This window comes from Hypomesus transpacificus, chromosome 6 (genome assembly GCF_021917145.1).
Source record: "Hypomesus transpacificus isolate Combined female chromosome 6, fHypTra1, whole genome shotgun sequence".
NCBI lineage: Eukaryota > Metazoa > Chordata > Actinopteri > Osmeriformes > Osmeridae > Hypomesus > Hypomesus transpacificus.
The window spans coordinates 9,996,172-10,135,718 of NC_061065.1; the positions used below are offsets into that span (position 1 = coordinate 9,996,172).

Genomic DNA, 139,547 nt, shown 5'->3' on the forward strand with positions numbered 1-139,547 from the left:
ACATGGATAGTGAAATATCGACAAAGAAGATGCTCATTTAGGCTTCTGAAGGACCCAAGAGACCAGAAAGAAACTCAAACGCAGCTTTGATGAGAACGTAGCAGTGTGAGACCATCAAGCTGAGGCGTCCACCCACAACACTCAGCGTCCCCGTACGGAGGAGGAGAGGAACGCAGCCATTACACAACAGGTGGGCGGCGTCCCACACAAACCCACTGAGATTAGAGTGAATTACTGTCATATGGAAAGACCCACTGCAGCTACCTCTCTATTCTGCTCTTCTGCCATTCTCATGTGTTCCACGATGCTACTTATTGCAGCGAATGGAATACAATTTCAGTTGTAAACATGTGGACTGAAGTCATAGTGGCTAATAGACCTACCTCAACTCGCTTTTCTGAATTCTAACTATAAAGATAAAATATCCTTTAAGAAAATGTTTGCTGATACAGGCAAATACTGTACTGTTATTGAGTTTATAGAAGACCAACGGTACAACATAATATGATTAGTATTAATACAGTTGCTTCTTGAGTTTGCTGATGTCCTTAAGCAGCACAATGTTTGTCATGTAAAAATGATGGAGTGACTGTGAAACCTCACAGAAATCTTCTGTGAGTGTGGAGCCAGATGGTCAGGCTTAGGAGCACCCTTGGCTTTGCCAGAGGAGCTGGGCTTTCCTGCCACCACCGAAAACAGCCTTCTCTTCCAAGTTGGCCCTCACAGAAAACAAACCCTTTCTGTAATGTACATATAGGCTGAATGAAGGAACCCATTTTAGACAGTACAGTAGCTCTCCTGAATTTGTATGTTTTTCACCTGATCACAGATTGGCTGTTGATTTGGCCTAAAGTGCTGGTGACTAGTGAGTGGCCCACCCACACACGGTTGTTCTGAGTGTGCAGAGGTATTAACAAGGAGAAACCAATGTGCATGGTTTGTGTGGGGGGGGAAGGAAAGCTTTCCGGCACCTGCTTTCAGGAGTATTATGGGTTTTTGGATGTTATCATGGCCCCAGTGGAGAGGTTGTGAGCAGACATCCTGTTACAGAGGAGTGTTGTTAAGATGGAGGGGTGTCTTGTGCTTCCCTCAGTCAGAACATAGTGGGGTTGGTCCTCTGGGACATCCCTCAGTCAGAACGTAGTGGGGTTGGTCCTCTGGGACATCCCTCAGTCAGAACATAGTGGGCTTGGTCCTCTGGGACATCCCTCAGTCAGAACATAGTGGGCTTGGTCCTCTGGGACATTCCTAAACACTCCCCCACCCCCCACGGTCTTCATGTCTCTGAGAGCATGACAACCAAGAGGACGCTGTTCATTAAGAGCTCCAGAAATAGCCGGTTCTGACTTGAGTCGTTATCTCCTCGTCTGTCATGCATCCTTTGTTTGTCACTCAGAGCTCTCTCGGTTCACTCCATGGCTTCCCGATGACAGAGAAATATACAGGGTCTGTGAAACTTTATGTTTGATTCGATAAAGCGTGATTATATGCTGTGCTCAGGGGGAATGGATGGAAGTTAAATGCTACAAAATGCTTTCCCTCCTTTCTCTCTCTCTCTCCTTACCTATCTCTCTTTTTGTTGCTCAGGTCCTTGAGGATGTTGCCCCCCAACCCTCTCTGTCTGTCTGCAGCCACGCCATTGGACAGTGTTACCATGGAGACCCCATCTGTGTCCCCAGGCCTCCCTTTGTTGTGCTAGCCAGACGGGGACTGCAGGGTCAACCATGGTGGGGGGTGAGCGACGGTGACAGCTTTGTAATGATATGGAATTCTAAGCAATGTTCCTTTCTTTCTATCTTAAGACAGATAATGTCAATACACCAGTCAGCATGTGTAAAGATGTAACTACAAGTATCAATAGTGACAATATTTTCAAACACGATAGCCGAAACGGTCTACCTGGCCACGTGAAAGACATATGGTAAAAATACATTTTTTCCTATGGCCACAGAGCTGTGGGAGATCATTTAGACTTCAAATGGAAACCTTTACATGGACTGCTCTGTGCTCCGTACCATACTACCTGTTACCAGGTTGCTGAGTGTATCACTAGTAGTCAGTGAACAGGGTCATAAAATGCTGCATAAACAGGCCAGTGATCCCAGGGTATGGTGAGCTGGCACTGGCTCTTGAGAGGCTAATGAGACAGTGCCCCTCCACAGAAAGCAGGCGGGCTGACACAGCTGTGGACAGCCCTCTCTCTCCACCTGCACCATCATCACAGCAGGCCAGTCGACTCAGGTTGAGAGAGACCAGCATCACGTGGGCCCATTCTCAGGCCTACCCCTGGGTCAATAGTCATTAGAAAAGGGGTGAATTATTGTTGACGGTATGCTGGAATAAGATTCATTAGGTACGGGGGAGGAGAGCCAGGCTTCCATAGATCTTCTGAGCATAGGAATATATATGTGATATTAACCAATAACCTTGTGGATGATGGATCAGACTACTTTATTGTACTTTGTTGAGTGTAGCTGGTACTCCATGGTTGTTACATAAAGGCAATCAAGCTAAAAGGGTTTGTCATTGAGATCTATTTCGCATATGAGTGTCTTAAAAGGTCTTTGCTGGTATTCTGAATGTGAAAGAACACAAAAGGTAGTTTGAGCATGAAAACCTCTGCTACAATCAAAAACATAATGTTAAATCTTTGATACTTTCCACATCTGTGACTGGACACTCTCTCTCCCGAGGCAGGCCAGGGACTGACAGCGAAGGTTAGTCTTACCACATTGTGCTGACTAGAGCTTATGATAATAGTGTTGGCAGGTCCCATCGTCACTCAATTACCCATAGCTCTCAGGACCCACCTCAGGGAAGAAAACGCTGCTGAGGGATATTTAGGTCTCTACCTGATTCAGGCTTTCACTACCAGAGACAGGAAGCCAAACACTTTGGTAGAGGGAGAGAGGAAGGCTTGGGCTGGCCCCTTCATTATTCACATGCCCACATGGAAGGGAGATTGGGTGGGCTCTGTGGTGCTGCAGACCGACACTGAATTGAAAACGAAGTCTGTGGAGCTACTTCTCATTGTCTGGCTATGAGCAGGTGTTCTCATGAGTGCTAGTCAAGGGTGTTATGCATGCATACACACACTTGCACACACACATACAGAAATGTCAATTACCTGCATCTCCTGCACCTAATACTGTTCAATATACAGTCTGGCAAGTTAGCAGGGAAGTATGGATGGCTCTCCTGTTGGTGGTGACAGACGCCTGTGTGTAGACAGCAAGTTTAATTTGGCCAGACAGCAGGTGTGTTGACAGGGTGCTTCAGTGACTGCCATGGTGAGGTCACTTTTTCCAGAATGACAAGAGAAGGCTCTCCTGTCTGAAACAGCCCACAGTACATGGTGAGGGGGCAGTGAACAAAAGATGGGGACTGTTCATCAGAGGACCTTGGACCTCCCCCCCATTCTCACACACAAGGAATGCACTCTGAGGTCTACAATGCTACATAACCACTATCCCACCAGCTCTCCAGTGTGTCAGTCCGACCGGCTGTGCTTGTGGATATGGTAGTGTTCCACTGTGGGATTGCAGCTGAAGGGAAACTCCCCCAGTCTTCAAAGTTACTATTGCACCATGGTGCAGAGGAGGGGGGAGAGAGGGGGGAGTTTGAATGTTTCAGCTCAACAACGTCATAACACAAGGAATGTCTCCAGACAATGGAGGGTGTTGGGGGGCCTGAGGGTGGGGTGGACAAACAGGGATTGTAGGGTGGCAGTGAGAAACATAAAGAGGTAAAGATAGATAAAGCGAAAGATATGGAAAGAGAGAGGGAGTGGGGAGAGCGAAAACATACAGGCAGAGAAAACCATTCAGGTGGGGGAGGGTGCTGAACATGATAGCTTTCCTTTCACATTTGGTTACTCCAACCGACAGTGTTTTTTCTTCCCATGTACAAACTGTATACTGTTTTAACCAGGTTCTCTCTGAGAGGTCACACAATGTGCTGCTTCAACACTGTTACTGCCAGCGCCTCTACATTGAGGAGCTTAATCTTGTCCAGACCTGACCCCAGGAATGTTCCGGAACTCTTCCTGTCTCTCTCTGGCAGGTCTGGCATGGGGACGAGGGGTGGGGTGGTGGTGCTGAGACAGAGATTTGGGTGGTGAAAGCAAGGGGGAAATATTTGTGTGAAAGGTCCTGAGGGAATGCTCCCTCTTAAGACATAACATGGCATTACCTGGACGATTCTAGGAAATGTCTGCAAGAATATTGTTCCCAGAACCCCAAGTGAATTCCTGGAGCAGTACAAGTACACACTGTCTATAATGTTGCCTAACTGTTTAATGTAATAAACCAATAACATGAATGTCACAGTATACAGTTTTTACCTATTAAAATAGGCATGTAAAAAAAAAAAAGGCTTAATCGTTGTGATTCTTTGTTTGGCCACTTGACAACAATGGGCAGAAAGCAGTTTGGATTAACAGTTTGGAAATACCAGTTTGGATTATGCATGAGACATCCTCCACTGAGGAGGCTGCTGAGCTCCGCTGTTGCTATGGAAACCATCACAACTGAGGGGTGGGCAGCTGCCAGCAACCCAGGGTTGGAGCATCTGTGCAGATCTGAGGAGGAAGGGGGGGAGTGATGGACAGATGCACCTCGCCTTCTCTCATCACTCCACCTTCCTGCACGGTTATCCTATCTATGGTCGCTTGATGATTATTCTGCATTACACGCTTCTGTTGGGATTGCATGCTTTGTAAAAAAAAAAAAAAAAACTCACACAAGCAGAAGCGAGAGATCTGGAACTGTGTGCAGATTTGAACCCAGTGTGTTTTTGTAGGTTTTGGAGCCTGACCAGTATAATTTATGGTGTGATGAGAGATAGTAATGATAATCCTGCTTTGGGGCTGTTGTGTTGGAAGAGTCTATTTCGGTCTACAGTGAAGCTAGTCTTTCAGACAGACCCGTTTCCCCAGGGAGGGTCTCCTTCCTGTACAGGCAGGGATAGGCATACGCGTTCCCACATTACCTCACCCCGGAAACATGCTGCCCGGGCTCCAACCTTGGGGCCCTGGAATGTGACTCCAATCACACCACAATAGTATGTAAGAGAAGAAAAAAAATAGGACTGGAAAGAATTTGTTGTTCACGGTTCACATATGTGAGAGCTGCCGAGAATGCAGCGGGAGATGAGAGATGTTTGGTTGAGAGAGTTAGGGTTGAGCCTTGGGTCGTGGAGAAAAAGACGAAATCCCTGTGTGTATCCCCCCGTAAGAGTAGTGAGAGACGGAGAGAGAGAGAGAGAGACAGAGAGAGGGGGGGAGATATAGAAAGGGGGATGAAAAATGACTGAAATATTAATGATAGAGGCATCTAACACTGGCAGACCCTGTGCCCCTTTATTCTGTGGATTTTTCAACAGATTGTACCACCAAGCCCACACATCACCTGACAACCTACGCCCATCTCCTCCTCCTCCTCCTCCTCCTCCTCCTCCTCCTCCTCCTCCTCCTCCTTTACCATCTGTGAAACACAAAGGGAATACAAAATCTGCTGGTCCACAGCGAGAGCAGCGACTGTGCATATCAGACTGTGCCGTGTTTGTGGTGTGTAGGCAGGGAAACAGGCAGTTACTGACTGTTACTGATTTCCATAGACAACAGGGCTTTACTTTGCATAAAGAATTCAAAGGCAGCCTTGGAGGCAGCAAGGCATAAAAACTGTCCCTTTAGAGGATAAGGTGTCTCTTTTTATGCAGCTTCACTGGACAGGCAGTGGCAATTTAGCTTTGAAAATGGGAGTCTTATATACAGCACAAAGTATAGGCTATCTGTCATATGCACTGCTGTACAGGCACATCGTAGCCTCCCATTGCCAGGATGTGTCCCTGAGTCATGGTAACAGTGTTCTGCCAAGTTAACAGGGTCTGACATAATGACCGCAGAAGTACAATATATCAAATAGAACTAGGCCTAAAACCTTTGACAAATGTATAGCATAAAAATGCTTTACTTTCTTTGAAAACACCCACGCCATCTTCTTCCCCCATGTTGTAGTTTCCATGGTGCTTTTTCATGCTGTCACCACCCCCGCACTACCATCCGCACCCACACCCACATAGGCTACATAGACCCGAGTCAAATCCTACCGAGAAAATGTCCCACCGTCAAGTAAAGCAAAAGGGCTGTGATGTATTGAGTTCTAAAGAATGGTCAAGGGAAATTATCACTGATAATGCCATTTTTAATGTGTTATCACACGGTAGAAGAGACCAACGGTTAATTTAGTCAATTTCGCCCCCTATGGTTAGATCTTACGGTTGCAACTTCGGGGAAATTCTGAAAGTCTCATCGGATTTATTTACGTGTAACACACAGGAAGTTCAATTGCAGCATGTGGCTGGTTTGTTTAACTTTTAATAGTTCGATGTGAAGGAGCTAGTTAGTTAGGTAGATCTTATTTAACTGTCACTTGCAGAAATGGACGAAGAAGAAACGGTGAGATAATTTTGCAAACCGTTAAGTTATGTATTATATCGATATAAATGCCAACTATGCTCGAGACGTACGCAATTATGGCTACAACTAGCTACCTAGTCATTGTGCCAGTCAGTCACTGTGTGCATGTCTGTATTATGCTTCTTATGCTAGTTACGTCTCCACAGGGAGGATACAAAGAGCCCTGTAGCATTTGTGCCGCAGTGGAGTGGGGCATATCCGACGAGGGCAGGTTCTATTGCAAATCTTGCCACAATGTCATTGAGGTAAGCCAAGCTTGGTTCTACAGTAGAGTGGTCAATGATGGCTAGATTAATACAAATTTGCTATAACCATTCATATTCCATTTACACAGAGGACGAGAGAAGTGGTGGATACCAACACTTTAATGATTGGTTCCAGTAGGATTTCCTCTATATCAAAGTCCTCTAAAACCAAAAAACTAGGTGTGTTGTATGAACTTTATTGTTCAACAAATCAAGTGTTCCTGTTTAGTCGGGCACAAGCAACAATCTATGGTATGTCTGTTTCAGAACATGGGTGGCAATGGATGGTTTGTGAGGGTTTTCAGTTCATCCTCAAACACCAGGCTGAAGCCCTCCTGGACTTGGGAGTCTGTTCCTACTTTAAGGTGTGCACACGCCTGTCAGGGTTAGGACAGCCAGCCAACTTTAACTCACACAGCATCTTCCAGTATGAACCAACAATATAAAAAATGTACATTTGTAGAGTTGGCTAAATGTCTGTCATGTTTTATAGGACGATGTTCTGTGTAAGTTTTGGAGGATGTACCTTCAGAAAACCAGACAAGCCTACACCAACAACCCTGTCAATACTTCCAAATTCAAAGTGGTAAGTAAGGTTCAAGCCCAAGTCAGAGATGTATGATCATGTGCACAGTATTACACAAGGTCATTCTGGATCTTTACATTATTGTGACATGACAAGCAACAGTTACAAAGGGGCATAAAAAGAAAATAAATGCTAATCTAAAGAATTATTAAAATGCAGTAATGGCAGTAGAAACAGTAAAAGTTAGCAATAGCAGCAAGAATGGCATAACAAGCAGTGAGACCAGTTAGTGGGAAAACAGCTGCAAATAGTAAAGATATATCAGAGCCAAAAAAAAAAATATATATATTAATACGAAATGGCAAAAGTATAGTGCCAATGGTTATTTTGCCCTCTTGTGGTCATACCTGATATGGTATAATTCTGTTGAATCTGTCAAATTCACTCCTCGGCAGTTTACTGTCAGTTGCTGACTGAAAGAGTTTGCTTATTTGGTGGCTTTGCTGTCTGAAGCAGTGTTGATGAGAGTTGGCCCATTGCAGGTGTGACAAAATCAAACCTGGCAAGTAAGGGTAGAAGTGATATTTACACAGTGACATTACTTTTGACATTTTATTCATTTATTAGACACTTTTATCCAAAGCAACTTACAGACAGTACATATAGAAAGTACAGGCGAAGGTCAAGGATCTGAAGGGCACAGTTCTACAGTATTTCAGTGGTCAGTGTCTAGGAATGGTCTGTATTTACTGGCCACATCTCAGCTACCCGGCACAAGGACATCTAGGATCTAGACTAGTCTTGAAATCCCCTGTTCTCTCCTCCTACCAGCGCACCCAGGACTCAGAGTCAGACAGCGCTCCAGAATCCTCTGTGTGGTCTGCCAGTGAGACAGAGGAGGAGGGTTGGACCAGCGGAGCAGGCTCTGCAACAGGTACTGTTTATGTTTGTCCATCTATGTGTGTGCGTGTTTGTCCATCATCACCTTGACCTGTGGGCACTTTGTGTCTGTATGTCCTGTGATTTGAATCTCTCAGAGAACTCGAACGATGGACTCTCAGTGACCTCAGGCTCTGCAGACGCCTCCTTCTACCTCACCCCACGCCAGCGCAAGAGTCAGAGGATGATGAGCATGCCCAAGACCCTGGCGCTGTGCTACCTGGCACTGCTGTGGGCCCGGGAGGCCATCACACTGGCAGACCTGCTCAGGTCACAACCACAAAACCCTTACTGGGAATCCCACGTCATCATACTAAACACCATCACGATCATCCTACTTAACAGCATCCTCATAATCATAATCCCTATACTTCACGTCATAATCATAACATCACCAGAATCGTGTCTAGAAAATCACCAGTTCACCATACTTCACAGCACGATTAGTAGGTGGTCAGATTTAATAACATTTATACCAATACCATTCTACCAGTTTAGGAGTGAACTTCTTTCCCCCCTTCCTGCGTGTCTGTGTTGTGCAGGCTGGTGAGCGAGGGATGCATCCCCTATGTGAACGCCCACGAGGGCTTCCCAGAGGAGATGAGGCTCTACGGCCGAGACGCGCTCATCTTCAGAGTGGAGGTGAGCTCCCGTCGCCATATCACAACTCAAACTCAGCGGCCGTGGAGCAACAGTGCATTGTTGATCCGAGCACAGTCATTTGAATTCATGTGCTTACCGAAATAGGTGTTTGGCTCAGGGCCAACCGAAACTACAACATGTTGCCACACGCCCGTTCACCTGCTCAGTCTCCTGTACGTTTTTCACGTCTCTCAGCCCGATCCCACGTACAGTATCCCATGAGTAACACTTGGTTGTTACATAGCAGTTCATTTGTAACAACTGGTACTAGTTGTTACATGTGTGAAAGAGCAATAAAATGTAAAGTGTAACACAGTGTAACAGTGTCATCGTTGTAGGGGATGGCTGACGGGATGTGTTTGTGTTCTGAAGTCCATCCCCTCTCACAGGGCCTTGCATAAGGAGGCCTACACCCTGGCTGTGTTCCTGGACCTGCCCCCGTTCCCCCCCATCACCCAGGACTGCCTGTTGCACCCCTCGCTCCTCACCATCCGCTACCTCACTGAAGTCAACCTGCCAGGTACGTCTGTCCACAAAACACATTCGGTTCATCCTGTGGTTGGGGTTACCACTGCTGTGATGCTGAATAATTGTGGCATTGCATTGAAGTGAGATTGAGTATTCGTTCTGCACGGTCATTTCCTTCCACAGCCAGGCATTCCATTCTCAACACTTCCGGCGCGGACGCGTTGGTCACTATCGTCTACATGTCTGTTCTTTTGGTCCTCAGATGAGCTACAGGACTTTGTGTGCCGGGTGATAGAACAGGCTGGGATGGAGGACGAGGCCTTTCACAGCTTCAGACCCATGAAGTCCACATGTCTTCTCCCTCTCTACGACGTCCAGGCTGCGGCCCTGGTCCTCGTCACCATGAAACTCCTCTTCAAATTGGACGACAGAAGAGAATGGTAATCAGATATGTGTATCTGCTAAAGTGAAGGTTTTCCTGCATGTAATGTAACTGTTTAACTGACCCTTTTCCATCATCTGCATCTTAATCTTTAGGGATCTGGCAAACACTGCCAGTGACATGAATAAGGAAACTCCAGGTAAATATTTGGTCTTATTTTGTTCCTAGATTAGCGATGCACACTATATGATAATGCTCTGCTGGATGTGGTCACGTCATTGCAAACCTCAACAAGACTCATCGGTGCACATTTGAAAAAGCACTGAATGAGAATGGATCTAGATTATTGACAAAATGTGTCAAATATCATATTTTTCTTAACTGACATCCAGCTGAGGGTGTGACGCTTTGTAAGGTTTGGTGGAATGTTGCATGCACTGTTTGACTGCATTCCCCAGCTCTGACTGCCCCATCCTCCCGAAGAATGATTTAGAACCCTGTTCATCCCTTGCGTTCTCAGACAAAGATTTGAAGAAAGTTTAAGTCATGTTTGTTCTCAAAGTCAAAAATGTTATAGAAAAATAAGTTTTGAGGGTGGTAAGATTTTGGCTAAGCAGAAATGTAAAAATGCAAGTCTCAGGTGTGCACAATTCTATCAAGTGTTAATCCGACGATTTCTCCCTTTTCACTTGTCCAACAGGGGAGAACTGCTTCAACGTAAGGAAATGGTACAAGATAGTGGAGTCTGCCCTGACCAGAGCTAGACAGAGACAAGAGGAGAACATTGCTAGGTAGCAGAAAGATAAATCGACATCAATCCTTATTTGATATACTAGCAATACTATTTTTCAACTCAAACTGATATTTTTTTCTGTTATGGTTTCTCTTCAGAAAACAATGGAAGTCCCAGAAAGTTCTGTACACGTCGAAAAAAAACAAGGCTGTTGTTCTCAAGAGAAGACGTAGGTGTTGCTCCAAAAGCCTTCAACAACCCTACATGTGACCTCAGACACCACTATTTGCATGGTTAACAGGCTGTAAAATGAACCGGAATGACCGCACTAACACTGTCCCTTTGTCAGTCTCCCTTTCTCTCTTCCTTCGTTCATTTTCTAACAGTAGTCTCAATTTCCAATAAAACGTCTCACCACACGTCCTCCATGTGTGTGTCCAGGTGTTGCGGAGCAGCTGCAGATGACCTTCCAGAAGCTGTCTGGCTTGTCTACCAGCCCCCCACCCTCCTCTCCCTCCAGCTTCTGCTTCCGCTGGGGGGACGAGGATGGGGCTGTGGACGGGCCCAGCTTGCACCAGCAGAACCTAGGCAGCCTGGTAGTGTTGCGAGATGGAGAACTCCAGCCTTCCAACTCGACATACTGGCACCCCTCCTTGAGGGTCTGCCAGGACAGGTAAGGCCTCCCTCCCTGGCCACGCAGGGCTTAAGCAGGGATAACCTGTTCTGTTCTTATATTGTCATCTCAGGGTTTACTGCCGACATAGCTGCACTGCCAGTACATATAATTATAATTCAGCTCAGGCAGTTTCTGCTTCTTTCTGTTCGCTGAGTGTGGATTCAACCGGTCATGGTATACCTTATGATGTGGTGATTTCTACAATCATTCGTTTAATGTGGGGTTTATATTGTGTGTTCACTCTTGCATGGTCAGTCTTACTCTCATTGTTATGGTTGTCTTTGAGATGCAGTGACCACTCCCTCCTAACTTGCTTCACATGGATTCTTTCAGTTTCTGGTGATGGTATGGTCCATTTGTCACCAATTAAAGGAAAACTATAATAGTAGTAATGGGCCAGATGCTGTGCAGACACAGACACATCATAGGTATTGTGGAAGGACTTACCAAGCAAGCGATGAGAAAAGTATCAGATTATTACAATAACGTTTGTCTGTTCCACCCCAGGGGATGTAAGAGTCACTATGAAGAAGTGGAAGCCACTCTACCCAAAATGTTTGTTTGGTTGGTGCAGCTGTTCTCCTTCATCCTGAATGTCCAACCAAGCTGTGTGTATGAGGAAGTCCTGAAGGTAGAGAGACGTTTCCTCCCAAAAGTCCCAAACTAAAGTAGGAACAACGCCCAGAAAAACACTAGGTAAACACCATGGAAACAAACTAGAAAAACAAGTTCTGGTGACTGAGGGAAGAGACTTATTGACCTAATTACTGTGTAGTTCAGATGTATTGATAGACAGGTTTTGTGTGTGTGTGATTTGCTGTTGTATATATTTTGTCCTTTTGTCAAATTGATCTTTGAATAAAAAAATATTTTGACAATTTCCCATACTTTTTCTAGTAAAAACTTTCAGTTTGTTGTTTGTGGTCACATAAACTTGCTTCTGGGCAGATGGGGGGGATAAAGATTTGGACATTTGTGACAGTGAGATGGCTATGGTTTCACTAATTATTTAGTTCCTCATTTGCATGAAAGACTTGAGACTTTTGAATACAAGTGACTCCAAAGGTGTGTCATATCATGAGACTTCGTGGGCAGCACTTTTCCCTTCGGCTTTAGAGGTTTGAGAGGCAGGTGCATTTATTTCAAAGATGAATATCTGCCCGCAAGTGTATTGACTTGGATTCAGGTGCGCTTTCCCCATGCATGATGCGGCGCGGAACAGAACTGTTTTGGGATATCTACCTGCAAACCCCGCCCCAGACTGAAGGCCTACGTCACAGAAATAATCATACCGGATCCCAGCTAAAACGGGTGAAAAAAGGTGACTAAACTTGTTCTGTCTGACACTACTGACATAAGTTGTGCCACTAGGATCTTGCCAGTTTTCATAGTGGACGGATCGGATTTACCGTTCCAACTCGAAAGTCCAGTCCGACGATCAAAATGACACAGGAGTCTGCCAAGTAAGTAATACAATGGTCCAGTAGCAACTGATGTTTGAATATGAACTACCTGTTGGTCACTGTTGGGAAGTTGTACTGTACTTGTGTTTTGTTAAATTTTTTCTTTGACTGTTTTGAGTGTGTCTTTTTGTCAAGCCAGGAAGAATTCTATTTTTAAAGCAGCGTTTACAATTTAATAATGTAATACTACTTTTGTCTGTTATTATTCTTTTTGGTATGCGTTGAACGGTCAAGTTTTAAATCCAATAAATATGTTTAAAAAAAACTACCAACAAATTGTCGTCAGAATAATAGAGTTTCAAAGTGAGGAGACCGTCATGAGGCAGGTTGTTAGCCGAGCCCTAGCACGTGTCAGACCTGTCTCACTGGATGAGCAGGATTTGGTTTTAAGTGCTCTTCACCTTACATGTTTCCTCTTTCCTCTGCGCTTTCGCTCTAACACATGAACGCCAATTATTGTTGGAGTTACACACCAACCGACCTCGTTATATAGAAGATACACATTCAGCTCAGTTTTTAGGGGTCTACTCTTGGATAGATGTTGTCTCACCAGTGCCTGTCCCTGGCCTCATTGTCTGTGCAGAAAGAGGGGTGGCTTGGTGGTGCAAAGTGACCCGTCATACGATGGCCAACCCCAGGGATTCATCGAGGAAGACAATGCCTGGAGAGCCTTCCTGGAAAACCCTTTGACAGTTGCCTCCAAGGCCATGATGAGTGTGAATGGGGATGAGGACAGCGCCAATGCTCTGGGTCTCCTCTATGATTACTACAAGGTACCTTGACCCTCCTCTCTCTCTTACGGAGGGTCCAGGACCCCACGTCATTCCATCTCAATCTCAATGCTGGATCCTAAACGGCTGAATGACAAATGCTCTGTGATACAATGGTTGTTTTAGCAGTAAGGGAAACAGACATTTTAGAAACTGTATAATTACAATGTATTGCTTTTTATTTTACAACATGTGCCTAAGGACAAGCGGACTGCTGGACATCCCAAAGTAGAAGTACTCTTAGGGGATTCTGAATCAGACAAAACGTAAACCTTTTCTTTCACATGCCATAAAAAGCTATTACTGTGACATTGCGTGGCATTTAATCATTAAATGTGTCTGTAACAGTATCCGTTTTGGTACCGTCACTGCATTGTACAAGCCAAATTAATTATTGTTATTCTGACAAAGTCAAACATTTATAACACAAACATTTTGTCCTTTTCCCAGCAACTTGTCACTGCCTGTCCAGGAGTCGCCTCTGGCTATGACCACGCTGAGGAATGTCCCTCTGAGCACGGTGGTGCAGGGCATCTCTGGCAGCCACAGGAAGAAGACCCAGTTCCTGGAAACAGACGCCATGGGCTCCATCCCCTCCTACTCGGGCAGCCCTGAGAGCACCCTGCAGTCCTACCCCTCTCTCAGTCTCCATGAGACCCAGGGGTCCCACTCCATCATGACCTACAGCCGCCACCTCAACCACCACCAGTATAGCTCCAGGAACCAGGACCCTGACTCCACCTACGCCGACTCATACAAGGACAATAGGATTGAGGTAGGGCTGTCTTCTGGTCACTATGAGACAGCACCACAACCACCTTTCAATCAGAATCAGAATTGGTGTTTATTCGCCATGAAAGTTTGCACAGACAAGGAATTTACTTTGGCAGGAGAGTCTACCTAGGCATCTATTTTCGGCGCCAACCAGAAAAGTTACAGCATAACTGTAGGCTCCCTCCAGTCCCATGCAGTGTTATACATTCAAATGGATAGCCCTATACATTGAAGTGTATATGTTATTTAATCTTCGTACTGGACTTAGCACTAATACTGAATGTACAGTCACTTATGCAATCGCCATCAATTGTCTTTCCAGGTGTTTCCTCAGTCTGAGGAGCTGCAGCTAAGGATGGCGCCCATCTCTCCCGAGCACTACTCTCCCTACAGCACAGCCTCCAGGTAACACAAGCAAACATACATAAGCTCCAACTGTACAGCCCTGTCAACACAACCAGTAGCATCATGATGCAGCTTCTTAGACATTCTGCCTCTTTCTCTCTTCCTCCTGCTCTCTCTTTCTCCTCCTTCCCTCCCTCGCTCTCTCAGTCAACACTTTGAGTACATGCTGGAGGCCCCCCAGTCGCTTCGCCCTAAGCACGGTTCCACGCAGATGAGCTACCTAAACAAGGGACAGTTCTATCCCATCACTCTCAGGGATCTAGGTGGTGGAAAGGTGCCTCCCCATCAAAGTACCAGAGCAAGGGTATGATATATGAAATTCATATTTGAAAATGTATTTTATATATGTAAATACGGTGAAAAAAGCTTGAGGTGTCTTTGCTGCGCTGAATTCAAATGTGTCTTATTTAGCAATGGTTGTCTGAGCGTTTGCTTTATGGGTTTTCAGAGTGTTGTGATGCTGGTGTTTGGAGATGAGAAGTTCACGGAAGACCAGCTCAAACACTGGCGGTACTGGCACAGCAGACAGCATACTGCCAAGCAGCGCTGCATTGATATTGGTAAGGACACACACACATGCATGCATACACTGGGCAAAGACATTTCCATGAACAGAGACAATGACTTGTTTACTTATGCTTCTTCTCTCCAGCAGAATGTAAATAATCATTTATGTGCACTGTTTGCTTTAACCAGCGGACTACAAAGAAAGCTTCCACACAATTTCCAACATTGAAGAGATTGCCTTCAATGCCATTTCCTTCACATGGGACACTAAAGGAGAAGGACGGGTGAGATAGAGGACTACCCTGTTGTGTGCTTTGTTCCACATTACAGTGTGTTGTCAAACAAAGGAAGCAGTAGCATGATTTGCCCATGAGGGGGCGCCTAACACAATGAAAAACACGTAATGCACATGAATGAGTTAGAAACACTGTCTGAAGTGCATTGTACCTGAAACGTCTAACCACATGTCCTTAACTTTCTATAAACATGATTCATGTTATATAGTGTCCTTCCTCAAAACTTGCCCATGTTACATACAAACGGTTAAATATTTCTTTTTTGCCTGGCCCTCAGATCTTTGTGTCGGTGAACTGTCTGAGTACAGACTTCTCCCCTCAGAAAGGGGTGCGGGGCCTGCCCCTTAACCTCCAGATTGACACGTACGTCTGCGGTAGCAACAGAGACAAGCCGGTACACCGGGCCTACAGCCAGATCAAGGTGTTCTGCGACAAAGGCGCCGAACGCAAAATCAGGGATGAGGACAGGAAGCAGAGTCGCAGGAAAACCAAGGCCCTTGACCCAACTTTAGCATGTAAGGAACCGGATTCAGTCAGAAATCAATTGGTTTCAAAGCCAATATCACTAGCACGTTTTATTCCTAAATATTAATATTTCATTATATGTAATTTGTTCATTAAGTTCAAATGAAAAACTTGAAATGAAAAGCAGCTGTCATTAAATAACTCCCTATATAGAAGTAAAAACCTTGTGTAGGAAATACTATCTCCGTGTTACATACTGTTCACTGAGTGCCAGCTGTAAACATCATCTGAAGACGCCTGCCTTGATGCAAAATGCAAATCCCTGCAGTCGAAACACACTGTACTAAACCTCCATACAGGCAGCTGTTCAGGACTGCACACAAATGATATACCTTCCTCCCCCCCCCCCCCATAGCCCTGCATTGTGCGCTGCATGGGAAGCCTCCACAGGACTTTACCATGTTCAAACCCATGAGCGACATGAAGACGGAGCCTGTCCTCTTCATCCCGGACGTCCAGTACGCCAGCAGCCAGCGCCACGTAAGCCTCTGACACTGCGGCTGATTCGTTGCTTTGGTTTTTGTGTATATGCTTGTGTACATATACTCACACATAGACACAAACACAAATAAACTCACGAAACCCATTTATGGGGCCCTGCTGATGATATTGTTTTAGAGTGTCCGGTAATCGTGGAAAGGATTCATCCTTTTCATTGACGTGTCCCTCATCAGGATCTTTGTCTCTCTCTCCTCCTCTTGATCTCTCTTACTGTCACCTCACAGACAGGCCTATCAGAAGACACTGAAGAGAGGTGTGTGCATCTCTCCCTTTTTTTATTTCACAGGACAAAATCAAGAGCAAATCAAACTGATAAAGACAGGACAATGCTGATAACTTACTCGAAAACAGTTCACCCAGTATGTTTGTTTGTGTTGTTTTAGCCTGGGACAGAAGAGACTGCTTTACAACACAGTAGAAGACTTTGACTATTTGCAGAACAAAAGAACACGGAGAGATGAGCCAGAAAAAGGTAAAGTGAAAAGAAAGTAAGAGAATGAATTAGGGGTGGGACAGAACAATACGACAAGAGAGAAAGAGGGACAGATAAAACCAATTCTGCACCTGCTCTTTGCTGTGTTAGTAACTGTGAGGGTTTTAAGAACTTTTGCTGTGTTTAGAGAGACGTAGACTGAGGCTTCTGACTGGCGGTGGTGTGACTGCAGCTGTGGCTGCTGCTCTGGCATGCGCCCACCAACACCAGCTGACTGGGTGCATGTCAACAGAGGCCACGTGTTCGCAAAGCACTGCCCACTTTGATACACAATACACACCCACACTGGCTGGGCTTTCGAAGGAAACATGATCATTCTCCTAGCCTAGCCTAGCCATGTCTCTGGACTGCTTTTCACTCATGTGGGGGGGGGGGGGGTTCTCAGAGTGATTCAAGCTTGTTTGCTGTTTTCTGTTGCCACTCTCTCTCTCAGGCTCAGTCTACTTTTGGACAGGCTCTTGGCTAACTCCCTAGTCGCCAGGAGCAGAGCACATAAACACACTGATTTTGACTCCATTTTGTAGAATGCAGGGGAGTCAGGTGGCTTAGCGGTTAGGGAGTCGGGCTAGTAATCTGAAGGTTGCCAGTTCGATTCCCGGTGAACTAAATGTAATTGTAAATGTAAATGCAAGTTAGCTGAATTTCTCTCCTATGGGTGAGAAGTGGGAGTTGTCTAACCATTGGCACCTGTGAATGTATTACTTCAAGCCATTCATAGGACAATGGAGCATATATCACCTCACATTCAACCAGGGACTTCTCTGTATACTTTCTGTCAGACCCATACAAATACGACCACTCTAGTGTAACTGTCCTGAATAAAAACTTTGTGCATATTCCTCCATTTGGACCAGTAGCAGCATAGTCTGTATTATGGCACCCAGCCCATACTGTGGGTGTAGATGTAGTATCTCACGTCTCATTTCCTCTTTTGTCTTCCACCCACAGCCCTGTAACTGTCTATCGTTCTTTCTCTCTGTCTCTGCAGTCCTTCTTTACGTCCGGAAGGAAGCAGAGGAGGTGTTTGATGCTCTGATGCTGCGGACGCCCACTCTAGCAGGACTACTGGAGGCAGTGAGTTCATTTGAAGGCTTGTCTTCTTCACTTTGCTTGGGCCTTTTAAAATGACAGGCAGTTCAGCCCAGCATCCTGTGCCACCTTGTGTCACCGGAAAAGGAGTTGTTTCCTGTTTGTGCCTGACAGGACGTGGTCGTTCATCACAATGACCACAGCCATCAATAGTGATACTGGGTGGAATGTGTTGTATTGACTGGTCCCTGCAGTTGTACTGCACCTATAATTCTAACCAGAGTATCCCCATTGTTGTCCTTGTCCCTTCAGGTAACAGAAAAATATGAGCTGCCTCTTGAGAAAATGGGAAAGGTATACAAGAGGTGCAAAAAAGGGTAAGGCTTTTGTACTCTTACAGTAGAGGACATTCCTGGGCCTCCATTATAATGGAAATCTGAGACGTTTCCCTGATTTGGACCCCTTCTATCTATCTCCTAACTAGGATCCTGGTTCACATGGACGACAACATAATCAAGCATTACTCCAATGAGGATGCCTTCCAGATCCACATGGAGGAGGTGGGGGGGCAGGTTCTGCTGACTCTGACTGAGATTTGACCCCAGTCCGGGGTTGTGGATGTAGGCAGCATGGGCCCTATGGAGGTTGAACTCAAGTTGTCTTTCCAAGGGCCCTAAGAACAAGATTAGTCATCTGTTTACACAACTGTACAGGACCTCTTCAAAGACAATGATATGTTCTTGACGGCGGCCTGTCATATACAATGCCCTTGGATGTGCTACCTCTTGGAAAAAAAACAAAAAATGAGACATTTCAGGTTAATTTGACTGGTGTTCATCGGCAATGCAACATTTGGACTGTTCACGCCAACCATTTGACAGAACATTTGTGACATTAGTATAAAAGTATTCTGTGATTGAAGACTTCCGACGTGTTAAACATTGTATGTGTATGTATGTATGAATGCATATACATAGGTAATATGTGTTGTATCGTGTATAATTCTTTTCATGCAGACAATTTCACCTTGTGTTTTAGGTGAAAATGTATTGGTGTTTCATTTTTCTTGTGTCATTTGGTGTGTGGGTTTGCAAGTTTACCAATCATGTAAACTAAAGGCTAATATATGAATTGATGTGTATTTATATGTGCATAGCTGGACAATAACAGCTATATTTTTCTACTTGTGTACAGAATCTCAGTGATTCTGCATAAATACGAGAAATGCCTATCTTGCTGTGAATGTGAATTTTTTGTCAGAGAAAATGTGGTAAGGAAGTAAAAGAATACAGGAAGGGCTTGTTTAAAAATGTTGTCTTTTGAGAATAAACCATATAAATTCTTTTCAGATGCTATCTTGTACTTGAAGCCCCATCTGGGCCTACACATTGGCTATGTTCAATAGGCATCCCAAACCCCACTGCTCGAAAACATGACTTCTTATCACCTTAAGGTTAAACCTGTCCTGTTCTGTTTCTTTTCAAAACACAGTTACAGTCCTCCTGAACGACTAAAAATGTGTCAGAGTACAATATATGATCAGCCAGAAAGCAGCAAGTATGTTACCACTTGGAAGGAGCTGTAAGCCTTCTGAAGTGTCAGCAGTTTGGGCCAAACTCTGTCACCTTCAGCTCGTGGCTGTGGGCCACATTCATCCACATGTGAATTAGCGAAGCCTTGTGAAGTTTCTGTCCAGATCCATCTCCCCTAACTGTGTGTGCGTGTGTGTGTGTGGGTGTGTGTGTGTGTGTGTGTGTGTGTGTGTGTGTGTGGTGGAACAACGCCGGAGCCGGGCACGGATGAAAGGGGTACGAGGGGGAGAGACAAGCTCACTGCTGAGAGTTGACTGGATGAAGTTCGGCACATTAGAAGTAAAATGAGATGATTTTATTTGATTTCACACACTTGAAACCACTTTTTGACTGCAAACTTCTGTTAAGAGTCCGCCAGATGAAAGACATGAAGATTACAGAAAACATGTAAAATCTCGGTACTTCAAACCCTCCCTTTTTTGGTGTGTGTGTGGTGGGGGGGGGGGGGGGTGACCTAAATTCAAGAACCCCACCCACCTCAACACACACCCTTCTGTATAGGCTTGCTTAAGTGGCGTTCATTTCCCTATGTGCGTGAGTTTCTCCTAGTGAGGCCACTGCTGTTTGTTCAGTGTCCCCATGGAGGGGGGTGGGGTGGGGGGGCTACATCTGTTGCCCAGAGCTCCCAGCGGCCTTATTTACTCCCACCCTGGCCCCCAGCAGGTCAGCAGCTCCACAGAACAACTCAGTGTTATACGACTGGGTGCTTTACATTTGGGAGGAGAGCCTGCAATAGTCTCGAGTCTGCTGTTTGTAAACCTTGTCCCTATATGGTCACGGTTATTGAGTGTTTTAGTCCCAGCTGTGCAGAACTAAAGGTCAGAACATGGAAATGATGGGGAGTGTTTCTTGGGAAGACGTTGCTGCTACAACAACTAGATGTGACCTGAGGCCTTCCTCAAGTGGGCCCTCGTACTAAAGCTCACATTCACGTGTGACCCAACAGCACCACACAGATGCAGATTTCCCTTGATAAGCTGGAAGGCTACACCCCAACTCTAGTGAACATTGATCAGATTTTCTTCACAAATGTTTTTTTTTTGCCAGCCAACCAGCCATGTTTTCTTTTACTTTGGCTGAAGTTCCTTGTCCTTTGTCATTTCACTACAAGTCCATCACGTGCCATACACCAATCTAATGCCTCCTTTGAGTCTGGCAGAGCAGGCACGCCTTTTCTCCATGTTCCGTGGTTACCAGGACAACAGCCATCCAATTAGTATCTCATTTAGCCATTTGTCAGTGTGATTGTAGAATTTTTATTATTTTTTTCCCCAGTGCTTTGCAACTCTCCATAGACTAAAACCCTGACCACTAGTATGATACAGCCATATATAGGGAAACCATGAAAACACATGGCAAACATGGGAACCAGGATTCAAGAACCAGGTTTGAGTAACTGTGTGTATAAATATGCCTTCCTTGTTCAAATGATTTTATTGGCCATAAAGAAATAAATTGGCTAAGATTCATTTAGCAAAACAAAGCAATCTTCAGTTAGAAACCCAACCTGTACATGTAGGATCAGGAGAGATGTTTTGGAGCTAGAGCTCATTCTCCTTGTGGATAATTTTTTGGGGAGGTCTCTTTGGGGGAGTGTTCAGCTGCCAGTGTGAGGAGTGTTCAGTTGACAGTGTGTGGGGAGTGTTCAGTTGACAGTGTGAGGAGTGTTCAGCTGACAGTGTGTGGGGAGTGTTCAGTTGACAGCGTGTGGAGTGTTCAGCTGACTGTGTGAGGAGTGTTCAGTTGACAGTGTGTGAGGAGTGTTCAGCTGACTGTGTGGGGAGTGTTCAGCTGACAGTGTGTGGAGTGTTCAGCTGACAGTGTGTGCGTTTGTGCTTGCCATGCGTGCATGTGGGGTTGATCTCAAACGAGAAGCAAAACATCTCACACATTTTCTCTCTCCTCGTGTCTGCCAATTGGTCTGAGTTGTTGTCTACATGTATACAATTATCTTACAGAACACTGAACACAGCCTTCTCCCACTATCACACAAATCAACATTACCTTCCTCATATTCTCAGCATGTTGCACAGACTCTTGCAGAACCACACCATGTCCCCAGAGTGGTATGGGAGAGCTCACTGTAGGCAGGTGAAACTGGTGGTCTCATCTGGAACACTGCTAAGTAGAGAGGTGAACTGAGGCAGCTGTAGACAGGGTTTCTTTTCTTCTGCAGCAGTCCCTCTCTTGACTTTGTCTGGGTCTGCTTAGTGCCTGGGAGGATGGTCTGTTTTTCATTTGATCCCTCCTAGCCCCATTTCACTTGGAAATGAATATGAACTCACCTCACCCCAAGCCAGTCTGAACAGTATAGGATGGAATAAACAGCATATGTGGCTGAGATTTGTCCTCAGAGCAGTTTTTTGGGAGCACGTCAGGCATTAAAACCACACTAAAGAGTATATAATAGTTATTTTCAACAACAAAAAGCAAAGGAGTTGCAGCATTACAATAGCACATGTAATGCATATATGTGTAGATTTTTTATAAAAGTAAGGATGCCTTTACTCACTATTCTTCCAAACAACCAAGATTACTGACATAACATAGACTGATATTTTCTGCATGTCATGAAAATATGTCAACAAACAACATACAAAAATGGTCAGCCTTGGAGATTAAAATGTGTGCACTCTGGGTTAACAGCCTTAAGTGAGACAACAGGAAGAGAAACAGCTCTTTGTCTGCCTCTATTGCATACAGACTGACGTAAACCTAACCTACAGGATCCTGACAAGATTTTGTTTTTCCCAAGAATCTATATGCATTCTTTCTTTTTTGTTCTTTTTTTTCACCGAAGTGGAGCTCATTATTTGTGATCCTCTCCAACGGAAAAAAGCACTTCGCCATGTGGCATTTGTTGTGGGTATCACAGAAACTGAAATACAAATGTCCTTTTAAGGGTTAATGTACAGCCACAACAAAGGAGGTGAGGCTGGCTCACAGGCCCCGCCCTGAAATTCTTTACAGGAAGACGGTTTACAGCGTCAATGCATAGGACAGGAGTCCTTGGGTTCATACCCAGCGAGGGGAGGGGAAAGGGGGCGGCAGGGCAGGGTGTGGAATCAGTCACTGACGACTACTGGGTAAAACTGAACAGGAGGAAGACAATGAAACAGTGTTGTTATTTCAAGAATTCAGTACTTATTTTTCACAACTGAATAATTGTTTCAAAACATTTTTAGGATTTTGTTTACGCATGCAGAAACTATATTTCAATAAAATAAGGTGAGGGGGGGAATGAGTTATGAATGAAATATCACACTGACAAGCAATGACGACAAATTAAATCGAGATATTTTGAATTAATAAAGAATATTTGTAATTGTAAGCTTCCAAATACAAGAGCACACGGTTAGTCGTTAATCCAAGACGTAATAATAATACCTTATATAATTTTTTTTTTATATTAACACCTTTTTAGCATTGAGTTCTTTGTGCGTCCTCATTTTGCGCATGCCGCGCGCTCTCTTGGCAAGGCAAGCCAGACGCGTGCAAGTATCTCACGATTCGCCTGTTCGCCGTTTCAACCTTTCCCCTAGTTTTCGAGCGCCGAGTTCACCGGGTTTACTCTGACACCGCTGACTCCTCCGTCACGCCCTCCAACAGCCACGCACCCTGTTTCCTCCAATCGCGCAGTAGTCACGTACTGATCACGCACTTCATTCGCTCTCATTGGACAGCTTCCGCTACACCTTTGTTTTTGATTGGTAACATGTTACCACCCGCCAGTCGGCTCTGAATTTTGTTTCTGTTTTTTTTTCTTCCGTCGCCCCGTTTGATTCACTCAGCTGAGGCCAGTCTACGCTATTGGCAACAGCAATACTTGAATGTGCTGAGGACTCATTTGATTAGTCGCCTTGCTTCCGTCTGTTTCTTTTTGACCCATACTTCCATATGCTGACTTTTACATCTCTAACTAATCCAGAGCAGCCTTTTCGGGTAAGTTTGTTATTTTAATTATTCAATTTTTTAGCTAAATGAATTGAGTTGTTATGGATACTGTTATGTTGACTAAATCATTATTCAAATATATGTGTATCATAATTTATAGCAGTTGTATGCTATCAAGCAGCCATGCTCATATAAGTGCTGGTATGTCATGGCAGACTGGTTTATTTAAGGTCAGACGCAATAAAATGTATCCATACAGTACCCCTCAGCCAGAGTAACGGTTACTGTATCATTTATGGGATCTCGTAATGCTACATCCACTGAACATTGTATTGTTATGTTGTAGCCTAAATACATAGCTACATTGGATTTGTATTTTAGGGGCCACAAAGAAAGGAAAAGAAAAGAACATTGTGTTTATTTTTGTATTTATGTCAAGGGACTTGGCTGTGTGCCTGTTTGGATGTAAATCTGAGGCATTTCCAGTAAATGTCTAGTGTCTGTTAACATCTTAAACATGCTTTTTATAAAGCTCAAATTAAGAAAGAACAATAAGTATGCAATTCTGATTAGAAGGTATTGTTGAGTTACTGTTTATTAGGGGAACATTAGATAGGGGTTCCTACTGGTGTCAGAACAACATGCTTGCAAATTGCCCAGGAGTGTCTCCAACCTCAAAACTCAATTTTCCCATAGAGGTATTCATGGTGTTTTCTCCACTAAACTGTCTGATGTGGGTACCCTCCCAATGAAACACACAATTGTACATGCTAAACTGGGGTGGGGGTAGTTAGTAGGAGGGAGGGAGGGAGGGAGGGAGGGAGGGAGGGAGGGAGGGAGGGAGGGAGGGAGGGAGGGAGGGAGGGAGGGAGGGAGGGAGGGGGGATAGTTGATCCAGCACGTCACACACTTCTATCTATTCTTGGTTAAGGGAGGTTCCCCTCCCATGTCCAATGTTATGTGAGACACTGGGTGTACCCTGTCTGCTGGCTGTGCTGCAGTGGGCCCCTCTCTCTTCCTCCACTCCTCTTAGGCAGCCGCTCTACGTGCAGCTAAGCATTCAGCAGATGCCAGCCAACTATAGTATGTAGCCGTAGTGGCCTCTGAAGCCCCCTTTTTCATACTTAAACAAAATAAAGTTATGTTCCTGTGTGGAGACAGTAAGCCATGATCATGTACATGGTACCTTTAAGTAGGCCATCCTTTTACAGTCTAGCTTACTTGTCGTATAGAGGATGGATGTCAATGTTGTGTTAAAGAGAGCAGCAGTGAGCAATGCCAAGGATTAATATGCCTCCATCTTGTGGCCTCCTTCAGGCTGACCTAGCGGATATCAGAGTGGTGATGATGGAGAGGAACAGGGATGACAGTGAGCAGTCCTCCTGTAGCACCTTCGAGTACCATGATCTGGAGGCCGCCGAGGCACTCGTCAGCATGAGCTCCTGGGGTCAAAGGTTACACAAACCACGCCCGCTGACCCCTACCTCGGACTCGTGTGACTCCCTCCTTCAGCACAGCGAGATCAATGACTCTCCCAAGGACCTAATCTCACTCTCATCGTTGGTAAGTGAAATCCTAGGCCACATTAAGAGTGATGTCTGTCTACAAGTGTAAAGGTAGAAACCCCATAGGAAAAACAGACAAGAAATTTGACAATGACATTCTACTGAATCAACTAGGTTAATAAAACACACAAATGTTTTGATAAAATGATTTAGATTTTAATGTATGACTCCTCCCCATGTTTCAGTGCATGACTCCTCCTCACAGTCCCAGCTTTGCTGAGACCTCCACAACCACGGCTGTCCTAACTTCAACTTCCACCATGGCCAGCTCAGTCCCCAGACCAGTCCTCACCCGGCCCAGACTCTGTGTAGGTCTGACCCACCAGAATACTCCTCACCTAGGCCCACAACTTGTCACCGCCACAATCTTTGAAGGCTCAGACTCTCAGTCACCAACAGAGCTGTCCACCGCTCTTGCAGGTAGAGCCATGGCAACCAGCGTGATCAGGCACACGGCGGACAGGTCCCTCAGTCACAACATTCCTCTTGGTTCCTGTGGCCCACAGACAGACACCTCCTCCTCACCTCAGACCAGCGTGTGTGCCACAGCTCATGTTCCTGAAGCCTGCCTAGTGCAGACTAAACCACAGAGCTACACTGGCTCATGTATTTTAGAAGACAAGAATGGAGGCCCATCCTCTGTTGACGGTGCAGGCCCATACACTCCTACCCTGGCCTCTCCATCCCAGTCCGCCCCCGCATCCTCGTCTCCCATCTCCAGCTCGCCAGTACTGTGCCAGGTGTTTCCAGTAAATGGGCGGACAGGGATGATCTCTGCGTTTGTCCAGGCCCCTGTCCAGATGCAGACCCAGGGTCAGAATCCGATATTACCCCAGACGTCCACCTCCTTCCCACAGCCACTTCTGGTTGGCTCCCAGGTGAATCAGGGGACTGTGATGTTTGTAGTGCCGCAGCCCCCAGTGTCCCAGGCCCATTCATGCCCACAGACTGTGGTGACCCTGGGCAACACCAAGCTCCTTCCTTTGGCTCCAGCTCCAGTTTACATGTCCTCAGGCCAGAGCAGCAGTGCCTGTCAGGCTGACTTCTCTCGCAGACGAAACTACGTCTGCAACTTCCCAGGCTGCAAAAAGACCTACTTCAAAAGTTCCCACCTCAAAGCTCATCTCAGAACTCACACAGGTAGGCATTACACATGACGTTCATAAAATGTTCATAAATATACTGCATTTACTTGAATAGTGACAAACAACAAATGTAATGTATTGTATGTGTTACTAACCAGTTGCTTTGAATATCTTCCTGTCTAGGTGAAAAACCCTTCAGCTGCCATTGGGAGGGCTGCGACAAGAAGTTTGCGCGTTCTGATGAACTCTCCCGCCATCGGCGAACACACACAGGTGAAAAGAAGTTTGTGTGTAATGTGTGTGATAGGCGTTTTATGCGCAGTGATCACTTGACCAAACACGCTCGTCGTCACATGACCACAAAGCGGGCCTCCGCTTGGCCAGCTGACGTCCGCGACCTCAACAAAATGGCTCTGTCAAAGGGTCAGCTGACCAGCTCCAATCTTCCTCTCAGTGTGCTAGTGTCTGCCTCCAATTAGCCCAATGTACTGTCCACCATCACACACCACCTCAGGAGTATGTCTCACCAACCCCACAATGGAGAAATGAAACAAACCAGAAAGGCTGCTACTCATTCATGGACAACAACAAAAATATTTCACTGACCTTGCACTGGATTTATGTTAATTTTATCATGCTTATTTTGTACTTTCCATTTATTTTATCATGTTTACTTAATATGTAATGTTTAGCAAAATGTATGCACTCTTTTTGCCAAAGCCTTTGCATTGTGCTTCTCTTTTACTTCTGTTATTTGTCTGTGATTGTAAATATGTACAAATCAATATCTATATATGAATGTCCTTTGTATTCCAATCTGCATTTATTGATACATGAATAATATTATCGGTATTTTAAAATGTCGGTGGACAGTATTCCTCACTGTGATTCTACCAACTTTCCCGCTATACATATTTAATAAATAATTGTTCTATAAATGCTGTTTTTGATATAGCTTGAACGTTTTTGGCATAGTGTAGCCAGTATAAAAAAATACCTCATGTTATAATTGATAACATATGTGAGTAATCCATTACTGGATATTATGGTTACTGTTGGGTAATGTGCTGTCCCTTGTGCAGTTTGACAAGCTTTGTATATTCAAGTTAAATTACCTTACAGTTTAGGCAATGGTTCATGACTCTTGTCTAACAATAATAAAATAAAAAAACATCGTAACTAGATTGATCATTGTTGTCTGCACCCAGCCTATATAAGACGATGAGTTACTGAAATGGCATTTCACAATACTCTTTTATATAAAGTGTATAGTTAATAAAAGAAAAAAATCGGGACGAAAAAGTTAACAAATGGTCTAGTGGAGGACCAGGCTGATAGACAGGTCAAGAATGGCAAAGGGAAGCAGATCTCACATCTGCGGGGTCGAAAACAATTTTATTTATTTTTTATCTATAAACCCCCGCAGTTGTCGGTTTGACGACACAAAATTACGTATCCCGTTACACAACTACAGTCAACCGCTATCCCGACCCAGTAACAACGCTCCTCGAATCACATTGCACCTTTTCAGAGCTTGAAGGGGGTGTGACCAATTGGAGACGACGTTTATCTGGAAACGTGATCTAATGACTTCTACTGGCTGACATGGTACCCGCCCATATGCCTTACTGACCGACATTCACAAAATTGAGAGAAAGAAAAAAAGAGAAAGTGTAAGTGCCTTATCTCAAAACGAACTCAACAGCACACCTTAGTGGGTGTTTTTGTTGTTAATAATAAAGGCCTAATATTTAAAATAGGGGACCAACGTGGCAGTTAGGGCTGCAAAGAGAATGAGATAAGTGTTATTATGCATCTGACTGGTGTATTATTGACATTAAATAGGTAACTTGAGTCGTAGCTGTCGAACTCTATACGGCTCCTTTCCTTTCCCGGGAAACAGGTGCGGTAGATATTTCGCCGCCAAACCAATGGGCGGAGACAAACTGCCTTTGTCTGAGCCACGCCGCCAACAGCTGACAAAACAAGGGTTACGCGTTTAACAAATAACACTTATAAAACTTAAAAAATACATGTATGACATCAGCTATAACTACAAGACAACTGTAAGCCTGATAATATTCAGTTTATTGATATGTAGGCTATAATGCTCTTATGGTTCTTCGGCACTTATTTTGGTTGTTCCCAATATGTGCTTCATGTTTTGGCTACCCGCAATGTTTTGGGGGCTATCTTGTTGTTATTATCAGTGACCTATGCACTTTGTAATGGTCTCTCTATTAAGTCACTTTGGATAAAAGTGTCTGCTAAATGAATACATGTAAATGTAAAATACTGTTCTGGTAGGATACATTTGTGAAATAAAAAAGCACATCGACAGAAGAATCTCAGAATAACTGCCTAAATAACAGTTGAAGGAAATATTATAGGCCTAGTTTGATTCATTGATTCATGGCATATTTGGAACTTGTCATGTTTGCTGGTAATGACTATTTCGTAAGTACTTTTGGTGGGTAAACTGGCATTCGAAAGCAACTGGTTCAACCCCTAATGGTGGCGGGAACCACAGGACAGACATTTGTTTGATGTCTACATAGCGAAATATCATGGTATAACGATTTAACTTTGAAAAGTTCAGCAGCAATTGTTAATTTGCGCTTTAAACGCCTAAAGTATGTTAAACTGTGTCATAGTAGCACTAACTCCATCCTTTAGTTCACGTGGATAATGTCCTGTAAAATATATATTTCCTAGAATCGGAATGTTGAATTAATGTATTTATTTTTTGCAGATAAAAACAATTAATCTGCGCGCCCTTTCCTTACCGTTTTGTAACTTTCCGCCGGTTTGATTTTGTAACACAAACAAAGCAGCCATATTGGTAGGTGACACATGTGCACATAACGCACCCTGATTGGTTCAATGAACTCTATAGCGACGAAACTAGTCTAAAAGTATTGCTTCCATTGGTTGTTTCAATTGAGCGCCAGGATTTCAATATAAAGGGAGTGCCGAGCGAAAGTTCACATACTTCCTCAACTAGAACCCAAAGAAGAATATTCACATACTTAAAGAACTCACCTGCACAGTACTCGTTGCCAGACATTGGATCCGTTTTTATATCAATTTCTTTCGTTTTCACTTTGCTTACTCGTCTTCGCTTGAAAATGCTCGCCGCTCGCTCTCCTCTTACCAAGAAGAATGAAAACGCCATAATCTCTCAGCTTGATAACATAGCACTTATTGACAAAGAGAACACTGTAAGTAAACATATTGGTAGTTAGAACTGTTAGCTCTCATCGTGATACATTTACGAAGTTTTAATTTTCTGTGGTAGACGTTAAAGGAGGGTCTGCCTTTAAAAATAAGACATGGTACACTCAGAGCCACTGTTCTTTTTATATGGCTCTCTGGGTACACTTATATAAATCGATATTTTCAGTTTAATAGCATGGGTTAGATATATAATTTGCTTGTGTGCTGTGTGAAAAGTTAAACTAGGCTATCCATTTTCTTTTTCAGCCTCCCAGCTTGAGCCACACACGGGTTCTTGCCTCCAAAACGGCGCGTAAAATCTTTGAAGATCCTGAGGTAAGCAAGTGGTTTAGCTGGCCAAGCCTATCTGCCGTGGCGGTAGCTTTCGCTCTAGTTAGTTTGGCTTGCTTTTTAAACAATCTTACAATCGAGTGCAAAAATGATATTAGTATTTTAGCTTCAAAATGGCGTAGGTGATTCTTGCACTGGTGGACCTTGTTGGCGCCAACACTTTAGTCATTTGCAATCGGCAGCTATTGGTCTGCCGATAGCATATATTTCTTGAAAAACCTTTTCTATATTATAAAGTTGGACTGTATGGCGCCTGTAAGCACTCACATTTGGTCCGTTTTGTCGAATCTGCCTCAACGCAAGCACAGGCAGGGGACAGTCTTTGTTCCGGTATACCAGCGGTCATGTAAATTTAAGTTGGCTAGTCATCAATGTCCACACCTTCGTTCATTTAACTTTAAACACACACTTGATCAATAAGAAACGGATGGTAACATTGAATCTTTTAAGGGTTTTGTGCAATTGTATTTATGAGCTAATTTCGTCTACACGTACATTATACCCGAATGGCTAAATGATTTACCTTTTTGTATCCGTTCGCAGGATAAACCAAAAACGACAAAACAGGACGAGCCACTTTTGAAAGACAATCCACGCCGTTTCGTAATTTTCCCTATTCAATACCATGACATTTGGCAGATGTACAAGAAGGCAGAGGCCTCATTCTGGACAGCGGAGGAGGTAAGAACATGCTTTGTGTGCCAACAATGGTACTTCATAACTTCCTTCCTATTGCTATGGAGAACACATTCTGATTCTAAAACATGTCCACCCTCACCTCACTAGGTTGATCTATCCAAAGATGTGCAGCATTGGGTGTCTCTAAAAGATGAGGAGAGGTACTTCATCTCCCATGTGTTGGCCTTCTTTGCTGCAAGTGATGGGATTGTCAATGAGAATCTGGTGAGTGATCTTGAGGGAAAGGGTTGACTGTAATTAGTCACATTGCAGCCATATTTGGATGTCCCTTGATTTTGGTTCTGATTTTGGCCTAATTTATTTGCCATTAGGTGGAGCGCTTTACACAGGAAGTCCAAGTCACAGAAGCGCGGTGCTTCTATGGCTTCCAGATTGCTATGGAGAACATTCACTCAGAGATGTACAGCCTGCTCATTCATACCTACATTAAAGACTCCACACAGAGGTCCGTCTTACAGCTATATCTTTTCTTTCTTTTTTACGTATCCAAATTCAGTGTTTGTACATGGTAGATTCTATGGCGATGATGAGACGCGCAGGGGTACGGACCTCAGCTGATAATGGGAGCTGAGTGTTGGTGCTGTATCTCAGCCCAGAGGGCATGTGGTCCACTGGCTGGGGGTGCCGACATGATAAAGACGCCTGACTGAGCCTTGTCATGCCACTGTTAGCACTTCTGTTCAATGTTTTTGTTCTCTGTAGTGTATCAAAATGTCTCCTAATGGGAGTGTTCCCTTTTCTCACTATCAGAGAGTATCTCTTCAACGCCATTGAGACACTCCCATGTGTCAAGAGGAAAGCTGACTGGGCGCTGCACTGGATTGGCAACAAGAAGGCTGAATTTGGTATGTTTGGTTGCTAACCAACTACCACAACTGACTCTTGAATGATGCAAATAACATCAGGTTTGACCGGTTCATCCCTAATTTTGACGCTTGTATTCCAGGAGAGCGAGTTGTGGCCTTTGCTGCCGTTGAGGGAATCTTCTTCTCTGGCTCCTTCGCTGCCATCTTCTGGCTGAAGAAGAGGGGTCTCATGCCTGGCCTGACTTTCTCCAATGAACTCATCAGCAGAGATGAGGTTGGTCTCACGTTTACATTTAGAAATGCTTGGTTGATATGGCAGCCAGCAACATGAGGAAGGAAACATGACATTAAATGTGAAACAAACAGAACTGAAAAAATAGGCAAATGGTTGTTAAATTGTATTCACTTTGATTAAATGCAAAGCAATACCCAATGCTTCTCAACTGGCATGTACCATAGGCTGACTCCCTTTGCAAACATTATGGTCCATCTAATGAGTTTATTTCTTCTCCAGGGCCTGCACTGTGACTTTGCATGCCTCATGTTCAAGCACCTGTTGAACAAGCCTTCAAAGGAGACTGTTACTAACATAATCAAGGATGCGGTGGAGATTGAACAGGTTTGGGGAAAAGCAGGGCGCAGTCTACTTTGGAAAACACAAATATTTGCATCTGAGTGGTTTCTCATCATTCTGTGTTTGTCCTTTTGTCAGGAGTTCCTCACCAAAGCCCTGCCTGTGAAACTGATAGGCATGAACTGCGAGTTGATGAAGCAGTACATTGAGTTTGTGGCTGACAGACTGATGCTTGAGCTGGGCTTTGATAAGGTAAGAATGACTACCCACGATCTCATCCATTGATGTGTTCTAACTCAACAATTGTTAGTATGTGGATTTCTTTAAGAGGCGATGATGAGCCGCACAGGGGAATGAACTTCAGCTGATAATGAGAGCTGAGTGTTGGTGCTGTATCTCAGCCCAGAGGGCATGTGGTCCACTGGCTGGGGGTGCCGACACGATAGACGCCTGACTGAGCCTGTCCCATTACCAGGCTTGAACCGAACGGTGGATGTGTACCTGTTGGATGTGTTTTAACCGTACATGCCCAAACCCATCTCACCTTGTTGTACTTTGTATTGTATAGGTGTACAGAGTGGAGAATCCCTTTGACTTCATGGAGAACATCTCTCTAGAGGGCAAGACCAACTTCTTTGAAAAGAGGGTGGGGGAGTACCAGAGAATGGGTGTCATGTCTGGGACCACTGACAACACTTTCAGACTGGATGCTGACTTCTAAGCCCTGTGAAGGCACAATGACACTTAATGTAAAGACACTTGAAGAGGACCTGGGACAGAGTGGACCACCTCCATATACTATAACTGTTTTTATTCTGTTATATTAGATTTTTTTTATGCTGTTGTATAGATCTATAACATTTTGTCATCCCTGCAGTAAATAAATTGTTTTAATTTGTGTGGAGCATATGTAATGTATGTACCATTTTTATATTTTTTAAGGGGAATTTGTAATAAATTTCTGAACCTCATCATACGTGTGAGTGAATGGCATTTGCTTTGTGAAAAACGCATGGTTCTCTGGCTGTCAAACGTGCCTCAAAACGTCTTATGTTGAAGATGGACGTAATGGGTTGTGAGGCGGAGCTATAGTTGTCCTGAAATCTTATTGGTTGAAAGACCATCGTCATACGCATACTTAGTATGAGGAAGTAAACAAGGCTGTTAATGAAAGACTCGGGATACTGGTCTGGCTCGGATTCTTAAAGTACAGCAGTGTGTTGACTGAAGTATAACTTATTTAAACATGTCGATTACAAATCCGAAACAAACATTCATGAATCCGGTGAGTTGTTTTGATAGTCTGATTTCCAGGACCATACATCTTCTAGTTACACCAGCAAAGATTCCTAGCGTTAGTTGAGCTAACGACAATTACACGTTGGCCGCTAGCTACTAGCTAAGCTAGATAGCTATGGCTTCGGTCAACACTTGAGCGAACAGAAACACGAAAAGTTCGACAAACCAATGTTGGCATATGGCAATATTAGCCAATTAAATTTAACCATGAAAGTGAGCTGCCTTTACATCCAACTCTCCACTTTGCCCCACAGACCATCCCCTTTGCTGGGACAATCCTTGGCGGCTTGCTACCAGGGGAAATGGTTATTATTCAAGGTTCGGTTCCAAGTGATAGTGAAAGGTAAATTCACATCGGAAAGTCATACACGACTAACTCAATTATAACAAAGGGGTGACATGAGCAAGAGGGAGATCGTTCACTTTTATCAGACTAGTTTATGTATTTTGCCCTCAGGTTCCAGATTGATTTTACATGTGGAAGCAGCACAAAACCGAGAGCGGACGTGGCCTTTCACTTCAACCCTCGATTTAAGAAGTCTCCTTGCCTCCTCTGTAACACGCTGCAGAGAGAACGTTGGGGAAAGGAGGAGATATTGTATAAAATGCCTTTTGCACTTGGGGCCTCCTTTGAGATCATAGTATTGGTGCATCAAGATGTGTTCAAGGTGAGAATTTCAAACGAACAACTCAGTGCTATGTAGATAGGATTGTTGCTTTCCTGTCAACCCCCTTTATTAGAACGAAGCAAGGGCGTAGTTTTGTTTTCAAATGTGGGTGGCACAGCCTTTTAAAATAACTGGATCCGGCTGTTAAATCATTTTAATAATAAAAATGGGGTGGGACAGATTTACTGTTATGTCCCACACATGTATTATGAACCCTATGCCCCTGGAACAAAGAGGGTTCAGTTATTGTTCTGAAAGCAAGAGCTGTTTTATATAATCATGCAGACAGACACCAGAAGCCAAATGATCTCACTTCCTTGTCATGCTGGTAGACAAACAATTCAAAACAGCTACTTAGCCATAAGAGGTTAAATCCTTAATTTCCAATTCCATTTACTTTCTTTTTGGGTGGAAGTTGAAACATTTAAAGCCATCTACTGTCAGAATTATTCAGAACAGACAAATGCGAGTAATGTGGCTTAATCCCTGTTGGGGTTGATATGTGTCCTCTTTTGCCTACCTCAGGTTGCAGTGAACGGGGCACACATGCTGGAGTATAAACATAGACTTGACCTGGATAGAGTGGACACTCTGGCCATATCTGGAAAGGTCAATGTTCAGGCCATAGGGTTCATCCCAAGCTCAGTGAGTAGGCTGAATGCACATCATGTTTTGTTTACTGTAAATAAAATACTTTTTATATCTCTGTCTTTTACCTCTAAATCATACCTGTAAGGAAAATGTGTTTTGTGATCAACATTTTTAGAACTCAATTCCAACTCCACCTGATGTAGTGAACAAAGTCACACAAGCTAATGTAAGGAATTTATGGAACTTGTCAGAATTTCTTTTTTTGGGTGTGACGCATATAACTTCCTGCTGAAATGATTTTTTTCTGCTTTTGGACAGGCATTGGTTTCATCATCAGGTGACTTTGTAAGTTTGTGTCTTTTTTTAAAAATTTTTTACGTCAAAACATTATTTCATGATTTAATATATCAAATACATCAAACGTGACGTTATCATTGCTTTCCCAGAGCCTACCTTTTAGAGGGAAACTGTTAAAGGGGCTGAGTCCAGGACACACCATCACGATCAAAGGACACACCAGCCTCTACCCACACAGGTACAGACAGTGTCAATGATGGTTAACAAAGTAGCAGTAAAAAATGCTAATTGCTAACCCCTGCTCTGGCATCAGTAGCTACTCGTACTGATTGTGTTGTCCTTGACCACCGGGTGTGTCATGTTTTCTTCTGTGGTGTTTGTTGACCTTGCAGCTTCTCTGTGAACCTGCGAGTTGGAAACACGGAGGACATAGCGCTGCACCTGAACCCCCGAATGAAGAACGGGGTATTTGTCCGCAACTCCTACCTGAAACAGTGCTGGGGTCCTGAGGAGAAGTCTTTGCCCAACTTCCCCTTCACACCCGGGGAGTACTTTGAGGTGAGAACAACCCATTCTTATGCAAGTTTTACTGTTGTAAACCCCCTCCCCCCCAAACTCAGCAGTCTTTCATGAAGGACAGAAAAAATCACAGTTCTTCATCACACTTTCATTGCTCGTAAGTCGTTGTGACCCCATGTCGTGTTCTGTTTGCTGTAGATGATCATCCTGTGTGAAGCCCAGCAGTTTATGGTGGCAGTGAACGGCCTTCACCTGCTGGAGTACAAGTACAGAGTCCAGGACCTGAGCCTCATCAACGAGCTGGAGGTCCAGGGAGACGTGCAGCTACTGGACGTCAAGATGTGGTGAAGGCTTTCGTCACTCCACCTCCACAACCTTCCAGAGATCAACACTCGCCCTCTGAGTCCTCCAACTCTGGGATGACCCTCTACAGCCTGTGCAGCTGAGCAGCTTTCTAGAAGAACACCTCACTTCCCCTCACTCCACCCAGCTAGGCTGCAAGGCCTCTACCTGGTCCCTCATATTCATTCCTCTGTGCATGAGTGCTTTGAAATGTAGCACTATTAATGAAAGTGATGTGGATGAGGTATTCATAAATACCTGAAATAATATATCAATTTGCTGTGAGGCTGACAACATTTAATTAACAACTGGTCTGTAATCTGTTGAGTCAGATATTTCTAAACAGAGCAGGTCAATATAAATGATGTGATTATTAATTTATAAAGGCCAGCATGATTAGCTAAAGATATTGATCTGTTTCATAAGTGCGTTTACTGTAACAGCAATAGTTAATCATTTTGATCACTGATCCTGAAAACTCCTCAATTGAATTCTAACCACTCAGATGTAATGCATATTTTAATCCATAATGTTTTGCTTTAATGTATGTTCTACTGTTAAAGGCATCTAATGTATTTACTGCTTTGTATCAGTAGGATACACTGCATTTGTTGCATTGCTACATTTCCATTCTAATAACAGTTTAGGGCTAGTGCCAGGTACATGTATAATCTAAACCTGTCAGGGACTCAGTGTATATAAATACTTATTGATGGTGTTTTATTTTGAACTATCTTGGTTACTTTGGCAATTTGACCAAAATGAGGATCATGTGTTGGAGAAAAGCAAAGGAAATAGAAGAAATAGAGTTGTGAAATCAGGAAAATGTTCATAAGTTTATACAAACTAAATGATGGTCGTACACTAGCAAAGAGTCTCATGAACAAAATGTTGTATCCATCACCTTCCTATGCAAGCATCCACAGATCCTTCACACTATGTGATCACTTATTACGTGCCTACCCCGATTGTGCATACCTGACACACCTGTTTTGGTGAACATTTGTATTCTATTGATTAATATTCATTTTTATCATAAAAAAAACGTTTCAAGCAATAGGTCACGTCATGTCTGTATCGATCATGTCTGTATTTTGGAAAATGCTCATTCTTTGACCTTAATAAAGTAACTTTGTGTATCTTCAATCTGGATTAGAAAATCTGTCCCAACAGAAGAATCCTATCCTATGAGCAAGTGATGCTGAATTGAAGATGTAATAATAATGCATATACAGTTGGTTTAAGGCAAGATTGCCTCAACCTTTATATCCACTAGAGAGCACTGTGAAGCTTTCAATACACTGATGATAGCATTAGCATCGCCTAACTAGCCTAGCACAGGATCGCTTATCTTGACATGACAATGTTGTCAGTGGCCCCAATCCACAGAGGTGAGCACATCATACAGGACTGATAAAGTAGCTACGTACAAAATCTACAAATAAGATCTATTGTCATTGTGCAGGCCTATATGCAAATGCAATGCCATTTCAAAGGGCAGACTAACAAATGAACAGAACATGCTTGTACAAACAGTTGTGAATTTATTAATATCCACAGGCATTCATGTAACAGCTGGAAGTCAATGAAAAATCTTGGCACAGCATATTATTGACTGTTTTGGCTTCACATTTGATAAAAATGTAACTTCTTCACTTCACACTGGAACTAAATAAACACCACCAATCACTATTAACAGTATCCATACCCACAATCTCAAACAAGGGGCATGGTTTCAGGCCCGCAGCCCCTAGCTGTGTTCTTCTTTATAAAAGAGCATCACCAGACTTGATGGGCACATGACATCACAAGTTCTGCAGTCCTGATTCATGTATTTTCAGTTGATCATGGAACCTGAAGAGTTAGAAAAAAAACCTCTTGCTGTGCCTTCTTATGGCGTAAAATCAACAATATCAACCTTTAAGTATGAGAGTTTGACGGAAATACATGTTTTTTTCAATGCTGATGCAGGTACAATGATAATTCATGGAGAATATGGCCAGAGGGTTTTTGGCAGGCAGCTAGCTACCCATGTCCGTGCTTGCTACAGCTGGGACTGGCTATACTGAAGGAGGAACAAGCTGGAAGCCTGACTTTGGTCCTGGTTGAGTGCAATGAAGAAACTGAGAGGATTTGTTTGGCACTGGAGTAGCTTATCTCCACAGGCGAGTAAAAGATCTGGGTCTTGGGGCGTGGGACTGGAAGTACGGCTTTGGTCCTGAGCCGGCAGTGGAGAGTGGGAGAGGATGTGTCTGGAGGTGGGGCTCAGACCGAGCTGAGCTTGACCAGGCCCCGGACAGAGTCCTCGTGCAGGGAGTCCTGGCTAGCCGGGTCGTACAGCTGGCCGGTGTGACCATGGGTCATGTGAATGGCGCAGGGCAGCGGGCCGGGCCCTGGCGGCGAGGGAGTCTCCTGGTCCGGGCTGACAAAGTGATGGTGGTGGCAGTGTGCGTCGGCATCCCTCAGAGTCTGCATGTCCCCTGCGCAACTCAGGTTGGGGATGGAGGAGGGCAGGGAGGGCTGTCCGGAGGCCAGGGACACACAGGGCCCCCCCAGAGAGCTCTTCCCTGGGAGTGGAGCCCCCCTGCTCAGCATGACTGGGTCGCTGTGGAGCAGCGGAGTGGCGGCGGCCTGTAAAACGAATTTGGTGCTCTGAATGCACTGATGTTGGTCACACTGAGATGTGGGGAAGTGGAGGGAAGACGGCGGAAGGCAAGAAGGAGACGGAAAGCGGAGAGGAGATAAAGTAACGAGTTTTGAAGAAAGTGTATGAAGTGAACAGTGCAAGAGAAAAAGTATGGGAAAAAAGGATTGAAATACACATTGATATGAAGGATAACAGAAAAACACAAAAATAGAGAGACAAAGTTAGCAATACCATAAATACTGTATGATGCAGTTCTTACATACAACCACTCGATTATAAACATCACCCCTTCGCCATTAAGATTAGGGCAATAATAATAAATAGTCTATCATTATTCCGCTTGATGATACATTTTCAAGAGAGTGGTGTTTCAAGCCTCAAGACCTCTCATCAGTATTCCCCACCCTGGTCCCAGCAGTCTAACCCTGGCTGTATTTGGAGGGAGAGGGACTGAGTTGCTTCAGCTATTACGACTGTAGCAGTTACCAAGGGGATGATGCCACCCAGTGCAATTCAAAACCTGAGGTGCTACAATTTCAAGCACGGCTGTCAGGATTGAGATAGACACAGAAAGAGTACGAGAAATACAAGAGATAAATAGAGAGATACAGAGGAAAATAAATGGAAAGGTAGAAAAAAATAGATAGGTACTTCAAGCATGGACACTTTGGGTGAGTGAATTGCTGTTGCGATATTTAGAGGTGATTGGTCATTGACATCCATCTAACTCTGAAACAGCAGAGGAAGTAAAAACTTAAGTGTCAGCCAGGTCTGTCAGAACACGAAACATCTAACAAGTAGGCTTTAAGCCTTTCCTTCTCCACATGCACGCACGCACACACAAACACACACACAAACACACACCCATTGCTTACCATGTGAGTGTGAAGCTGGGTGGAGGTGTATAAATTGGCCCCATTGGAGTGCGAGGCAGGTTGGGGTGTGTCTGGCTGGATGAAACCTCTTCTGTCAACCAGACTGGATAGAGAGGAGATCAAACAATGCAGGTGAGCTGTGAGTCCGTGAACATGCTTGTGTGTGCGTGTGTGTTTGTAGTTCTGCAAGAACCTGTGTATGTGTGTGTAGGTAAATGTTCCAGACTGGATCCTTCCATGTGTGTGCCCACACACACAGCAGATGGCAGCCACCTGCCCCCCCCCCCCCCCCACCCCAACACATCCCCCAGAGGTAACAGGAAACTTGTTAATGATGTGTGAAATTCCGTCAAGACTGAGCTCATACACATACAGAACAAACCGCACACATAATTCAGCTCCTCTCCACACCATCTGGATGGGATTAATGGAATTGGGGGCTGGCTAATGAATCATTAATATACCATATGTATGAAAACAGTGCATGTTTCTGTCAGTGTGTTCTAATCACTAGAGCCACTAGGGAGTGTGAATGGCATATCTCTCACAGTCAGGCTAGCTTGCATTATGTTGAGGTGTAATATCCCTCACCCATATGCTGGGGGGAGGAAGAACAACAATCTGCTAGGCTCCAGTCAACTTAATGTGGAAGACGAGGCAATTAATTTTCCCTTGAAAAAATAGGACGGAAAATGATAGCATGTGTTGAATTATTCCTGCTCGGCTCTGATGACTATCTTGATTGAACTCTCGTTAAGCACAGTTTAAGGTCTGATTGGCCCTGAGGGAGCGCATTCTGTATCTGCTGACTAAGGGGAAACAGAGTGAGATACCAGGAGTAGAGAGGGGAGGCTAGGGTGACAGGGACATGGCAGAGGGAGGAGAGAGAGACTGAGAGGGAGAGAGATAGAGGATGAGACAGAGAAACACAATGAGAGGGAGAGAGAGAGAGAGAGTGGGTATGGGAGGGAAAGAGAGAGTGTCTCAAGGGGCGTGGCTATGCGCTCACCTGGGTGGGAGGGGTCCACAGAGAGCGGCACAGCAGTTGGTCAGGATGTTGCCGTAGCTGTAAGGGTTGTAGTTGTCCTTCCCACGCTTGGTCGACCACGAGCCTTTGATCTGCCAAGGGGACCAATCAGGAGCAACGCAGACAGTAGAGGAAGGATGGGGTGTGGTCGCGGGGAGCGTTTGATTCAGCCGAGCCACAGCCAAAATGGGGAAATCAAAGAGAGGAATTACACGGTGCCCTCAAGCATGAAATGGTCCTTGATGTCAAACCAAACAGATATCTCAAAGCCTAGGAGTGGAGGGCGGTGTGGGTGAGGGAGGGGGTGAGACGATGCCGGTTCGTACTCACTTCTTCGTTTGTCGTCTGATTGGAGCTGATCAGGTAGGTGTGGAAACCGGACAGGCCGACAATAGACCACACAGAGAAGAAACACACCACCACCTCCAGCACAGTGAAGGACGAGGTCAAGGAGGAATTACACTGTAGACAGCTGTGTCATACACACACACACAGCAAGGACAAATACACATGCCTCATCATCCTCTCAACTAATCATACAAGACTATAGTCTCCTATGAGTGTGGGTACCCAAGTATGTGACGTTGGTGTGGCTCAGTGGGACATATCAACCACCCAAAGATTGGGTCACAGACATTTATTTGCTAGACATCACACTACATGAAGTCTATTAAATAGCACTGTGCTATATAATGCCCTGAATCCTGCAGGTAAAATGGCTACATAAACACATTCCTTTTGACTAATTTATGCAATAGATTACTAAAACATTTTAATAATATGCCACAGAGAAAGAGCAAGACAAAAATGGAGAAAGGGTGAGAGACACAGTGGGAAAACACAAGCCCTGTTCCTGCCTCACTCTGTCTGGAATAATGACTGTGTTAATGTTTGTGTGTTAAAAGTGTGCATGTGTGAAGGTGTGTGTATGTCTGTGCATGTACAAAAGTGCGTATCCATGGAATTCCAATGTGTGTGCATGCGTGTGCTTTATGAGAGTGTGTGGTCTCGTCCCAAGCCGCAGGTTGACAGGCCTAAATGTGTGTGTTTGTGTGCATGCGTGTATGTGTGTGTTGATCCTGTTCAGGATTTAGCTGGAGCATGTCAGGTGCGTGAGGGGCCAGAGGCAGAGACGGAATGAGAACAGCAGTGAAGCTCCTGCTGCTTAGTGGAAATCAGTGTCTCAGACTGAAGGGAGAGGCTGTCTAGATACCCTCTCTAGATCTCTTCCCTTATCTACGTGTAGTCATCAAGGACCCTGTTCATGACTCAGACAACTTTACACACCAATAAGAGAGAGAAAGAGAGAGAGAGAGGTGGAAGGAGAGGAGCAAGAGAGCCTACTGGAAGGATATCTGGCAGGGCTGTCTTTAAGAGCGCTGAGGAATCCTGTCCGGTTGGATCCTGCAGATGAAGACATGAAAAGTTGATGTTAAGTCAGGCGCAATTTAACACTTAACATGTCCACAGCAAAGGCAACCTTCTAAACCTGAATCACAGAGCTCCACAACAGCAGCTTTACATTCTACCAGCCGACCAGTGACAGATCTGACATGAATATGAATCCATCAAGGGCTTTCCCTTTGATGTTGTTGGCTGGTTAAGGGTTGGCAGAGAGATACTATCCCCCAGAGAGCAGAATCCTACAGACTGGACTTCAGGACTCAAGCTCATCCCCCTGAAAGCCTCTCAAGTCCTAACAGTGGTGAAGACGGGTCTACAGACCTCAAGTCTGGGACAAACAACAACTCTGCACTCATGACTCCTAGAACCCTGAATGATTGACAGCGTGGTTTCGAAGCCCTCTCCATCATCCGCTCACTCTACAGAAGAGAGAAAGAAAAACAAACCAAACCCAATCAACACTCCTCTCCCCTTCCTGCCCCACACAATCCACCTCCCCTGATGCAGTAACTGCATTGGATGTCTTCCTATCATCGTTAATCAAGACCTGTTCACTACTAATCCACTCATTATCCCCTGATTTCATTAAGAGGAAGCTGATTGTAAGCAGTTCCAGGTTCTATACTGGTTGTGCTTCCCTGGGCCCCAGACTGGAACAACTAACCCTGTGCTCCCTAGACTGTGTCAAGCTACCTCGTGTTTCCTGGGCCAGGGCACTCTCCCCATGCTCCAATGCTTCTGCTGTGGTTGATTGATCTGTGATCACAAACACAGCAGCAGAGGCAGCTCTGCAGCTCTGCCCCCACACCCCCACACCCCCACCACACACACCCCACCCAGAGAAAGAACAGCGTCAGCAGGCACAAGCCTGGTCTAACCCAGGACTAAGGCAGAGGACGAGGAAGAAGAGAAGGAGGAGAGGAGGAGGAGAGGAGGAGAAGAAGAGATAAGGAGGAAGAGGAGGAGGAAAAGGAGGAGTTGAAGAGGAAGGGAGGAGGAGAAATAAGGAGGAAGAGGAGGAAGAGAGGAGGGCTGGATCAATAAGAAAGCCCCTCATTTAATCCATTACAGAGATGAAGTGCACCATAGAGCTGCTGCTTCTCCATCTGTCTCCAGCATTAGCCCTTTGTTTATCTGAGAAAACTGCTGAGTGCGTTTAATACACATGGAAATCAGGTCTAAACTGTAAAATCAATGTTGCAAATCATACTGTACAGTGAGTTACAGTATCAGGGCATTAACATAAAGTCCCAAGGTGAGAACAGCCTAGTTAGTTCTGGATTACAGTAAGAAGACTGTGTTGCATCTGGACACTGTCATTCTCACACCAGGACCACGTGAATGGAGGATCATTTTCCACATCCTTTATGTGTCAGGGGGACATTGCTTGAGGAAAAGCAGTGTGTGTGTGTGTGTGTGTGTCACAGGGCAACTGCTCTTTGTTATCGGGGCTTGAACAGTGTGCGTGTGGCTGCGACAGGCATTACTCACTCAGGATGACGTGGGTGACCACGAAGGCAAAGATGAACAGGGTGAGGAAGGAGAGCGAGAGGATGAACAGGTAGAAGAAGCGGTAGTTTCTCCGGCCCACACAGTTCCCCACCCAGGGACAGTGGTGGTCAAAACGCTCTGGGAAAGGAGGGGAGGAACCGAGGAGAGAGGGAGAGAGAGAGAGAGAGAGAGAGAGAGAGAGAGAGAGAGAGAGAGGGAAAGAGAGAATGAGAAAGAGGGAGAGAGAGGGAAAGAGAGAATGAGAAGGAGGAGGGAGACAAAGAAAGATAAAGAGGAAGCAAATGAGAGAAAGAGAGGAAAGGGGATGAAGAGGAAGAGTGAGAAGAGGAGGGAGAGAGAGAGAGAGAGAGAGAGAGAGAGAGAGAGAGAGGGGAATATCAGCACAGAGCAGGAGTGAAAAGTGAGTGGGTTTGGTGGAACATTCTGTATAAAACAGTCGGCCTTCTATTTTTGTTTGAACATAGACAGAGTGCGTGCATGCAGCTCCACTCACCCACACAGTTGTCACACAGGCTGCAGTGGGAGGCGCGCGGCGGCCGGAAGATCTTGCAGGTGAAGCAGTATTTCAGCTTGACCGTCTGCCCGTTGATCAGCACCTCCCTGGTTCTGGGTGGCCGGTATCCTGGCCCACTGGAGCCGTTAGCTGCATCTACAGAATTCAGGGTAGAGGATTTCTACATTAAATGTACACATCAGTTCTCCTATGATGGATGAGATAACATCTTATCAAGAGAGTCCATCTGTGGATGTATCAACAAATGATTCATTCCCATCCACTAAACCAATACCTAACTTAACCCTAACCAGTTGTTAAATATCAGCAAAGTTGGAGTTCTGACATTGTGCTCATTGGTAGTATGAACATCTACAGGCTGTCTACAGGTGACTCAAAATAAAGAGTAAACATGGATGAACCTCGAACTGTGTATGGTTGGATGGTTGATGATGCAGTACATTTAAGTAAACGTCCTATTCAGGAGAAATTCCCAGAAACAAATTCACGCCATGGCACTAACCGAGTATAAAGCTTCTGAGTGAGATGTACTGTATGTCACAGTCAGCATATTTCACTGGCTTTTTTCACAGATGCAATTTACAGCGCCCGGGGGGGGAGGGGGATGGGTGATGGAGGGGCACAGGGGATCACTGTTTACTTGACATTACATTATTCATCTGCTCAGCAGGACCCAGAACTCCACTTTGACAAACACACACCGCACACACACCATCAACACACCTGCACACACACCTGCACACATCCATGCAGACTCACACACCCCTGACACCACATACATGAATGCACCTCCTCAAATAGGGGGTCACACCTCACTTCCCCAAACTGGATGATTTATTCTCCTGAGTGGGGTCTAAAGAGGGGGGGGCCCTGGGGGGCCCTGGGGGGGCAGATTCCTCACTGTCGTTCCTCCTTTATGCTCCAACTGCTGCAGAGAGTCAGCACAAAAAGTCAAGGAGCAGAGGTTTTGTAGAGACTACACAATTGTAAATAAGACTGTACATGGCAATAGAATCTGTGAAAAAAATTATGTCTGCCTAAAACTCTAAATGCAATAAGCTGCTGCAGTTTTCATTTGGGGTCTGACTAAAGATGAGAGGTAGGAAGAATGACAGAGAAGTAATGAAAGCGTTGTTGTAATGAGGGCTGAGAAATAGAAGAATATAGCCTGTCTGAAATACTTCCCAGTACTTAAACTGAGCAAAATCAAGAAATTCCACATATAGTTGTTTGTTGCTAGTGTTTGCTATGCTCCACTGTCCATCTTGGCCTTCTTAAACAGGATGCAGAATGTTATTCCAAGATGTGCATCAAGAAAACAGGGACTGTCCACCGACAAAGGCAGCCAACAAACAAAAAGGTTAAAAATAACAGAAAATTCTTTCCTTTCATTTATAGCCTTCCAAATGGCTGAGGTATACAGCTTTCATCTACTAAGGAAACACTGTTCAATGCCTAAATTTGGTAATTATCCAGAGCTGACCTCTCATGATTGACAGGAATGTTACAATACCACCCAAACTAAGGCAATCTAAATATACATCTAGACTTTCCTCTAGCAAACGTTTCTCTGACTGAATGCAACTGATTCTTCTCAGTGCCCAGAAGATGTAAGACACGAGCGATAAGGCCTAAAGATCTTATCACAACCGACCTCCGAAAATGTCTTTTCATTAAGCTGCAATGCCTTGTGGCTGAGCCAGTTCTGCCGATCTGCCGATTCTAAACACAAACGTTTCTCCTTATCATCACAAATACCATTTGGAAAGAAAGCAAACATTTCGCAAAGGCTCAGTCAAAGACTGAAGTTCACATTGATAAGCAGACACATCCGTCTAAATACTTGTAAATCACAGACACAAATAAGGACAAAGTGTTGAGAAAACATCCCAGTGCTCGGCGTCTACGAGTGGACATCCAGGTCTGGGGCTGGTGCTCACCTATCTGTCTCTCCAGATCGGCAGCCTCGTCGGGTGTGGCGCGAGGCAGGACGCCCGGGTCAGTGAAGCTGGCCCTGAAGAGCATCCCCACCACAAAGGAGAACAACACCCCTCCAATGACTGGGATGGCGGGGGTCAGGTTGGACGCCAGGAACGGGCAGCTGCAACACAGACATGGACAAAGCTTTGAGAAAGGGGGACAAAGGTCACTAGTTAGCAGTTGTTGGTTTCTTTCTTCTTTTTTTAAGGAGGGGAAACGAGTGAAAAGCTGTACCAGTAATACCAGGCTTGTGCCAATCCACTTCATGTCTGGGCCATAATCCACTTGCAACTTTTGATTTCTAAAATTCATTTTGAAAGCATTAGAAGACCAAGCAGGGAGCAATGATCTTTCTAGAAAGAAAATATGAAACAGAATATAACTTTTCCCCCTCCAAGACTTTTAAACTACAGGCATCCGTAACCAAACAAAGTAAATAAAAGGCATGTACTTATGTCTGTTCAAAGGATTATGTCAACTAAAAAGAGGCATATTTTTTTAAACTAAACTATTACACATTCTGGAACATTCATCAACACAGTAAGGCAATTTACAATGGTTTGTGTCTTTATGTATATATATAACGGTCTGAGACATTTGTGGATGGAAATGAGTCTTAGATCCAGCTGTTCTTGGCATGACATCTGGAATTCTCAAAGTATTCTTTCTGTAGGTCCTCTCATGCCCAGATCATCGTGATAGGTCCAGGCTCATCTCATCAAATGAGATTGGAGCTCCACTCGGCTCCACAGGCTCAGGGGACGGAGCAGGGAGGAACATCACAGCCTGACACATGCTTCAAGTGAATATCTCTGAATAACTTTCTACTTTTAAGGATAACAAATCACAGGCAAAAATGCACAAGAATTTTGTCTCCTCAATAATTTAATTAAGAATTTGCACTTCCAGACAAAAGGCAGAAAAGACAATGTGATCAATATAGTTAATCTATATTTATTAAGGCATATTTTTATCAGCTCCTTATGCATGAGACAAGATATCCTAAATAGCTGTAAGCTGTATGTACCAGACAGCTAGGCTGGAAATGAATCAGTACAGACAGGTCTTGAGATCTTATCTGATCATGATGCTGGGATTGGAAATAGCAGCAGTTCACCAAGTAGAGCCATTTCAAACTGTTCTGCGCTGTCTGACTGGAGTGACTATGAATGGATGTTATTGTTGGCAGCCTTATTCAACAGGGTTTATATCCTAAAGCTGGCATCCAGACTCATGTTTCAAGTGGAACGTCATTCAAGGGCAATAAAACACTTGAAAATGACCCAAAACATTGTTATTCCAACTATTTTAAGTTCCTTGATAAATATGAGCAACCTTTCTGAAGCAATTCTTTAAGGATGGGAACTATTTGGAACACAACATTTTCATTGTTTCTGTAGAATGGGGGAAAAAAACAAGAACGTTTCTGTGGGCCCAGTGCTATGAAGTATGAGCTCTGTCAACAAATATGAACAGTTGATTGAAGGTTGAATCACAGTGAAATCCTGCCTATACTAATGGGAGTTGCTGCAATATAAATTAAGGATTTTGGGTAACTTGACTTCAAAAGCTTGGTTAAAGAGAAAAATAATTTTACCCTCAGCCGAAAGTCAAATACAACCAAACGAATGTAACTGGGACAATCTGCGACTCTCCTCCTGTTACCTTGGAGACGCAAGCTGTTCTACAGGACACAAAGAGCTTGAGAGGAAACTGTTACCTTGGAAACGGGAACACTGGGGTGCCGTGCCTTGGAAGTTGTGGTATGGAATGTGGGAGGACTGAAAGACCACACAGAAAAAGCGATGGGGGGATGGGTAGACAAGGAAATCTCAAACTCTCTGATCCCTCGCTCATCTGTTTGCAAACTGGAACTGACAGTTGTAACAACGATTCACAGTAATTTAATAATACTGTTACAAAATGGAGTTCCAGTATGAGCCACTGCAGTGACATAATGTTGCATCAATGGCAAGTCATTACTTTAAAAAGCCTGTAATTGGCGGCAAATCATTTTCAGCTATTGCACCAAAACACGCAAATGTACAACTGCATTTTAATTTCAATGTCAAAATGACAACTCGGATTTGAGTGGTTCCCGAGAAACTTTGTTGTGTACAACAAATGCTCAACAGGAAACCTGGAGAACCGTCTGAGAGAAAACACCAGACATGTTTCAGACAGAGCAACCTGTGAGGCAGCATCAGAGAGAGAGGGTGACCATGTGGTTAGCTCCCTTGAAAGAGAGGGTTTGTCCTACACTTCCATCACAAGACATCCTTGTGTTATTTCTCAGCATGTCAAGCCTCTAGGAATCAAAATACAACTCGGTCAACTGTGGAATGTATGGAGTAGCTCTCTTACTCACCTGACATTTATGCACATGTTTATGCACATGTTCCTCATTACCATTACCAATATGACACACTTAATTCACACTTGAAGTGTTTTTTTCTTGATCAATAAGACACTTTTTTTGCCTGATCCAATTAATAGTCACTTGATAAAGAATTTGTTAATACCAATACATAATTTGCTAAGCAAAACACATTCCGTATCTATCCAATTGGAATTGAAAATCAAACACTCTTCACCCGGTCAAAAGGCAAACCATGTCTGCCTGAACCAAACCCATGTCTGCCTGAACCCATGCTTGGAGGTCACCCTTGGGACTCACTGTTAAATTAATCAAATGGCATTACATTAAGACCATTCTGTGACTGTATTTCACAGGCCTTCCTGGAACCGTAAAGGCGAGTTACGGTGGATGTTTTGGAGTTCAAGTTTGGAGAGGGGGTCAGAATAGCTGAATAAAACACAACCATAAAGTCTAATCCAAAAGAATCATTAGTTTTGGTCTACAGACCAAGCCTACTAAATATGTGACCTACAGTATAATAAACTCGCTTCAAAACAATGCGCTCATGCGCATCCTGGTGGATAGGGTCTTGCCTGAGGTGTATTTGTACAAGCACTTACTCGAAAGCAAAGAATAGCCCGCTGGTGACCATAATAAGGACCAGTGTAAGGTAGAAAACGCCAGTCTGTCTTGCCATCATGATCCTTCCATTACAATAGAATTTATTTCTTCCAGGAAAGATTTGCCATTTCCTCTGGGGTATTTTCTTCTTTTTATGCGAGGAATCCATAGGCGACGAGTTGCGCGTGCAGATCTGATTGTATTGGCATTCCCGCACTGGTTCATCTAGTCCGAGATGCATCTGTGCACCTTTCACAATATGGAGAATAAAAAGGTGTTTAAGGAAATATGTGAAAGTGTATAGGCTATGCTCCCCACTCTCGAGTGTTGTGCAAGTTGATATGACGCTGTCCTTTACAAAGCAAAAAATCGCATAATTTAATGTATGCTCCTGGACGATATTGCATCTGGTCCTCAAAGGTCGGGCAAAAGGGACTCCCCGTCACATCTATCTTATCTCCCTCTTAATTAAGATGAACGAATTTGTTTGAATAGTTCTTCCATTGTATTTTAACCAGCAATTTAAATTGCGTTCCTGTTAACCAGTATTTCGGTACGTTATCCACACAAAACGAAACAAAAAATCTCGAAAGAATCAAAGCGAGTCCAATGAGAAACCTCCAGACACTGAAGATACGTCCTTCGAGTGTCCTCGGTGAAAGCGCTTTTCCTAAATCAACGTGGAGATAAATGCATTGGCCAATAATTCAGAAACTGATCATAGATCAAAACGAGAGATATTTCACTCCGACTTATAATAAAGCTATATCGGCGACATGGAAACGGAGTATCTTCCAGAAGAGTGCAGACAGGCTTGGAGGAGGTGCACAGCTTCGTTGCAGTCTAATGTAACGTAACGTTCACATTTTTTGCATTGTTAGGGACTACTCGTCCAAACACTACTCGTCCAAACACCAACCATTACAGACCGCGTTTCTCCATTGATCCCACCCGTCAAGACAATCTTTGTGTTTCAAGAACAAGTTACGAATTTGTTTCCTGAGCGAGTGAGAACACATGAACTCGATCGAACCACAGCATGTCACCTTTCTCACGTTGCCTTGTCTTGCACCCCAATGAACCACGGTACCCAACACAAACTGTAGGGTTGCTCGTTTCATTAGAAAAAGACGATAATGAACCGAGCGACAGAAATTGCATTCACCAAACGGATGACCAGATTGTGACTGCAGGAGTCAATACAAAATGAGTAAATACCTAAACACGATTACTAAATATGTAAGTGAACTAGACCTGTCGCTTTTTGCACTATAATTTAATATATTTGGGTATTGATGGGAATTCGAACCGCCCAAGTAGTCAAAGTGTTGACAAACGCGCAGGTTTACAAAACGTGCGGACCTACTTGCAGACTTGAAGCTTCGTGCATGCAAATGTATGTATTATTCCTTATATATTTTAAATTAAAGTGTTACTCTCGACCACTCTCAGCTCATGTGTAATTGTTGCTAAAAAGACTTGCTGAAAAGCAGAGGTCTTCAGAGCAAAGGTTGTTTCAACATGAATGAATGCCTATGGTTCCGACTGAGCTTGTTGCTACGGGAAACTTATCAATGACGGACAAGCTAAGGCAAAATGACAGCTGAGAAAGAAAACACGAGTTTGAATGTCAATGCATCAATTGGTAACGACAATGACGACAAGGACAAACTGCAACTACTCAAAGGTAATGATTGTGCAGAAAATGTTTAGATTTATGGAATTGCAGTTCATAATCTTTGTTGTTATTTCAGAACTAACTCAGAACGCTAGCTAGCATACATAGGCCTAAGCTGCAAGGGCAGACAAGTGCCCAGCTGCAGTCCTAATAAAATTGAACGATTCTCGATGGCTTGACTAACACCATGCATATCCTCATATTCAACTTTCATCTTTTCTCAGGTGCAGCTTACCTGACTACTGTGGCCTCTGCTGGAATGATAGCAGGATTCGGCTCAACATTAGCCTTGGCAAAGAAGAAGAGTCCAAGCTGGTTTAACAAAGTATGTTAAATTATATTGGTTTATCCAAATGAACCATTAATTCTTATTCAAATAGTTATGTTGCATCCCTGTCTGCGTTTTAGTTGGCTGCACCATTCTACAAGGTATATATAAAATACAAGCTTGGTTATTGCATAGTCAACTTTTGCAACAAGACAACAGGAATCAGTCTTCAATTGTCTTTTTCAACCATAAAAAGGCACACAACGAAGACAAAGAAAGCCACTTGTGTCTCTTTACAGATATCACCCAAATGGAAATAATGTGCTAAATATCTCAGCGGAGTGTTGAATTTGAAGTATCACAGCTGTTTTATGTAGCAGTTTTCTAACGCTTCGACAGCAAAGTGTTATTATGTAAGTTGTTTTTCCTTGTAATCTCAGGAGTTGGACATCTGAAGTGCTACCTTACCTTACTAGCAAGCAAGGACTGTCTCTTACCCAATATCTCCAATCGTAATGACATGCTTATTGGATCCTCACGAGAGCCAATTACCAATAAATCTGAGTAGAACCACAACTAGATCCCAACATTATATTCGTTTTTTGAGATTCACTTAAATAAGACCACACACTAGGGCCTTTGTTTATTTTTGAAGTCTATTTTAAGTCCCTGGCATGTTTTTTGTAAACACCAGTCTCAGTCAAATATGCCTTGTAAAGTGGTTAAATTAGATTTAGTGTGGCGGGGTATGCTGTTGTGAGGTCAGATTGAAAAAGGAATCCTTTAGGTGGACAAGCGGCAAGTTCTGTGTATACAATGAAGGCCAACTGGGTTTTCTGAATCTGACCACTCATGCATTGAGCAGATTCTTTGAGAAGAGTTAAAAAAAAAAAGTGATCAGTTATTGGCTTCTGTTTGACAAACAATGTCAAAGGGTAAGTTGATAATTGATTAACACATTGATTGATACTTAAACATTATACATAGACATTTACTTGTTTTTATAGGATTTCTTCCCATAAGAAATCAGGAAAGCATTAATCAAGGCTCTTCTCGGATCGTTCATATCCTGCTGCTTGTCTCACCAATTTCTAATAATAGCTAATATAATGAGAAAAGCCATTTTACAACAGAAAGCAAAATTACATAAAAAATGGGTAATGAAGTTACTGGTTAAGTCTGTTTTTTAGACGGCTTGGTCTGTCTTGAAGCACAGCTTGCAGGACTGCAGAGTGTCCTTGTCACGTCAGCTAATTGCAGAATGAATCAGCCAGTATTCTACCGATGCTCTAGTTGTACTGTAGAATCATGTTGACCAGCTAATGTTTGACTCCTGTGTGTGTTTTCCAGGGGGTGACCGCCACGGCAGCTCTGCCTGAGTCAGGGGCCTCACTGGCCCTGAGGGCCCTGGGCTGGGGCTCCCTCTACGCTTGGTGTGGTGTGGGCCTGCTTAGTTTGGCCGTCTGGAAGGTAATGGGAGTCCACAGTGTATGTATTAACAACAACATACCATAGTACATTGTGTTGCGGGTTGTGAAAGCCTTGAGAGGATCTTTAAGTGACCATAACCCTAACCAATATTAGCAATGCTAACGTCTCTTCCTGTATCTAGCATAGGGAGAATGTGTGATGATTTAGTTTATTGGCAATGGCGCTAACGTTATTTCATATAACATATATTACTTAACTGATATCAGTTAAATTAATTATCAATTGGTTTGAACCAGGGGTACTGTGTTTGGCAGTAGACTTGATGGTACACATACTTACCCACTGACCCACAGAAGGTTCCTACAAAGGCACTTTCTACAATACAGTGTAATTACCCTTATGACACTACTAAATTCCAAAGGACAACATACATTTTGTTTCTACCAATGCCAAGTTATAAAACAGTATACTCTGTCTTCTAATCATGCTTACAAAACAAGTGAATGTTTGCTGAAGGATTTCTAAGAACTTGTTCACGAAATACAGTGACAATAAGTAGACTTTTCTTTAAAATACTTCTTTATTTCTGCAACACAGTTAAATATTAAACAGCAATGTACAGCTTACCGTCTATTAGGGGTGGGAATGTGTTGGTACCTTTCGATTTTTGGGGTCACGATTCTATTAAAAACGTTTTTTTTAAGTTGTGAATTGCTAGAAGACTGAATCGCGATTCATATGTGAATACATTTTTCCCCCACCCCTACTAACTAATAGTGAATACCACTACATTTTCCAACCATGTCTTATGTCCCAGTTAGATACTATCAAGTGTGTTTCAATTGTAAGATCTTACAATTAATAAAATGTTATTTTTTTTTATTTTGGCAGTTAACAGAGTTCAGGCAAACAATGCAGTCGATCTTCCCAGCGATTCCTAAGAATGAGACGGAACAAGCAGAACCTGTGGACTGGGATTCCATCTTCCAGTCCAAATGAAGGGGATTATCTGCCTCACCATTGGTTAAAGCAGACTTCTGTAAAAAGACACTGTGACTGGAGAGACTATAATGAAGGATGTGAGGGAGAGGAGAGAGCACTTCTGGGGAGCTCTTTGTTCCCCTTGTCGTCACTCAGGGAGACCTGTGATGGACAGCTGCTTAAGGTCATCTGCACCTCTTAAACACTCCTCTCCCGTGATGTTCATGTCGGGCATCAGTTCCTAAGGGGGCAGGTTTTCATCAACTCAGAGCTTTGACCGGAAGGCCCCTGAAGTCAAGTCTCAAGCATCACTAATAGTTTTGGGCTTCCTGAGCTCACCGTCATAGCACAATGCCGCCTTGATTTGTCCTTTGTGACAGGTGCTGGTTGAACTGGAGTCACTGAGGCTAGATTCTCACAGATAAACCTGTAAATGGATGTATTGTGCTTGTAAGGCCAGAAATAATATGACATTCTTCTGAGTTACTGCTGAATCATCTATTGTCACAGCCATCTATTTATTCTCTGTGTTTGCTGTTCCTATGTTCATCAGAGCAGGCTGAACCTTCTTGAACTGTACTGGTTAGTTGTATAACGAGGTGGATAAAAATACTGGTGTCTGCGTCAGTGCAAATGCGCTTGTGACTGCCCCTGATGTTTTGGTACACATTTAGTCCGCATAATCAAGTTTGGAGGACGATGTCATGCAAACACTGACGCCACAGCTGCAAAGTGGCGCGCCGTGTCATATTAGCTGATATCCAGACTCTTATGGGAGGAAAAATATTTCAGTCTGAACTTTGAGTCCTAAAAATACTTCAAAGTCAAATAAAGAGTCGATAGCATCCGTCACAGTGCTCAACCAGATTTCATGTACATTTATTCTTAACATGTGGAACATATAGTATAAAGATTTCATATTGAATAAACAATGTTTATCAAATGAAAGGGGAGGAGACCTGTAAGTAAGAGACCTTTACATTTGTTAAACTGTTGAGTCACATGTCATTTTCAACAACATTATTCTGGAATACAGTTCTGCCCATCTTGTTCTGCAAACTGTACAATCTAAATACATTTGTTTTTCAGACATGATTAATCAAAGCAGAGGCCATCTGAAGGTCCCTAACAGACCTGAATCAGACCATAAAGAGACCATTTTAAATACATCAAGTGACCGAAACCCCATTTTAAGAGAGCAACTAAACAGTCAAAATCGAAATGAGCAAGTATGATAGTTAGCATGACCGCTATAGTAAAGAGCTTCACTACCATCACTCATTCAGACCACAGCTCCTGGAGAAGAAACCAAATGAGGCTGTCGAATGTACAACTTCTATATACAGTTGGGCCCACAGATGAAAACTTCTCAGAGGAAACGGAAGGCTTGCAGTACTGTTCGTTCAAAGTTGTGTCTACCTGGCAGTTGCTATGGTTACAGACGGAGCCAAGCGAAAAGGATGAGTCCCTCCTTCACTCTTACACTGGTATGGTTCTACAATACTGATGGTCAAATTGTCTGTGGTCAAAAGTCATTCACATTTGATAATCTACCCCCCACACCCAAACCAGCCAACTAAATCCTATTGCACAACGGGTCTTTTTTTTCTTTTTTCTTTTTTTTCTTCTCCAGAACAAGATACATGTACTGTAAATTCTGAGTTTTAAGAGTCAGTGTTTTATCTTAACACATGGCAAGAGGTCTATCTACAACATGTCTCACATTTTAAATAAATCTGCCCCCCCTTGTCCCTGCCCCCAATTAAAACAACCAAACAAAAGAATCCCACAGAAAATGGGCACATACAGTTACAAAACAGAAGACCAAGAGGCCTCAAACTATTGTTCTTTATTGTTGGATGTCAACTTTGGCTGAAACAAATAAACCCTCCCCCAAATTAAAAGAATAGAAAAATTAAAAATACCAGGTATTAAATATTTGTATTAAAATTACTTAAAAATCCCCAAAAGAAACTTGTGGATGGAGCAGAGCTGTATATACTCTATATATATATATATATTCATTTGTATGAAAAACTTTTTTATGTTATTTTATTTAAATAAAAATATAATGGCGCCTAGTTCATTGTTGTTCACTGTTCACTGGTGGCCGGGATGTCCCCTTCCAGACCGGGCTGACCCTCTTGTGCCTGTGTGTGTGTCACGAGCGACCGATCTTAAACAGTACTTCACACATGATGGCCGCTACCGAGGAGTTCAGCACTGAGGACAGGGAGATGTCCAGCAGCCGGCTCTCATACAGCACAAACTCGGGCCGGTTCTCCTCCACCTTGGCCAGGGCCAGCAGAGCCTTGGCTGCGCGGCACATCATGTTGATGCTGGGGGGCTCCGGGTGGGGGGCGCTGGGGTGCAGCAGGCTGTGGGGGCTCTGCTGGTACTGGGCCATGGTCACGCTGTCCTCCAGGAAGCCGATGAGCGTTCCCACGCTGCCCTTCTGCAGGGCAATGGCGCGCGCCGCCGCGGGGTCCCCCTGCGCCAGGTTGGAGAGGACGGCCACCGCCATCTCCCGGCACACTTGGCTCTTCCTCTCGCCCACGTGGCGCACCAGCGTGCCATACAGCTTCTCCTGCCGGCTGAAGGGCGGCGTGGCCAGCAGCAGGTCCACGTTGGCGTCCTGGATGCTCAGCTTGCACAGGCACTCCAGCACCAGGCGCTGGGGGGTGAGCGAGGAGAAGCCCCCCGCTGTGGTGAAGGGGTCCTGGGCCTCGGCCGAGGGACACACCATCCAGTGCAGCAAGCCGTCCAGGATGGGCAGGCAGATGCTCTCTGGGTACAGCGACAGGTCCAGCTGGCCTGAGATGTTGGCCAGGGTGACCAGGGTGTTCTCCCTGAGCGCCGACAGGCAGTCCCACCACCACTCGTCCTTGCTGCAGGCCCGGCCCTGCTCTTCCTCCCGCTGGTAGCTAGGGGGCGCCCGTCTCCTGCGGGGGTGGAGGTGGTGCAGCAGGACCAGGCGTCCCAGGACCAGCACCAGCCCCGGGTGGCGGGACATCTCAGCGTCGTTGCCCGGGACGAAGGAGAGGCTGCGGACGACGTTGGACACGCAGACGCAGCGCTTGGCCAGCGCGTCCTGCCACGGCTCGGCCACGGAGAGCGGCGCCTCGTCCCAGCAGCGCGGCTCGTCCTCCAGCAGGGGGAGGAGGCTCCGGCTCGGCCCGCCGCCGAAGGGGAGGGGCTCGGCCTTGCCCTCCGACAGGAAGCCAGCGCCGTCCACGGGGGCCGTCGCATTCTTCCCCTCGCTCGCCGCCCCGGAGGCCTCCTCTTCTCTCTTTTCCTCCTCCTCCTCGTCTCTCTTCTCCTCCTCCTCGTCTCTCTTCTCCTCCTCCTTCTCCTCGTCTCTGTTCTCCTCAGTCTCCGTCTCTCCTTCCTCGTGGGTCCACTCCTCCTCCCTCACCAGGGGCTTGTGGAGGCGAGGCCCCCCGGTGCGTCCCTCTAAGTGGGTCTGGATGTGTGCCGTGGAGTCGCCCCCTCCAGCCTTCCAGTGCAGCAGGCCGCTGGTGAAGCCCCTGGGCAGGCTAAGCCCAGCCGAGCGCTCCTCCACCCAGTCCTCCTCCATGTCCTTCTCCTCCAGCTTGAGGGGCAGCTTGTCGTACTTACTGGCCTGCTTGGGTCTGGCCTCAGGGGGCTCGGGTTGCTGGACGGGCTCAGCCTGGTTTGTGGACGTCCCCTCCTCCATCTCCTCCTCTTTCACCGTGACCACCACAGGATGCTGCTCCTCCTTCCTCTCCTCCAGGCCCGCCCCTTCTGTGCCTCCATTAGACGTAGGTTTCTCTGTCCCTGCCTCGGAATTGCTTTCTCTCTGCTGCTGCTCCTCCTCTGACTGGCTGTCCGGCTCCTGAACGGCAGGAGGCTCCTCCTCCATGTCCTCTAGGGCATCAGTGATTGGTCCCAGCAGTGTCTTCTGACCCTCTGTTCCTACCTCGTATTCCTCCAGGATCCCGAAGATCTCCATCAGGCAGCGGCGGAAATACTCCACCACCAGCTCCAGGAAGCCAGGCATCTGGGGAAGGACGACTGACGTCAAACACAACTCCTCTCTCGCATTTCACCTTAATACTTACACGGGCAAATAGTTGGGGAAGAACATTCGTCTCACGACAGAATGACTATAGAGTACTATAGACATGTTGAGTACTCGTGGATATCTGATGGGTCCTCAGGGACCAGTGTGACTAAGGTGTGGTCAGGGAAGCGGTGGGACCAGGGCGCGAGCGGCAGTCTGACCTGTGTGAGGCTGAAGGAGGACACGGTGTTGTCGTCGTACAGCAGGATGTTGATGGTGTCCAGGGCCCACGTGCTCTCAGCCAGCAGCCCCGACTTCAGTGACATCATCACACGCCACGCCTCCGGGGTCCCTGGTGGGGGGGTCAAAGGTCACAGAGGTCAGGGAGATAAGACTTTGAGTCTGGTCCTCTGTCAGTTTTAGTTTGGACTTTCTGGAGTTATTCTTCCTGCCTCGCACAATGTAACCCATGTGTTCCTATATGTGCAAACCCAAGCCACCTGCCAGTCCGGGTACACTAGAGCCTGACAGTATGTCAGGCCAGGGCTGGCTCCTACCTGTGTCCTTGGAGGTGATCCTGCGTCTGGGCTTCAGCTGGGGCTGGGTGGCCTCCACCGACCCAGACGGGTAGTTGATCTCCCTGTGGATGGGTGGCATGGCCTGGCCTGGCATCCCTCCGCTGTGAGAGCCTGGCATGGCCCCGGGCATCCCTGCCTTCTTCATGGAGGCCAGGTAGTGGCTGCTGTTGGGGGACAGGGAGCCGCCCATGGGCCGGGGGTACGGGGAGGGGCTGGGCGCTCTGGAGATGTGGTTGGACATGGCAGGGTTGGACTGGTATGAGGAGGAGGGCTGTCGGGGGGGCATGGAGGAGGTGGAGGAGTGGGGTGGGTAAGGGGGCTGGCGCTGGCCTGGGTGGTTGCTCCACTGGCCGTCTTGGGGACCCCTGCCCTCCAGATCCTCCCCCCGGCCCATGCCAGGGTAAGGGGGCCCCTGGGGCTGCCGGCCAGGGTAGGGGTACCCCATGTCTGTCCTGGCCCACTCTCCAGAGGCTCCAGAGGAGGATGGGGGGGGTCCCCCGCTCATCATGCCATGCTGAGGGGGTCCCTGGGCCCCAGGGGGCATCCTCTCCCTGGGGTAGGGGTAGGGGTACTGGCCCTGCATGGGCCTTCGCTCGGGCCCCATGTAGCCCCCCCCGTACTGGGCGTACATGTCGCTCTGCTGGCCCCCGTACTGCATCCCGTAGGCCTCGCTCTCGTGCCGTTTGGCCGGGGGGCCGTACATCCCCTCAACCGCCCTCTTGTACCCCTGAGAAGTCAAACGACAAGTCATCCACAAACAGCCATCACCTCTCAAAAGAACGCACAGTCAACCTATAGTCTTGTCAAGCACTGAACACTGTCTTTATTTGTATACATTCTACGACTAACTGTAGCTATTTCTACCCCCCCCCCCCCACAAAAAAAAATTCATTGAGCGTCCTGGTTATGCATATGGGTGAAGTCGAGTATCTGTGGTGGGGGCGCCCTCTAGAGGCTGGGAGCTGACCTGCTGCTGAGGGTACATGCCGGGCTGCTGGGAGCCGTAGGGCATGCCGTGAGGATACTGCTGTCCATAACCCTCGGGCCCGGGCCTGTGGAGGAAAACACACGTGCAAAACGCTCAGGAATGGACCGCAACCATGTGGTATGTTATCTCTGTACGTCATGCTCTCACACACACATGATCTGCTCCCTCCATCTGACACATTGGCCCATTATTCACACCCGGATACACACACTCACCTCTGGTGAGGGTATCTGTTACCAGGATACATGCTGGGATCGTTGCTGGAAGGCCCCATGTTGCTCTGACCCCCCGGGGGCACCATACCCCCCTCTGGGCCCATCACATGGTCTGGTCTGTTGGGTTAGAGGCAGAACGTAAGCAATAGGCCAAAGGAGCCGTCTCCATGTGGAGCATGGCGTGAGGGAGAGACTGCCCACCTCCTGTCGTAGCCTGGCCCGTAGGGGTACTGGGGCCGTGGGCCCATTCCCATCCCTGGCATGGCTCCAGAGGGCGGGCCACGGGGGTACATGTCCTGCAGGACACCGGTGGGCATGGCACCTGGACCATAGGACTCACTGCCACCTGGTACTGCGGGAGGAAGGGGAGATGGGGGGGGAGGGGAGGGGGGCAGAGGGAGAGAAGAGCGAGGGAGAAAAAGCAAATATTTACATTATGAAGTTGGTCGGGATGTAGAACATTATTCTCAACACCAGAGGGCAGCGTAGTCTTGAAGAGAACTGACAGATTCCCATAGAGAGATATTCCAGGGCTGTTACCAGGCATCAAGGACAAGTAGATGTTTACATTCGGACTGCTGGAACACTGAGGGGCGTTCCTAACCCTATGACATTACACTTGCCCTCAGTTTACCCCCCTCAATCGCAGCTCACTGCAGGTCTAGTAACAGAAGCTGCCCAGCCCCTCCATCTCACCATGTCAGTGTTTGATGCACAGAGCGTGCACGAGCCCTCACCTTTCCTGGGGCCCACATAGGGGTCCTTGTTGCCGTCGTACTGCATCCTCATTGAGGGCTCTGCAGTACCTCCTCCCTGCTGGTAGGTGGCAGCGGGGGGCAGGGGCCCACGCCTGTGGAACGCTGGGTCACTGCCCTCGGAGAACGGGTCCTGAACGCTGATCCCAACACTGTTCCTGAGAGACACGAGCAATGGTTACAAACAGCCCGCACACACAGCACACACACACACCAGGAGTGCTCCCATACCTGCCGCTGGACTGCAGGCTTATCTGGCTGTGGGGGGTGGAGGCCGGGGTGGGGGGCTTCAGGTCCACTGGCATCTCCGTCATGGAGCTGCTTCCTGTCGACTGGGGGGTGTGGGGGCCCTGCAGGGAGCCAGAGTTGGCTGGGGGGGGGGGAGGAAGGGGAGGAAGGGGAGACGGTGTGAGACCAAGTGAAAGGGAGGAGGGAAAGAGGCCTCAAAGTTGACATTTCAAGTGATTTTGAAGGGAGAACTTTGATATATTACGTCTTGGCAGGAGGAGGGCAATTCATGCCAGACACAATTTATAACCTCTTCTTATTCTCAGCAAAAATACATTTTGTGTCATAAATCTATATTTAATGAAAAGCGATGAACTGCAATAATAAAGGAAATTAGCCTCATCAAAAAATCCACTGGACTGAGGAAGTCTGGCAGAGAGAGAGACAGAGAGAGAGAGGGCGAGTAAAAGACAGACAGAGAGCGAGTGAAAGACAGAGAGAGAGACTGGGTACTCTCATGAGGACTTCTGCTTGATCCTCTGCCAGCCTCCACGTGTTTGAACTCCAAAAGTAAACAATACAGCCACGCTCTCCCTCTCTCTCTCCCTCCCTCTCTCTCTCCCTCTCTGTCTCTGAGTGTGATCTCATGTGACCCTCCCTCCCATACTCAGGCAGAGAGAGAGAGAAAGAGGAAAAAAAAACTGCTGCTTCACTGGTCTGTCTGCTGTGGGAAAGTAGGTCAAACTAAGGTCACTTTTGTTTATATCCCACACTCCTCCCCTATTAATCTTCTCTGGGGAATCCCCCCCCCTGCTGCTTGACAGCTCTCTCTTCTCTCTGACATCACCAGCGCACGCCCCCCCGGGGGCTAGGGGGGATCCTGCTGCTGGCCGCTTGACAGCTCCCCCCCTCCCCCCCACCTTCTCAATTTCTCCAGCTTTATTCCCCCCCCTCCCCCCCTCCTCCAGTGTGACACAATCACCTGTCAGATAGAAATAGGCTCTCCCGCCCGCAGGGGCGAACAGAGAGCGTGGTGAGACAGAGATGGAGGGATGCTTGTGGGGGGAGGGGGACACACATTGCGTTTAAGAACATTCGACCCACAAAGATCTGAAATAGCTACAACCGAAGAAACTAACTTTCAGTGGGAGGGACTCTTGCCAGGATCATCCAGGCCCCTGACTGACACGCGCCCCAGGCCTAGAGCAGGTGTCTACTCACCGGGGGAGGGTGGCTGTATCCTGGCCTGGTGGGCCTGGTTCTTCTTGCTGTCTCCAGTGGCCAGGATCTCTGGAGGCGGCTCCTCCCCTCGCTCCACCTTGCACTCGTAGGCAAACAGGTACTGGATGTACTGCTTCTTCAGAGAGCTGGCCGAGCTGCTGGACGTGCCCACGCTCAGGTGGGTGGACAGCTCGCGCCACTTCTTGTTCTTGTTGACCTGCGGCAAACAAGATGGCCGACGTGAGGATGCCTATCTTCAAATGATTCGGTTCTTCACCGGATATTGTCTGATATTTGGGGGATTTCCTTAAGTTTTCTCCAAAACGTCATACTAACTTGGTTCTGGCCGTTTGGAAAACCATAGGTCATAATTCTTCTATAAGGAAACCCTACACATATATTGACCTTGCTTCCTGGAGAAACCTGACAACGCTTCAGCATTTATCTGGCCAACCGGCATCTGTCACCCACCATGGCCAGCCCTCCGATCTCCCGCACACACAGGTAGAGGCGGCACAAGTCCAGGGGCTTCTTGCCCACGGCGGGCAGGTTGGGCACAGGGGTGCCCCTCTCCTCCATGAAGGCCAGGTAGCGGTCCACCCACATCCTCCTCTCAGGCTCACCGCCCATCTCGTACAGCCGCGTGATCTTCTCATTGGTCATGGTGGCGGGGCTGGGCTTCTGTAGGGGCGGGGCATAGGAGGGGGGGAGACAGGGAAGGGTCAGAAAGGCTGTTGGCTATAGGTTAGCGTGTTATGAATACAGCCATGATGAATGGTTAGCAAACAAGGGAACACAAAGACAACTGACACCCCACCACAGGTCAAAGAGGCTTGCATGCCATTCAAGCCCTTTGGAATCGTAGGTGTTCTCCTTCAGAACTGCTCAGCCTATGGACTCAGAGCAGCAGGAGGTGAGAACACTCTAGAACATGGCTCCCATTCCCATCACATGCTAACCATGACTGATGACTTTCTCATTAACACAGTGAGGGTTGTCACATTCAAGGTCACTGTGCACCAGCACGGTGGCTAGGGAGAGATGAGTCATAGCAGGTGATCATTGAAACTTGTGCGCCTTTATCCAATATTACACACCCACACACACACACACAAACACACTCATGTCTTAATAAGAAAGTCTCTTTCACAAGAACAGCAACATGAAGTCACAAGTGAACGAACACACTAAGACACCAAAAATATGAAAAAAAAAAAAAAAAAAAACGATTAGCTGGTTTTTGGCCGAGAAATTTTTTTCTTTGTTTCAATCTTTTAATAAAATGAAAAAAGAAAAGGAAAAGAAAGCGAGAGCAGACGGTGCTTGCGGCACTTACGGGACTGGTCGGGTTCTTTGGCCAGGCGGGGCTGCTAATGCTATCGCCGTCCTCCCGGTGGAGAGAGGACAGGCTAGCAGACCTGGGGGACAGGGGGGAGGGGGTGGGGGGCTGGGGCATACACACACAGCTGTAGCTGTCCTGTGGCGGAGAACAGGGGGACAAAAGAAAACACGCACGCACGCAAACACACCGCACACTCACACACACACACACACACACACACACAACAGGGCCCATGTGATGAGAGATGGCAGGGGAATGTCACTCAGGCTGTGCCATTTGACACACGCACCATGCAAGCAGCGAAACCTGCCCTACGAGATGTCCTGTGAGTGAGCAGCCAGACAGCGTCAGCCAACGCATGCACAAACACGTGTCTGTTTGAATTGAGAACATTTGTTGGCATAGCCCTGTGAATATGCTAGCTCTGGTTCTCTCTTTCTGCTTCCCCCCACATGATCAGTACATTCATCCATCAGACCCCCCTCCCCCCCCTCCCCAAGTCAGTCAGGACAGGCTGAGCAAGGTGGACAGAGGACAAGACATGACAGCCAGGGAGCTGCAGCACAGCAGGTCACAGACAGGACTCTTCCTGCTCACAGCAGAAACACAAAGCCATGCTAGTAAGTACCGCCCCCACCGCGGCGACGGCAGACAAAACAAAGCAGGTAAATACATCTAGGAGCGTAGTGATGAACAGGCCAGGGCGGAGGCACACGCACAGAGAGACGGATCTTCTCAGATCCTCTCGGCTCGCCTGACAAGAGACTTCTCAGTTTGTGGTGATCAAGGAGCACCCATCTCGCTCCAGTAATGAGGTGAGGAGACGAGGAAGCGAAACACGCAGAGAAGAAGTTGGGAACTTCTACGACTCCTGTCTGCAAACCAGGGGAGCATGGAACCGCAGAGAACGACTTGAAACGAGGAGGGGGGAGATGGGGGGAGGATGGGGGGGGGCAGATCTAACAAAACAAAAGAGAAGCTCTGACAAGAGAAACAGGAGCTCTTGAGAGAACTGTGAGCAGCGGTAACAAGTTCTTTATTGGTGAGAAATGGGCTATTTTGGTACGCCCTTGTCAATTCCATATCAGTCCACAGACAGGTGCGCTCGCACTCCCAGACATGTCCACGGGAGAGAGTTGGAATGAACGACTTTGTGAAAAGATAAAACAACCGCTACTAAGAAAACATCACAAATTATGTTTTTGAATTGTCTCCCCCCAGTAAGTACAAAAGTGACAATATAAATAAATATACATATGAAAGTAGTAGGGCGAGAGAGAGAGAGAGAGAGAGAGAGAGAGAGAGAGAGAGAGAGAGAGAGAGAGAGAGAGAAAGAGAGAGAAAGCGAGACAGTGACACAGCCCAGAAACGTTCCTCCCTGTTTGAGAAATGCTCACATTTCCAAACACAGCCTCCCCAGTCTCTGTCACGGAATGTTACTCTGGCATTAAGGTGAGCTGCTCCAAACACATGCGCTGCTACAACATGCTCTGAGGGCCACGGCGTGCACAGGGCCCGAGCCAGAAGGAGCCTGCTGTGGTGGGGGGGGGCTGTACCTTAGGCTTGGAGGGCTCGGCGCCGGGAGCAGCCCCTTCCTTGTTGAGCTCCATCCTCTGCTTGGCCTCCGGAGGACCTCCGGGCCCGTCGCCTGACATCATCATGGGCCCTGTGGAAGGTTAGCTTAGGTCAGGTTGTGGAAGGTTAGCTTAGGTCAGGTTGTGGAGGGTTAGCTTAGGTCAGGTTGTGGAAGGTTAGCTTAGGTCAGGTTGTGGAGAGTTAGCTTAGGTCAGGTTGTGGAGGGTTAGCTTAGGTCAGGTTGTGGAAGGTTAGCTTAGGTCAGGTTGTGGAGGGTTAGCTTAGGTCAGGTTGTGGAGGGTTAGCTCAAGTCAGGTTGTGGAGGGCTGGCTTAGGTCAGGTTGTGGAGGGTTAGCTTAGGTCAGGTTGTGGAAGGTTAGCTTAGGTCAGGTTGTGGAAGGTTGGCTTAGGTCAGGTTGTGGAAGGTTAGCCTAGGTCAGGTTGTGGAGGGTTAGCTTAGGTCAGGTTGTGGAAGGTTAGCTTAGGTCAGGTTGTGGAAGGTTAGCTTAGGTCAGGTTGTGGAAGGTTGGCTTAGGTCAGGTTGTGGAAGGTTAGCTTAGGTCAGGTTGTGGAGGGTTAGCTTAGGTCAGGTTGTGGAAGGTTAGCTTAGGTCAGGTTGTGGAGGGTTAGCTTAGGTCAGGTTGTGGAGGGTTAGCTTAGGTCAGGTTGTGGAAGGTTAGCTTAGGTCAGGTTGTGGAGGGTTACGGTTAGGTTAGCTGTAGAGGGGACGTTGCTGTCAATCCTGTTAGTCTCTGACCTCCACCTGAAGCACGTGGTAATAACTCTGGTTTTCACCGTGGATTGCTGATGCAGGTCGTGTGGGCGTACCTGAGGGTGGGCCGTTGTAGGGGGATCCCTGTGGGGTCATCCTACCAGAGTTGTTCCCTGGCTGCTGGCTGTAGGGGGCACCAGGGCCCCCCCCGCCCATGAGGGACACACCTGGGTAGCTTCCCTGCCTGCAAACCACAGAGGAGCCATGAGTCACAGCTGGGAGATCACCCCAGGAAGGGGCAACACCTTTTCTCCCTCGAAACTGTTGTGTTGGACAGAGTAATGACAGGCAGAAGGAGATGGGTTTTAGTAGGAAGAGAAAAAGATGAATGATGCACGTCGTTCATTAGAGGCGGTGCAGCAGCAGCTACTGAATAGCTGGGTGTGTGGGACAACAGGAGAGGGAAGAACACTGAACTGAACACTGAAAAGAGAAACAGCATTTATTCTTTCAATTGGTTTCTTCTGGGCTCCTTCCTGCAGAGGCCGTACACCACACAGAGAGAGAGAGAGAGACAGAGAGAGAGAGAGAGAGAGAGATAGAGAGAGAGAGAGAGAGAGACAGACAGAGAGACAGATAGACGGACAAAGAGATAAAAAAGTGACAGAGGGAGAGAGAGATCCGAGAGCAGAAACTGATCCCTGACATGCCGACTGTTTCCAACTGTAATGGGTCCATTCAGGAGCAGGCCTGTGAGTGGCTCAGTGATTTGCAGAGTATTAGCCATTGGGCCATGTAAACACACACACTTCATCTCTTTTTACTTCTCTTTGAGACTGGAGGAATAAAAAATGCACCCCCACTCCCCCAAAGATGCCCAACCACTTAACCATGAGCCTACCACCTGAATGCAATCAGTCATACCCCCTACCCCCCCACCCACCCTAATCACTGAGCGCGATAATGAGCCAATCAGCATTTCCAATTAAATCAATACTAAACTAATTGAGCTAATGATCCCATCGATGCTGCGGTACATGGTTTCCTCTGGCTCTCTGGTAGAGAACGCTCTCTGCCACCTGCTGCTCCTCATTCCACGGAGCACCCCCTTCCAAAACACACATGCAACATATACCCCGGGAACTCAAAACATCCAAAACATCCACAACATGGCTGCTTTAATCCATCCAGATGTCACGTTCCTGTGTTCAAGATAAAGAGGTCCCCAGGCAGCCAGCCAGCATGCCCTTCCCAAGCCCTCCAGTCCAGGACTGGGCCCAGGAGAAGCCATGCAGTGACAGAGACACCTCAGAGTCTGCCGTCTGTTAGTTACCACAGCACACTGGGTCTGACTGGGACACCAGCAGCTTTGGTGTTGTACAAGACAGAGTACAGTGTGGTAGAGTAGAGTATGGTAGAGTAGAGTATGATAAAGTAGAGGACATCAGGGGCTTGTAGAGTAGAGCAGCTACACCAGCTCATCCCAGGGTTAGTGTTGCCAGGCTGTTTCCAGAGGATGGCAGACATACCGCAGCACTGAGACCTACCCGCGCTGCTCAGCCTGCAGCATGGTGGGATGGCCCAGAACACTGCTGACCTGGGGGGGGGGAGGGGGGTGGGGATGGGGGGGAGGTTGAGGGTGAGGTGAGCCTCGGGGACGGGGGTGAGGTGAGGTTTGGGGATGAGGGTGAGGATGAGGTGAGGATAGGGGCTGAGGCGAGGCTTGGGGATGAGGATGATGGTGAGGTGAGGATAGGGGCTGAGGCGAGGCTTGGGGATGAGGGTGATGGTGAGGATGAGGTGAGGTTTGGGGATGAGGGTGATGGTGAGGTGAGGATAGGGGCTGAGGCGAGGCTTGGGGATGAGGGTGATGGTGAGGATGAGGTGAGGTTTGGGGATGAGGGTGATGGTGAGGATGAGGTGAGGTTTGGGGATGAGGGTGATGGTGAGGATGAGGTGAGGTTTGGGGATGAGGGTGAGAATGAGGTGAGGTTTGGGGATGAGGGTGATGGTGAGGATGAGGTGAGGTTTGGGGATGAGGGTGAGAATGAGGTGAGGTTTGGGGATGAGGGTGATGGTGAGGATGAGGTGAGGATAGGGGGTGAGGGTGATGGTGAGGTGAGGATAGGGGGTGAGGGTGAGGTGAGGCTTGTGGATGAGGGTGAGGATTAGGAGAGGTCTGGGGATGGGAGTGAGGGTGAGCTGAACTTTTGGGATGGGGGTGAGGTGAAGTTTGGGGATGGAGATGAGGATGAGGCGAGGTTTGGGGACGAGGGTGAGGATGAGGTGAAGTTTGGGAATGAGGTGAGCTTTGATGATGGGCGTGAGGATGAGGTGAGGTTTGGGGGTGAGGGGAGTGTTGGGGGTGGGGGTGAAGATGAGGTGAAGTCTGGGGACGGGAGTGAGGATGAGGTGAGGTCTGGGAATGGGGGTGAGGGGGGGTTTGGGGGTGAGGATGAGGGGAGGTCTGGGGATGGGGGTGAGGATGGGGATGGGAAGGGTGAGGAGAAGGAGAGAGAGGAGGGCGCGGCCCAGGCCAGGACGGGCCATGGAAGGCGGGGGAGCGCGCGTACGGAGGCCTGGAAGGACGGATGGAGAAAACATCCTCTTTGGTATTTCTCCACACCCACATCGAGATGAGGAAACATACATTTGGTGGCCTAAAGTGTGGTCACGTGGGACAAACTGCTGAGAAAATAGGTGTGGTGCACAGCAGAATAACAATGTTTGTGAGTGAGGCTTGTTGAAAATGTAAGCTCGGCCACTCGGAGACCCAGAGCCCCCATCTGGACTCACCTTCCCTGGGCAGAGCTGGCCGCCTGCATGGCGTTGGGGCCAGCCTCGTGCGACTTGCGGCTGGCGTTGGGCGCAGGTGGACCCATGCCCTGACCGGCGGGCTGCGGCATACTGGGGGAGGTGGGGGCCATGGTGTTGGTGCCCCCTGGGTACGGGCGTCCACCGGGCCCCGGCCCCAGGCCTCGCCCGGCAGGCATAGACCCGCAAGGCTGCCCGGGACCCTGGCCGTGCATGGGGCTGCTGGCGTTCATGCCTAGGCTGTTGCCCATGCCAGGGCCAGGCCCACTGTAGCTGGCACTGGGGGCCCCGCCGTAGTTAGGGGGCCTGGGGTAGTTACCTGGAGACAGAAAGATGGGAATCTTCTAAGCAACAACTTGAAAGAGGCATTGCTCTGTATGCATGGGTGGCTTTGCAAAACTTCTTCCAGAGACAGAGGTATGAGAGCGTCAGAGCCATTGATCGCTGTTTCTTCAAGACCAACCATACCAGCACCACACATTACTGAGAAGTTGTCTAGTCAGGAGAAGTACCCAAGCCTGCTAGGCCTTCACAGGCAGACAAATCACAAAGTCAGGAGTCAGGAATAGAAGGGACGCTTCTCCTCCGAGCTCTCATGGCGTCTCCAGAGGATGTGATGTGTAACAGGAACTGCAGCAGCTCTGCCAACCACCACTTTACGCACAATTAGGACTGTGATTCCCAGCCTGCCTTGTTCCAGCTGCTGTGTGTGAGATGTGAACAGCAAGGAGCGCTGCCTCATGTTACACCACCCCTCCCTCGGGGGAGTCCCTCCTGCCCCGGCACGCTCTGTTCCTCCTCCCTCACAGAGGAGCCGATTTCACAAGAAGGAAGGAAGGGGGGAACACACTTCTGATGTGGGGAAAAAGAGCTCCAATAATACATGAACCGGTTGTGAGAGAGAGGTGTGTGTGTGTGACTGTGTGTGTGTGGTGGGGGGGCTCTATTCCCAAACAAAGATGGACAGAAAGGGAGAGAGAGAGAGGTTTTCTGCTGGAGAAAGGCCAATTATATGGAAATTCACTAGCACTCGCAGGCCCACTGTGAAGTTCTGACCCGTAGCTGGGATAATCCCAGAATTCCCCTGGAGCGCAGTTTGAAACATGGATGTGACACACAGCCCCCTCCCCAGTCATCCAGTCCCAGCCAGGCTCTCTGTAGACTTATTACAAAAGTCTGCTGCCCCCTGACGGGTAAAGCCGGCCTCCATCACGCCGTTAAGACACGGTATGGGCTTCTGACAACGACAGCAGAGCGGCGCGACGGCTCTGAAGGATACCAATGTTGAGACAACAGACATCAAACCTTCCCTAATGGCTCCGTACAGCCAGCCCCATTCATCCGAGCCAGATCGAGGCCATGACCAGAAGGTTCTGCACTGGAGCGAGCAGCCGGCTAGTACCAGAGTATGGCCAGGCTCCAACACACACACACATTCTCTTCAGCCTCACGAAAAAAAAGTACAAGCTCCAATCAACCCTCATCACATTTTCCACACGTCTTCCTCCTCCTCCAGCGGCTGCCCACCGTGTGCGGGGCAGGGATGCCCTTCGTGCCGGGCCCCGGGGTCTGTACCGGGGCAGCGGGGCGGCCGGGAGGATTCAGCAGCCTGGGGGAATGAGGAGGGGCGGACGACGGTAGGAAAACACACAACATGCGGAGCGCAGCCTAGCATTCAGCATACAGCCACGCCAGATCACACAGGATGGATTACCATAATGATCTCATGTGTGTGTGTGTGTGTGTGTGTGTGTGTGTGTGTGTGTGTGTGAGAGCCACTCTCCATGTGAGTGCACACACGTGGGCACGTGCATGAGCGGGCGCACACACACAGGGTTGGTTTTCATCCTCAGCTGAAACAACACCAGAGATTGATGAATTGAGCACGCCAGGCTTTCATCTTGTCAGCTGAAAGGGGGGCTGGGGGGGGGGCTGGGGGGCTGGGGGCTGGCTGGGGGGGGCTGGCGCGCAGCACGACGTCTGCAGCTCAAACTCTGCGCGAGACGACTCAACCCCAGAGAAAGTCTGGGCCCGCAACAGTCAAACCCTCTGACAACAAACACACTTTGAAAAATTACGCTGAAGACTGGCACTGAGCTGGTTGATCTATCAAGTCCCAGAGGGGGTGTGTGTGTGTGTACCTGGGGGGCCGTACTGCCCAGACTGAGGCCCGTAGGTAGGGGCCCCCTGCTGGTAGGAGCCATGCTGCACTGACCCCCCAGCAGGAGGGTGAGGAGCCATGGGGGGGGCAGACTGCTGGCTTCCAAACTGGGGGCCTGGGGCATTCCTCTGCAGGGCAGGTGGGAACCCTGGAGGACACACACACACACACACACACACATCTTAGTTTCTAGAAAGTTTGAGAGACATTGAGTACGTCTCTGATCATAACTTGTAGCCAGTCAGTTGAACTGAAGAAAAACTACTTGATGTAAACTACAGCAATTACAGTTAGCACAGGCATTTAAAATAGGCAGTGTCCTCCAGAACTGATCATGTTAGGCAAAGAAAAGGGTCTAAAAAAGGTCTGAAATGGAAGCATTACATTTCCCTCTTCCCACAAAATAGATGTCTTTAATGATGAATCTCTTCCTTTTTAATACTGTGAGTGTGAAGGTCAAAAGGAACAAATAGCTGCTCAGATTTCTTTTAGGATTTTGATGGCCATTACCGTAAATGGTAACTATGATCCCCTTTTATCCTCAAAGAGAGACAGAGAGACAGAGAGAGAGACAGAGAGAGAGAGAGACAGAGAAAGAGAGAGAGACAGAGAAAGAGAGAGAGAGATCGAGGGACTTGTGTGGATTACCCAAGAGGTGCTTTGGTTTGGATTCTAGGTCACACCTACGTCCCGTAAGAGCGCTGGAGAACAGGGTGGTTGGCCCGCCATAGAAAACAGTGTGACTGGTCTTGGGCTGAGGTCACCACCTGCTACTGAGACACTTACTGGCAGGCCTGGTCAGCCTGCCAGACTCAGACAGAGCTCATCTGGGGAGTACAGAGCTGCAGGGTGGGGCCCTGTGCCGACAGGGCCAGGGGGGCACAGAGAATGGAGTCTGCTGCAAAGCCAACTTGATTGAAATGATTTTAGAAATCGTTTCAATTCAATGGGTGGTTTTGTCTGGTAAAACCAACAGCGACAAGCTGTTTCCATCAATGCAAACCCCACCGACAGCAGAGGGAACACTCAACATGACATTCAAAGTAACAAAGGATTTTCAAATAGCATTTCAACCAGCGACCAACACATAACCCATTACAAGGCTCTGAGCAGAACTGAGAATCCTCTGACTCACACAGGACCATCAGGGCTTGGGTCCGTCATCAGTTTCCTGCTACGTCCAATGAAGAACATGACGGGGTCAGAGAGCATACAGAGGATTGAGTCTGGACTTCCTAAGTTCAGACTCACGGGTTACTGGCAGTCAAACTAGGATGGTGTGACCGGACAGGGGGGGTGGGGGATGTCATGGAGGGGTGGAGCCTCACCTCTCTCCTGGGACATGGGCGACCGGCTCAGGGTGGACTGGGAGCCCACGTCTGACACGCTCCCGTGGGGCTGCGGCGCCATCTGGCTGCCTGGAGGGACGCAGGACAGAAAGACGTGAGGGGGAACGAATGTTCAAGCAAAACACACACACACAAACAGTTAAGACTATCCCCTCCACCCACACACACAAACAGAGGAAAGAATAATTGTTCCACACAAAAACAGCGTCACCCAGTGACAGTTACTTAGCTGTCCTATGGCGTAGCCAGCTACAGTAAGTCCCTGTGTGTCTTAGTCTACTGCTTGTAACGAGCACTTACAAGGGGCAAGGATGGACAGTGTGTGTGTGTGTGTGTGTCGGGGGGGGAGTATATGCATGCTGTTCCCGTGGCGATACGGCAGAGATCACAGGTCATCAGTGCTGGTGCTCTAATGGCTGGTGGTTCTATCAGTAGGGGTTAGACTGGGCCTCCCGCAAACCTCGTTATCAACACCAGGAATGGCTCAGAGGAAAATCCCCATAGCTTCGGATGCATACAGACAAAAAAATGAAAAAAGAAGAAATTCTACCAACTAGCCCTCATGTCAAACTGGGGAGGCCAACAATGTTCTGCTCTGTGGGATAGTAATTGTGTTAAAAGTGACTCCAAACTGCTAACATAGTTTAGAAACTATTTTAATGACTGAGGCCTTTGTCTCGGGGCTGTACCGGAGCTCCTCCCTTGACCCAGCTGCCTGGCTGGAAGGAACAGAACTGTGTCCCCCACTGTGACCAGCTACTAGACAGACAAGAACACACTGCTCCAGAATGAACCTTCTCATAATGAGAGAAAAGGCATATTTTGCTCCACCGCTGTAGCGGCCATGGGGGTAGATCGTCTGTGCATATCGTCCAAGGGTGGACTGTGGAGCCGTCTGAAACACGACTCTCAAAAATAGGCTGGTTGAAATCGAGCTCAATCAAAACTACTCTGAAAAACAAGTTGGCTAAAATACAGCAAAATAACACAGTGCTCCTTATCCCATTTGAAGTGAATATGTGTCTGTCTGTCTGTCTATCTGTCTGTGGGTGTGTGTGTGTGTCTGTGTGTGTGTCTGTCTGTGTGGCTCCATACCTGGGACACTGGCGGGTGATATGGGTCCGGAGCGTGATTGGCTGGAGCCGACAGGGGAGCCGACCGGGGAGGGGGAGGGGCCGCTGCGTAACCCGGGGAGCCGTGGCGACACGTGGGGCGAGAAGGGCGACTGGGCGGGGTTACTCTGCTCGCCCTGGCTGCTGGTGGAGCCCGAGGCGCTGACGGCCGAGCTGATGGCCACCTCCGTCCCCGTGGGCAGGTCGTCGATGGAACCAGACAGGTCCTGGGAGGAGAGGGAGAGAGACAGGGAGGGAGGGAGGGAGGTCAGGAGACACGGAGGCCAAAGGCCCCAAAGAAAGCAGGGACCCAGCCAGATGAACACTAGCCACTTTGCCAGAAGCAAACATGGACACGTTCCTTTACCAACAGGTAGTTAAACTGTTGGAGAGCTGCCTCATGACCTGACATCTATGCCATTCGCTAGTAGGGATGGACATGAGAACGGTGGAAATGGGTTTGGAGTCCAGCAAGGCTTGGTTCAGTTGAAGCCAAGCCCAAACCGACAGCAAAATGGAAACTATTTCCCCAGTCAGGCTCTGTAGCCGCCTCTTTCTGTCTGTACCACCAGCGCCCGGGCAACCAGAGAGGAACGTGACCACGGTAACCATTCATCATCTACTTACATGTTGAGAACAAAATGGCACAGAAGCACCTCTCTGGGCGCTTGGGCACATTTCACAGATGAAACCCAGAAGAGAGCAATGGCAACAGCCTTAATTGCCAAATTGCGAGTCTCGCCAACAAGTGTTTCCTGGTGCCAAGGAATGTCTCTCCAACATGGCACGAGACCAAGACATTTGCCTCTCTCCCAGATTTGCAGTGGAAAATGGGAACTGCTAAGTCTTGGCATGGCCATCTGACCTGCAACCTGTCATTATGACACTTAAGCAGTTACTGAGGTGATTCCAGTGGACAACACACACAGGCAATTTGTACTCCCATCAGTATTTAACATAACAGTGTTAGTCCTTTCTCCTCTGAAACCCTTACACAATCTGCAATGTCTGCTTGTTACTCTAAAAACAGTGCATTCATTTCACCCTTTGAAAGGCATTGGAGGGCCACTTAAACCTTTAGCATATTTGCTGAGAGTCATGCTGCCTGCATGATTTATGATCATAATTATTCAGATTCGTTAGAGCTCTGCCTTCCTAAATTGATGAATATAATTATTCAGCTTCATTGGTCATTCAGCAACCCCCCTCCCCCCACCTCTACTCCACTCTGCAGTGGAAAAGAGGAAGAGAAAAGGAATGAGTGCAGACGGGGCTGTCCTTCAGCAGTGTCTCTCTCTCTGTTTCTCTCTGTCCCCTTCTCTCTATCTTTCTCCCTCTCGATCTCTCTGTTTCTCTCTGTCCCCCTCTCTCTCTGTCCAACTCTCTCTCCCTCCCTCTCTATCTCTGTTTCTCTCTGTCCCTCTCCCTCTCTCCATTATCCCCCTCTCCTCTCGTCCGTGCACGGGTCACATAACTCCCTCCAGCAGCAGGAGTAGACAGCTTCTGCCTAGCTGGTTGGCTGTTTAGCTGGCTGGCTGTTTAGCTGGCCGGCTATTTAGCTGGCTGGCTGGATGATAGTGTCGTGCACTCAGCCTTCATCATTCCTCCTGACAGCCTCCCCCATCAGCTCGGGCCAATTAAAACACAGAAGAATAATCATGTCGTAATTGGGGAGATAGGCGTTGCTCCGTTGCCTTGCATATCAGCCTCCCGCCGCAGCCAATCAGCAGCGGCGCACAGACGGCCCTCCCCCCTTCGCTGTATATGTAGCGCCCTTGACTCCATTTCAATAAAAACACGTACATCCAGCTGCTAAAGACATCCGTGATTGGTCGTGGATGATTTCTCTGCCTCAACAATCCATGAGGTGTACAACAACACACCTTGGAGAGGCGGTCAGCGCTCTGCGGTCAGCGCTCTAGTCAGCGCTCTGCGGTCAGCTCTCTGCGGTCAGCTCTGTAGTCAGCGCTCTGTAGTCAGCGCTCTGCGGTCAGCTCTCTGCGGTCAGCTCTGTAGTCAGCGCTCTGCGGTCAGCGCTCTGCGGTCAGCTCTCTGCGGTCAGCTCTCTGCTCAGTGCTCTAGTCAGCGCTCTGCGGTCAGCGCTCTGCGGTCAGCACTCTGCGGTCAGCACTCTAGTCAGCGCTCTGCGGTCAGCTCTCTGGTCAGTGCTCTAGTCAGCGCTCTGCGGTCAGCGCTCTGCGGTCAGCTCTCTGCGGTCAGCTCTGTAGTCAGCGCTCTGCGGTCAGCGCTCTGCGGTCAGCACTCTGGTCAGCGCTCTGCGGTCAGCTCTCTGCGGTCAGCGCTATAGTCAGTGCTCTGCGGTCAGCTCTCTGGTCAGTGCTCTAGTCAGCCCTCTGCGGTCAGCGCACTGCGGTCAGCGCTCTGCGGTCAGCGCTCTGTTCGCCAGTTGGGAAAACTCTATCGAACTGAATGTAAAACAGACAGGACAACCTTTCCCTCTCTACCTCCCTCCTTCATTCTCTACCTCCCTCCCTCCAACTCCGAGTTAGCCTGTGATGTAGCAGGACTGCGGGGAGCAACGTTTGGTGTGGAGGAGAACATGCACAGCTCTGGACCATGCTGGACACTCTCACTCTGAACAACCAGCACAGACATGAGCACCAAGAAGCTTCACACAAGACGTTTGATTGGCTGTGAGAACGCAAGCAACAAGCCCAGTTTCCCTTCTTCCCTCAGGTCGGCCATCTCGATCACATTCCTAAACTTCAGATGAACAACCCCCCAAAGTCTTCAGGGAGCCTGAGCCCTGAGCCTCCATCTCTCCCCCATCACCAGTGTGTCTCTCTGGGCCCTGAGCCTCCATCTCTCCCCCATCACCAGTGTGTCTCTCTGGGCCCTGAGCCTCCATCTCTCCCCCATCACCAGTGTGTCTCTCTGCCCCCCCCCACCCCCCCACTGTGAAAGCTGACAATCGGAGAGAGAGCTGTTGTCCTGGCGGTTTGATAAGGGGCTTCGGGAGACAGCAGGAACGTGCTCCTCAGCAGAGGGATGGAGAGGGGATTAGACAGACCTGAGGACAAAGTGGGGGCTGAAGTGTGTGTGTGTGTGCGCGCGTGTGTGGGGGGGCACTAGGACTGAAGAGGCACGACTACGCCGTGTTTGGGATGAGGGAAGGGCTCCTCCCATAAGGACACGTCAAGACCAACAGGATGGCGTGTATCCAGTGTTTGGATTCCTGTGAATTCAACTGAGGATGACACTGAAGACTAACGTGTGTGTGTGTGTGTGTATGGACTGACAGCTGCCTGAGCTGGGATCCATATGAGAGGACCAGATTACTATTCCTCCATCTGGCCCCACTGTGATTGATGGAAGCATTTGTTAGCATTGTGTGTGTGTGTGTGTGTGTGTGTCAGGTTTGCTGGGGTAGGAAGCTCTACTAGCAACCCCGCTTTGAACACAAACCCCACTAGCACTACAAAGCAGAGAGACAGGCAGGGAGGAAGAGCGAGGAAAAATAGCAGACTCAGGCACTGGCATAGAATGGTAATGAGATCCTTTGTGTGTGTCTGTGTGTGTGTGTGTCTTATTGTTTCTGTGATGAGAACACACGAGAGAGAGAGAGGTGAAGGTTCTTCATCAGTTTTCTGCATACTGGAACCTACTAGAATGCATACAGGCAAGCTAGTTCTCAGACACTCTCGCTCTGGCTGAAATTACCTCAGCGGAACAGAAGAAAGACCATGCCCACCAGTCCAGAGGCCTGTGTTCAGAGGCCTGTGTCCAGAGGGCTGTGTCCAGAGGCCTGTGTCCAGAGGGCTGTGTCCAGAAGCCTGTGTTCAGAGGGCTGTGTTCATAGGCCTGTGTCCAGAGGCCTGTGTTCAGAGGCCTGTGTCCAGAGGCCTGTGTCCAGAGGCCTGTGTCCAGAGGGCTGTGTCCAGAGGGCTGTGTTCAGAGGCCTGTGTCCAGAGGCCTGTGTTTAGAGGCCTGTGTCCAGAGGCCTGTGTCCAGAGGGCTGTGTCCAGAGGGCTGTGTTCAGAGGCCTGTGTCCAGAGGCCTGTGTTCAGAGGCCTGTGTCCAGAGGGCTGTGTCCAGAGGGCAGGTCTAGAGTCCAGCCACAGCCTCGCTGTCCACCTCCTCTCTGCCCAGCTGACATCCTGTCACACACAACCGCCCCTCAGCCCAACGGTACACGCAACGAAGGGGATCGCTCTCGTGCCATCCCCGCACGGCGCACACACACACATACTTGTCTCCCGTGGTTTCGGAGCACCCTCACGCCCAATTAGATATTGATGGCATATGGAGCCTTGTGTTGTGTTTGATGTCCCTGTTTCAGACAGCGCCCAACGGCATGGTGTGGTGTGCCTGTGTGTGTGTGTGTGGAGGTATTGCTTCTCTCAGCAGGTGACCTGTCTGAGCCAATCAAACCATGACGGGCTGTCCTGCTGCCTGGAGCCAACACGTTCTGGGGACATGCTCAGCCAATCACAACTGAGGAAATGAGATGACATCATCTTTAGAGCCACTGCAAATATGAACATGAATGTGGGTGGAGGGGGGGCTTTGACAGGCATGGTAGATGACAATACAATAGCCCTAACCAATCCCAAATAATCACTCATCTTTACAGAGAAGCAGCATTTACACCGCAATCATGAACAGCCTTGGTCCCATGCAGCGCTGGAGATAATTGGACCTTAATGACGGGCTGTAAGATCCAGTGTGGAACGAGGACAGTAATCTCAGAATGATTTCTCTGAGGATTGTGTGCGTGATTGAGAGCCAGCACGTGTGTGGAAGCAACAACCAAATATAGCCGTGCAGTATCATTAAAACAATATATTCAGCACTGGGCTTGTGTGCTGCGGGACATGCTTCGTTTGGGGGTGGGGGGAAGATTCATTCTAATCTAGAACAAAGGAAGGAACGGAAAGCGAGAGAAAATAAATGAAACACACCAAAACATTTGGGACCTGTCCAAGACCTTCATTATCTTTGATGTAGACGAGGAGAAAAAAAGAAAGAAAGAAGGCGTAATTAAGCCAGTCTAATTGCCTTCTCCGCTTCCACTCTTTCCCTGTCTTGCTCCAGCTAATCAATAAGCACGGGACAGAGAGAGAGAGACAGACCGAGAGAGAGACAGAGAGAGAGACAGAGAGAGAGAGACCGAGAGAGAGACAGACAGAGAGACAGACCGAGAGACAGAGAGAGAGACAGAGAGACAGACAGAGACAGAGACAGGAGCAATGGGGTCCACGGACGCCCCCACTTCCTGGCTGATCCCATCACCCCTCAGCCTCTCTGGAGCTGGCCCGTCGCCAACTGGCGCCTTTGTCTGCCGCCTTGGTAACCGCACAAGCGCCAGCCTGGTGATAGGCAGAGGCATTGATTGGCTGCATTTCTGTCCTCGGCACGTCCAATTCTTCTAGTTACGTCTAGACGGCATATGTCCCCTACACTGGGCCTTATCGAGGCACACCCCTACATCCAGATAAACAGACACACAGCAGCACGATGAAGAGACCTGCCTTTTGTGTGATCGTCTGACCCGTTCTCTGCTTGGAGCTGTGGCCAAAACAACAACCCAAGGAACCCAACAGGTGCCAACTGTGGCTGAACCAGGAAGTCCTCTCTTCATACCTCCACATCAGTTATCAGTTATCCTCTCATCTCTTGGCGTGCCGAGCAGGCCCTGCCCCACCCCACGGTTTCACTGGGGTGTGTTTGAAGGAAAGCATCCGGATTGAACCCGAACTAAGACAAGCTCGCTGGCAGGCGCTTTGTTCCAAGTTCTCTCTCTCTCTCTTTGTCGTGGTGAGGAAACAGAGAGGTGGGAGATAAAGAGATGGGGGGGGGGGGGGGGGGGGGGGGGGGGGGGGGCAGAGGGCACACTTCACCTCGAGAGCGTCGCTCTGAAAGAGTGAGACACGGCTCCTTGCACGCTTTGAAATGGAAACTAAAGTCTCAGGTGATACTGAGGGGGGGGGGGGGGCGGGAGAGGGGGATGAGGGGGGGAGAGAGAGAGAGATGAGAGAGAGAAGGAAAGCTCTATAATAAAAGAGAAATTGATGGGTGAGTGGTGGAAGGGGAGGGAGTGGGAGCGACGGCGTGGGAGCACCTGTCTGTGGCCCGCTAATGGGATCAGAGCACTCATCTACCGTAACCTGGGGAGCGGGATGGGGGAGGTCCCGTAGCGACGGCTCATTCGCCAACTCACCTGTCCGTCAGACCACAGGAAAGCTGTGTTCATATGCGAGCGTTTACATCAAATGAAAATGAATATAAAATCCAGAGGCGTTTGGCAGGGCTGTACCAGCAGGGCCCATCCAGGGGTTAATGAACACTGTCAGTCAATAGCAGACACTGAAATGACTTTACCTTGACTAGTGTCCATGTGTTTCATCTGACGCTGCACAGGGAATGCTGATGATGTGAAAATCATGAAAGGGGGGGGGGGAGCATTCTGCCTCATCTGACTCTCTAAGTAGGCTTGCATATGCGCGGGCACACACACGCACAGCCCCGTGCATGCATGGTCCCATCAGTGCTGTGGTGGGTAGGATGGGCTGTTGATGAGCTGAGCTCCCAGTAGAAGCAGTACAGGACACAGCACAGCAACACAGAGGGAAAGAGAGGAGGAGAGGAAGGAGAGAAGAGGAAGGACAGAAGAGGAGGCGAAGGAGGAGAGGAAGGAGAGGAGGCGAAGGAGGAGAGGAAGGAGAGGAAAGGAAGGAGAGGCACTGCGCTGAAGCTTCCATCCCCTCTGCCCCTGGGGCCCGAGCCAGCCAATGGCAGCGCGGCGGCCCATCCCCCCCACCGCCCCTTGCCAACAGCTCAGCCAACCGGCTCTGGTTCTGACTGCCTCGGCAGCGCACACCCCCGGCCCTCTCCCTCCTCTCCCCTCTCGTTCGTGTTCCATCCCCCCCTTGTGCGCATTCTAATTATAGAGAGTGAGCCGCAGCGCGCAGAGGGAGAGGGAGCTGAATCAAAAGAGCGAGGGAGAAGGAGAGGAGAACTGAGAGGAAGGGTACGGGGACGAGGGGGGGGGGGGTGAGGGGGGGGGGGTTGTCTACATTCACAGGATGCAGATCAGCCTCTGGGGCTGAGGATAAACAACACTGCTTTCAGCCTGCAAGTAAATTAGAATGCTGTGTGTGTGTGTGTGTGTGTCAGCTCAGGGGTAGCAGAGAGGGAGGGAGAAGCAGGCTTCAACGTCAGTGTGTCAGGCCGGACGTGTCTGTTTCACTGCAGCTGTGCTCTCTGAGGCAGGCAAGCCCCCGCTCTCCCCCTCTCACTCGCTACCATATACTGCCCCCATATCAAAGCCCAGGCACATGGGGAAGGACAGGCGGAGAGAGAGGGGGGGGGGGGGGGGCAAAACAGAGAAGAAAAGGATAGCAACATGGGAGGAGAGAGACAGAAAAGAGAGAGACAGAAAGAGACAGAGAAAAAAGAGAAGAGGAAAACAACTAGGGAGCCGAGAGAGAGCAGGCGTATGCGTGCGTGTTTGTACGGAGTAAGGGAACAGCAGAACAGACAAAAGGCGGAGAGGGGGGAGGGAGATGGGAGAAGCTGGTTGTTTTAGAGGATGTACTGAAAACCACCATAGAGAGGCAAACGAGGAAAGCAAGAGAGCGAGAGAGTGAGTGAGAAGGAGAGAGCGGAGGCAAAAGCATCAGAGAAAAGCAGGCTTTTTGCCGAATCTCTCCTACACTGTAATCTTTCAAAACTCTGCAGCCTGCCTATTGCGTTGCTGGTTTATTTATCGCAGTGCGTTCTCTGCCTCAGAAACGAGTCCTGGGCTCTCATCCCCCTCTAGGCCTTTTAATCATCTTCTGCCTCCTATTCTCCTCTCTCCATCTCTCGCACTCCTCCATCTGCCTCCCTCCTTCGCAGGCTGGGCCTTTGAGCTCTCGTCTCCTCTCCCTGAAGTCAACATTAGTCTGTTCAATTGTTTTGTTATTTAAATATTTTCTCTTTCTTTAACCTATCCCTTTCACAGTAAAAAGAGCTCTGGAAGTAGATAGAGAACAGGGTTATGGGATGGCAGGGAGGCTTGGGTAAATAAACACACACATCAAGAACAGCCTGCCTAGGGCCGAGACAGTCACAGGGAGCGTGTGTGCCTTGACCCCGGGGACCGGGGGAAATGGAAGCAAATTCAAATCTTCTCTTCAGCACTTTCGTACCCTCCATCCCTCTCTCCGTCGAATACACACACACACACAAACCCCCAATCTGTGTACATTCTCCAGCCTGATGTGGCTGATGGCTGACAGGTAGGTTCCAGTGTGTGCGCTAGGTCTGTATGCCTCAACAGGAGAGAATTTTCATCCGCTTCATGAGCTGTGGCAGCCAACCTGTGTATGCAGAACCCACAATCCAGCCTAGCCCCACTCCAGCTGGGTTTAGCTGGCCTCGCCAGCCAGCCAGCCTGCCTCTCTCTCTCTCCCTTCCCCTCCTACCTTTTTTCTCCCTTCATTTCTCTCACCCCTTTTCACCCTGTCCTTCCTCACCCTACCCCCTCTCTCCTCCGCAGCTTAAACCTTGTTAGACCCTGGGAGAAAAGAGACCACAAAAAAAAAAGAGCGCCAATTACTTCTCGAAGGCTGGCCACATGTTTATTTTATCTCCCCTTAAAAAGACTCTGTGATTAAATAAATACGAGTGGGAGGAAGTACATTTCTAATTCCCTTTAATACAGCATGATGAAAAAGGAAGGGATGAAAAAAACCATGTTCTCTGAGGCGTGCAGGCCCCATCAAACACAGCCAGCTATTAACTCACGAGAGTCCACTACTCCACTCACACTTCCTTATTGTGTGTGTGTGTGTGTGAGGGCGGGCGGGGGGGGCACACTAGCCTAGCAGCGGAAGATGATACGGAGTACCTTCAACACAAGGTTAACTAAGAACATGCAAAGCTATTCCTCACTTGACAGCTTCTAATAAGTCAGTGTCTGATGGATCAGCCCCCCAGATGGATGGAGAATGATGGGGTCCATTGAGACACCTGGGCATTAACAGATGTGGGTCCAGGGCTATGGTTAGGGCTGTGTACAGGTCAGTAGAATGGGAAAATGTGTCCAAACTTTTGACTGGTACTGTATGTTCCTGTGGGTACAGGTCAGTAGGTATGTTCCTGTGGGTACAGGTCAGTAGGTATGTTACTGTGGGTGTAGGCAGGGCCGCCCATAAGGGGGGAAAGCTTTCTGGGGCCCCCAGCAGTGGTGGGGGGCCCAGCCGCGATGCCAGCAATAATCATGTTCATCTTAAGAAATTATAAACATTGAACTGAAATACTCACCATTACTTAAAAAAGCAAACATAAACATTGTATTGTTGCTTTAGTAAAATGTATGATTCATAATGAACCCCCCCCCTCCTAAACATTGTGTGAGTCGTTTTCTGTTTAGCGATGTCATTTATTGATCTAAGGTTAGGGTAATAATGTCAGAGTAGGCTACATTTCGTTGCTATGCCAGGACCTGTTCAGAAATCGGGATATCAGAAAAGAAAAGAGAAAAAAAGGAGAGCGCTAGCAAGGGCATTTGACCCCCAAATAAAAGTAATACATCTTTTTTTCCAGTCAACTCCGAAAGAAGCTCCCAGCCAGGCTGCAGAGACAAGCAGCAGTAGCCACGATGCTAGCCAAGAGGAAGTTAGTTAGAGCAAAGCTGACACTGAGAACGCATGTTCTGCATTGCTCTGAGGACATTCTGCACTGGAGAGGCTCAATCACAATACTTTCCATTGAGTGTGAAATGGCTAAACAAATTGACTTCAAATACATTATAAAAGACTTTGCATCCAGAAAGACAAGGAAGATGGCTGTATAATAGGCTAAGATAAAGGCAGGTAAATTGCATTTTATACTAGAAAATGTGGTGAGTGTAGCAGATGTCAGTGTGTCTGGCCCGGCGCCACACAACTTGTTAAGGCCTCTCAGTTATATTTATTAAACTTTATGTAGTTTTATGTATAAAAGATGTATTTGTTTTGCTATAATGTAGCTCCTATCACTGAGTAAGTCTCTCTAAGTTTACATATGTTTTATGTAGGAGAGAGAGAGCACACACGCGCATGCGTTAATAAGTAAAGACCTATTAGGGGGGGCCTATTCACTGGACCTTTTCAGGGGCCCAGCAATTTCTATGGGCGGCCCTGGGTGTAGGTCAGTAGGTATGTTCCTGTGGGTACAGGTCAGTAGGTATGTTCCTGTGGGTGTAGGTCAGTAGGTATGTTCCTGTGGGTGTAGGTCAGTAGGTATGTTCCTGTGGGTGTAGGTCAGTAGGTATGTTCCTGTGGGTGTAGGTCAGTAGGTATGTTCCTGTGGGTGTAGATCAGTAGGTATGTTCCTGTGGGTGTAGGTCAGTAGGTATGTTCCTGTGGGTGTAGGTCAGTAGGTATGTTCCTGTGGGTGTAGGTCAGTAGGTATGTTCCTGTGGGTGTAGATCAGTAGGTATGTTCCTGTGGGTGTAGGTCAGTAGGTATGTTCCTGTGGGTGTAGATCAGTAGGTATGTTCCTGTGGGTGTAGGTCAGTAGGTATGTTCCTGTGGGTGTAGATCAGTAGGTATGTTCCTGTGGGTGTAAGTCAGTAGGTATGTTCCTGTGGGTGTAGATCAGTAGGTATGTTACTGTGGGTGTAGATCAGTAGGTATGTTACTGTGGGTACAGGTCAGTATGTATGCTCCTGGGGGTACAGGTAAGTAAGTATGTTCCTGTGGGTACAGGTCAGTAAGTATGTTCCTGTGGGTACAGGTCAGTATGTATGTTCCTGGGGGTACAGGTCAGTATGTATGTTCCTGGGGGTACAGGTAAGTAAGTATGTTCCTGTGGGTACAGGTCAGTAAGTATGTTCCTGTGGGTACAGGTCAGTATGTATGTTCCTGGGGGTACAGGTCAGTATGTATGTTCCTGTGGGTGTAGATCAGTAAGTATGTTCCTGGGGGTGTAGATCAGTAAGTATGTTCCTGGGGGTACAGGTCAGTAGGTCCAGGTTCCTCTGCAGTCTTAAATGGAATCCTCACCAGAAGTGTGGCGGTACAGAACAGCCAATGGGCTGCTGTTTCCTGCCCAGGTTCTTCCTGCTCCCATCGCTCTGAGGTCACAGCGTAATGGTCTGCCCAGCTGCACCCGCATAGGCCATACCTCAGGGAAACGCTCATTAGAGCAGCGAATCAGCTGCTCCAGAAGAGCTGCTCTGCGTTGTTCAGCTGGACACCAGTGGAGTGGTTATCCATGGAGGACCACAGCACTGTGGAGTTCCACGCTTCCTATGAACTCCTCCCACCTTTTAAACATGGCATTGAACTGCTGGACTGTGCTGAATAATGTGGGGCTTAAGGCTATAACTCTAGCCTCTCTAACACCCACACACACACACACACACCCACCACTGCCTGCTCCAGAAGCCTTTTTAGCGCGAGAGCAGGGTCTAGGGTGGGGATGTGACAGGAGGGCAGAGTGCTGCAGTGCGAGGCGTGCTTTCGTGTCAGCGTGGCGTGCTCTCTCTGTTCCCCACACGCTGCTCTCTGACAGATAAGGGCACCGTGGACAGAGCATGAGGCGTGAAAAAACCCACACAAATGTCCCCCCCCCCCTCCCCGGGCGCACCTCCCTCAGCCTAGCGCTGTGTCCCGTAGAGTTTATGTCATCCCGTCAATCAGTGGGATGGTGGTGGTGGTGTGTGTGTGTGTGTTTGTGTGTGTGTGTGTGTGTGTGTGTGTGTGGGTCACTGTGCCCTCACTGGCAGATCAAACTGCAGAGCCATGGTGTACTACTGTAGAAGTTACACAAACAATCACCCCCCCACTCACACTCACACACACACATCCTCCACAGGCAGGAGAGCAGAAGCCACCATGAGCTCCAGGGCAGGACCAGAGCTGTTCTGATGATGTTCTGCCAGACCTTAGCAGGAGAATGACAGCAGCGTTGTGGTGATCCCAGGCTGGTGGGCTGCGTTCAGCAGGTCAAGGAGGCCTGGCTCCACGGGGCAGGAGAGGGAGCAAGTGCTGCACGAGCGAGGCCAAGCCTCTGATGTGGTGCGACTGGCAGCTGAAGAGTGCTGAGCTCATGAGGATCAGGACACGCGTCACCATTCCCAGCTTCATTCCCCGTCAATGTCCTCTAATCTTGCTTGTTTCCAACAAACGGGTATTTCTCAAACGTTTGACTAGATTTCTGCCTGAACTAAATGTTTTATGAGAGCGAGCAGGCTATATGACCACATTTTAGCTACTTATCTACATGCTTTCAACCCACTTTGTGTGAGGGGGGTCAAGCATTGAGTTCATTTGTTCGTACTTGCCGTTCCTCCTGTCCAATTTCATTCGGAGAAAGTAGACATTTATAAGGCTGATGACATGTTAGAACCAAGACTATTAGTCAAGAGGACGAGCTGCATAGTCACTCAGCTAGGGAGGTCTCCCCCTTCCCTCTCTCCATCTCTCCCCTTCCCTCTCTCCCCTTCCCTCATACATGATCAAAGCAAATACTGTATTTCACTGTGACTTGCAGATCACAGTAAGTATGTGATGCGGTCCCCATTTGAAATGGCATGCAGGTTATTCTCTATTAAGAGCAGAGCATCATCTGTTTCGCGCTAGAGTCTAAATGCAAGCAGGGCGTATTGGCAGAACCATCAACCCCTGAATTACACCTATTTGCTGCCTGTAAATGTGTTCCATTTTACAGTCAGTATTTCTGATTTATTCATCTTTTACACTCTTCAGAGATCGCTCCGACCACACCGCTTCCACCAGATCATATTTCAGCCAAACGTTCGAGCTCATAACTCCTGTTATGGGCCACACAGCTCTCCACACATGGTGTGTGTGTGTGTACGTGCGTGCGTGCGTGCGTGACGTTTCTAATGGATTCCACAGCGGCCAAGGGGGTTCTGCTGAAAGGTAAGTGCCAGTATCTATTGTTACAACACTGTTTATGGTTGTACAGTAAATGCTTCACAGTCCTTGTCAAGTCATGCTAGCTAGAGAAAGATAAAGCTCTGAGTGTGGTACTTAAGCACTTAAGAAACCTACTGTACCAGTGGTGTACACGCACAAACACAAACACAAACACACACACGCACACACACAAAGGCCTGGCAGCAGTCCAGTACTCCAGCTGGGTGCCAATCACAAGGCAGGGCTGAGAGCCCCGGAGCTGCATAGGAGCTGCTTTAATAACACAGCCATCAGGACACAAGATTACAGAGCAATCAGGGCCTTTATGCTGCAACAGGCAAGGCACCAAAACTCCCAGATTAGAGAACAGCCTGGAACAGTGCTCTGGCAAAGCCAGGCCCCCTAATCAGCCTGGAATTAAATGGAGTGTATGTGGACGTTCCCTGAAGGCTTCCAGTTGCCCAGGACACACACACACTTAAGAGTGTACTGCAAAGAATCATATGTAGGGTGCTTCAGATCATCATCTCAGATTCAGCTTCTGGGTAGGATAGAGAGAGCAGGAGGATTTCAAGCTGCTGAGCCATCTTAACTAAGCCACACAATGGGACTGATCTTCTCTGGGACTGATCTTCGTCCATCTGCATTGTCTCACACTAGCTACAGTAAACGGCATAATGCGTTTAAAGCTTGAAAACACTGGACTCGAGTTCCCCCGTTCCAGAAAAATCTATTAACTCCGTTTTCATAGACCTTCCAGAGGCAGAAACAAGTAAACATTGTGAAATCATTTTCCCCCCTTCTTCCATGGTTCCCTCAGCTTCGAAGCGCATGGCTAATTCCCCATGGCCATCTTTTATCCTACATTCTAAAAGCCATTTTCCAGCCCATGTAGTCGCTTTATCTCCATTAGAGATGTTTTAAGGGGAGGCATGTCTCCAGGGTGGCTGAGAGAGAGCGACCAGTGGCGGCCTACGCTCTGCCTTCTGACGGGAGGGGAGAGAATACGCTCCTGCTCCTTCCAAAAAAAGATTTCTGGAGCAGCGTTCAGAGAGACGGTGCTGCCTGGCGGCTTCCTGAGAAGCATCCGCCATGCGTGCGGCTCCCGCCCCGGCGCTGGGGCCGCGCCAGGCCAGGGTGGATTGGATCGAGTTTGAAAAGGGAAGAAGAAGAAGAAGAAATTAATGGCCGTGCTGAGAGTTAAACATCCTGTCACTCTTCACAGGAATTCTTCAAACAGAACAGAAGACGCTTGGAAAAACAAGAGGCACGGCGGTTACATTCGTAGGCAGATTGATCGAGTGGAGCACAACACCCCCACCCCTTCATCTCTCCCTCATCTCTCCACCTCCACAAAAGCTGTAATATTTTCAAAGGTTCTGGGTATTAATGAAATAATCATTGCACAGCTCAATACCAATCTTGTTTTTTATGTGTCCAAATGCCAACTGTTCTCCATTCAGACGTGTGGGTATGTTGACTACAGCAAATCTTTTCAAAACAGCGAGAAGGAGGTGCTGAGAAATGATCAACTAAAATAAACTAGGCTAGATGAATCACTGGCAGCACACAATGTTCTACTGCCTACATGCCGGCAAATGTATCTCTCAAAATAAAATATATATATCCTGAGTATGAATTAACATCAATAATAATAAATTCCATCAGTATAACAACGTGATTAGTACATCAATCAGGTCTTTATGCATATTTTCTGAGGGGGCTGTTTTGCAGCCTGTCGCCATGGCAACACCACTGGCACCCTAACTTCAAAGAGAAAGAGCGAGGACGGCGTCATAGCAGGCAGAGAGAGGGAGAGTCATAGCAAGCAGAGAGAGTCATAACAGGAAGAGAGAGGGAGAGTCATAGCAAGCAGAGAGGAAGAGTCATAACAGGAAGAGAGAGGGAGTCATAGCAAGCAGAGAGGAAGAGTCATAGCAGGCAGAGAGAGGGAGAGTCATAGCAAGCAGAGAGGAACAGTCATAGCAGGCAGAAAGAGGGAGTCATAGCAAGCAGAGAGGAAGAGTCATAGAAGTCAGGAAGAGGGGGTCATAGCAAAGCGAGACGGGGGAGAGTTGCGGCAGGCATAGAAATAGGAGTGCTAGAGGGGAGTAGATTGGGTCCTGGACCCAGGAGCTAGTCTGTCACTGAGACATAAGGAACCATAGCATATAGAAAATGTGTGACATTAAACCCCACAGATGTGCAGGGTGGTTTAATACTGCTGACGTGACAGTTGTACAAGTCAGGAGGGCATCAGTGGTCTGTGCACCTTAGCCTATCTGCTGACGACACCCATAAGGCTGGGGAAAGGTGAAGTGTTGGTGAGGGTTGGGTAAAGAAGGAGTGAGGAGGGCCCTAACAGTTATGACCCAAACAGCCATATATACAGTTTCAGCTGCAGATTGTGTAGTGTTAACCGCACCATGGTGAAGGGCATCTCCAGGGTAGACTTGCTCAACTCTCTCAGAGCTCTCATCCGAGCCAAAGCGGGATTCCACAAACCTAATCAATTCAAATTAGCCGCTGGAATGGAAACCTGCATTGCAATTCCCTGCATGCACCTTGGCGGCTGCTCTCGGCCCTGATAAAAAAAATGCCATGCAATTACTGCTAAGTTGACCCGCTTAATGATTAATCTCTCCCAGGACCTAGGAAGACGAACGAGGTGAGAACAGGAATAAAAAGGTCTACCAAAATGGAGTGGTAGGAGAGCCAACCAAACCGTCTTGCCTAATGGAGCTTCAAGACAAGCAGTCAAAACATACGCCATGTGTGTAAAATGTGGCAATAAGCTAAGAAAATTACAAAGTCCTTTGCAAAACTCTTACAGTAACAAAATGTATACTTTGGAGCAAGGAAGCCTTGGGATTGGTTGAAGGGAGTATGGGCCCACCCTGACTGATGGGCCTGTGGTCCAATGGTGTGCTGCCAGCTCAGCCCAGCACACCATTGGACAGATGAGAAGAGACTGCAGCAGAGAGAGAAGGAGAAGAGGAAGGCTGGGAGCTGAGCAGCGGGAAGCTAGCAGGCCCTTCAGCAGACAACCTTCCTCTTCACATCGCTTCTCCATGAGACAAGCATTCAATTTGGGCCTGTGTGGGCAACAACTTCCCCTTAAAAGGAGAGCCAGTCCTCAGAGAGATTAAGGGAGGGAGAGCTAGAGAGGGAGACCGGGAGAGAGAGACTGAGAAAAAGGCAGACGCTTTGAATGGTGAGAGTTCCAAGTGATGTAGGAGACTTTGGTCCAGATCTTAGCAATAAGCACAGAGAGAGAGAAAGAAAGAGCGAAAGCAAAGGCAAGGAGTGAGGAGTTTTACACTCTGATAGATGTTGCTAAACCTGTGGCAGGGATCCAGAAGGTTATGTCAGCCAGACCAGTAGGGCTCCTGCCACTTTGAATACATGTGCCATGAGCTGCCGATGGGTGTGTGGATGTGTGAACTCACAGGTAAGCTGGATGGTCTCTCCTGTTGGCTGAGGCCCATCTCCTCATGGTTGGGCTTCCCAGGGGTCATAGCAGACTGGCCCCTGCTGCCATAGCCATCCTGTGGCACCTCCTGGGGGAGGACAGGAGAGGGGGAGAGAGAAAGAGAGGAAGAGAGAGAGAGAAAGAGAGAGAGAGTGACCGGTGGGTTGAGGGGAGCCCAAATATGCAGAAACATAACTGCCAAGCTATTTGACTATCCCAATACAATCACCAAGTTCTGCTAGCATTTGCTGTCCTCTGTCTGTGGAAGTCTGTCATGTTGCTTACTGTTGTTCAGTAAACAGGCTATGACTCACACGAGGGCGCCAAGTGAGCTTTAACACCCCCCCCCCCCCCACAATCGGAGGCACGGTGCATGGCACGGCTGAGGGAGTGGCATTTTGCCTCCAGTTTGCCCGCCAACACGACTAATAATTGCTGTTTTTGAACTCTGCCAGGGTAGCACCCTCCTATTCCTTTTTTTTGCCAGACTACTAGCATTGGGGCATATGGTTGCAAAGCCCAACCAAAACAAACACCACCACCACCACACCCTCATCCTGTAGAAAAGGGATGACTTGTACTTTTAGGTTGATGTGAAGCCTACAGATGACAACAAGATGGCCTGACGTCCAATGACTGGGCAGGTACAGCATGTCTTCTGTGGAAGTTTACTCTGAATAATCTCCTCAAACGTGACCCTGACACAGCAATAGGTAAGGAGGGTGAATGCTAAAGCGGAGGAGTGGCGGCATCAATCTTGGAAAGTATAACAAGAGTGTGTGTGTGTGTGTGTATCCTGCCTTTACATCCACTAATTGGACTAGGTAAACAAACGTGCACCCCCCGCTAATGGAGAGCAAGTTTATTTGAGCATCGGTGGAAATGAGGCGAGGGGGGGGGGGGGGGGTGGACACCCGCTCTTGTTCAGTGGCCGACATATTTACTGAAGGCTGGCTGGCTTACTCCTTTGCAGTGCTGTGATAGTTGGGTCATGGCCAGGTCAGACACAGGTATGTGTTTACACTGCACTTATGACATCAGCGCTTCAGTGTGCTCGTGTGCCGTGTGGAACAGCTGCGCTTGCTAGATAAAGGCCACTTCCCTCGACAGGGGCCGGAGGCTGGGGGGGGGGGGGGGGGGGCTGGGAGGCTGGGGGGCGGGGGGTGTGAGCTGGGAGGGCCTGGAGACTGAAAGTGCCGAGAGGGGAAACACATCATAGTGAAGGTATGCAGCCAGCAAGAGGCCAGCTCCACCCCCACAGAGAAACCAGATGTACGTCTACTTGGATTGTGCTCCAGAAGGGATTGAGTGTTTCATCACAAGACTTCCACTGGAAAGATGAGTGGGTGGGTGCTTCGGAGGGAGGTTCACAGATTATAGAGTGGAAATCTGAATTCAAATCCCTCAGGAGATGAATGCAATAGAGCTGTGAAGGTACCCCCCTCCCTCCAACATTGCAAAACCACAGCGTTATTTCATAACCTTCTATGGTCGTTTGATCCTCGTTTAACAGTCGATCTCCATGAGTTGTAATGTTTATGACGCTCTGTCAAGCTGCGAGCTTTGCCTGGCAGTCAGCGGTACTACACATAAATTACACATTAAAGGCGAACAGCTTTACATTCGCAAATGCCTGGCTGCACAGAAAATGACATGTTCAGAGAGAAATAGTTTGAAGTGCACGAGGGGAGAGTATGATGTAAGAGAATTAAACAGAATTCATCCTGAGAATTTCTGCCCTGCCCAGGCGAACCATGTCCAATCAAGAAGAGAACACTGACTGATGGCCCTTTATGTGTTTGAGGAACGGCGTGTGGGATGGGGGGAGGGGGGCGTGGGTCATTTGAAATGTATGAGCAATCGAGCGGTATGAGGTGTTAAAGTACCCATTCTGCAATTCCCTGAAGCATCATTCTCCAGAGAATGATTCACCCTGCTAGAAACATGAATCAGTGTATAATCAGGCATGCTTTGTTATTTGTAGGATAGGTTTTAGTTTAGTTAAAATGATCAAACTGTATTTCAAATTGTATTTTGTAGCACCTTTTTTTAAAGAATTCTGGCGTGTTCCACAAGGAGCGATCCATTTGCTAAAAGGAAGATGTGGACGTGTCCAGGGAGAGGCACTGCGGGCGGGCCCAATCTACCCAGCTTTCAGAAGGCTTCTCACCATTCCACACAACACCTCTTCATTATGATGGATCCCCAGCAGAGTGGACCGTGTTAGAAAACACTCATCAAGTTGTGAGAAACACAACGGAGGGAGTGCTGTTGCCATAGTGACGCAGACAATGAGTGGGGGCTGCCCGTGTGTTCCAGTCTGCAGGCTGCTCTACCCAGACAAACTGAGCTGGGAGAACAGCTATTGTTTATTCTCAGTCGACTTTAAAGGCCAGAATCATCCTTCCTTTGGAGCGTGCTATACCCTGGAGCCATCCCAGCTGATAAAAGGCTCCTTGGCTTGCATGAGCACCACATCAATATCGGCAGTTAAATACCGGTTTTGGAACTCGACAGCAGTGCAGGATTTTTTTTACCTACTCCCTCAACAGAAACTGATCTTCACTCAGACAAGTCCTAACAGCAAGGCTAAAGCTACCCCCCAGCGTACTTCATCAATGAAAAGCCCACGTCAAAAGACAAGGTCTTTCCCCCCCCCCTCCCCCGCCTTATTCTCCTGGCTTGTCGTGTCAAATATACCTATTTTTCCTGTGTGTAACCCGCCTCATTGTTTCACAAACACCACACACCAACACTACCCACACACACAGACACCCACACAAATAGCTAATTAAGGCTGTCAGTAGAGGAGAAAGACGGAGCCACAGGGGAAATACCCAGCGCTCTGAGCTGACTGGTACTGTGCCCCGCCACGCCGACACACACCAACAACACAGAGGCAGGGAGCGGCTCTTTGATAGAGGTTATCGTCTTCTCCAGCGTTGCGGACAGGATCGAAGGCTCTATCCGTCCTGTCTGGCGGGCCCTCGTACTGCAAGTTCAAGGTATCGCTGTCGTTAGCAGCTGAGCTCCATCATTACAGCCTCCAGCTTCACAGTGACGCGGCGCTAACGAGCACAGCGGCCATCTTTAGTAGACTCCCAGATAGCAGGGGTTAGGGCAGAGACTCTCTTTCATTCTACCTGTTTATTCCCCTATCATCTCGGACCAAAACAGCAGGCGAAGACGCACATTGCTGAAACTGGAAACAATTTCCTTTATCAGCCTGACTGAAAAATAATAGCGCTGGGGTTGAAGGAACAGACGGTGGCTGAGCTACATAGAGCAGTGTGGCTGCAGCGTCTGAGCTCTGCTTGGATACTACCCTGACACCCAGGAGGCTTTTACTCAAGGTCAGTTCCTCATTAGTTCAGCCAGCGTGGTCGTACACTTCTGCTTCTCTCCTACTGCCTTTCTCCCTGCCATTCTTGAGTCAAATTTCAAAACGAAACTCAGGTATACGAATGTGGACTGGTAAAACAGGTAATCATCACAAAGGCTACACACCACACAGGCAACACACCACACAGGCAACACACCACACAGGCTATACACCACACAGGCTACACACCACACAGGCTACACATCACAAAGGCTACACACCACACAGGCAACACACCACACAGGCAACACACCACACAGGCTACACATCACACATGCTACACACCACACAGGCAACACACAGGCTACACACCACACAGGCTACACACCTCAGTGGTAGCAGCTAAATCGCTGACTCAATAACCGGCCAGGGAGCCTGGACTTCATTACTGTCCCCGGCCTTTATGAGACCAGAGCTGGAGAGCAGATGGCACAGATAGCTGTAACTCCAATCTAAAGAGGACCCCCACCTCCATGAGTGGGCTACTTTTCATATTGATTTCTTTTTTCTCTGTCTAGAATGTAGGGAGACCGCAGCTGTACGAGGGCTAATAAATGAAAAGGTATTGAGCCGTTAGGAATGAAGCTTCAAATATAAGCCCTGCTTTGCTAAATGAAAAAGTCAAGTGCTGGCTGAGAAGCTTGCTTTGAAGCTCCGCCCCACACCTGATTGTCTCCTTTATGAACAGGAAGTGACAATGGTTGATCGTGATGAGTAGCCCACTGCTGCGTGCCATTTTCCACCCGGTCCCCTGAAGACAAACACTCGAGGAGGGGGACAAAGCACACAGAGCAATTTCACTCCAACACTCGGATCTTCCTCCGGTGATCAATAAAAGGAATTGAACTGAAACGCGTTTCAACAAGTTCCCTGCCGTTCCTCGAGAAGGGCATTGTGGGAGTTGTGGTCCCTCTTACCTGCTGTGGGGGTGGGCGTGGCTGCATGTAAGGTGGCTGTGTGGGGGCGGCGGGCTGCTGTTGCTGCTGGGTGGGGCTGAAGTACGGGGGCTGTCCCTGCTGGCTGTACCCACTCATGCCCTGCTGCTGCTGCTGCTGCTGCTGCTGCTGTTGTTGCTGCTGCTGTTGCTGCTGCTGTTGCTGCTGCTGCCCATACTGAGCTGCCATCTGCTGAGGGCCAAGACACGGAAAGCTGGTCAGTTACACACACAACAAACACAGTCTCCACTTCCAGTCCACATGGATCAACTCAAGTGACTACTTAAGCCCTGTGTCCTGGGCTGGCCTTGTTGACCAACAGCGCTGTGAAAAAGTGATGAGCTAGGCACCGGAGATTAGTCTCCAACCACTGGGTCCCTGCACAGTCTGACCTAGTCTGTTCCCCGCCATTACTACTACACAGCTTCTTTCTCCATTCACTGCAAGCTGTCGTTTGGAAGTCTTACGCAACCTGTTTTGGGGAACATCTGCTATTGGCACATCCCCGAGCCTCAGCTGGAGTCACTCACATTAGGCAGGATGTCAAACAACAAGGGGGGAAAGGAAGGGGAGGGAAGCTAAGAAAAAGAAGAAACACCCACTGCACTGATGAGAATTCAGTTTGGGACCAATTAATAGAGCATCATCAAATCAAGGGCTTCTAATCTTACTTTTGTTGGTAAGGTCTTTCCTCCTTACCCGGGGTCAATAAGTTAACATCTACTTTAAACCAAAACACCCTGCAGCATTTATCCCTCATCTGACCTGAGGCAACAAGCAATAGTGAAAAGCATTTTTGGAAAAGGGGAAGTCTGCTTTTCAGTTCTGTATGCATCAGTGCATCATCCAACCTGATCACTCCTCTGTAGGCCCTCAGGGCGTCCACTCTGTTTTTCCACAGATAACATAGGCTCATCACTGTGGAACTGAGACAGTGATGACTGAGTGTCTACCCTCCACTCTTGACCTAATTCTCCCATCTCTCTCTCTCTTTTCCTCTTCCACCTACCTCTCTCTCTCATCTCTCTGACTCACTCTCTCCATATCTCTCTCTCTCTCCCCCATCTGTATTCTCCCTCTCTCTCTCGTCCCCTCGTGTGTTTCCAGGCCGGGCCCAAGTGCATATCAACCCCCAGCAGCAGCACTGCTGGGAGACACCAGAGGGAGAAGTTTTCACCTCCGTGTCAGGAACGAGTCTGGCTCTGATAGTCCCTGACAGTCTCCCGTCTGATTACAGCAGTAATCAATGTGTACGCAGGCTGCAAGACACTGGAGGCACCGCTGACATGCTAATACTTCAGCTGGCTTCATCAGATACTGCCAGCCGCTCTGAAGAGACCACTGTCAATTGTCATTAACAGCTGGTGGTGGTTCCTAGCTAACTAAACAGAAGGGCCTTTAATTAAGTTATGTGTTGGTGGCAATTCTATCACAATGGTTACAAATATCTGCCCTTGTATTTAATTACTCTCTATAGTGTGATAGAAAAATTGGCTAGTTAGAAATCTGGTTTTGCACGGCCCTGGAGACAACCGTCTCTCATCTTGTTTCCTGTTGTGGCAGAGCGAGGACGTTAACAGTTAGGCAACCGTCTGTAGATAGGGACATCATGTCTTCCATTAACTCAGCTGAGGCCATTAAAAAATTGAGCATCTCCAGCAATCTCTACATCAGACTCATACATAAACTAGGTTCTAAATGGCCTAGAACCCCACCACAAGCCTGCAGAAGTGAAACAGCCTTCGCCAAAAGACCAACGACAGCAAGTAGAAGTGGAAGGATTCAGAGAAGTTCCGCCAAGCAAAGAGCCGAGAACGCATCATCGACTGAGGAAAAATCCATTCCTAATTATCTTGAAATATTAAGCCTGATCTTTGAATGGCATCTCTAATATAGGCTGTCTGCTCCACTGCTTCACTGCTTCTTGCATGCACACAGCCACGCTCCCTCCTCCTTATCCTCCCTTTATCCTGCTATACCTCTCTCCCCCATGTCCTCCTCCACCTCCTGCCCCCCACCCCCCTCCTCACCAGCAAGCCATTTGGCCACTCGGAGCAGGGAACACAATCAATAGAAGAAGGGCTGTGGATCCCCGCTGGTATCTGACCAGTTGAAACATCCAATTTCAGGTAGGATCCGTGAGGTAATAAAGGAGGTGTCTGGAGACCATCTGGGGCCTCTCGCAGATAAAAGTCATTATATACTCCCTCCCCCGGAGATGGAAACCCAGGCAGGGCTGACAGCACTGACACAGAGGGCCCTCGGGTCAAACCCAAAAAGAAAACGCTGTTGACTGTTAATGATGCCATGTAATCATATGAGAGCATTTCCTTTAGGGGAAAAAAAACCCTAAATTTTTCATTTACACGGCTGAGATGTTTTATACTGAAAGGCTGCAACATAAGATTTTCCAATTGGAATAATGATTACACATGGGTATCATCTCACGGACTATCTTCCATCTATAACAGTGATTAGGCCACTAGAAGGATGACATTAGTTGAACAATTCAGCATGATGTCATAATGTATCACCACCATCACCAAAATCTGCCAGGAAAAAAGTATCACAGATGGTGTGTGTGTTTGTGTGTGTGTGTGTGGGTGTGTATGGCGCTTGCCTTGCATATATTTTGCCTTTGGCTAAACAGAGGGCATAGAAAGCAATTATCTATTACTATCAAATTGGGTTTCCATTAATATGTTTTCATCGCTGGAGTGGAGAAAGGATCAAGGAGATGAAAGAAACCATTGTGAAGCCGTTACACTGAGATCTGACTTCAATCAGGAGGCCAATGACAACACATAGAAAGAGATACAGCAGTATATTCAAGAGTTTGTGGGTGTGTGTTGCGCAGTCCAGGTTGTGGTGGGGACCAAGACTTCCACACTAGACTCACGCCCTGTCAGCAGTCTGGGCCCAAGCAGCAGTCTCTCTCTGGAGGGGCATTAAACCCAAACCAGCAGACTGGGGCTAAATATAGCTACAGTCAGTCTGCACCCAGAATAACTTGACCTAGCACCGCATGGCCAGAACTGGCTGGCTTCACTCATAGACATGTGTGTCAACAGCTTCCGTACACGGGCAACCCTCACAGGGACGGCCACAGATCCTCAAGACTTGTGACGGGAGACCAGACTCGCTCTCTTCTTTTTTTCCGCAAGGCTATTTAACTACTGTACACAAATAGTAAACCAAGGCACGCTGGAATGTTGGCAGCATCCATACCTGCTGTTGAGGGTACTGCATTCCACCCATGCTCATCTGACCCCTTCCAGGCATTCCCATGGGGTAGCGGTGAGGAGGGGGTGATCCATATGGCTGGCCAGAGTAGGGCCCTGCCTGCTGCTGGGAGTACGGATTGTTGCTCATGTTGTAGAGTTGGGAGCGCTTCATCGCCATAGCGTCGACGGGTTGAACCTAGGTGGCAGAGAGTAAACGATGAGAGCAATCAATGAAGTTTGTTACATTTCAGCTACATGACAGAGCAGTTTCAGATTGATGAAAATCTAAATTACGTGAAATATTGTGAGTACAAGAATGGTGACATAAAATTGGCATGTTTTATGAAAGATTCTATCAAATCAAACATGATTTGAAGAGCTCTTTTAACTGCCAATGGTCGTTTTTGGTCGTATTCCACAATTGGTGCAGTCACCTGGCTCATTACCAATCAAAAGGCCCTCTCCACTGGACCAAAGATGCCTGACATGGGTCCCAGGGTTTGAACAGATATGGAGGCTAATGTGCCATCAAGTGCTCAGAGCCAGGTTATCCTCAAGTGGCGTGGCTGTGCCAAAAAAGAGTGAGAGAGCAATTGAAGCTAATCTTCTCATGTCACTGCCAAGTTCAAGCCAATTGAAGCAGCACTTAGAGAAAATGTGAGCAATCGAGAAAGCCTAAGAGTCCACTTTAAATGGGACCAAGTGTCAGCAGTCATGCCTGGGTACCCTGCAATATTACCAGTCTGACACACACTCACACTCAGTAACATTTAAGAGAATTGTAGGTAGAGGAACCATAGAGGAAAAGACTGAAGCACAGTTTTTTTTTCAGCTTTCATAGTATTGTCTGACATGTAAAATCATTAAAGATGTTCGTTAAAAAGCATGATTATTTCCTCCCTGTTTAAGGTAACTTTAAAACTTTAAAAATATATATATATATATATCATTTTGATTCAAAGAAAAAAAGTGAGGGATAAAAACTGTCAACTTCAAATGGTTTAATGAAAGAAAACCACAGCCTTTAAACTACATAGACTATGCTACATCAAAAGTGTCTAATGATCACAAAAGATGTTTCAGGTAAGAGCAGTAAATATTTGATATTATGTTGTTTTGGTACATTTTACAACTTCTAAATGGTTTCAATCCTTTCATTAAAACAAGATCTTTGTGGGTTTGTTCAGTTCAAAGCACAAAAAAAAAAATCAAGTCAATTGCTCAAGAGACAAGAATGGCTGGTATTTTTGGTGGGAATTGTAGAAAGAAATGGGTCAAATGTGCTTTTCTCTGGCTAGGAAGGCTGCCAGGCAATTCACTTTCAATTCAGAAACTACAAGCCAAACACAGACTGCGCTGCAGTTCGTAATCTAACTCAAGTTTACTATAGTTTGTGGAGTTTAGAACCATCAACATTACAAACAGGAAACAAAACTTTTATTGTCCACAATGATAGCCATGCACCAAAATAACAACTGAATGTCTCCTCTGCACTTTGAATACTAAGTCTCTCAGTCTAGGTGGGAATGAGAGCAAGCTGATAGAAAAACAGGACACGTCTTCTTAATAGAGCCAATTTAAGATTCAATTACAATACCTCAGCAAAGATCATTGACTTCCAAATCACACATTTTTACTACAGGGCTGTCTGTGATTGAATCTCATCAATGTAAAATTGAACCAGGAAACCTAAACTGGTAAAACCTCAACAATGTTTACGAATTAGCCTCAAATCTGAATTATAGTTAAAAAGATTACCAACAATGTAAACAGTATGTACATTGCAAATTGAGAAAATAGTACTGGGTATTACCTAGATACAAATAGACTAAACAAAAAGAGTAGAAAGAGACTGACAAAAGCGTTTCACATCCTAATCAAAGACAGAAAAATATGTTATTGGTATATGTAGGCTAGTCTCTGTTATTTGGGGAGGCATTTGTCTGATTGTAGAAATAGCCACATGGCTAATCTGCATGTGTGAAGGTCAGGGCGCAGGCAGCACCACAATGGGCTCCCTGCCAGAACCTTGGGATGATTATATTAGATATTTGTGAGAGGTATTATTACAAGAATGTAAACAGGACAGATTTGTTTTTTGTTTATTTTTGACCAGAGATTTACGCAGTAACTGTGAAGCACTTTTCACAGTTGGTCAAACAATTCTAGCAAGGTGTTTAAATGTCTCATACTTTGATTAATTGGCTCCAATAGCTCGCTCCGGGCCTTGTTGTTGTGGCTAGCTGTAGCATATTAGATGTTTTACTTAGCTAGCTAGAAATGTGTAAGTGTTCACCGCTCGGTGTTATCAGGGCACACGAGTCGTTTTAATGTTGGCCGAAATACGTTAGCCAACTGAGTGAAATGGACGTGCGCGAAACGTGTGCAAAGAAGGCAAGAAGACAAACATTGAAATAGTTTTAATCGACTGAGCTTCCGTTTTGTTAGCTGGCTGCAATTCCAATGCTAGTATAGAATGCACAAATGTTAGCCTTTTAGCAACTAGTGGCTATTGCTAAAGGTACATTTGTTTTAATACGATTTTTTGTCAGTCACGTGCCCGAACTATACTGAAACGCATAGCCACGACAAAATGCACAGTAATTTTCCATGGCTGCCAGATTCATCATGATACTACATTGCCTAACCATATATTCCATTTGAATATGACAGTATAACCAAGTCTGTCCTGAGTTAAAATCAGGCGATACGTATCTGACTGGATTTAATCCAGGTTAACTGTCGCCAAAGTGTACAATTTAAAAATAAAGAAACGGGCTGCAACCAGGAAGAGGTTGGAGCTAGCCACAGAGGGCTCGCCCGTGTACCGACGGGGCACCAGAAGTTCTAAACGAAATGCCTCTTAGCTTAGACAGGCATAATGCTCGCTAGCTAGCAAGGTTGTGTCCCACAATCCAAACAGAAGTCACCTTGGACATGAATTGCAATACCGTTCTACCAGCCAACCCCACTAAACTTAGCGCAGTCTACTTTTATAGAACAAGGACAATAGAGCAAGGACGTTGTCTTCATATCCCTCTGAAAATGGCCAGGAGGGAAATACAATTGTTTATAGGAAATCAAACACTAGCTAGCGAGTACATACTGCACTAGCCGAGTTGGCTATTTGCTGTTAGCTATGCTAGCTAGCTAACTTTCCCATCTCTGTCCACTAACGTAAGGTTGTTAAAAACTGATTTGCAGTCTGACTCAACGGAGAAAAGATCAAACTTAGACAAATAAAGAAAGCATTCAATACCTGGGACCTGCCGCCTCCTTGTCCGTTGTTCCCAGGGCTCATTGTAGGGTGATTTCTTTGTTGTCCTCCCCAGCCATGAGTAGCCGAACCATATTGAGAGCCCATGTCTTTAGCCAGCCCCATGCTTGATTGTTGTTGTGCAGAGGGATTACTGTAATCTTGATAGCCACTGCCATAGCCTCGCATCATCGGACTTGGAGATGTCAGTAGCTGGTTTAGAGTCGGGGTAGCCCCCGAAGGATGCTGCTGACTTTGCCCTGGAAATCTTTGAAATCCTCCTACATTACCACTCGGAGAAGAAGCAGCAGACATGGCAGCTTTGCTATGATTAGCAACAGCAGTATTGCTTCCCGGGCCCATTATATTATTCCCCTGCCGCGAGGGGCTCATCATTCCGTATCCACTGTTGCCGTAACCAGGTCGATAGTTCTGGTAGTGGTTATACGGGCTATTGTGGTAACCTTCTTGTGAGTTCTGAACTTGATCCATAGTGTTCTGTACCGAATGCATTATCCCAGTCCCGGGGCTTTGTTGTCCGCCATGTTGATCAAAGCAAGGCCCTCCTCTTCCATTCCCATAATAATTATTAAACTCTGTAACTGAGCTGTTCACACTTTGAGACGTGTTGTTGATGTTGTTATTCGTTGGTCCCGAACTGGCATGATCGTACCTGCTGTCCATCCGGTCCTCCGTTTTGCACTGTTGGTTCTCCTCTTCACTTTTGTTCATCAACTGCTGATGGCGTTCGACTTGATTCCCTAAAATATTCTCTTTTCCTCCATGTTGACGGTTTCCACTCTCTCCCTGTGTTGGCGGTTGGTTGTTCGTAATGTTGTTATGAATTTGGCGTTGATGCTGGGTGAATTGATTGAATGGCAGCGACTGTTGCTGTGGAGGTGTGAGGTGGTGAGATGGAGGAGGAGGATCTCCGCCGCTAACATTTTTCACTTTATGATTACCAAGCATTCCCGTCTCCATACTTGAAGTCATGCTGGAAATCGAAGTGGGAAAAAAATCTGATTTCTCTTCCCCTTCTTTCTCAAGTGGATACGTTCTGTGCCCAGTCGAGGCTCGAGCTAAACTGGTCGGATTTAGTTCGTGGGGATGCGTTCCATGTTGCTCTATATTCACAGTGCAAGTCCCATCTCCCACCACGGGGTTAGCTTCTCCACCAGATTTACCAGATTTTAGATCTTGACTGACGCTGCTAGTTAAATTCGACCTTTTCTTACCATTTGAAGTTAAGGCTGATGACACTTTTGCGGCCATGATCAAGCACACATCTCCGCTGTAGGAATCCAGTCAAGATAGAGTCAAGCTGCACCTAGTTTGCTGATTAAAAAAAAAAAATCTGAGAAGAAAAACATTTAACGACCAACCAGCCGTGGCTAATATAACGAGAGCTCTCTGGGCTTCAGAGAAGCGCAGCATCAGCACCACTGCATCGTTGCAGAGACACTTCAGCAAAGTTGAGGTATTCTGACATTAAACTTATTTTCTGGCACGCCTGGCTCGGATTAGCCCCCCCCCCCCCCCCCCCCCCCCCCCCCAGGCTATCTATCGAGAGTGAACCTTAAATGCCGAGTTTGTAGGAGATATGCAATTCTATCATCACAGCTTTGCCTATATCAAGAACAATTACATCGTGAAATAGAATGTTTACAAACTGTACTACAACAAGTCAACGCTAAATTGTTTATAGAGCCCATAAGCAATCTGCATTTTAAATTATCCCACACCATCCAATGAAATATATTAACCTAGTCAGACAGGCCCCCCAAAAAAGAGAGAATGTATCATTGAGAGTGAATATACATGAGCAAATATTAAGTCTATGTATGAAGGAGGCTCTGACTCACTTAAGGGAATAAGTGGCGTGTTCGAGGGGGAAGGGGCTGGGACCTCCTCTAGCAGAGGCAGCTACAGCAGCGGTGAAGTCAAGCAGGGAAAGTGGGTCAGACAGAAAACCGCCAAAAAGCAGCACAGACACACAGCAATCACATTAAAACAACTGTATGTTTTCAACGCACAGTGATGCCCTGCTGTATGAGTGAAAAGGATGAATGATGAAATAATGATCTGCAATACATTCTGACCAACAGTCTCCATTTCAAGGTTGAGTGATTTACAACGTTAAACATTGATTTGTTTACCAGCATGGGCTGGAATGGTGACAGTGTGGGCTTTTGGAGACTCACTTCCAACAGTCATTTAAATGATGGCTGAGGGGGAACAGCTGATCATTGGAATAGTGTGCCACATAAACACACCCTAGACATTGTCTAGACTCTAGTGCAGTGCACTATGATTTACTCCATGGTTCGTCTACTGAATGTCACAAAGGCACCTCAGGAATGACCTAAGAGTTTATGACCTAAGTCTTTCTTTCACTTAACAGAAATTCAATAGCAATGACAATCAGGACCGTTGGATTCTTGATCATGAAACCATGTAAACTGAAGGTTCATAACCCTGATTCATGGATTCTATCGTTCGACATTATTCATTTCGTGACTATAGAATGCCGTGGTGCAGTCTATTGCAAGCATCCCCACTTGACCCACAGTCACTTTGACCCTACCCCATCAGGTTGAGCTTGAGCGCCACTCTTTTAATATTCCACTTAAAACAGCAGCATGACAGCTTTAGGTGCCGGTTGGCTTTTAATGAACAAATTCACTGAGATGTGCCTTAGGTTGGATCTGGCAGGGGACCAGCTAGCAGTCTCATTTAGAGGCCTGACACTGATTGCATTTCTCCTAATTAAACCTCCCCTGACCTTGGCAGAGGTAAATCATTAGTTTCCCATTGTAATCATCACACGGCCACAATTATACTCCATTGGACCTACATTTGCATTTAGACGCATCTTTGGCCATGCCAGAAAGAAAAAGAAAAATAAGGGATTTTTTTCCACAATGTCACCCCATGGAACACAGACTTCAGAGCCCACAGTTGAAGCATGTCTGTTACTTTCTGTTTCAGAAGACGACAGAGCTGGTGGTCTACAAATCATAAGTATTCGTAGAATGTTTTAAACATTGTAAGCAATAGAACCCGCGGTGGGGACTCTTAACATTTAACATAATTGCTCATTGCATGTTAATTATAAAACTATGCTATTCAAATAGTATGATTAATTAGAAAGTATTGCCTTTTCTTAATTTGATGTATAAAATACGGCTCACAATAGCAGAAAAGATAATCAGGGAATTACGTGCACCATTACTAATTCATTACTTTGTAATAACTTGTCCTTTCCTACTGGCAACGGCTTTAAGGAACTAACAAGAGGTTGCCTAGCAATCACTGTTATACACTGGATGACGTAAGTCACTGAATCAAGTCCAATATATTTAATTAACATTTACATGTACAATCATTTCCATAAATCTGACCTTCAAGCATGAAAAACGTGATGCATCCCAATCTTTATGTGCATACTGAAGAGAGACAGAGAAACTTAAAACTCTGAAGATCACTGTTCAATTCTATGAGGCATGACATTAATCAGTACTACACATACATTACATGTTATGCTGTATCGACATGTACAAGGGCACAAAGTGAAGCAAATGTTCACAACATGACACACAATCTGCGACTCCAACAGATCCCATCTCACATTCCATGATTCCATGATTCCATGGTTTCATAATCCCCACACCATGTTCAATTTCTTTCTCACAAGTATATGGACTCCAGCCAGCATGTCCTAACAAGACTATTTCAATTCATCAGGGATCATCATTAACTACCAGAATGGTGGGCCAGGTGCTGGGTTAAGTGTAGTTCTGATGTACACCGAAACCGAGTCTCTCATCCTGTCCATCGAGAATGAATGATTTATAACATGACAAGCTCCTGGTATGAAGCCAGCTGGATCATTGACATGCATCTTGTTGTTCCACAGATGCGTACACATGTTTAAGGGTTGTTTGTGAGTGCCTGGCAGGGGAAAACCACCGTCAACATCTCCCTAGATCTCACCTCTCCTAGCAGGAACCATATGTCAAGAGTGGGAGGTTTAACATGGCGGTTCAATGTCTGCCTGAACATCTGTAGGTACAATACATTTGGAAGTCTGCGTTGTAAAAGACTGCATAGACTGGAGGGAAGGCTAAATGTACTAATGAATGTTTACTCACAAACGCAGATATACTAATGAAAAAAAAAAAAGATCCTATGTGATAATGGACATAATGAGATACTGCCTGACTTGCAAAACAATATAAAGAACTAACACAAGCCAAGGCTTTTTGTGTCCCTAACTACAGCAACCGCAGTTACATACTGCAGTATGGCAGTTACGTCTATCCTACACAAAAACAAATCTAGGAGACATCTGTAAACAAATTCCAAATATAGAACATTATTTTCTTTACAGAAATGAAGAACATTTTTATGGTCAAGCGGTCAGTCATGAGTCTGAAGGAATGTTCTTTGGTTTAAGTGCTCCTATATTTCCTAGGCTTCACTCATGGAGTGCTCATTTTCTTAACATGCCTTGGTGAGCTAGACAATTAGAAAACCACATGGTGATAAACAACTAGAAATGATTGGAATAATATGTCAGGCTTTCTGTTTATAAATGTAATACTTTTCTGAAAAGGCTTTTTCAGTTGATGGAACATCTTGTGGCATGGTCTGCAGGGCAGATGGTCTTATTTAGGCCAATGCGTGGCCGATATATCTGGGTAAGGGAAATTCCCATCGTTGCAAAATTATTTCTGTCTTTATGTCTAATAATGCTGATTTAGCATGTGGCGCCCTCTACTGGAAGTTGGTTTAGCTGTAGGAGTGGGGATGTAAAAAATCATCATTCAGTACCCTGCAATACTTTTGAATATTGACTGTAAAAGAAGACAAAAACTTTGAGAAAGAAAGTCACTCAATGTAAAAGGAAGGAATTTTACAAATGATGTCACAACTGCACAAACATTTATTGGCTCTGGTCCAGAAATCAGAATCAGAAAGGGATTTATTCGCCATGAAAGTTTGCACAGACAAGGAATTTGCTTTGGCAGGAAGGTGCATACAATAAACATGTAGGAATCTTAAATTTAAATATGTGGTCTAACTATACTAAGGATGCATAACTAGCAATACTAAGTGGAATACAATAAAATAAAATATAAGTGGGCATAAAATAAAATATAAGTTGTCAATTTACAATATAAAATACAATATAAAATACATTATTGGCTGTGGTCCACAGTGGCCTGATCAAGAAGATAGAATAATCTCGATCTAGAGAGAGAAAGTTGCAATATTTTTGTATTATTCCCCTTTGTGTGTATCTCTTAGATATTTCAGGAACTGTTCCTCACACAAGGATAGAGTTCATGTGGAAAACATAGAAAGAGGAAAGGGTGAGATAGGGTGGAGAGAGGGAGTTGGAGAAGTCTGACTGCCTGATTAAGTTACGTATATTGAATCTGCAGCAGTAACACACCCGACAAGCACATATGTGGGATTGTGTGTGTCTGTATGTGTGTGTCAGAGGAACACTTACTGTATTTCAGAAGCGTACTGAACCAGTAGAGGTGAGAGGTGAAAGTGGGGTCAAAGAGTGCAGTCAATTTATACTCCCTGGAGTCAAGTTATACTCCCCCTGTTGCTAGGCTGGTGGCTCTTCACCACGCCAAACGCTACCATGGTCATAAACCCTGCTGTATGTAGAGGATCTGCATGCTACAAATTAAACCATGTTTTTGGGTGACTGTTTTACAAACTCAACCCTCTTCTTTTTTTTTATCTACTTTTCTCTTCTCTTCTTCTCTCCTTACCTTTTTTTCCCTTTCCTCTCGTCTTGGTGCAATTTCATTTTCTTGTGGTTTATGAAACTCAAAACCATGCTAAATGAATGGGAAAGAGGATGTCAACAGGTATAGAATGAGTGGGGAATATCGAGAGGTCAGCTGACTCCCCAGAGATTGCGAGAGAAGGAAGGAATGAGGAAAAGACAGAAAGATAGAGAGAAAAAGAGGGAAGGAGGAGGCAAGCCCCCCAAAATAAACAAGTGGTACTAACAGGAATAGAAAGAGAACTGGATTGTGATTGGCTCGTGCTAAAGGGTGTGTGCATGCTCACAGCATACTGTGTGTTTGTTTACTTATGTATGTGCACAGATCTAGATGTTGCTTTGACTTCTTTTTTTCAAACCATTTGAGAGTAGCGAGTGGGTTTGTTGTTTTGTCTGAGTGGCCTGATTTGTGGGTATAAAACAAGATTGTATTGCACAGACACACACACACAAACACAGACACAGTCCAGTTGTATTTCAATTAAATTGATATCAGCAGGTAAGATCTGATCAACAAGAACAAATTACCCACACACAAACAAGGGGGAAGTGTGTATGAAAACCTTTGGCTAAGTAACACAAAGTCAGTAATGCATACACACAGACACACACACACACACACACACTATGGTGCAGCTGCACTGTGGGAAATGTCCAGTTGTTACTAGAGCAGGTGAAGATAGTAAGCCAACAGTGCCAAGGCCAAACTCAGTTGAAAATACTGTACAAACATCTGTTTGGTGTGTTAAAAATGGCTTAAAGTTCAACCTTTCTAAAGCCAGACTGGCTTGTTAGAGCTTCAATAATCTGTTTCACAAATAAATAAATAAAATTGGTGTGCATAGCAAGAAAATTTTTGCAAGTTTCAAATTATCCTACAAGAACCAAATAGTTCACTGTGAGAGAGGGGGAGAAGGAAAGGAAGAGCGAGAGAGGTCAGTAGCTTGACAACAGTGACCTCTAAAAGCTGTGAATTACAAAAAACACAGCTTTCTGCCCCTGCTCCTCCTGACCCAGAGGAGAGAGTGAAGCTAGTTGAAGACAAAAACAACTTATGAGATAAGGAAGGGGAGACAGTTCATCACATCACAAAGGAAACATTTCATCACAAAAGAACAGGAAGAAGGAAACGAGTCAGAAACAGTGTAAACTGCTGATATCTACAGGAGATAGCAGGCTGGCAACACTAATCTACAGGTAAATAACCAGTCAGTAAGCCTACTCTTGTTTTACCCAAGGGCATGATGAATTACTATAATCACAAGGTAATTAATAAACTAGCTGATTTTAAATGATTGCTTTACCCTCAAGGCAGTTTATCATATCAGTGTGAATGAAAGGTCATACGAATAAGAAGAAATAACAATATTGGCAATACAAAAAATAATAAGTATTTTATGATGTTGCAACAATCTAAGGGGATTACAGGTTTGATAAGAAAAAAGAAAACAATCAGACAATAAATTAATAGAAGTAGATATAAATGTATAACTAAGTATTTATACAATGTTTGGGACACATCGTTCCATCCTGCCATTAAACTTATCATGAAAAATCAAGTCCTTAGTGGAATACCCTGAAGAGAACACCACATGGTCCAATTATTAGTGAGCAAAATATGAAGGTTCATCAGGTAGGCTCTGCTGCCTATTTGGCTGACCCAATGACTGACAGTGGGGCGCACAACAACACAATTAGCATATAATGTTGATGAAATACGCTCATCATTCTCATTAACTTCCGCCCACAAGTCATGATCTAGTCTTGAGTCAAAGTTAACTTTTTACAACTCACGAAAAGGGCGGAGATATGTGCTTTAGCGCCCCCTTAAATAGATATCACTGAGGCAACTAGTCAAATTAGATCCTTGTTAGAATCCGCTATCCGACGACCCGAGGAGCGTATTGGACTCGCTTAAATTAGACAGTCAGATTTTCAAGTCACCACACGGACCAGGACCCACCTAATAGCACAATGTCAGTTGAGCGAATATTCGATGAACTTGGACACTTCAAAAGGTACTTCTATAAATCATTTAAACCATAATTTGTTAAGTGTATGGTGAATAAAATGTTCTGTTATTAGTAGCCTGAACGTTTCCTGCTGTCTCGATCTCAAGAGTAGGCTATTTCTTTTGCGGACGTTAGTTTGTTCTTGGCGCTAAGAGTTGAGATATTCCTATAGCAATTTTAAGTGTATGACGTTGTAATTCTCTGGTTTCTTTGGAATTGTTAATGTTGGTTACTAATGCATTAATCTTTTTGTGGACAGACATCTCATTAGAGCTTTCAAATCTGATATTTGGGAGAGATTAAGCACACTGTATTTTTTACTAAGTCTAAGATTCAGTCCAAACGCACCGACAGTGTTGGATTTTCCATTATGTAGCCTACTCCAAATAAGGAAAGTTTAAACTAGGCAAGATCAATTGTTTGGGATCAACTTTATTTTGTCTTCATTACATCTTGGCGCGCTGGGAGGCACAAATATATGATGATGCGCAAGTTGTAAATAGGTGCAGGTCACGTGGTCACAATGACGTTTTACAGCACAAGCATACAAAAGAAACTTTTTGTGCGTTCGACATGGACTGACTTCATGCAGCGCCGCAGCCGGGGCTGCAGGCGATGCCAGCGCTGCTCGAAGTCGAACACGCCTAGTACAACATTAATAGCATGTGAGTTTAGTACAACATTAATAGCATGTGAGTTTAACAATGACAGATGAGAACATAATTTAACAAACGGCAAAACGTTTGCAAACAGACATGCAGATTGCACGTTGATGATAATCCATAAGCGATGTTGCATTGTATTATAGGTTTTATGGTATGTTTGTAGGAATCACAATAACAGCAAAATATTCTATAGAAACATTACAGAAATCTTTCCACTCATTCATAGGCAGGTCATTGCTTTGATTAAATAGATTGCACAATGATTATTGTTCCAGTGGTGAAATGTCTTTTCCATTTTTGAACTCCTCTCCCCTCCAAGGTTCCAAGCATGTTTATACTTTGCTGCAGTGTTCCAGGCCATAGCCTGTGGAATCCACTACCTTGCATCTGTGTTTCTTGTGGAGACGCCAAGCTTCGTCTGTGCACCGCCAGGGAACCTGAGCGACGTGCTGTACCATAACCATACGGGACACACGCTGGAGGAGGTGTTACCTTTCTTCAAACCCGGGAAGGGGCCAGTGGTTGTGCAAACGTCCAGTGGTGACCAATGGGAGTTAAGCCCTTGCAGATGCGCTTTACGGATCAACCCTACGGACTTCACGTACCAATTTGACGGCAACAAGACGGTGTCAGCGTGCGGGCTCTACGTGTACGACCACAGCGAGGTGTACCAGAGCATTGTGACGGACTGGGACTTGGTGTGTGAGAGGGAATGGCTGGCCAAGCTGTGTCAGCCTACCTTCATGCTGGGAGTGTTGATTGGGGCCCTGATGTTTGGGGATATCGCTGATAGGTAAGCTGCTCTGGAGGTATGGGTTTCAGGGCCCACCAGTCTGTCCACCAGTCAAGTGGGAATGAGATCCAGAAATGAGATCCAGGTGAAGACTCAGGAAGAGACAGGGAGGTCAGATCAGGTCTCAGGGATTCAGTTCAGGCCCCCAGGGCTACTCCCTGGCAGCCAACATCACCACCAGCACCAATACCAAACTGAGATAGGGGGGAAAAGTGTGGGGGTTGTGAAAGAGAAAGGAGAGCCAATAAGAAATAAAGGAAAGGGAGGAGGTGTGGGTAAAAAAAGAAAGAAATAGAGAAAGCTGGTTGTCCAAAGACTAGAGGGCAACCTGCATTTCCTAAAACTCAATCTTATGAAATACTCTTTCAGCACCCTCTCTCTCGCTCTGTCTCTCTCTGCCTGTCACTAGCCTTTTTCTGTCTGTCTGTCTGTCTGTCTGTCTGTCTGTCTGTCTGTCTGTCTGTCTGTCTGTCTGTCTGTCTGTCTGTCTGTCTGTCTGTCTGTCTGTCTGTCTGTCTGTCTGTCTGTCTGTCTGTCTGTCTGTCTGTCTGTCTGTCTGTCTGTCTTGACTCTCGCTTTCCATCATTCCCTCTCTTCTCTCCAGGGTGGGCAGGAAGAGGATTCTACAGTTCACCAGTCTGGGGCAGTTCATCTTTGGTGTGTGTGTGGCGTTCACAGGAAACTACTACTTCTTCATAGTTGTCCGCTTCTTCCTCGCCATGGTGAGCAGGGGGAGGGTGGAGATGGTCAGCGTAGACAAGCCTCACTAAAAAACTGTAATGGGGCTGGTCAAAGGGGGACGGGAGCCTAATGCTTCTTAGGAGTGGGGTGTCCTTAACTGCTGCTGACATATAATACCTACTCTAGAATACTGTCATGTGTCGGTAAGGAGTGCCAAGGTCTTAGTCAAGATGAAAGAAAAATCACTAGGTCACAAGGATCTCTTTCACATACAGATGGCACTTTTCTCTCTCTTTTTCTTTCTCCCCTTCTTCACTTTCTCTCTCCCCCCCCCTCCTGTTTCTCTCTCCCTCTTCTTCTTCTCGTCCTTCCTCCTTCTGTCTCTCTATCCTTTGCCCTCTTTTCCTTTTTTCTCCCTTTCTTTTCCTCTCAGTTTTCTAGTCCTCTCTCTTTCTCTCTTTCCGCTCTTCAAATACTCCCTTCCCCACTTTCCTCATCCAGACCTGCAGCTGTTGGCATTCATCAAGAATCCCAACACTGCCCACAACACTTTAATCACACAGTTTGTTATTGCTGGACTTTGCCTTTGACTAACTGACCAAGTCTGTCTGATTTTATACCCCATTCCCCTCACCCCCCACCCTTATACTCCATCCCCCTTGCACACACCCCTCATACCCCACCCCTCACACACACCTCTACAGGTGTCCAGTGGTTACCTGGTGGTGGTGTTTGTCTACGTGACTGAGTTCACCGGTAACAAGGTGCGCACGTGGACCTCCATGCACGTGCACGCTGCTTTTGCCGTGGGCATCATGGTGGTGGCCCTGGTGGGCTACCTGGTCCGGGTGTGGTGGGTCTACCAGATCATCCTCTCCGTCTGCACCTCCCCCTTCCTGCTCTTCTGTTGGATGTTCCCAGAGACGCCCTTCTACCTGATGGCAAAGGGCCGCATCCAGGACACCCAGGTCCTGCTGGACATCATGGCCCGCTTCAACGGTCTGGAGTCTGGCCTGAAGGCCACAGACCTCCTGGCCACGGAGCATCAGGCCTCTGGGGAAAAGGAGGCTATGCTTGAATCTGGGCCTGGGCCTGAGGCTGGGCCAAAGTGTGAGTTGGGGTTGCCTGAGAGGAAGCTGAGCATCCTGGATCTGTTTGGCACTTGGAGGATGGCTGGCAGAACGCTGACGGTGTGGGCCATCTGGTTCATTGGCAGCCTGGGCTACTATGTGTTTTCCCTGGGCTCCGTCAACCTTGGGGGGAACCAGTATATCAACCTCTTCCTGGCTGGTGAGTACAGATATGGGCTGACTCAGGTACAGCTAGGGGCAATGTGTTCAGCATGAACCTGGTGGTGATGATGATATGTGTTTTTTTACATTGCATTGTGGGTTCCCTGAATTGTTGTATTGACTGACTCGCCTACATGAACAGACTAGTCTATATTGGCAGACTAGCCTACATTGACAAAGTAGACTACATTTACAGACTAGCCTACATTGAAAAAGTAGTAACTTAAATTGACAGTGTAATTGTTAAACACATGATGATTTTGGAATACAGTTGCCCTCAGAGCTTCTTATTTTTGAATGCAGGTGGTATGTAAGTGTGTGTCTGTGTGTGTGTGTGTGTGTGTGTGAGTGAGTGAGAGAGACTCTACATGAATGTGGCCTAGTCCACAGACCCAAACTGACCCTTTCCTCAGTGTCTAAAATGTAATGTTGCCGACTGTTGCACAATCCTATCAGATATACCCTTCCTACAGCAGACTACAGGAGCTTTTTCCTAGACAGGCCCCAAAGCCATTTACCATTGCTGCTCTTTACAATTATTGTACAAATCAGGTCTGAAACTCTGAAATGCCAGCAGCAAGCAATATTTCAGCAGGCATCTTAACAGATGCTATTTCAACACATTCCTTGTCAGTCAATTTACAGCAACAGCTGTCTCCCTGACAGCTGCCCCCATACAGAAGATCCGTGTGTCACCCACTCTGCCATCTCCTTACCTCTCCTTCCCTCGCCTCGTTATGATTTGCTGTCCACAGGTGCGGTGGAGTTTCCCTCCTATATGATTGGCTGTTATGCCATGGACCGGGTGGGCAGGAAGAGGACGTGTGCCCCAGCTCTGCTGCTCAGTGGGATTGCCTGCATGCTTATCATTGTGGTGCCAAATGTACGTACAGTGTGTGTGTGTGTGTGTGTACGTGCGTACACTTCTGTGTGTGTGTGTTTTCGTATAGGATACAATGTGACAAACAACAAATACCACAAAGACTAACAAAAGCACAATAATTAACATCCTTTAACAGACTATGATATCAGATCTTCTAACCTCATCCATTCATGCCCAGATCCGTATGTAACCCGTAACACACTGGAGCTACAGATCTTGTCATGTTATACCCCGGTCAGAATTCCATAGTGTGTACAGCCGTGGCCAAAGGTGTTGGGAGCGACATACATTTTGTGTTTGCAAAGCTTGTTGGGCCTTGGCATAAAATGACTGCTAACATAATTTCAGCAAGTCATATCATCAGCACAGGGGAAAGTGTGAACTAGTTCTAGCCAGGTGAAATCACTCTATCATTCTGACTGAATTTTAAGAGCAGATTGACTCCTGTAAAAGAGGGGACTATTTGCATATATTGAACATTTTCGCCCCCAAAAAGCGTAAAAGGTGCTGGTGGTTTTCTGTGTGTTGGATATAAGCCATAACTCCTAAATAAAAAGTGCCTTTGACCCCAGAGAACCCAGAGCAAACAAAACCAGTGAGCAAGCATCAGGACGTCATCAGTTGAAAAGAAAGGCTTCCTGGGCAGGAGATACAGAGAGAGAAAGAGAGAATGGTTAATCAATTACAGCCGTCTTGAGCAAATATGAGCAAAAACCTACAACAAATAACATAAAAACTGTGGTCTAAAAAAGATCTCACAGGATATATTTGTATTACATGGTGTGTAGGAGTATAGTATATCTTATCAAATGGATTGTTTCAGTTTAGATGGACACCAATTTGGGCCCAGGTTGGCTTTAGGTTGGCTGTATGTTTTTGCTCTGTAGCCGGTACTAGGCTCTCCCTCCATTGTTCTCTCCATTCTGCTCTTCAGGATATACAGGTGTTAGCCATCATCCTCAATATGACAGGAAAGTTTGCCATTGCCATCGCATTCGGACTTATTTACCTGTACACCTGTGAGCTCTACCCTACCGTCATCAGGTACTGCACACACACACACGTCTCTTAAAGACATACATACTCCAGTAGTCGACTACCTTGCATACCGTATGATGGTGGTCGTGTGTGTGTGTGCCCAGGTCCCTTGCGGTAGGCAGTGGTAGTATGATGTGTCGTGTGGGCAGTGTGGTGGCTCCCTTCTGCGTGTACCTGGCCGACATCTGGTTGTTCTTACCTCAGGTACCCTCCTCCACCTCAGGCACCATGTGCTTTACTCTCTGTATAACTCACACTGTCTCTGGTTGAATATTGAATTACTGCAATAAAATGTAATAGCACATTCCTGTTCTTATCCCCTATCTTATCCCCAGTTGATTGTGGGGGTCCTTGCGTTCATCATCGGTGTGATGACCTTCCTGCTACCAGAGACCCTTGGGGAGCCCCTGACCACCACCCTGGAGGAAGCTGAGGCCCTGGGATGCAAGCCCAGCAAGAGGAGCCCTGACCTGGGCATCACAGACCCAGAGGATGGAGTAGAGATGATCCAGAGCTCCAACCACCAGATCAAGGCCTGAGCTGTCAGCCAACCAGGGACAGAGAGAGAGAGAAGGAGAAAGAAAGAGAGGACATTAACATAGAGGGCGCCAAAAAAATTGAAAAGGGGAGTAGAGAAAGAAATCAAGAGAGATTTCTACAAATGGAAACACATAAAACTAATACAAAGTACGCTCACAATCCCACCCAACAACTTCTCATTTGGATACTAAAGAAAACTTTCAGATGACATATATTTTTGACATCGGCCAAGTGACCAATTATAGAGCAGGGACACCACCCTTCCCAGGAGCCCAGATTGCTGTTGCCAGGGACGATGGAGCGCGAGCAGTTCCGCTGTTCGACAGATGCCACAGATGTGCAAGTCGTGTGCCTTAGCGTCATAGCAACCAGGGAATTTACAAACAGCATGAAGATAATCAGTTGCATGTGTATTTGTATAATGAAGAAAGTGAGACTGGTGTCTGTGCTCGAACAGTGGCACTGACAGGTGATTAGATGACCGCTTCTCTACAACTATCATGGGTAGATTCCGGTGGCCATTTTGAAGAAGAAAAAAACACACGCTTAAATGTGTAAACAATAACGAGGTACTAGTTATAGAATCTCAGGGAATTTATTGGGTAGGATCTCACTGTGATGTAATCCTTAATATTCTCACTGTCCATCAGTGTTGTTTACCAATAATTTAAGCTGAGCTATTGTGTGTTTATTGTGTGTGATTGGGTCATTTAAAAATATCCAAGCTATATACTGGTGTACATGTTTAATGCAATACTGTATTAAACTTACATGTCTGTGTTGGGGAAAGATCAATTGCTGTATTATTTAGTTAAAATAATTATTGCTTCCAACATGTACAGCCTGCGTGTATAAGGACCATATTTTGGACCAAATACAGTGATTATTACCCCATTGAAAAAACGACACCAGTTTTTAGATCTAAATAATCTGTATTAATATCTAATTAATATCTAATTTAAATCTGTTACTTATCTCATGGAAATACTGCGTCTTTGACTTAAGGCACACAGTCTGTTTAGTCTTAGAGTCAGTGAAGTGGTTGTTGATATGTATTTTTGTACTGATGTAAGTTTAATTATATGTTTATTTGTTGAAAGAAATCAAAAGAAAATGCCTAATATGTCCTTGTTGGAGTATATAAAACCGAAACTTCACACCTTCAGACTTTCACTGCAAAAGTTATACTTTATCTGTTAATCACGTTGTGATTGAGTTACAGTATAGATAAAAAGAGAGAAAGTTTGATCTGCAGCCTGCTAACCTTGCACGCACACACACACACACACACACACACACACACACACACACACACACACTATGAAAAGATGATACAGATATGGTAAAAAAATTATGACAGACTCATACAATGGCCTACACATAACTAAACATCAATCTGGGTAGGAGATAATGCCCCCTGCTGGTCATTTTAGGAGTTACTTCCCAGTAACACATTCCAAGCCCTGGATATATTTACATTTAGTCATTTAGCAGACGCTTTTATCCAAAACAACTTACAGTAATTACAGGGACATTCCCCCCAAGACAAGTAAGGTGAAGTGCCTTGCCCAAGGACACAACGTCATTTGGCACAACCGGGAATCGAATCAGCAACCGTCTGATTACTAGCATGATTCCCTAACCGCTCAGCCATCTGACTCCATATATGTGTACTCCAATAGTTGTACTCATCCAATAGAATTAGTTTATCTCATTCAATCTTCCAATATTACTCTCCAGGTGGCGTAGCAACTGTAAGGAAGGCTGTATCCTTAATTTAATTATCTGCTCGTTGGATAGATGTTAGTAAAGTAAATGCTTTTAAGTCAATAAACTTAATGTAAAGGAATAATTTTGGAAAGAACATTACATACAAAAATGCTGTTTCATTCTCTGAGATCTGAAAGAAAAGAAGAGACGGTAACTGCAATTTTTAGCAGATTTTTATTTTCAAAACTGAGAAAACAATAGACTCTGTTGTAACCTAGTTTCACTAATCTGTAGCTGTTTCAGTTCATTTTGGACTCATTTCTGTAAGAACCAGAATAGGCTTCTTTGCTGTAAGATCCCAACATATTTAACGGTCGTAATAAAACATTTTCTTTCCTGAGAAGCTTATATGGAATTTCTGTGAATACATAATAATAAATTAAACTGTTGAAAAGAGAATGTTAAAAACACTGACAGGACAATGACAAATATTACACCATAAGGGTTGCATGTCAAATATACTGTACTAATGTCTGATAGGAGCTTAACGACAGTTGTTCTTGCAGTGTACAGATACACGTGCTGACACTGTTGGCTAAGAAAAAGAAGACAGGGGATCTGGAGACAGCAGGGATCCATGACAACCACCAGTCCCATTCCATCTCCTTAGTTATCATAGTTATGGGTAGTTAGATTTATTGATTGGTTCCAGAAAAACCAAGAGGATTTTTATTTATTTAGGAGTGGCTAGAAAACAATCTTGTATGAAAGGAACTTGTGTGTAATCAAAGCACAGTATAATATACATATTATGCTGCTAACATAATAATTAAAATAAACAACCATATTTTTTCTGTTCATTTGCAGATGTTTAACGCTTTGGATTAATCAGGCCTTCATGGTTTGACCAGTTTTTGGAGATAAATTATTGTAGCCTATGTGTTAATGGAACTATAACCAAATGTTCCATGTTTATGTCAATGGTCAGTCCAAAAATATCATCTTGGCATCGCTTTACATTAAAGGTTACACTAACTACCATGTAACTAAGTAGCAATACTAATAGTTACAACATTAGTTACATAGATAGGATGTAGTAACACTTAATTACGGTTGAACTTGATATGGGGGACCTTGGGCTTCCAGGAGTAAGTGGATGTTAAAATTGATCTTGTTTTGGTGACACAACCTTCAACTTAACCTTTACACCCTTTTGTTACTGTGCCTTCTTACACTAGTTGTAATCTATACCACTTGATACAATTTAATTATATCGCGATTACTATGTACTTGCACAATTAATGTAACCTTACTGTAAAGTCTTGCCATCATATTAATTAGAGATTCACTTAACCTGTTTGGACCCCTCTCATTTTTTGCATTTGCTAAATCTCAACTTTCAGTCTTATTACACTGTCAGTGACAAATACTAATGTCAGAATCCAATCACAGGCTCACAATTTGAATTCTCTGAATTCATAGATAAGTGCTCCTCTGCTTACAGTTGAATCCTCATAAGTTATCCACAAGTACACAGATATTTATCACATAAACTATAGCTGAATTGATCCAAGTCACCCCCACATGTTCCACCCATGTGAGGAATGGACTCTTCCAATCTGGGTTCATGTGACAACAGAGACCCAAGAAGTAAGGTTTGGCACTTTGAGAAGTCCTGGATGACTGTTAAACAGCATTCAAGGTTTGGTTGTAGTCACATGTAAGGACACGTCCCTAGTACAGGATGGAAGGTGAAGAAGAATGAAAGGGAGGATGACGTTGAGGAAGACCTAGCACTACTTCCACTGCAGCAAGTCCCCCGTCTCAGGCACTGTCCCACCACCCCTCCACCCCCAAACTCTGAAAATACTTCCTAAAACGCCTCCATATATTTTATTCATATCTCACCTGGAGATTGATCCACCAACTAGGACAGCCTTTTGGATCAAACAAATACAAAAACTAAGGAGACAAAAACAATGGATCTTTGAAGAAAAAAATATTTCCCATTATTCTAGTCAATATTTAAATATGGCAGTTTGTCCAGCTGCCCACCCACTGCCACGGTCCTCAATGGCAAGCGGAGAGTCCAGGACAGATGCAACAAGGAGCCCGTAAAAACACGGGCATCAGGATCCACACACCCCCAACCTCACTTCCTTTTCCTGTTGGGAATGCTGACAGACAGGGTATATCCCCACCCCTTCCTGCCACCTCCAGCTAATCACGGCTCTTTCCACAGGCACCGCGGCAACACTCAGGGCTGCACCAACCAGCTGTTGGCGTCCTCCAGGTCAGTCTCAAGCTCCTCGTCCTCGTCCAGGGGCTCAGGGGTGTGGAACTCCAGCTCTCTCAGAAAGGAAGCCTGGTGGGCGGGCGGGCGCGAGATGGACTTGAGGCCGATCTTCTTCTTCATGAGGTGGAACTGGTCACGTATGAAGTTGTAGAAGTCGTACTCGTAGCGCATGCGGTGGTAGAGGACCTGCAGCGCCTCCAGGGTGGGCGTGTGCTTACGGACTGTGCCTGTCATGTTCCCCATCTTCCTGTAGTCTGCAGGAAGGGGCGGAGACAAGAGGGAGACAGCGGGAAATGAGTGAAGTGTGTGTTAAATGAGAAAGCATGAGATGAGGAAACAGGCCCATTATGACAAAACAGAAAAACGCAAATGGTTGTAAACTACCCCTTTCTAGGCCAATACAATTTAGAATTGAGAAAAATCAACATTCTTTCAGTCTTCCTCTGTATGTGTGTGTATGTGTGTACCTGGGCTCTTGTAGATGCCCAGCACACCAGAGAAGTAGTGAGGTAGGAGTCTTTCCAGCAGGAGCAGCACATCTTCCAGCTCCTCCAGGATCCCCACCAGCAGGAAGTTCTCTACAACGTTCTGCTTGGCCCTCTCCAAAGCCCATACTCCTGGTTCCCTGCGAGAGGGAGAGAGACAGAGAGACAGGGAGACAGAGAGACAGGGAGACAGAGAGACAGGGAGACAGGGAGACAGAGAGACAGAGAGACAGGGAGATTGTGAGGGGAAATGATGTGTATCTATCGATAGCATAACATAATCAGCACAACTTGAGAATACTGTTCATATGCATTCTCTATTATTTCATCTGACTTCACATGACTTCTTCATGGACCTGACCATGCAGGTTTTAGTACCTGCACTGTGGGTGTTGTCCACAGAAATACGGGATGATGTAGAAAAGTCTTGGGTTGGAGCATTCTGGGTAATTCTCAAGGATGCACACGTTGATGTCCTAAAGGTTCAAGATCAGCACAGAAGTCCAAGTCAAACAAACCATAACTTTATTTGTTGGTCTTACTTATTGACTATTGACACACACCCACTTCTTAGATTTATGGTTACCAATGTGAACATTTTATGATTTCTGAATATTGGTTAACAAAGTAAATGTTTCCAGTACAAGTAAGCGCCACACCACTGCTCAACGTTTGCAACCAACCTGGATGCAACATTAAATAATTTTCCCTAGGGGGAGCCTATCACGTTAAAGATGAATGTAGTTAAAATGAAGAAGTTAATTGAAATGTGGATCATGAAATCATAAGCTCTCTGAAGATTTTCTATCAAAGTATAATGCAGACATGATGTCATATGGGTGTACATGATGAAGGGAAGCAGAGAGAAAGAGAGAAAGAGAGAGAGCGAGCAAAAAGAGTGGGGGAAAAGAGAGGTGAAGTCAACCAGTCTGTACATATGTAAAGTGTGTGTGTGAGAGAGAGTGCAAGTGTGTGTGTTTGTGTCAGTAACACAAACCCAAGAGTCAAGGCCATGTCAGGTGACGTAAGCTTTATAGATGGCAACCATGCCTGAGCAACATTACAAAAACATGTGAAAGAGCGACAGAACACACACACCACACACACACACACCACAAACACACACGCACACACATAAACTTAACTGTAGCTGTGCAAGTGTGTCTGGGGAATAGGGTGTTGACAGATGAACAGTGAAAAAGCAGTATGAGGTCTGGTGAGAGGGTGGGTTCTCAGAAGCTTAGCCTGGCCTCACTTTTACATGGAAAAGGATCATTGGTCAAGTTAACCACCCAAGCAAAGATACTCCATCACAGAGGATAAGCCATGCCAGACAGAACCAGAGGCCCAGGACCTCCTAGCCTTGGTGAGGCCCAGAGGGAGAGCCTGTTTCTGGGGTGAAAGGAGAGGGGCCAGGGGGTAAGAGCTTGGGTGACTTGGAGTGAAAGGACCCCACACTGAGAGGAGCATAATGTTCACAGAAGTTCACATACACACACACACGCACACACACACACAATGGGAGGTATTCACCAGCCTTCAACACCTTACATTTACTGAAAGTTTTAATATGAGTAGTATTTCCATTTCCACATGGATCCAGGAAGTAGGTGCCCTCCAGCCCCTTTCTCAGACTGCTGGCCAGCTCCAGCTAATTAATAACAGTCCTGCTTGTCACGCATATTAAAAAACTTAAGAGTAACGATTCATGTGTCATCTTGGCCTCTGACTTCACTGTCAGGTCCGAAATACACATTAATCACACTAAGATTACTTACTGTACACACACGTGCACACAGACACGCACAAACATGTATACACACACAGGCAGACACATACACACATAAGCTAATACAGTCGATGAAGGGGGCAGTAGACGGAGAAGGTGCCAGAGAGGAAAGACAGAACTAGAATGTTCAGGAAACACAGCCATGATGACATCAGCGTGGTTGCAGGATGTGTGAGGCTCTCTCCTGGTGAGTCACATGACCCTGGGACACCTATGAGCAGCCCTGTTAACATCTGGTCACTCTAGACCCAGCTCAGTCACAGACCTGCAGGAAACATCTGCTCTACCCAAGCACACCTGACCGAACAGCTCTCTGTCGCCACGAAAACCACACACACACAAATAACACCACTGAAACATCAGGATAGAAAAATGGAGAGAAAAAGAATAAGGATAGTGAGAGAGAGAGAGAGAGAGAGATACTGGAGAACACTAGAACCAAAAATATCAAAGAGACAAGAAAAACTAAAGAAAAGGCAATTTACAGAAATCAGGTTTCCAATGCGGCGTTCTAATGCAGAGTTGTAATTGTGATTGCTCTCCACCAGGGGATGCAAGGTCCCTGCCCCAAAACAGACCAACTAGATGGAAGTATCCAGAGATAATCTCAATGAAGCCAACTGCAACACACTCCACTGGTCTTTATCCATATTCCTGTTGCTTCTTTCCCAGGAAACATTTGTAAGGATGTTCTGCAACGGTAGTTTGATGGAGTCTCAGGTGGGAGAGTATGTCTGTCTGAGAGAAGAAGGAGAACTGGGACTACCACTTAAATGGAGCATTTGTAGAACACAAGAATGTTGTGCATCAGACCACATGAATGATTCTAGTACAAATACTGCTCTCTCTGTCTCTGCCCCATCCTCTTTCTCCCACTCTCTCTCCCCTCTCTTTCACTCATCCTCCCTCTCTCTCACGTACACACATTCTTACACACACACAAACACACTAACACACAGCATGAGGATAACAGGAGTCCCCCCCCCCCCAGTCAGACTTAAACACCCCAGCATATCCAACCCTCCACTAGCCAACATTTCATAAACAACTAATTAGATTCTGGAGGCAAAGCTGTTTCTCAAAACGGCCAGAATCATTGACACAGGAAGTGAAACATTTAATTGTGATCTCACCCCTTTACACACACACACACACACACACACACACACACACACACACACACACACACACACATAAACAATTGGACCCCTGCTAAGCATGCCCCAGCCTCTTGTGTGACACCAGATACAAGCCCTACCCACGGTCTAGAGAACCTCTGGCAGGCCAGTCACGCTCATTTATACAAAGCAACGCAGACACACACACACACACACACAAACATACACTTTCACTCGTGATGGACAATGCCCACTCCGTGCTTGAACAAAGGGAAACCCATTAGTATTGGAAAGGTGCCTCCACACAGTCACTGGTCCAATTCAGTTCAAGATTAATGTTCCATTCACTTCTGAGGTGCCTGGAACTCTGTCTGAACTGCTGCTCATTTGAGTGTGTGTGTGTGTGCATATGGGGAGGAGTCCATTCAATTGTCTCTCTGTGTGTGGGGGTGTGTGGGGGTGGGGGGGGTGGGGGTGTGGGGCTGGGAGCGGCTTGGTAGTAGTAGTTGCAAGTGAAGTGCTCAATGTTTCCATCACTGTTCAATAAAAGGTAGTAAAAGTATCAGACCATCCTCTTTTGAGTTGTTAACTGGAGTGTCATGCCATGAGGACGGCTTGCTGCCAGGGCATCATCCTTCAGGAGTGTATATACTGTATGTGGGAGTGTGTTTACACACCTGCTTAACTGGGAGCATTGCAGGTTAGTGTTGGTGTTGCTGCAATATGTCAACACTTTACCTTCCCTCAATTGTCTCTCTCTCTGTCCCTGTGAGTGTGTCCTTGAGTTTGTGTGTGTGTCTGAGAGTGTGTGTGTTCAGAGGGAGTGTCCACTGCAGAAATGTTTTAGTAGCACGTGCATTAGGAGTTGTTCCTGGGTCAGGGCACAGACAATGGTTTCCCAGACACCTTCTGTACTCACTCTTCTACACACAAACACTCAGAACCTACTCCTCTCACACACCGGGTACTCCTGCTCTCCTCTCGTCTCGCCTCCTCTTGTTTCCTCCTGTCCTTTCCTCTCCTTCCCTACTTCTATCCTATCCTCTCCAAGGGGGGGGGGCTGAAACAGTGTGACGTAGTAGACCACGTAAATATAGACACACACACACACACACACATTTACATTTAGTCATTTAGCAGACGCTCTTATCCAGAGCGACTTACAGTAAGTACAGAGACATTCCGCCTCGAGGCAAGTAGGGTGAAGTGCCTTGCTCAAGGACACAACGTCATTTGGCATGGCAGGAATCGATCCGGCAACCTTCTGATTAGAAGCCTGATTCCCTCACCACTCCCTCACCGCTCAGCCATCTGACTCCACACACACACAGGTAAGGCAGCCAAAGTACCACATTATCCTAAGTAAGAGAGGCCTCTTGTGCTGCATAGTTTAATAACTCAAGTCACGTGATCCTAACCTCCAGGGGCCCCAAGCAGAACTTAATTACACACAGTCAAACTCTAGACAGAACTACATCCACTGTTTGCAAATGTTTTATGGCTGTTGTGGAGTATCTTTGACAACGCAGGGGAGTCTGTGAGTGTGTACATGCATACGATGCAGTTACATAATAATTTGTGGCAGCACTCTTAAAGAATGGTATTGTTCGTGTGTGTGCACGTGTGTGTGTTTGTGTGTGTGAGACTCTATGCGTGACTGGGGAGCAGTAAGGAGAATTCCTCATCAGTGTTGGCGCACTACGACTGATCCCAGATTATCTCAAGCACCTCACCACTAACCATACAGCACACATCACCTTCACAAGCTCAGTCATTGTAAAGTAAGACTCTATTCAACTCACATGAATCAGATATAAATGACAGTTTCAGTGTACACAGTGAGGCAACATTTGACGTGAAAAGGGATGAATGATCAGCCATGACATTGTGAGTGTGCTGCAGGGGTAAACACAGCCCCAGGTCCACATGTTCCAGACAGGGAGTCTGTCATTTAAGAGTCAGGTCTGTAATTGAGTCTTTCGTAGACTAATCAGGCAAAAGCTCTGAGCTGGTAGCCGTCTGCCTCACTATAACCCTCATCATTCCTCCCTAGCACCATCTGCTCCTCTCCTCTCCTAACCGTCATCATCCCTCCTCTGCCACCATCACACCATCACACCATCACAGCTCCAAGACTTCCGGTTCGCTTTTACATGTAAAAAAAAAATCCAGTTTCTAGAAATATTGTTGACGCAGAGTGAAAGAGAAGTTGTGTTGGGTCACCTTTTCAGTAGACTTCCTGTTTCCTTATGAAAAGTAGTTAATCAACTTCTGTGGAATCATCCCAAGCACACTCATGACTCATGGCTCCAGAACATCAAGACATAACTAACTGTGGTTAAGGCTTCAGCCACAACTAACAGAAGTGAGCACATTTGAATCTCCCTCTGGTACTCTACACCTCGATGTCTATGTTCTGACTGACTTGGCTTTGGGGTATTGAGGCTCATGTGAACGGATGAATGGAGTGATGGATGGACGGATGTACAGGATGGCTGGGTGGATGGATAAAGGGTGTACAGGATGGCTGGATAAAGGATGTACAGGATGGATGGGTGGATGGATACAGGATGTACAGGATGGCTGGGTGGATGGATAAAGGATGTATAGGATGGCTGGGTGGATGGATAAAGGATGTATAGGATGGCTGGGTGGATGGATAAAGGATGTATAGGATGGCTGGGTGGATGGATACAGGATGTACAGGATGGCTGGGTGGATGGATAAAGGATGTATAGGATGGCTGGGTGGATGGATACAGGATGTACAGGATGGCTGGGTGGATGGATAAAGGATGTATAGGATGGCTGGGTGGATGGATAAAGGGTGTACAGGATGGCTGGATAAAGGATGTACAGGATGGATGGGTGGATGGATACAGGATGTACAGGATGGCTGGGTGGATGGATAAAGGATGTACAGGATGGCTGGGTGGATGGATACAGGATGTACAGGATGGCTGGGTGGATGGATAAAGGATGTATAGGATGGCTGGGTGGATGGATAAAGGATGTACAGGATGGCTGGGTGGATGGATAAAGGATGGTTTGGGCGACTGATCAATGTACGGAAGAATAGATGAATGGCATGATGGACAAAGGACGACTAAGGATGAATCTCACCAGGTATCTCTCATCATCCTTCATCCCCGGCGTGCGGATCAGGTGGTTCTGCTCGCCCCGCCAGTCACCAAAGCGTCGGAAGAAATAATTGGAGAGGAAGCGGTTGATTGGGTCTCTGATGATGTTGATGTACACTGGCTGTTCTATTCGAAATCTGGGACACATGGACAGACAGACATGTTCACCATTTATCCCTATAGAAGCAGCACTGGTATTTTCAAATATTCAACATTGCACGCTGTCCAAAACTGTATTTTGGAGTTACAAAGGCGAGTTTGATGGATTCTTGTCAGGCTAGTGATGTTTCTAGGGTTACCTGGTGAAGTTGAGGAAGTGGACATGTCTGGTGTACAGGAAGGGTTGGGGAATGTTACTGATGTTCTTCATAAGATCCACCTGAAATACACACACATTTACATTAGTCACAAACTGTTCTAGAAAGTACTAGAAAAGGATTCTCTTCTGAAGACAACTTCTCCCACGGAATGCTTTAAGAATAACATCTAGTCTACTTCTCTGTGAACTGTTACCCTGAACGCTGGAGGATGTTTGCACGGATGATGGCAGATCTATCGTGTAATCGTGTTTCACGTCTATGTGGTGTAATCGATTCAGAGTTCCCCCGCCCAGCTTGCCAGGGGCTGGCGTCACCACGGTGGAATATGACCAATCACACTCCTAGATGATTGTATTAATGAGAGCTAACCCACACCACATGTTCTTGCTCGGTGCCACAGCACTGTTCCTGGAGCCTGGACTGGAAACATGGACAGTACAAGACATCCACCCCAAATACTGTCCTCAGGTTTCAGAATGGGAGGAAAACACAAGGTAGAAAACGACAAGTGAACTGTTTGAGTTCTGCACACAAGCCGTGTCTAATCTGCGCTCCAGTGTGGGTTCTTGTTGCATGAAGGGCTGTGACATTGATATATTTTACAGTTCCAAAATTGCATTTTGTTTTAGTTTCTAACTGACTGGGACCAAGTAAATAATCTTAGTGAACCTGACCTTGCGTCATAGCTGCTCATTCTTGGACAGTTCCGTTGATCTATGTATCCATGCTTATGTACACAGGCAAGCCAGTGTGTGTAAGGCCCTAGTTAGGCTCTGGATAGCTTCCTTTTCACCAATATCCAGTACATTTCCACTCACTTTCTCCTGTCTTCCTTGGGGTCTCGTATTCTCATTCTTTCTCTCTCTCCATCGCTGTCTCTCATAACTGTTCTACTTCAAATAAATACCTTTTTTACCTTCTAACTCCCTTCCCCTTTATTTGTCTCTCACTCTGTCTCTTTTCATTCTCCCTTCCCTCCTTTTCTACAGAGAAATCTCTACAAAGCTAATACTAGTCCAGACCAATTAGCTCAGTGTTTATCCCTCCCCCCTCCCTACTTCCTCCACAAAAGTCCAGCCCCATAGGGCTCTTGGCTGACGTCAGGGCACTAAACAAGTTTGGGTTGATTTAAGGGAAACGACAAGGCTGCCCAACACCCCCTCCCCTGTTAGTGTGACCCGCCCCGTCCACAGCCGTTGGCCAATCCCCCTGTCATTTAGGAAGGGAGGAGGAGGGCGGGATGGGGGGAGAGAGTGAAAGTAGAGGATAGTCTGGGATTCCAGGCATACTTCCTCCCTCCACACCCCTACCCTCATCCCCTCTCTTCCTGAGCAAACGGCCCCAAGGCTTCCTCACAGGGCCCATCAGACGGCTGGACTGGGGGTGGGAGGGGGAGGCAAGGGGAGGAGGAGAGGAGTGTAAATAGAGTGAAAGCGACTGCCAGCTCTGCTCCACCCCCCACTCTGTAATCTCCTCAAATCTCCTTCCTCCCTTCACCTCATCCATTTCAAGATGAACAAACATGGACAGGCTCTCGCCTTATCTCCCCCTTCACCTCAAATCTACCTCCCTCTTTCTCCTCACCAATTCAACTATATCATGCAATAGTATGTTCTTTCAAAACAAGAGTCTTGATTCAGAGTCAATGACTAGGCTTGTGGGAAAACGTTAAGGTAATCAATGAACTACATTGTAGCTATGGTATGTTCGTCTACTCGTCCAAAGCAGAAGCGAGCTCCTTGGTGTTTGCGTACATGTGGTCGGTGTTTGCAGGAACAGAAAGACTCTGGCAAAATCACGTCTATTTGCTGGTTGTTTGCGAGAGAGTGAGAATGCAAAATTCCACTTAATATAGAGCATTTATTAAAGACTTTATGATGCCATTTCTGGATGAATCATAAACCTCTCTCTTTCGGTCAAAACGTGTTGTCCCGGTACAGACACACAGTCAGGACATTATGCTCTGAGAGTACATGAGGGAAAGACAGACAAAGAGAGAGACACAGAGAGAGAGAAAGAGAGACAGAGAAATATATAGAGAGAGAGAGAGAGGGAGAGGGAGACTGTGCCCGCTTGGCTAACCAGGCAGAGAGCTTCAGTTCAGGGCAAAGCCATTAGCAGACCACTGGCTGAGCCAGCAGGATAACAGCCCTACACTTGGGTCCAGACCCAGCTAGACAGAGGCTAATGAGACCAGTCTCTAAACTTAGGGCAGTGTGTTTGTGGATCTGCATAAATCAACACATGCACTTGCACATACACACGCACACACGCACACTCACTCATAGTGGTAAAATGTTGAAGGGTCATTCAGTTTTATGTATTTTTTCTTTCTTTTTCCAGAATCCTAATGACTATAATGGAATTTTGACAGTACACAGCCATGCTTTCAGATTTGATGAATGAGTAAACAAGTTGCTGATTAAATATTAGCTTCAAATATTTACTCCAAATCCAATCGGTCAGTAACGGTCATGAATGTGTAGCTGGCGACTCAGAAGTGGTTTGAAATAACTATCTACAGTTTTCTGTAAGACACTTCAATGCTAATGGAAAAGTTCAGAGGAGGAGAAATGGTTAGGTTTGGTTCACACCACAGAAGCACACACCAACTCACTTCCTCCTTGGGCAGTTTAAGAAAGCCGGATTGTGTAGTCTAAAGTGAATGAACGAGAAGGTGGGCAGCCAGAATCGTTTATAAAAGGTTACATGAGCATGTTTATTGGTTTGGCACTTTTGGAGGATGCCTTGGAGGGGTCCTACAGGGTCGACCACAGAGCAGGTGTGTGCTGTTGGAGTATCTCTGTTCAAATCTGTCCTGTACCCATCCGACTCACAGAGCAGCGAGGATGGAGGTTTCTATGTTTAGTTTAGGAGGAGGAGAAGAAGACAGAAAGTGGTGTTTTGAATCCCATACCATTAGCAGGGTTTTCAGCCATGTTTCATAGACGTTGGCATTTGTATTGGCATTTCCCCAGGCACGGCCTGGCCTTTCAGCACTTTTCAGAAGGGTACAGATTTAAACGAAAGAAGCCTTTCCTCTATAAAGCCTGTTTATGTGCTTAAGATGCTCCTGGAAACAATAAAGAGTTTCCCCATCTGTTCTTTTGTTCTTTCTTCCCATTCCTAGAGAGGCTAAATAGGCCAGATCAGCTTGAAGTACTTGAGGATGGCATCCTGTTTGGCTCATGAAGCTGAGTGAACATAACTACATTCATTACATACTTCACGTTGAGCCTTTTTAAGACACTTTAAGTATTAAATCAGAGGCACAAGTGAGTTCCTTCCAACACTGTCTACGACAAGCACTATATTATGACAGACAAGCGGCCTCTTTCCTCTCTGTCTTCGCCGCGTGGCCCCTTCTACACTCAGCAGTATCCCTCAGGTCGTACCTGTTCATGCTTGCTGAGGCGGGTCTTGTTATGGATGTCTGAGGAGATCAGGTTGAACTGGTGCTTCTCTGCCAGAGTCTTCAGAAGGATCACCACCGTCCTGCTGCCACACTTCCCCACACGGTTGTACACCACCTGGCTGGGAAACGGTAGGATCTGGAGGAGGTCACACACACACACGCCCACACAAACAAAAGAAAAGTATATTAGTACAAACGTTCTGTCTTTCTGGAGGAAAAGGGGAGTGTTAAGAGGAAAATAATGATGTTTCTGTACATGTGTGCACAGGGTGAGCAGCACCTTCTGGCATGAGGGTCAACAGTGTTGGAACAAGGGTGTGAGAAGGAAAACAAACCCTTCCAGTTTACAAATGAAAGAGAGGGGGAAAGAAAGTAAATAGAAAATAATGGATCGAGAAAGATTACGAAAACGAGAGAGAGAGAGAGAGAGAGGACAAAGTATCATCTTATCAATGATGCACTTCCTGTTTTGCCAAATAGCTTTTACAGGAAGTCGACTGTTGATAAACAGTGTTCATTAAAACTATCTGTGTTATTTGGCTAGAAAGTTGCTATCTTAAAAGAGTAGAGGAAAGAAAACTGGATGGATATCTTTGTTTGCACAACTTGCGCTGACAGGCATGAGTCTGTGTCGTGCCAAATATCCTAATCTTGCTACAAAGTCACTCAGTCAGTCAGTTACCTTTCCTGTAGTATAGAAATATATAGAAGCGATGCCTCCATCCTCCAAACCTCCAAACCTCCATCCAAACCTCCAAACCTCCAAACCTCCAAACCTCCATCTGTGGAGTCAGATGGCTGAGCGGTGAGGGAGTCGGGCTAGTAATCAGAAGGTTGCCAGATCGATTCCCCGCCGTGCCAAATGACGTTGTGTCCTTGGGCAAGGCACTTCACCCTACTTGCCTCGGGGGGAATGTCCCTGTACTTACTGTAAGTCGCTCTGGATAAGAGCGTCTGCTAAATGACTAAATGTAAATGTAAATGTAAATGTAAATGATGCTTATATAAAGTGGTCTTCTGTTCAACCCCAGGGGCCCAGATTATGTGTTTGGAGAACAATAATCTAGCGGTGAAAAATGACAGTCTGAGCCATCCTGATCAAGCTGTCTGTAACTGGAATTATAATATGATCAACTTTAACCCCCATCAACTCAACAGCCTTTAATTCAACCTCTACAGATATGCTCTTTGGGAGAAAAAGTTGTGACAGTTAAGAATGAGGAAGGTCAGATGTTGAATGTTAGTCTTGGATGGCCGTGGAAAGTCTTCTGGAATGGTATTTACTAAGTAATCACAGACTCCACAGTTTATCGTGTCATAATAAGGATGATGAGACACATGCTTTGTTTGCATGAATGTATTTATATTGTCACAAAATCAGAAATAAATGTATGAAGTCTGGTGTATAAAACACGACAGAATTGCAGATGGGAATCATCATGAGAGTGAATTGATGCATCACAGCACAAAGCAGGAATTCAATCTATTACAATTCAACTGTTAAATTGATTTGATTGCCTCCTTCATAGATCTCTATTTTGTACGAAAAAATAATTGTGTGAGTGTGCGCATAGAGATATTCAGTCAATATCTCTTTACCGACGCAGAGATGTTCTGTTGTTATGGTTTAATATAAAACTGGATCCTTCAGTGTCAGATTATTATTGTGAAAATCATTTGCTAGCAGACAGTAAACTTTCTTTCTTCCACACAAAGAGCATCTGCAGTAGATACTGGAAACTAAATAATGTGCACAGGGCCATGATTCAGCTTCAGCTGGTTTGAATTAGCACTGTTCTGTTTTCATATCTCTGTGTGTGCATGTGTTCATGTGTTCATGTGTGTTCATGTGTGTGTGTGTGTGTGTGTGTTAATGTATAACATATCTGTGTGTGTTTCATCCTTCCCTTGACAGGAAGCACTATGTGGACAACCCAGTCAGGACATGTTGGATGTGCTGGACGCTTCCTCCGCTTAACCTCCACTCACCTCGTCTCCCAGCCACACACAGAGAGTGCTTTCTACTTTTAGGGTGTTGGTTTTTCTTTACGCTCTCATTTCTGTGAAGCATTTCTAATCTAATCACGTTTCTAATCTCACAATCAAAACATTATCGTCTTACATTAAACTCACGCTCTGCCATAGTTGGTTGAGATGAATAAGCTGTCTCTTCTAAATTTAGCTCAGTTTCAGGTTAACATCAGAGGATAGCTTGATGACAGGCATGGTCTATTCAGCGTTAGCCGCATTAGCATGATTTCTCCAGCCTGCAGGGGTTACCATAATGACAGATGGCTAATGGTCTCTCGCTAACATTAGTGGCTAATACAGTATTAAGTCAGTATGCCTCTGTTCTGAGTTGGGACCACACGGGGCTTAGCTAACCTAATAAGCTGTCTGATGTGGTTTCCACTGGTATCTTCTGTCACACTTTGATCTAAGAAGCAGAAAGAAAAAAACTGAGGGGATGAACCAATGTAGCGGCCAGTCTCCTGTGCAACTCCACCAGACTGGCTGTAAGGATTCCATGACCAGAGAAGATAAATGGAACCCCCCCCAAAACGTCATGAACCGGGATTTGAGATGTGACATTTGTGTATATTCAACTTGATAAAATAGCCGCCGTTTTAGAGAAGAGCGCAAAGGATGTCTCCATTATGACTGATATCATTCTATTATAGCCACTGTGTTTGAACAAGGTGGTTAAAATTCATGACTCATTCTGCCTCAGGACACAAGCCAGCTGTTCCTGTCCCTGTTTGACCAGACTAATGTGGAGATCGTTTGGCGCTTTTAAGAAGTCTCTTCTACGGTCTCTTCAACTAGGCCTACCACTAGCAAAGAAACATGGCTGCCGATATCATTTTATAGGTTGGAAGCAAAGCAACACAATTCTAAACACAATTCACCAAACCTGTGTGAGAGAAGAGCAGACCAATCACACATCCAGAATGTTCTCATTATTGAGGGCCTCTGTTCTAACAGATGACATAGCTTCTTGTCATTCACCTCTGGGTTAAGCTGGCCAAAACGACAAACAGGCATTTTTCAAACAAGCGCATAACAGACAAACATAGTCCAGATGTCCAGTCTCAGAGCTAATCAGAACAGTTGCTTGGGTTTGTCTAAACAGATACCAAGCCATATGGACTCAAAAATACTTGTGGTCACAACACGCACAGAAGTTCTAAACTAAAGCCAGTATCGCCACAGATACTGCTGTAGATATGAGTAGCATACGAAACAACACAGAGTAATTATCTAATTCATGTTGCATGTTGGACCGACAAAACAGTTTAAACCAGGGCAGGATAGGAGGTGAGGGGGAAGACTGGAGGGTGGAGGAGAGACGGATTGAAGAGTAGACAGATGCAGCTGTACAGACACAAGGCCTCTGTGTGTGTGTATGTGTGTGTGTGTGTCTGTATGTGTGAGTGTGGATAGTGTAGAGCAGAGGTCTATTTGGTATTTAGAGTGAGTTCACACACAACTCCTCCAGCTAGACAGACAGACCTAACCCTTATCCTGCCTGGCATTCTCACACAGGGCAACACATCACAGAGACTGAGGGGGGGAGGAAAATACAACAAAAAGAAAGAAAGAAGTCGAGAAAGAACAAGATAAATCCAAGGAACAGATTTTACAGAGAGGGAAGTCATCACACAGCTTAGGAAGGAAGGCAGGAAGAGAGAGGAAAATACAAGAGACATATTGAGTGATATAGAGAAAGAAGATAAAGTTATTACCCTTGGGGCTGGTGGTCCGTGGTCATCTAAATACGTGGACTCACCTGTGAAGAGAAGATGAAGATTTCTTTTTGGAGCGTAATTAACCAATGACCTACCTGGCTGCAGCCAAGCAATCAACATTACCGTGAATGTTCTGTAAAGTTAACAGAAACCGAGCGAAATGTGACCGACAACTTTCAAACACGTGATCCTCCATGATCGCCTTTCTATATCAGGTGCGAGAAAATTGTTACAAAATGGTTCAAGTTGAAAAACGGCACAAACGGTCAGGTGTCACTCCAGTCTAAATCCTCTAAGTTGCAGCCACAACAATAGTCAATAGGCCCGCAGAGCCTCCCCAGAGGGCTCCTCGGTCACGATCCCTCTAAGAAAAACAGACCAGCCTTTACAGCCACATAAAGTGTGGGAATGTCATCATGAGCGAGCCACGGCCCATTCATACAGTATCTACCACTGTGGGGCTGTTTCATCTTGGGACAAAGGGGCCCTTTCAAGACTCGGCTCACACTGAGGATCTATGCTCTCCTTTCAGCCCGCTCTCCAACTCCAGGCCCAGGCTCTAGACAGCGGCCTTTTCTTCTCCTGCACGCGAAGCCTGTCCAGAGACACTGAGGCGCTATACTTCCCATCATCTCTACAACATTCAGAAAGGAGTAGGGGAGAGAGGCAGCAAGAGAGGGAGAGAATAAGAGAGTTGAGAGAGAGAGGGTGAGGGAGAGACAGAGAGAGGGAGAGAGTGAGGGAGAGAGAGAGTGAGGGAAAGAGTGAGGGAGAGTGAGAGAGAGAGAGAGAGTGAGGGAGGGAGAGAGTGAGTGAGGGAGGGAGAGTGAGGGAGAGAGAGTGAGGGAGAGAGAGATAGTGAGGGAGAGTGAGGGAGAGAGAGATAGTGAGGGAGAGTGAGGGAGAGAGAGATAGTGAGAGAGAGAGAGAGAGGGAGACAGTGTGTGTTGAAGACATGAGGGAGAGGAGAGACAGAGACAGTTAGAGAAAGAGTTGGGAGAAAATTAAACAGATAAATAGAGATAGGGGGAGAAATGTTGTGTAAAAGAGAAATATATACCACATGTAGAAATATACAAAATATGGAAACTAATTGAGCAGTGGAAAATGTATCGTCAATGGTAAACTGATGGGTAAATAATCAAATAAATACGTTGGCTGTAAGAAATGTTTCTCTCTGCAAGAACATACTTTACACTTTTTTTTTAACAAGATTGTGTTCAGCATGGTTAGACTTAGTGCATTTTTTAAAGTACTGTTTATGCTTTCTGATATTAATGTTTGATGTCGGGGCAATCAGTCATATTGTCAGATACAATCTAGGTTTATGTGGTTTGGCTTCAGATTGCACACACACACACACACACACACACACACACACACACACACACACACACACACACACACACACACACACACACACACACACACACACACACTGTTCTATGCGAACCCAGAGGTTCATTACGTAATTCTTCAGACGCTCAACTGCATTAATGCTTAGACAGCTGCACTACAAACACCTTCATGTAAAGACACACACATATCCTTTACAGTGTTCCGTAATATTTTAGACATGGATCTTGAGGAGTGCTGTTAGAAGCTTAGGTTAGCAGATGGCGCAGGGGCATTTCAGGTTGTGACAGGGTGGGGGAAACGAGACGCAGACATCTTAGTTCCTCCCTGTCATCTATCATGACCGACCCCCTGTGTGTGGTTTTAATTAGTCTGCTGGATTGGAACTAATTCTAATTCCAGTGCACAGCAGAAGCTCATAAACATGGGCAATTACCTTCCACCTCCACCACCCATTAAGAGAGCTAGAGAAAGAAAAAGAGATGAGAGACATTGTGTGTGAGAGAGAGAGAGATGGAGATAGAAAGGAAGAGAGACAGAGAGAAAGGACACATTTGGTATGGTTGATATGGTTGAGTTGACCATGAGAAATAAACAGAGGTTAAGGGGTGGGGCCAGAGATGACAGCTTGAACGTCTGTAGCACAAACGACTCCAGGAAAGGCATTCAACTTTGATCCCTGCCCGTGGGTTACTGAGGGGTCAGTGTGTGTGTGTGTGTGTGTGTGTTTCTGTATGTGCATGCTCAGCGGGGTATGCGTACGGAAGTGGCTAAATGGTTAATGGGATTAACGTGTCATGGGATCCACAAGCCTGCAGGGGAGCAGCTGAAGAGGAAGAACACCGCAATGTGACGAGACCAGACCAGACCAGACCCAGACCTGCATCCTGCACACCACACCACACCACAGCAGACCCAGACCTGCATCCTGCACACCACACCAGAACCAGGCCACCATCCTGCCCACCATAGCACAGCACAGCACACCACAGCAGACCCAAGCCAGCAACTGGAATCTGTGTCATTTCACAACATATAAAGAATATGACAAATATGATCTAACATTGTACACACACTATTCACTAGATAGTGAATGGAGTGTGTGGTTGCTGTTATGCAAGCTTTAGGGTGTTAGTCTGTGCACGTACATCTTCTGTTCTGTGGTGGCGTGCTGTTTGTACAGCCATGCATTGTGCACCACCTTCGTGCCTCCAGGGATGATTAACTTGAAGTTCATCTTGATATGCTTGTCAGAGAGTTTCAGCAAGGATCCACAGGGCTCAGTGCCCAGCCAACCCGTACCCAGCCAGGAACAACCCAAACCTGGCCCGGTTTCAGCCTCTGCTGCCTCTCTGGGTTCTGGAGCTTAGTACCTCGTTAGGGCAAATTAACACCTCCACCCCATTAGCCCCTCCGCCAGCTGGGCCCCGGGGAGGGTCAAAGGTCAGATTCCCAGACTCTGGGTGCACTCAGAAATGTGCCACACAATCAGGAAGTTATTGAGAAAAACAGGAGCAGAGATCCCGTTGTGTTGGTAGAGACATGAGAGTTATGTGTTCAAGTCCCTAACGGGGTTACAAAAAGGTTAGCAAAAGACACTGATGAACTGATAGCGTGACAAAAAAAGATGGAGACACAGGGAAATAAACTGCAAGACAAGAGAATTATTTTTTTGTAGAAGCTCAAAAAGAGGGGTTTATATCTGCATGCAAATCGTAAATCATAACATTGCCACAAAATCACAGTGTGCCTCTGCTTGATAAACATAAAAGACAGTTGGGAGCTCGTTAAGTCTTTGAGCTTTCCAAACATTTTTACAAGTGAAACAACAGTCTGATCTACAGGAACTATTCCCTGAGGCCGTGCTGAACGAACCCTCAGGGTGCTGGAATTTTCCCTCCGGACTTGGCCCCATTCAGGAATGCTACAGTAACTTTGGGAATTTCATAAACATGTACTTAGAGCATAAACCGTTTCATTTGCTTTATGAAATTGGCAACTTAGCTAAGTAGGGCTTAGGGAAAGAACATCCCAGAATAGGTGAGGGTGGGAGGAAGAGGAGGATGAGGGGGGGAACCACACAGGGAACGACTGCTGTGACACCGAGTGCAACTCAACTTTGAGAGTCAGGGCCTTTACTTCTCATCAGGGTCCAACCTGCCAAGTCTGAAACACTGATATGGAACATTCCGGAAGCCAACGGAGAGTTCTAGAACCTCCTGCACCACAATGGGAGATTCCTGAGGAGGCTTCTGACTACAGGATGTTATGTCTTACCACATTTCTTACCACATGCAGTGTCACTCCTTGAATTCAGGGTTTTTGAGTGTGTGTGTGTCAGGAGGAAGTGAATAGATTAGACTATTCTTCATCACTATAACCAGTTTGGTATAAAAACACACCCTACTCCAGTCAAACCCATGCTTAGAACTTCACAACAGTCACAGAAATGTGCTGTATATTACAAGGTTGGCTGTGCAGCTATGTCCAAAAAGATAAACAAGAAAATGCAAACAAGCCCTGGTTTGAGAGACTGTAAATGTGTGGTTGTGTGTCTGAGTGAATGTGTATACTAGGCTTGTGTCTGTGCATGTCTGTAGGTGTACGATATGTGTGTTTGTGTGTTTTTTGTGGTTACATACATGCATGCCTGTCAGTCTGCCATCATGTGTGTGTGTGTGAGCGTGTGTGTGTGTGTGTAAGCGTGTGTGTGTGTGTGGTCACACAGCCCTTTGATTTGGAGAGTGGGAGTGGCCCACCATTAAGACTCGTGGCTGGAACCATCTCTGTAATTATAAGGGGGAGTTTGGGGGAGAGTTAGGGTCTCCACCCACTCTGTAGAGCTCTGGTTCACCCTGTTGTCACCCTGGTGGCCAGACAGAGTACTACAGGTGAGGACCTGGTCGGGACTGCAAATACTGTGTTGTTACAGGTGGAATGAGAAGGCACAGTAGCATAGCACTGTGGAACGCTGCTTAGCATTGAGAACACTGCGGGTCCCCAACACTCTGTTGAGACAGAATGGACAGTGTTCCAGCAACACTCCTAAAATTGTCTGTTAAGAATGGACAGTGTTCCATACATATCCTTATTTGTATGAATAGACACTGTTCTAAACACAGACTTAGCTTGTCTTTGGTAGTAGAAGGGTGATCTTCTTCTTTGCAGCTGGATAAAACATAATAATTCTAATAGATTCCCACTCCTGTCTGAAACATGTAGAGGTCAAGACCTCTTGCTTCAGTCATATAGCACACCCCTCAAAACAAACTCATGCACACTATGCACTACATGAGTGCACACACACCCATACACACACCACAATGAGGTAAGGAAAGCACAAGGGGAGTTCAGGCAGTATCATCATGTAATTTGTGGACACCGCACAGTAGCCACTGTCAAGTCCCCCATATACAAGCACACACACACTCGCACACACACCAGGGCCTTGCTAAACAGATTATCCAAAAAAGCAATGTTGACTTTTGTGGCGTATGGAACTAAACACACATTCTGTGGATCCGAGAGGTCTGGAAAAACCATGCCTGGAAGTGAAACAACTGAGAATGATTGGGTGTGGATCTGTCAGGTTGAGGACAGACCACAAACAAAGGAAGATAAGCAATGTTAAAAACACTGAAACACACCCTTGTTGTTTAAGGCGGGGGAGGGAGGGGGGGGGGGGTAGAGGAGGGTGGGTGTGTATGTTGGACATGAAGGCTCCAGTAGACCAGTGGCTGAGCCTCCCATGGAAGTCAAGGGCCAACTTGTAGCAACACTGTGCAGATCATTTGAGTTACAGCTGTGAATTATGGAGAGGCTGTGGAGAAGTTCAGTGTTCACAGAGGATATATAACTGATACTGTACGACCCCTGAACACGAGTTCTAAAATAACAGGAGCATTCTTCCAGACGCTTGGTTCCTCACTCAAAAAAACTAGATCTAAAGGAACAAACAGACATCCATGCTTGTTGAGTGAGCCTTGACAAAGTCATCCAGTGTGTCAAATCACCAAGGTAAGCCTTGTCAAGTGAATCAAATTGAGACCAAATCAAGTTGAGTCAGGCGAGTTACGCCAAGCAAATTAAATTAAGAGAGTCAAGTGAATCAAGTCAAGTCAATTGAATGAAGTCTAGTGAATCAAATCATTTGAGCTGCTTGGCCACATGACTGTGAACCCCGTCACCCTGCCTGTTACCCTAAGGTGATGGCAGAGAATCCGTAGAGAGCGGGGGATTTCAGTCTTTTAGAGAAGTGACTCCTGGATGGAGGAGGACAGAGTGCTGGTCTGTTCTGCCTCTGTTCCCAGTCTGCCACCGTTGCCAGACGCCAGGAGAAGGGGTATATTATGGGCTGTTTTACTTGTGTAATCCGTTCAGGGGAAGTACATAGAGCCCTGCTCCTGGGGCCTCTTCTCACTTTGACTTAGTTTTTCTTCCCTTTTTTAACTTTTCCACCAAATCAGGCAAGGCTTTTGACCCCCCTTCGACTACCTCCCACTTCTCTTCCCACACCGGGACAAGTGCTGCACAGTCAGCAGTGTCTTTACAGAGACCAATGACACTGAAAGGAGATGGGGTGTGTATGATTTGCCTCCCAGTCAACACCTACATGACTGACCTTTTGGTTTTACTGCAGAGGGCAAAGACAAATCAAGGGATTTTGTAAGTATGTAACAGGATTTGCAAATTGTTATTGATTCAGCCTTGCCCTGACCCCAGAGGGCCTATTTCAACACGAGACACAACGAAGACTGAACAATCCCTTCCTAACCCTAATGATGTCACTGACCTGCAGTCACAGAGACCAATCATACAGTAGACCCACACACAGAACACTGACACAGGAAACATTGTCCTTCCTGCTCTGGAAGATTTCCTCTTCCAATCACGAAGTCTAAAACCTCCCACTGTTTCCCCAGAAGCCAGGAGTGTCACACACAGAGGTCAGGAAGTCCGGCCAGCGTAACAAAAACTGATGTCAGAGAACACAAATCTAAGCTTGCTCAACTAAGCAAATTTTTGTCACTTCCTGTTTGAAGGCTCCAAGTTTACTGAGTGGTACGTACCTCGTCTGGGTGTGCGGACGTGTGGACGGCCCGTCAGCTCTCTGGCTAGCCTGTCCTTGTGGACTAAGAGACTGCCCACTTGCGGCCTGAGAGACCAGTGAAATTTCCCAAACACCCCTACGAAAAGAAGCCAAATGGAACGACCCTTTAATCCATAATTGGTCAAATAAAGTTATTCTTTAGACAAATTGCATTACATTTAAATGTGTTGTGTGCTATGGTATTTTGTAAGCTACAATAAAGTACTCTTATTACCCACATGGGTAAGAAAAGTAGCATTGTATCGTACAGTAAAATGGTTGCAAATCTCGTACAATAAAAACTTTCTCCTGCACAATGGCGCCACGTTGGTAAGAATAGGCCTTGCTAATGACATTGAAGGCCTACTGAATACCGAAGGCCTTAGCGCAATAACAACAGCTAAGCCTCCGTAAACTGAAAGCCAGCCCATTAAACTTCAACCACAATGGGACGACCTCACAACAACATGGCCTCAGTTGCTTAACACAGACTCTAAACACACGACGAGCCATATAAAAACACACCCCACGTACTGAAATGTGACAAACTAACTACAGTAACAATGGGAAGAGGAGGATGATGAATAGAGGGAGAAAATAGCAACAATATAGTGGGCGGCCATCTTGTGCACAGCTAGAATGCTAGTTTTGGAGGGAAAACATTTGACCGTCTTTTGAGCTGTTGCATGGTTCTCTATCCACCTACTCCCTGAAATATCTTCCAGGCAACCTCTCCCTTCAAACAAGTCTCTCTGGAGGCTATCCTAAAATAACTCATCTAGCTCACACTGAGGATAGAAGACTCATTTGAAAGGGTGTTTGACATGTTTGGGCAAAGTACAGGCCCTTTGACTGTGCTTCTCATCCCTGTTAAATAGTTTTTGAAAGCATCTCTCTCTCTCTCTCTCTCTCTCTCTCTCTCTCTCTCTCTCTCTCTCTCTCTCTCTCTCTCTCTCTCTCTCTCTCTCTCTCTCTCTCTCTCTCTCTCTCTCTCTCTCTCTCTCTCTCTCTCTCTCCAAAAAAGGCTACATTTGTGGCAGTTCTTCATCCCCAAAGTCATCTGCAAGGTTTTCCCATCACCCCCCCCCCCCCCCCCCCCCTCCGCTGATCTATTCTTCTTCTCCTCCGCTCCTCTCCACCATCTCCCTCACCTTTCACCCACCTCCCCCCACTCGTCCTGAGTAGCCTACTTGCCATCCTACCACACCCCCGACCCCTCTCCCAACCCGCGCCCGAGCTCCAATTGTGGTCTCAGCTCCCTGTTTCCATGGCAGCCAGCACAAACTAGGAAGTGTGTGTTCTGTGAAATGTCACACCTGCCTGCTGTGAACTTGGACCTTTGCACACACCCTAACAGACGTCAGGTTAGCAACCTAGTCTACAGCAGACTCCCCTGTAGTATGCTGTCCCCATGGAAGACCCTCTGGAAACACTTAGCTCTGCGGAGGATAAAACCGTACAGCTATACAACCTGGTATTACAGATTCCTTTCATCATGAAGGCAATGAAAAGAAATGCCAGCTGTGGGAAACATTGTTCTTCATTTCCCTGTTTCTCTTTCTTTCTTTTACTATAAATCTCTCTCTCTCCTGTGGTCCTGTGGAGGGGATTCTGCAGTCCCCAGACACACAATGGGAATGGTCCAGAACCACAGGCTTCTGCTACTGTACAGCACTGTCCTGTATGTGACTTCATCCTGGGCTTTCCTCTCATTAGATTCCTGCAGATTCTTTCTCTCTTTTTACACACACACACACACACTTCCGACATTTCCTAGTGTGTTATGTGCATCACCGGCCTCCCAGGACAAGTAAAAAAGAGGAAGAAGAGAGGAAGCGAGGAGGAGAGGAGAAGAGGTGGAGCAAAGGGGAAGAGGGGGGAACTCCAAACTTAATATGGGAGAAAAGAAAACTACTGGCTGGCAGTGGTGACTCAGAATCCCTGTGGGGTGGTCATGTGACATAAGATAAGGTTCAGGAAAAACAGCTGTACAGTACGACAAAACTGCTGTATAGTATGAGAGAAGGAAGGGAGAAGAGACAGACAAAAAGAGGGGGGAGAAAGATATAAAGAATGACAGAGAAGTTAGAGAGAAGGAGAGAGAAGGAGAGTAAAAAAAGAGAAAGAGAGGGAGAGAACACACAAAGCTAAAGTAAGTGGATGATTAATCTAAGTCTTACACCTTTCGACACCTCACCTTCCAACAAAGTACTACCCTTCTCTGCAACCTGTAGTAAACCACACATGACCAAACAGACAAGGCCTGGTGACTCACACCCACACACATCAGCTTGGAACAGCAGCCCAGAAGATTAAAGGTCAAACTACTTCAACTGGTTTCTACGGTAAACATACCCCATTACAACACTGCCCAATGTTAGGGAAAGAACTAACGTCTATGTAGCTAAATGAACCGCAGCATAGCACAATGTGATGATATAGGCCATGTAAAGGTGTGTTAAAGTCTTCAGCACGGTGGCTGGAAGACTGATCAGGTTTAACA

At 46.5% G+C, this 139,547-nt stretch overlaps 10 protein-coding genes and 2 non-coding genes across 25 annotated transcripts in view; 9 read left to right on the top strand and 3 right to left on the bottom strand.

The window, feature by feature from the left end:
- Positions 1–6,307: 6,307 nt before the first annotated feature.
- taf1b (TATA box binding protein (Tbp)-associated factor, RNA polymerase I, B) lies at positions 6,308–12,549 on the top strand. Of its 4 annotated transcripts, none has more exons than XM_047021495.1 (15): positions 6,309–6,457; positions 6,611–6,723; positions 6,813–6,903; positions 6,991–7,088; positions 7,217–7,309; positions 8,081–8,183; positions 8,287–8,458; positions 8,731–8,830; positions 9,203–9,350; positions 9,561–9,738; positions 9,836–9,879; positions 10,381–10,471; positions 10,572–10,642; positions 10,855–11,086; positions 11,597–12,549. In XM_047021495.1, exons 3-15 carry the CDS (start codon positions 6,846–6,848, stop codon positions 11,754–11,756), a joined length of 1,548 nt encoding a protein of 515 aa, XP_046877451.1. In that variant the 5' UTR covers positions 6,309–6,457; positions 6,611–6,723; positions 6,813–6,845; the 3' UTR covers positions 11,757–12,549. The 4 variants fall into 4 exon arrangements, with proteins under 4 accessions (XP_046877452.1, XP_046877448.1, XP_046877451.1 ...); XM_047021493.1 differs by having other exon boundaries at positions 6,625–6,723; XM_047021496.1 differs by lacking the exon at positions 6,813–6,903 and having other exon boundaries at positions 6,308–6,457.
- Positions 12,428–19,200, top strand: LOC124468645 (grainyhead-like protein 1 homolog). Its single transcript, XM_047021491.1, has 15 exons — positions 12,428–12,552; positions 13,136–13,325; positions 13,524–13,588; positions 13,773–14,097; positions 14,419–14,501; positions 14,649–14,805; positions 14,950–15,061; positions 15,198–15,292; positions 15,582–15,819; positions 16,185–16,309; positions 16,555–16,583; positions 16,714–16,802; positions 17,812–17,897; positions 18,165–18,229; positions 18,337–19,200. The coding sequence occupies exons 1-15, from the start codon at positions 12,533–12,535 to the stop codon at positions 18,449–18,451; spliced, it is 1,794 nt and encodes a 597-aa protein (XP_046877447.1). The 5' UTR covers positions 12,428–12,532; the 3' UTR covers positions 18,452–19,200.
- Positions 19,201–23,182: 3,982 nt separating this feature from the next.
- On the top strand, positions 23,183–26,926 carry klf11a (Kruppel-like factor 11a). The gene is made up of 4 exons (XM_047021360.1): positions 23,183–23,386; positions 24,656–24,901; positions 25,089–26,043; positions 26,172–26,926. The coding sequence occupies exons 1-4, from the start codon at positions 23,342–23,344 to the stop codon at positions 26,465–26,467; spliced, it is 1,542 nt and encodes a 513-aa protein (XP_046877316.1). The 5' UTR covers positions 23,183–23,341; the 3' UTR covers positions 26,468–26,926.
- Positions 26,927–28,917: 1,991 nt separating this feature from the next.
- LOC124468566 (ribonucleoside-diphosphate reductase subunit M2) lies at positions 28,918–32,605 on the top strand. Of its 2 annotated transcripts, XM_047021361.1 has the most exons (10): positions 28,918–29,209; positions 29,472–29,540; positions 30,099–30,236; positions 30,342–30,458; positions 30,566–30,699; positions 31,005–31,099; positions 31,201–31,334; positions 31,575–31,679; positions 31,773–31,886; positions 32,203–32,605. In XM_047021361.1, exons 1-10 carry the CDS (start codon positions 29,117–29,119, stop codon positions 32,353–32,355), a joined length of 1,152 nt encoding a protein of 383 aa, XP_046877317.1. In that variant the 5' UTR covers positions 28,918–29,116; the 3' UTR covers positions 32,356–32,605. The 2 variants fall into 2 exon arrangements, with proteins under 2 accessions (XP_046877317.1, XP_046877318.1); XM_047021362.1 differs by lacking the exons at positions 28,918–29,209; positions 29,472–29,540 and adding an exon at positions 29,878–29,985.
- Positions 30,772–30,909, top strand: LOC124469252. Its single transcript, XR_006956276.1, has one exon. It is a non-coding gene; the product is annotated as a small nucleolar RNA SNORD94 (small nucleolar RNA).
- On the top strand, positions 31,962–32,097 carry LOC124469254. Its single transcript, XR_006956277.1, has one exon. It is a non-coding gene; the product is annotated as a small nucleolar RNA SNORD94 (small nucleolar RNA).
- A 158-nt stretch (positions 32,606–32,763) lies between the features above and the next one.
- On the top strand, positions 32,764–36,496 carry lgals8a (galectin 8a). Its single transcript, XM_047021363.1, has 9 exons — positions 32,764–32,919; positions 33,188–33,276; positions 33,391–33,601; positions 34,127–34,246; positions 34,368–34,418; positions 34,511–34,537; positions 34,639–34,727; positions 34,882–35,047; positions 35,207–36,496. The coding sequence occupies exons 1-9, from the start codon at positions 32,881–32,883 to the stop codon at positions 35,354–35,356; spliced, it is 942 nt and encodes a 313-aa protein (XP_046877319.1). The 5' UTR covers positions 32,764–32,880; the 3' UTR covers positions 35,357–36,496.
- Positions 36,497–36,642: 146 nt separating this feature from the next.
- On the bottom strand, positions 36,643–49,368 carry zdhhc14 (zinc finger DHHC-type palmitoyltransferase 14). 3 transcript variants are annotated; one of them, XM_047021932.1, is made up of 10 exons: positions 47,030–48,359; positions 45,544–45,610; positions 45,270–45,430; positions 43,309–43,464; positions 42,795–42,932; positions 41,255–41,303; positions 40,230–40,332; positions 39,882–39,991; positions 38,873–38,975; positions 36,643–38,026 (listed from the first exon to the last, which is right to left on the bottom strand). In XM_047021932.1, the coding sequence occupies exons 3-10, from the start codon at positions 45,352–45,354 to the stop codon at positions 37,616–37,618; spliced, it is 1,155 nt and encodes a 384-aa protein (XP_046877888.1). In that variant the 5' UTR covers positions 45,355–45,430; positions 45,544–45,610; positions 47,030–48,359; the 3' UTR covers positions 36,643–37,615. The 3 variants fall into 3 exon arrangements, with proteins under 3 accessions (XP_046877888.1, XP_046877886.1, XP_046877887.1); XM_047021930.1 differs by lacking the exon at positions 45,544–45,610 and having other exon boundaries at positions 48,289–49,368; XM_047021931.1 differs by lacking the exon at positions 45,544–45,610 and having other exon boundaries at positions 36,643–37,981; positions 48,289–49,364.
- Positions 49,369–49,796: 428 nt separating this feature from the next.
- On the top strand, positions 49,797–53,285 carry tmem242 (transmembrane protein 242). 2 transcript variants are annotated; one of them, XM_047021933.1, is made up of 4 exons: positions 49,797–49,976; positions 50,192–50,292; positions 51,586–51,723; positions 52,558–53,285. In XM_047021933.1, exons 1-4 carry the CDS (start codon positions 49,886–49,888, stop codon positions 52,663–52,665), a joined length of 438 nt encoding a protein of 145 aa, XP_046877889.1. In that variant the 5' UTR covers positions 49,797–49,885; the 3' UTR covers positions 52,666–53,285. The 2 variants fall into 2 exon arrangements, with proteins under 2 accessions (XP_046877889.1, XP_046877890.1); XM_047021934.1 differs by having other exon boundaries at positions 51,586–51,705.
- A 220-nt stretch (positions 53,286–53,505) lies between these two features.
- arid1b (AT rich interactive domain 1B (SWI1-like)) lies at positions 53,506–100,160 on the bottom strand. Of its 6 annotated transcripts, none has more exons than XM_047021925.1 (21): positions 98,869–100,160; positions 95,614–95,805; positions 92,368–92,574; positions 88,046–88,156; positions 71,705–71,948; positions 70,589–70,678; positions 69,241–69,408; positions 67,082–67,418; positions 64,402–64,529; positions 63,555–63,664; positions 61,993–62,133; positions 61,128–61,337; positions 60,657–60,873; positions 59,439–59,577; positions 59,190–59,365; positions 58,654–58,804; positions 58,453–58,569; positions 58,217–58,301; positions 57,229–57,976; positions 56,893–57,023; positions 53,506–56,668 (listed from the first exon to the last, which is right to left on the bottom strand). In XM_047021925.1, the coding sequence occupies exons 1-21, from the start codon at positions 100,135–100,137 to the stop codon at positions 54,809–54,811; spliced, it is 6,831 nt and encodes a 2,276-aa protein (XP_046877881.1). In that variant the 5' UTR covers positions 100,138–100,160; the 3' UTR covers positions 53,506–54,808. The 6 variants fall into 6 exon arrangements, with proteins under 6 accessions (XP_046877881.1, XP_046877880.1, XP_046877883.1 ...); XM_047021924.1 differs by having other exon boundaries at positions 92,368–92,577; XM_047021927.1 differs by having other exon boundaries at positions 57,229–57,979; positions 58,223–58,301; positions 92,368–92,577; positions 98,869–100,154.
- A 6,362-nt stretch (positions 100,161–106,522) lies between these two features.
- Positions 106,523–114,511, top strand: slc22a16 (solute carrier family 22 member 16). The gene is made up of 8 exons (XM_047021326.1): positions 106,523–106,692; positions 107,671–108,144; positions 108,749–108,866; positions 109,530–110,115; positions 110,873–111,000; positions 111,935–112,044; positions 112,143–112,242; positions 112,374–114,511. The coding sequence occupies exons 1-8, from the start codon at positions 106,649–106,651 to the stop codon at positions 112,575–112,577; spliced, it is 1,764 nt and encodes a 587-aa protein (XP_046877282.1). The 5' UTR covers positions 106,523–106,648; the 3' UTR covers positions 112,578–114,511.
- A 354-nt stretch (positions 114,512–114,865) lies between these two features.
- The window catches only part of usta (uronyl 2-sulfotransferase a), a 43,539-nt gene continuing 18,857 nt past the window's right edge, over positions 114,866–139,547 (bottom strand). The window contains exons 2-9 of one of the 2 annotated variants that reach the window (XM_047021328.1): positions 137,025–137,141; positions 130,597–130,640; positions 126,831–126,986; positions 123,415–123,494; positions 123,099–123,252; positions 117,448–117,545; positions 117,052–117,209; positions 114,866–116,838 (exon numbers count right to left, since the gene is read on the bottom strand). In XM_047021328.1, the coding sequence (XP_046877284.1) occupies positions 116,546–116,838; positions 117,052–117,209; positions 117,448–117,545; positions 123,099–123,252; positions 123,415–123,494; positions 126,831–126,986; positions 130,597–130,640; positions 137,025–137,141 (1,100 nt within the window). In that variant the 3' untranslated portion in view covers positions 114,866–116,545. The remainder of the gene's footprint in view (positions 116,839–117,051; positions 117,210–117,447; positions 117,546–123,098; positions 123,253–123,414; positions 123,495–126,830; positions 126,987–130,596; positions 130,641–137,024; positions 137,142–139,547) is intronic. The other variant, XM_047021329.1, reaches the window with a different exon arrangement.

Coding starts and splice junctions, on each gene's coding strand:
- taf1b (XM_047021492.1), top strand. Junction 9,351..9,560: donor CACTGAAGTCAACCTGCCAG/GTACGTCTGTCC, acceptor TTTGGTCCTCAG/ATGAGCTACAGGACTTTGTG. Junction 10,472..10,571: donor CAAGAGGAGAACATTGCTAG/GTAGCAGAAAGA, acceptor GTTTCTCTTCAG/AAAACAATGGAAGTCCCAGA.
- LOC124468645 (XM_047021491.1), top strand. CDS start 12,533: ATGACACAGGAGTCTGCCAA. Junction 12,553..13,135: donor ATGACACAGGAGTCTGCCAA/GTAAGTAATACA, acceptor TTGTCTGTGCAG/AAAGAGGGGTGGCTTGGTGG. Junction 13,589..13,772: donor GATTCTGAATCAGACAAAAC/GTAAACCTTTTC, acceptor TCCTTTTCCCAG/CAACTTGTCACTGCCTGTCC.
- klf11a (XM_047021360.1), top strand. CDS start 23,342: ATGCTGACTTTTACATCTCTAACTAATCCAGAGCAGCCTTTTCGG. Junction 23,387..24,655: donor ATCCAGAGCAGCCTTTTCGG/GTAAGTTTGTTA, acceptor GGCCTCCTTCAG/GCTGACCTAGCGGATATCAG. Junction 24,902..25,088: donor TAATCTCACTCTCATCGTTG/GTAAGTGAAATC, acceptor CCCATGTTTCAG/TGCATGACTCCTCCTCACAG.
- LOC124468566 (XM_047021361.1), top strand. CDS start 29,117: ATGCTCGCCGCTCGCTCTCCTCTTACCAAGAAGAATGAAAACGCCATA. Junction 31,100..31,200: donor CAACAAGAAGGCTGAATTTG/GTATGTTTGGTT, acceptor CTTGTATTCCAG/GAGAGCGAGTTGTGGCCTTT. Junction 31,680..31,772: donor ATGCGGTGGAGATTGAACAG/GTTTGGGGAAAA, acceptor TCCTTTTGTCAG/GAGTTCCTCACCAAAGCCCT.
- lgals8a (XM_047021363.1), top strand. CDS start 32,881: ATGTCGATTACAAATCCGAAACAAACATTCATGAATCCG. Junction 32,920..33,187: donor AACAAACATTCATGAATCCG/GTGAGTTGTTTT, acceptor TTTGCCCCACAG/ACCATCCCCTTTGCTGGGAC. Junction 34,538..34,638: donor TTTCATCATCAGGTGACTTT/GTAAGTTTGTGT, acceptor TTGCTTTCCCAG/AGCCTACCTTTTAGAGGGAA.
- zdhhc14 (XM_047021930.1), bottom strand. CDS start 48,530: ATGCATCTCGGACTAGATGAACCAGTGCGGGAATGCCAATACAATCAG. Junction 40,333..41,254: donor CTTAAAGACAGCCCTGCCAG/ATATCCTTCCAG, acceptor CTCGTCCTTCAC/TGTGCTGGAGGTGGTGGTGT. Junction 39,992..40,229: donor ATCAGACGACAAACGAAGAA/GTGAGTACGAAC, acceptor TCCCCTTGGCAG/ATCAAAGGCTCGTGGTCGAC.
- tmem242 (XM_047021933.1), top strand. CDS start 49,886: ATGACAGCTGAGAAAGAAAACACGAGTTTGAATGTCAATGCATCAATT. Junction 49,977..50,191: donor CAAACTGCAACTACTCAAAG/GTAATGATTGTG, acceptor ATCTTTTCTCAG/GTGCAGCTTACCTGACTACT. Junction 51,724..52,557: donor AGGTAATGGGAGTCCACAGT/GTATGTATTAAC, acceptor TTATTTTGGCAG/TTAACAGAGTTCAGGCAAAC.
- arid1b (XM_047021924.1), bottom strand. CDS start 100,137: ATGGCCGCAAAAGTGTCATCAGCCTTAACTTCAAATGGTAAGAAAAGG. Junction 95,806..98,868: donor AAGGAGGCGGCAGGTCCCAG/GTATTGAATGCT, acceptor TCTGCCACCTAG/GTTCAACCCGTCGACGCTAT. Junction 59,366..59,438: donor AGCCTGCAGTCCAGCGGCAG/GTATGGGAGCAC, acceptor CGTGTCTCTCAG/GAACAGTGTTGGGATCAGCG.
- slc22a16 (XM_047021326.1), top strand. CDS start 106,649: ATGTCAGTTGAGCGAATATTCGATGAACTTGGACACTTCAAAAG. Junction 108,145..108,748: donor TTTGGGGATATCGCTGATAG/GTAAGCTGCTCT, acceptor TCTTCTCTCCAG/GGTGGGCAGGAAGAGGATTC. Junction 112,243..112,373: donor TCTGGTTGTTCTTACCTCAG/GTACCCTCCTCC, acceptor TCTTATCCCCAG/TTGATTGTGGGGGTCCTTGC.